Source organism: Mus caroli, unplaced genomic scaffold, assembly GCF_978045245.1.
Source record: "Mus caroli unplaced genomic scaffold, Mus_caroli_1 scaffold_12, whole genome shotgun sequence".
Lineage (NCBI taxonomy): Eukaryota > Metazoa > Chordata > Mammalia > Rodentia > Muridae > Mus > Mus caroli.
In genome coordinates this window covers 26424073-26545275 of record NW_028227267.1, presented here as the reverse complement: position 1 = coordinate 26545275, position 121203 = coordinate 26424073, and the positions used below count along the sequence as shown (strand labels likewise).

The 121203-nt window shown below is 44.3% G+C and overlaps 1 protein-coding gene across 2 annotated transcripts; it reads right to left on the bottom strand.

The window, feature by feature from the left end:
• Positions 1 to 6489: 6489 nt before the first annotated feature.
• On the bottom strand, positions 6490 to 107868 carry Frmpd2 (FERM and PDZ domain containing 2). 2 transcript variants are annotated; one of them, XM_085828920.1, is made up of 30 exons: positions 107730 to 107868; positions 84219 to 84344; positions 82590 to 82747; positions 78719 to 78784; positions 77016 to 77207; positions 76639 to 76771; positions 75615 to 75699; positions 74584 to 74719; positions 74069 to 74140; positions 72302 to 72476; positions 68792 to 68939; positions 68060 to 68198; positions 63210 to 63365; positions 59799 to 59984; positions 56238 to 56394; positions 52183 to 52387; positions 47265 to 47359; positions 44490 to 44636; positions 43239 to 43346; positions 43023 to 43139; positions 39825 to 39976; positions 38359 to 38460; positions 35246 to 35339; positions 34203 to 34288; positions 32710 to 32857; positions 30599 to 30873; positions 27614 to 27712; positions 15842 to 16185; positions 9994 to 10272; positions 6490 to 7562 (listed from the first exon to the last, which is right to left on the bottom strand). In XM_085828920.1, the coding sequence occupies exons 1-30, from the start codon at positions 107752 to 107754 to the stop codon at positions 7520 to 7522; spliced, it is 4248 nt and encodes a 1415-aa protein (XP_085685046.1). In that variant the 5' UTR covers positions 107755 to 107868; the 3' UTR covers positions 6490 to 7519. The 2 variants fall into 2 exon arrangements, with proteins under 2 accessions (XP_085685046.1, XP_085685047.1); XM_085828921.1 differs by having other exon boundaries at positions 30599 to 30813.
• Between the last annotated feature and the right edge of the window lie 13335 nt (positions 107869 to 121203).

Genomic DNA, 121203 nt, shown 5'->3' with positions numbered 1-121203 from the left:
ACCACTGATGTATCAATTTCTTATAGGCCCCGTGAGATCACCCCACACCCCTCATCATCTCACTCCACCCCATACGTCATCTCACCCCATACTTCTATCCCCATCTCCTTGCACTGTCTATATAAGAAAATTGCTGCCACATTAAAGCGAGTTCCTGCTTTTATAAGACTCCCGACCTGGTGTGTTTCTTTTGGGCCATCAATACTTGCCATCCCGCTCAGCCCAGAACAGACCGGGTTAGACCAGGTTCTTTCCTCCCACCTGGACCTGCCTGCAAAGAGCCGACAACTATGTCCATTCAGCAGAACAATAGAACTAAATTAGATATAAGGAAGGAAACCTAATTGGATTTAAAGTCTGTATCACACGATGAAACCTATGCCTGGGCCAAATTTCCATAGCTGGCATAGTTCTTCATAGTCTCCAAGGCCCATGCTTAAACTCAAGGTCAGAGTTTTCCAGAGCTTGGATCCTTGAAAAGCAGGTAATAAAAAAACAAGAAATACTGACACAAACCTGAGGATGGTGATAAACACTGCTAACACCAGCATTCAGGAATCCTATGCAGGAAGATCAAGAGTTTGTAGCCGCAGAGGCAGGCAGAGGCAGGCGGATTTCTGAGTTCGAGGCCAGCCTGGTCTACAAAGTGAGTTCCAGGACAGCCAGAGCTACACAGAGAAACCCTGTCTCAAAAAACCACAAAAAAAAAAAAGAGTTTGTAGCCAAGCTGGGGAAGAGATTCGCTGATAAAGTACATTCCGTAAAAGTATGAGGACCTAGGTTCAGATCCCCAGAAGGGAAGTGAGAAGCTGGACACAGTGGCACATGTTTAAAATACTAACACTAGGGGTGGCTGTGGAACTGGCAGATCCTTAAAGCTCATAGTGAAACTCCTGATCTCAAATAAATAAACAAACAAACAAATGAATCAACAAAAATAAATGAATGAATAAATACATGAATAAATATGGAACGTGATCTAACACCTTCTTCTACCTTTTATACATGTCCACATACATGTTCTGAACAGCCACACACATGTGGGAACATCTACATTAATAATTACATACAACATATATCATACACACACCTCACCTCACAAAACACACAGGCACACGTGCGCACACACACACACACACACAGTGTGGGAAAGAATGTGTCTTAGTTAGGGTTTTACTGCCGTGAACAGACAACATGACCAAGGCAACTCTTATAAAGGACAGCATTTTAATTGGGACTGGCTTAAGGTTCAGTCCATTATCATCAAGGTGAGAATGTGGCAACATCCAGACAGACTTGGTACAGGAGGGAGCTGAGAGTTCTATATCTTCATCTCAAAGCCACTAGGAGAAGACTGGCTTCCAGGCAGCTAGGATGAGGGTCTTAGAGCCCACACCCATCGTGACACACTTCCACCAACAAAGCCACATCTACTAATAGTGTCATTCCCTAGGCCAAACATATTCAAACCACCACAGTGTATGTGTGTGTGTGTTTGTGTTTGTGAGAGAGAGAGAGAGAGAGAGAGAGAGAGAGAGAGAGAGAGAGAGAGAGAGAGAGAGGATGAGACTGTGACTCAGGCAGGCTAGGCTACATAGTGAATCCCAGATCCCAGTGTGGGAGCCTGTCATAGGAGAAGAAATGGGAAAAGAGAAACAGTGTGACAGAAACAGAATAATCCCCTGAGTGACATTTACCATCCACAGCACCCCTGGTGCAAGCCTCTGCTTGGCTGCTCAGTTTATTTTGGGATGGAATTCTTCACAGCCAGAACTAAATATGAGATGATGAGAACCATGAGCTTAAAAGAAGCTGTGTGGCTTCTCTGTGTGCTGCTTTCTTCCTGCCCGGCTTTGAGACACTTGCCATAAAAGACTCTATAAAAATAAATTGAGCGAAGTCTAATCTCAATAAAAGTCCCAGCGGAGACTGAAAACCATTTTATTTAAAGAACAGAAGGACATGCACTTCCCTCGCCATGGATTCCTGGATGCCTAGTCCCTGAGCCTGGCAGATGGCAGATACCCCATGAATATAAAAGGATGGTTCCACTAGGTGGCGACTAACCCATCTACAGCTTCAATGTACCCAGTGCTCTGCAAGTGGAAGCTCAAGGAGGGAAACCGTGGGCTTTGCCTGGAGATTGCCACATGAGGGCCTGCCACAAACTCTTGCATATCCACACCCAGTTCTACATATTAACTATAAAATAATGGTACCCCACAAAGCTAAATGCACAATGCCAGGTTCTGATAGACACTCTGGACTCAGGGCTTTCGGTCCTATGAGTTACTACTTGGTCAGAGCCGAGCCTTATGCTTTATAGAGGGAATACAGATGTGGCCAATTTATTGTCTATTATTATTTAAACTTAACAGGGTGCAACTTCTTTTTGTTATTTTTCAGTGTCTCCTTTCTCCTTACACACATGCCCGACCCACAAAACTCAGGTTCTGGCACCTCTGCACTTGTTCAGCAGGTCACTGAGTTGAGTAAAAGATACTCATGGGTTTCTCAGGTATCACCCTGCAGGAAATCACATCTAACTTTATCACACATGGCCTCCACCCGCTGTGGTAATCACTCACCACGAGGTCTCCAGCAGCCACTGCAGGGCAGAGCTCCTAGATATTTGGCTCAGAAGCTCAGTCATATAGTCCCAAAGACCTGCGTTCTCTCCATCTCCCTGCTCTGGCCTTCATAACTCTGATTTCATTTGTCTGACTCTTAACATTAGTTCTACTCTTCAGGTCCTGGGAAGGCCATCAGAATTTACCCAGTGGGGTGCATAAGTAACTACTTGTAAATTGCTTCTATAGATTTCATAGAGGAATGTTTCTAAAACACCCACTCCTCCAAATACCTACATGTTCCCTGAATTAAATACAGTGGTTCATTCTATCACTACCAAGAGGCATTTCTCTGAGGGCTGCCAGCCAGGCATACCCAACAGAAAGAAGAATGTCATGATGCTGAAAAGACCATTTATAGTCTATTCTATCCCTAGTCAGAGCACACTGGCATAGAGAGTAGAAGCAGAAAGAATTTGGAGCCTGTTAATCTTGAACAACTTCTTATCAAAAAGGAGGGTCATGGGTCAGTCAGCCACAGGTGAGTCTAAAATAAGCAGAGGATTACAGCATCCATCATTCCTGCTCCTGCTCCTGCTCCTCCGATGGCCCTCAGTTGTGCCTACTTATCCTCACCTCCAGGCTTCTACTGTTGCTCTACAGTTGATCAGTGTGTGCAGCACACCTATCTCTAGATTCCTTCCTACACAGTCTCTGGTAGATAAAACCATGGCTCTTGTTTCTTTGAGGCCTTAGTAACCAGATTCTCTGCAAGAGCACAACACAGCCTCACCTCTATGATACTCTGCATCTTGGGAAACCTCAAATCCTGAGTGTGTAGAACCAAACTTATCACCAAATAGATTATTCTTCAATAGTCCCTGCGTTAGTCAGCTTTCTGTTACTGTAGCAAAATGTCTAAGACTATCTGCTTCAAAAAGAGGAAAGGTTTATTTAGACTCTCACTTTGGGAGGTTTCAGTCCCTTGTCATTTGGTCTGACTGTATTTGGGCCTGTCTTCCTTATGCCAATTGTTTCTCTACTGCATAAAGCAGATTACTCTCTCCAATATGAATTCTCTAACAAACAGCAACTGAGAATCCAAGCTTCTTCACTCATCATCCACCCCACCCACTGGCTCCTCCTCTACCTCAACTTTCCACTGCCCCATGCCCTATAACACATGACTCATTCAAGGGTCACCCCTCCGGTGGGGGTAGAGAACTTCTTTTAAGTTTAAAATGTACCTGTTGTTTATATGATGGTTTGTGTACCATCATTCTGGCACCAAAGCTGTGGTTATAATACTATTTCATGTGTTCATATTTCATCTCCTCCATAGCAAGCAGGACCCCCATAGATATCCATACCCACATTCATCATCATCTCCTTAGCCTATGTACTGAGTGCTCAAAATATATATATATATGTCAAGATATATATATATATATGTCATATATATATGTCAAGATGAAACAGATACTGGTTTTCCAATATTCTTTTGGTTCCTTTTATCTCCATGATTGCATTCTGCAACAGAGCTCATTTAATACAGAGAAAGAATTTCTTTAGATAATTTTAATTTGTGAAAAACTGCTACAAGTACCACAGTATTATGTAGACAGGCTGGTGAGCAGTCATAGGCAACGCAGATGCAATCGGCCGATGCAGCTGACCTGCTTTGCCCTTGGGCTATAGATCTGTAGCTTTCTTTCTTCAGGACCCATTCGGACAGAATATGGGGACAGCCATGGAGTAGTTCAAGTAGAGTTTGGAATTTCCTCACTTCGTTTAATTAAACCTTTTTGTTTTAAAATAAACAACACAGAGGATCCTCTCTGCCCAGTTTGCCCAAATGGTAGCATCTTGCAAAACTGTGATACAATACCACAATGATGGTTGGGTTGTAACCCATCCATCTTGATCAGATCCTCTCTGATTTTTTTTTACTCATGTATGCTAAATGCCATATAATTTTCTCATCACAGAGATGCACACACTCACTATAATACCACAGTCAATATTACAGGGTAGTTCCATCATTGTGGGGATGATCCCCCGTTGCCCTCTCTCAACACACGCCTTCCCACTCCCCTCTCTATCCTCCTTAACTTCCATCTCCCTTTTCTAGAGTGTTGTCATTTAAAGAATCTTGTCCAAATGGCATCAGACTTTTTACTGTCTTTTGTCTTACTCAGCATTAAGTTTTTGGAGTTCCATCCACCTGGTTGCGTGTACTAATGGTCCATTCATTTTTATATGGGTTATCAATCTTTGGCCATTTGTTTGTTGAAAGGCACAGGGTTTTTTTCTGGTTTTGTGCTATTACTAATAAAGCTACCATGAATAATTATATAAATGTAAACTTTAATTTCTCTGGGATAAACTCTAATGTGCAGTTTCTGAATCCTGTGGTCAATACATGTTTAGTTTTCTAGGGTGTTTTCCAGGTGTTCCTGGATTAGGTTTCTAACTTAGTCTTAGCAGCAGTGTAGAGGCAGTGCAGTTTTTCTACATCCTCGCTAGCTTTGGGTGTTGTGTGTCTGACTTTATTTTGCCATGCAGATACATGTGTAAATATATAACTTTAGTTTACAACTCATGGAATTCAGCATATTTTCATTGTTAATATGAATCTGTCCAGTGCCTGCAGAGAAATGTCTACTAATAACATGTCAATTTTCTATTTGGATTTCATTTTTACTGTGGAGTTTTGAGAGCTCCTTTTATATGCGAGGTACTGGCTCCTCTGCTGAGTTTACAGCTCCCTCCTTTCGTGTTGAGACGCATCTTCAATCCTTTCACCACAGTCTTTACAGGGGAAATGTTTCAAGTTTTTATTTTATAGATCATTGAACATAAGATCTCTCTGTCAAGTCCTAGGTCTCAAGGAGTTTTTTCCTTTTCTAAAACTTTTATCCTTTTGGAGTTACATTTAAGTCCATGACTTGTTTTATACAAATATGAAGTTTAGAGTAACTTTCATTGCTATCTCCATACTTGTACTAAAAATTATTCTTTCTCTATTGAATTTCTTCTGTACTTCTGTCAAAAAAAAATCCATGGAGAATATGCTTGTGAGTCTATTTCTGGGCTCTGCATTCTGTCTCATGGATCTGTGTATATCTACATAGCTATATAGCAAACCTTAACTTTGGGTACAGTGCCTTCTCCCACTTCATTCTCCTTTTAAAAGAGACTTTTATCTATTCTAGAGCCTGTACTTTAATATAAATATCAGAATACAGTTTCTTCAGAGAATTATATTATGGACATGTAACAAAATTGATTGTAGAATAAAATTATCATGCCAAGATTATGACAGGAACTGCAGTAAACATACAAAATAATTTTGGGAGACTTTGTTATCTTTATGCCATTGAATGAGTTAACCCACTTTACACTCTATTGAGGGCTGAATATGCATATACTTCAGCAATTTCCAGCATGTATGAGAGCCTGAAAACTAGTTTTGGCAAGGATGAGAGGGGCAAGATAAATCTGGGTCAGTTGTCCCCAAATCTGGCCACATAACCAATCTCCTGTCTGGTAAAAGTAGGTGCCTCTGGGTATCATCCAGCTCTAGTGACCCAGGACCTCTAAGGATGAGGAGAGCGAGTGAGTTCTGGACCTCGAGCATAGTCAGGTCTATAAGGTTCTGTGTAGAGAAGTATGCAGATGGGTGAAGAGTGCCAGGACTTACTGTTCTCATACTGCCTCTGACAGTCAGCAATCAAAAGCTACAACTAAACCTTAAAGGCAAGTGAATAGTTTTTCATGAAGAGTGGCTCAACACGGACATACGTACCTGCATAGCGGGGCCCTGCCCCACAGGGAAGAAGACTATTTATTTGGTTGTGCATCTTCCCATTCTTTTCCGAGTATGCAAGAAACAACCAGAGCTCAGCAGACTGATAAATGTTATTATTTAGTCGTTTTATTGCATAGTTCATTAATTCTCCAAACCCAGGGCCTATAAAACTATGCAGCAGCACGTGGAGTTCTAACAGTCTGAAGCAAGGGCTTCTCAGATTGCTGGAAATTTCTTTCCCGTAAGCGGCAGAACGAGCCTTTATAGCAGAACACCACCTATAACAAGCACATGCTCATTACGTTATTAGGTTGTCCCCATTTCCCTGATGTGACCTTGTCGCTGCTATGTGGTCTCCATTATACAGGGTCACGCTAATGACTTACACTATGGCCCAACAGGCCTATTTCTTCCAAGTATGTATTAATTCTACTAGTTTTCATGTTTTTTAATGGTGGCAATTACATATCAACATCAAGTAATGTTAACTCTACTGCACTTTACTTTCTATGTGATGAGAACCAGGCTTGAGGATCAAAAGAGGAGAAATAATTTAAAAAGAACACATGACTATTTGGAGCTAAAGGAAGAACATAGAAAAATCAATACAGAAAGATATTTCCCCTGTGACCTTTGAGCCAAGCCCCTGCCAGATGTTTTCCAGGACACTGAGACACTTGGATAAGCACAGAGTCCTTTGACCAATGAGGAATCAACAGTTAAACCAGACTGTGGCATCCATCTTGTAAATGGTGCCCCAGTGTAGCACCCAGATACTTTCCCTGCTCCAGCTCATCTCACCTAAAGAAATTAGTTCCCAGTTTATGTCATGAGGGGAACCCCACTCCATACACACACGCACACACACACACACACACACACACACACACACACACACAAATTTGCTTGACTTAAACTTCAGAACTGAAGAGGAAGTTGTAGCTCCTAATGATGATGAGCCTCAGAAGTAACAGGCACAAACTCTTAGAAGTTAGCACTTCACAGCTAGCCCAGGAGCTCCACCCCAGCCCATTGTCTTGACGATGCTTCTTTCAGGGTAGCAGAGCAAGCAAGTACATTTTCTAGACGAAAATCAGCTGAGGGCTCTTCCACCAAAAGGATGTCCATGCTGACACCCTCAGGGTTCTGCCTCAAGAGGCTGTCTCGCTGAGCGTGTCCACCTGAAAGAGTAAGCAGCTTTTAGCAGGTAGCTCACTGTATGAACAGAAACTGCTCTAAATCTCATAATTTAGTCCTTTCTTACAGTCGCCCTCGACTGTGGTTTGGTGATGTTATTGTTACTGTTGGTGGTGATTTGGGGTGGGGCAGCTGGTGTAGGGTCTTGTCTTTTTTTTTTTTCTTCACAAAAGAAAAATACTTGCTGTAAATGTTGAGGAGGGGTAAAGGGTGGGGGAGTGAGGGGTGAGGGAGTGTGGAGTGATCGTCTCAGAGAATTTTAGTAAAGGGTGGGGGAGTGAGGGGTGAGGGAGTGTGGAGTGATCGTCTCAGAGAATTTTAGTAAAGGGTGGGGGAGTGAGGGGTGAGGGAGTGTGGAGTGATCATCTCAGAGAATTTTAGTAAAGGGTGGGGGAGTGAGGGGTGAGGGAGTGTGGAGTGATCATCTCAGAGAATTTTAGTGTACTGCTCTCTTAGATGATATTCAGTAAAACAGCTTGTGTGCATACACTTTATTTGGGGTGAACTAAGGCTATATATGAACCTTGGAGAGTGGGAAGGAATTTTCAGAGTGAATGTAAATCATTGGCTGAAGCTTAGGTACTGGGAATGCCTCATTTGCATGGAATTTGCATTCCGGGAATCCAAGGTATTTGCTGGGCAGGTTCTTTTTAGGAAAGAGGAAGCTGAACTTGTAGCTTTGTCAAGGAATACTTGACTTTCCTCAGGTAGAGGGTGTAGTGGTAGAGTTCCCCAGATAAGGAGAGGAAGAGAAGAGGAAGCTGTCAGAAAAGAGAGTCCATTTTGGGTTGAGCTCAGAGGAGCTATCCTGACATGGTAGTCTGGAACCTTAAATAGCATGGTTTCCTCACACCTCCCACTGAAATGCCCTGCTCTCTCTCTTTCTCTTTCTCTCTCTCTCTCTCTCTCTCTCTCTCTCTCTCTCTCTCTCTCTCTCTCTCTCTCTGTGTGTGTGTGTGTGTGTGTGTGTGTGCGTGTGTGTGTGTGTGTGTGTGTGTGTGTGTGTGTGTGGAGCCAGTTCTGGGAATCCTGGTAGGAATCTCAGAGCATTTCATATGCACTGAAACTTGGGGTCCTTACCTGAGCCTCTGTGGGTACCCACAGATTGTTCAGCCTTCTTCCAACTCTCTGGCCCCACTGAACTCAATTAGATGAACATTCTCCATCCATAAGCCTCTCGACAGTGGTTTCACAGTTCTGCAAACTCATGTGTGTCCTCAATTCATGTCAGGATGTCTGATTCCCTAGAAATGTATGTGAACTGCCTTCAAAGCCTCAGAATCCCCCTAGTAGCAGGCTGTCTATTTCAGATAAGAATGGGACTTTTAGCATCGTATTCAATTTTCAAAGTCCCATCTCCATCTCTGCTTGCCTGCCATTGTCCTTTGAGGCTCCAGTTCAAGCATTTGTGATGGTTAAACATACTTTTACACAGCCAGAGAAAGGCATTCCAGGCTGGGACACATTGGGACCAAACTGAACAGTGTCTTAACTAGGCCAGGATCTTGCAAAATGAACACCTAATAGCTTTTGGTACATCTTGGAAATAGGGAGAAACTATCAAGGAAAGTTTCTTGAATATTCTGTACTGTTTTGGGTTGTTGTTGTTGTTGTTGCTGTTGTTGCCGTTGTTTGTACATTGGCTCTGTGCACGTGGTAGAACTTTATGCAGGTATTGATTGATTACACATTATTCTCCTCTTACTCCCAATAAATCTGACAGTTCATGATGTATTTAATCCTCTGTTAGCTTTGTCAGCCCTCAGCCTTAATGGAAGGGGGCCTTTGCATTAGTAGTTTTTATTTTATTTTATCTTTTTTTTTTGTTGTTGTTTTTTTTTTTTTTTAGATAGGCTCTCATGTAGCTCAGACTGGCCTCTGACCTTCTATGTAGCTGAGGGTGCCCTTGCTTTTCTGATTCCCTGTCTTTGTACTGAGATTACAAATGTGAGCTGCCATGCCTAATGCTCTGATGCATATGCAGCCACAATGGCTCTACAAGCAGCATCCAGGAGCATGATGCCTGGAGTGGTCTCTGAAGGACATGCAGTCCAAGAGCAGGTGGTTGCAGAAGTTAGCCCTTGATGTGCTGATTCCCCTAAGAGCTGAGCCTGAGGAGAGAAGGTGTGCCTGCCTATGTGCTGGAGGCAGCAGAGGGTGCATTGAACATGTGGGCCTAGGAGCAGGGAGAGAATGAAGGCTTGAGTTCTACCTCTGTGCTTTAGTCACTGTAGAGCCCTAGAGAAGCCTTGGATTTAGCATCTGAAACAGCCTCCAATTGGTAAGGTAGTCTTTATGGAAAGGGAACCACAGTAAGCACTCAGAAGAAATGGTTTCCGGATGATACCCAAGGGCCATCCCTCCAGCACACATGAGCCTTAAGAAGCCTCATCTCACACGGAGTGTGACACCCACCTGAGCACCTCATCCCTATCCATGGGCTCGTCCAGGTCCTCCCAGTCACTCTCGCTCCCTTGGGATTCTTCTGGAAGTGAAGACTTTAGGAGAGCACCCAGAGAACAGAACTGAGGCAGAGGAATAGTCTCTGAATCTGCCTCCAGACACTCTTCACAGGGCAGCTGGCCTGCGGATGTGGAGGTGAGGGTCAGGTATTCTTCATAGTCCTCGGTGAGAGAAGAGCTTTCAGGTAGAAAGCATGTGGCACCATCAGCACCATCCCTGTCCAATTCAAGACTGGAAAACAAAAACCTATGTGTCTTCCAGTCTGCATCGGAAATTTCTGGCCCATCTTCTCCATGTCTCTTCGGACCTTCATCCTGGTTTATCACCTAAGACCCAGCCAGGTTCAAACAGCTCCTACCAAAGGACGCCCTTGGTACCAGGATGCAAACAGCAAATATAATATGGTCCCTGAAATGGTGAGACTCCAAAACTAATGAAAACAAGAACATCTCAGAACTATTATAGTGTGGGTAGCAAGCAGAGGTGACTGTATTACTCTTTGGAGCCCATGGAGGAGCTGCTCAAGGGTACAGACCTGCAGGCAAAGCTATGAGCTGGGACCAGTTCTAGGACCTGCTATTTACACTGAGATTCTGGATAGGTTTATTCTTCTCTGTGATCCTAACCTTCTTATCTGAAACAGTGGGAAGTAGAGCAATTGGTAGGGTTGTTAGAATGTTTAAATTAAATGATTGCTTTACATCACATGCTTTCTAGAACTCCTGACACAGGCTAAGGTTTCCATTGGTGAGATGCTGTTTTTATGACTCTGATGTTCTGAACTATTTTGGCAGACAGATTAGAGGGAAAGAGCCCAAGGAGAGAAGGAACAGCCTTCAAAGCACTTTGTGCAAATACCAGGTCCTTTTCTAAGCACTGATAAAACGTGTGTGTTTAGAGAGGCAGCTAGCTGGAGTGACATTTATTCCCCATGTCAAAAGAAGGACCCAGGAGGCAGAGGACTGGTGAGACTCATTATCTGGCGATGCACACACAGATGCAAGAGAAAGATTCAGACTTCCTGGGAGGATCCAAGTTAGCCATGCATGCCTTGGATGCGAAAGAGTAGTCCTGCAGACAGTGGGGTGCTCTGTGCGGCACCGCAGACGTGCAGAGAGGCAGTCAGAAAATGTCTGTTGCTAATCTGGTTAGAGAGGATGAGAAGGAAAATCTAAGAGAAAAGGACAGAGATTTAGTTGTTGTTGTTTTAACCAAATAAATGGGTCCTCATTTCTCTGCCTCTTCCCCCACACCAGATCAATGAGTTAGTTCTGTTACCCACTTCCATCCCTCTCCCCTTTCCTGTAATGGGCCCTTTCACTTAAAAATCAACTCTAGAATACCCTAATAGTTACAAACCCACAAACAGCTGACAGTATGTACCCCAGCTGAGTTTTGCTGTGAAGAGGCATTATTTTCATCCCTAAAAGATAGCTATAGGATCTGTATAAAAATGCATTTCATGTGAATATATGCGTGCTTCTATATAAAAATAAATGATTCTACTAAGGCTATAAAACAGTTTAGAAATTGTCAAGTGTTTGGGAGGGATATTGATTTAAAATTGTAATAAATATGATCAAATTGTATATAAATTATGTTTTCTTATAAGCATAGTGAGGGAACACCAAGGAGTTATAACACAAAGCAAGAAAAGCCAGGCACAGTACAGGCAGACACAGGAGGCCCTGAGAGTGCAGAACACAGATGCCTGTGGGCCAGTGGAGCTGGCCTGGCTGGCTAAGCTGTGTCTTCACCATCAGCCCCTTCCCCACTTTCAAGGAATACCTCTAGCTTTGATGTGAGACTTAGCCAAAAAGAAAGTGATCTACTCCTACAGCAAAAGAACAGACAGTGTTGAACACCCAGTAGTGGTACCCAAACACAATGAGACTTGATGTGATTGTCACCCTATGTCCAAACTCTAGCAAGTGGTCTTGTGTAGCAATGTATCCTCAGCCATAGGTAGGCAATCCAACCCTTCCCTGACAATGTTCTATGAGAGCTACAAGGTATAGATGAGAACAAGGAAAGGCAATCTAATCTGTGTTTGCTTGGGTGCTGGCAGTCTTCTGGCATTAAGAAGGAGCCACCTGGCAGATAGTTAAGTTCTGGCAGATTTCTGGGGATTTCAATCGATGGGGCTTGTCCTTTCACAAGAAACTGTCCAAGAAGGAGTAAGACCTCATTGTAGTGCTAAGTTCCTACTGTGTACCAGGTACTGAACTGCCCTGTTTCTTCTGACTTGCACAGTAGCCTGGGAATCGGGGTGATCATTTACAGCTGGGAAGCCCTCAACTGAGGAAAGACGACTCTCCAGGCACAAGCACCAGCAAGTGGTAACACTGACTCTGCAAACTACCCGCTCCACAGTTTGTGCCTTTTCCCCTAACTGCAGAGCATGTGACCCATCGAGGCCAGAATCAAAGGGCCGGTTTAGCTGGAACAGCCACCTCGGACCTGCGGGTGCTCCTAAGGAGTCCACAGAGAACTTCACTACCACTTTTGAACACTAACTGGGACCCTACTCACAAGTTGGTGACCCTTCCTTTAGTGATTCCTGGTACACGCTACCCTTTTAATTTTTTGGATATAGTGGCCCTGAGTGCATGAACTGAGCTAATGACTGTCCTGTTGAAGAGGGGTGGCCATGCTCTGTGTCCTTTCGGGGAGGAGAAGCATTCTTAAATGAAAATAAGAAAACGAGGCAAAAGAAAAACCAGGAAACATGGGCTGGGGCGGGGGGAGAACATTGCCATCCCCGGGAATTTCATGTAATCAAGAGCAAAGGAGCATGTGGGCCCAGAGGGGACAGCACAAAGGGTGTGGCTGCCCATGGTCACAAGGGCCATGGGGACAAAAGTGCAGGGGAAAAAAATAAAATAAAAAGTGGTAACCACGGCAACTGAGGATCAAAAGCCTCACTAGAATGCTTTGGACAAACCTAAAGGACTCTAAGTGACCCTCAAAAGGGCAACAACCTCCAAGAATGACAGGTTTGGAGCATATGGTATACCCTTGTAAGTAAGCCAAACTTAATCTGATTCAGAAAAACAAACAAACAAACAAACACTAAAATAAAATGATTCTCTTGTACAAATGTCCTATCCCTTGCCAAGAAGCTATTGGCTTTTCATTGCTGCTAGGCGAGGAAAAGTCAGTTTTCTTTAATGGAATGACACTTTCGTGTATTGATCACAATCTAGGGCCGGCCACACATCCAGGAGTAGTCAGCCAATACAAATTAGACTCTGAGGTTTGGGCATTGTTTGTTGTTTGAGAGGCAAGGGATGAAGTTGTGTGGGTAAGGAGAGCGCTTCGGGAGGATCTGAGGAGTTGGGGTAGGATGAATACAATCAAAATATATTACATGAAATTTTCAAAGTGTAAATAAAAATATTATTTTCTAAAAATGAATAATAATAAGATAAAAGGAAATGGGGTTAGTATTTGCAAGTAACAAATATGAAAAGGTAAACTTCACCACAACATAAGGGAGTGTTGTCTGACCAACAGGGGTGTGGTGAGAAATGGTCACAAGGAGCGAGTTATGTAGATGAACCCTGGAAACAGTCAGGGAGCCCTTCCTGCAGGATGCGTGCTACTGTGTGGAGGATGAGCTTAAAAGTTGACCATTTTTATATGAAGCCTGCTATGATGTGATATCATGAATGAAGCACAGATGGCCTGTGCTAATTAAAAGTTAAAAATGTTTTTCTTAACTATTGATGAGTTAAAGCCATCATGTAAACCTAGATCTAACTAGACTTGCACTGAAACCCAAAAAATCCCAGAAGTCAAAAATCCCTTTTCAAACTCCCTGATAACAAAACTTTTAGACATCTAGGGATGCCAAGATGGTTCGGCAGGTGGGAGGGCTTGCTGCCAAACGTGATGGCCTGAGTTTGAGCGCACGGAAGGAAGTTATTCTCCTGAGGGTTCCTGTGGCTTCTCCACATTCTCTAGAGTTTTTACATTCAACACACACATATACATATACATACATTCATGTTTTTAAAACCTTTAGAAATCTAAACAAATGGCATTATGCCTATAAGAAAAGGGAATTCTAATGTGTCCCACAAAAGCATACTAAAGGCTGGCCTTGGGTGAATCTCTACCTTCTTCCCTTAATCACTTCATCAAGTCCATCATATGATGCCCAGGATTCCATTGTAAGGAGCTATAACTGTAACATTGTAAGGAACTGTAAGTGTAACATTGTAAGAAACTAACTTAACTGTAACATTGTAACATTGTAAGGAACTTAACTGCAACATTGTAAGGACCATTGACTAGAAAATGAGAATTAGGAATGGATGTGCTTGCCCATGTTGTTTCTATTTTGCAAAAGTTGGGTTTTGTTTGGTTTGTATAGCATTCTTTAAAAAAAATTGTATCTGGATGCCTTTAGGTACAATAATCATGGCCGCTATTTGCAACAGTTCTCCCAGAGCCCAGCTGTAACATTCTGTCTCCATACAGTAGTCTCTTACTATCTGTCTAAGATGGGTTCTGGGATTCCCTCCAGATACCAGAATCCTCAGATGCTGGAACTCCCTATATAAGAGGTAGTACATGCTTGGGTATCAGCCACAGACCTCCTATTGTAAATATCAACTCATTTCTAGATAATTTATAATAACAATACAATGAGAATGGTTTATAGATAGTTGTTAGACTATATTGCTTAGAAAACAATAGCCCAAACACCTGTATATGTACAGTAGAAATGCATTTTCTAATATTTTTAATTGAACATCACATTTGGCAGCAAGCCCTCCCACCTGCCGAACCATCTCGGCATCCCTAGATGTCTAAAGTTTTGTTATCAGGGAGTTTGAAAAGGGATTTTGACTTCTGGGTTTTTCTGGGTTTAAGTGCAAGTCTAGTTAGATCTAGGTGTGTTGGTAAGACACACAAGTAGAGAACGCATTAGCACAGAGGATTAAGCACATTGTGCCACCTGTTGGTCCCCATAAGTCTGCTCTTGTCACTCTGTTATAATAACCAGGAAAGAGAGTCATTGAATCCCAACAGCTCAAACACAAATTACTATTCCTGGTTGTTACCCTGTTCATGTCCATACATTAAGTTAACAAATGCCAAACATCAGAAACATACCCCTCCTCTGAATTGCTCCTTCTCCCCCCTCTCCCTGATCCTGACAAGAATAGATATATAGATACATAGATATACACATATATACATATATATATTCAGTATATATACATATATACATATATATTCAGTATATATATATATATATACATATATATACTGAAAAGTATTTTAACAACGAGAATAAGAATTAAAACTAGAAATTTGGTGTAGGCACCAAACTGCAGACTAAATAAAAAATAGTCATTACAATGAAAGCTTCATCCTAGTTTTGAAGCTGGAAATACACTTTCATGTAGTGTTGATAATAAAGTTTTATGTCATCAGTAGAAATGAGGATATGCACAAGGTCTCTCTTTGTACCACAGCAACTGAAGAGGGGGGGCATAGGGGTGCAGAACACACACTGTGTGCTGGGAGGAAACACGAGGCCATCAGTAGACTTTAGGACATACAGAGGATGACTGTCACCTGAGTGGAGTTTGCTTTTCCCCAAAGGTCACAGGGAAGGTTGTAGAAACTCCAACAACAGGCTTCTATTGTTTCTTACTCCCCTCAAAACCCTGAAACAGGGCTGGGCAGAATAAGCCTCTCTATGGTAAGTGATTACTTGATTGTAATCAGCTGGCAATGTAGTGCACACAGTTTACAACGTGGCTGCAAGCATGGCACTTCTTACCTTCCCAGTCTCCTGATATCACACACAGAATAGCAGTTTTGTCTCATATCCTTTTCCAAAGAGGTGGCCAGTGCTGGTGTCTCTGGTTCTGGGTGGAGTTTACATACATGAGGGTGGGACTCCATAGGATGCATCCAGGACTTGGCCCAGGGCCTCTCTTTTTCTCTGTCCCCCTTCACCTGTCTAACATCCTTGAAGGAAGACTCTGGCCTGGGACTCAGACCTTCACCTGCGTCCAGAGAGGTACTGTCCCTCCAGTTGTCTTCTTGATCCAGGCTGGGGCTCTGCTCTGATCCAGCACAGGTTGCCATGGTGAGTCTTTGATCTCCTGATAGTTCAGGGGTCTATTGAGGAAATGTGAATGGTTACAAGCACTGTCTCACTCCCTGAAGAAACTCTAAAAATGGTTTAAGAAATAGAAAGGTTTGGGCTGAAGAGATGGCACTGTGGATAACAGCCAATACTATTCTTGCTGAGGACAGAGTTTGGTTCTCAGCATCCACACCAGGCAGCTGTCAGTCACCTGTAACTCCAGATCCAGAGTGTCTGGTGCCCTTGCTGACCTGTGTAGGCACCTGCACTCATGCACATACCCACATATATGTTTTAAATTAAAATGTTTTTTAAAGAAATCAGAAGATTTTTCCAGCTGCTTGTAAGTCTGAGCTATAAAGAGATAGATGCTGCAATCAGTGTCTCTCCTGACAGGGTCCAAGATCCTGTCCCTGTTCCCCAGGCAACATACTCCTCCTTACCTTTTAAGTACCTGAGTTTGAGAGCAGTGATAGCAAGAATGTGAGCTCTGTTTTTTAATGAAAAAAAAATGTAGTAGTTTCTCTAGTCCATCATTTCATTCTTTATGATTTCTCTTACTGGATTCTGAAATTATTAAATGGAAAATTTAAAACATAATGAATCCTTCCTTTAAAGCTGAAATGTTGTTCTGAGTAGCATGACAAATTCTCAAGCTATCCTCTTGTGGCATCCTGCCCAGCACATGGGTCAGCCCCTGTGCCTGGTGTTTCCGTGCTGTATATACTACTTGCATGCTATCACACTTGCTCTCTTGGCCTGAACCAGCAGTGCTTGTGTTCATTTTAGTTACTAATGGCCCCAAATGCAAGAACGTGATGTAAAGAAGAAATATGGAAGCCAGAGGAATTCTGTGGAGTTAATTCTGCAATGCCACCAGGCATATAGAAAAAAAGTACACAGAGGATTCAGAATTGCCCAACCTTTCAGGTATCCACTTCGGGTCATCTTCCATGAATGGGGGGGGGTGGCTATGTTAGCAAATTAAACAAAATGAGAGCAGGAGTAAAAAGGAAAAGAAGAGAGGAGGAGAGGAGAGGAGAGGAGAGAAGGGGAGAGGAGAGAAGGGGAGAGGAGAGAAGGGGAGAGGAGAGAGGGGAGGGAAGGGAAGCTTTTGCTATTCTTCATGGGAGAAAGATCATGTAACATATAAATGCAGACCTATTAGAATTACACCTGACTTCTAAATGGAGACTCTAAAAGCCAGATGGGCCTAGACAGATGTGCTGCAGATTATAACAGACTACACCCAGAAAAATTTTCAAATACCATCAATGGACAAAATAAGATATTCCATAATAAAGTCAAATTTAAACAATATCTATTTACAAATCCAAGCATATAAAAGGCACTAGAAGGAAAACTTCTAACATAAGGATGTTAACTACACCCATGAAAACACAGAGAATACATAATTTCACACCAACAAAATGAAAAGAAGGAAAACACATTCACATACAAACCACCACCACCACCAAGAACAAAATAACAAGAATCAAAGTCATTGGTCATTGATATCTCTCAATATCAATGGTGTTAATTCCTTAACAAAAGACACAGACTAACAGAATAGATGCAAAAACAGGACCCATTCTTTTGCTGTATCCGACAAACATACCACAGGTTAAAAGGTTAAAAAAAAAAAATTCCAAGCAAATGGACCTAAGAAGCAAGCTGGTGTGGCCATTTTAATATCTAACAACACATATTTCAAATCAAAACTAATCAAAAGAGATAGAGAAGGATGCTACATACTCATCAAAGGGAAAAAAATCTACCTAGATGACATTTCAATTTAACATCTATGCTCCACAAGTTTGTAAAAGAAACACTACTACAGCTTAAATCACATATTGTCCCTCCCACAATGATAGTGGGAGATTTCAATATCTTATCTCACCAATGGACAGGTCATCTAGACAAAAACTAAACAGAGAAATCCTGGAGCTAACAGACATTACAAACTAAATGGACCTGACAGAAACTTACAGAACATTTCACCCAAACACAAAAGAATATTCATTCTTCTCTGCATCTCATGGTGTCTTTTTCTCCCAAGCTGACCATGTAGTTAGACCAAAGTACAAGTCCCAATGTACACAAGAAAATTAAAATAATTACCTAGATCCTATCAGATGACCACAGATTAAAGCTGGATATGAGCAACAACAGAAAGCTTACAAACTCACGGAATCCAAGCAACTCTCTGCTGAATGAAAAGAAAATGGATCAAGACAAAAAGAAATTAATGACTTTCTAAAATTCAATGAAAATGTGTATACAGCATACTCAAACTTATGGGACACGATGAAGATAATGCTAAGAACATTCATGGTGCTAAGTGTCTACATAAAAAAAAAAAAAAAAAAAAACGGAGAGATTTCATATTTGCAAGCTAACAACACACCTGGAATCTCTAGGACAGAAAGAAGTACCATACACAAGAGGGGTACATGGCAGGAAATAATCAAAACTGGGGCTGAAATCAATAAAATAGAAAAAAGAAAACACTACAAAGAATAACTGAAACAAAGAGTTGGTTCTTTTCAAAATTCAACAAGATAGGCAAACCCTTACTCAAACTAATGAAAAGGCAAAGAGAATATTCAAATTAACAAAATCAGAAATGAAAAGGGGACATAACAACAGACACCAAGAAATTCAAGGAAGCATTAGGTCTTACTTCAAAATGTGTACTTCACAAAACTGGAAAAAAATCTAAAAGAAATGGGCAATATTCCTGATAGATACCACTTACCAAAGTTAAATTAAGAGAAGATAAACTATTTAAATAGACCTATAACCACTAAGGACATAGAAACAGTCATTAAAAACATTAAAAGTCTCCCAACCAACCACCAACACACACACACAAAAAGGCCAAGGTCAGATGATTTTAGTGCAGACTTCTACCAGACTTTCAAAGAAGAGCTAATAACAACATTCCTCAAATTATTCCACAAAATTGAAACAGAAGAAACACTGCCAAATTAATTTTATGAAGCTATAGTCACCCTGATACCTAAACCACGTAAAAAAAAAAAAAACACACACACACACACAAAGAGAATTGCAGATAAATTTCCCTTGTGAACATAGATGCAAAAATACTCAACAAAATCCTTGAAAACCAAATACAAGAACACATCAAATCTATCATCCATTTTGATCAAGTAGTCTTCATCCCAGAGATGCAGGGATAGTTGAAATCAGTAAATGCAATCCACTATATAAACAAAACGAAAGAAAGATAATCATTGACCTCTTGTCAAAGGTCTCTGGCAAAATCCAATACCCCTAAATGATAAAACATCCTGGAGAGATTAGGGATACAAAGAACATACCTACACATAATAAAAACACCTTACAGCAAGCCGATAGCCAACATCAAATTGAATGGAGAGAACCTCAAAGCAAGTTCATTAAAATCAGGAACACAACAAGCTTGTCCATTCTCTATATATCTATGCAATATAGTTTTATAAGTCCTAGCTAAAGCAATACTCCAACTGAAGGAGATAAAGGGAGTATAAATTGGAAAGGAAGAAGTCAAAGTATCTTCATTTGCAGAAGATCTGATAGCATATATTAAATGTCCCAAAAAGTTCTCCCAGGGAACTCCTACAGCCGATAAACACTTTCATCAAAGTAGCTGGATACAAAATTATCTTATGAAAACCTTCCCTATATACAAATAACAAACAGACTGGGAAAGAAATCAGAGAATCACCTTTCATAAATGTCTCAGATAATATATTTTGGGTATTTCTAACCAAGCAAATAAAGACTTCAACTCTCTGAAGAAATAAATTGGAGAAGATATCAGAAGATGGAATGATCTCCCATACTCATTAGTAGGTAGGATTAACATTGTAAAAAAAAAGGGGGGGGGAAGGGGGCATTCTACCCAAAGCAATCTACAGATTCAATGCAATTATTATCAAAATTCCAACATAATTCCTTATAGACCTTGAAAGGACAATTCTCAACTTCATATGAAAAACAAAACAAAACAAAACAAAAACAGGATAGTTAAAACAACCCTGAACAATAAAAGTAATGTTGGAGGTATCACCTGCCCTGACTTCAAACTGTTGCTACAGAGTTATAATAATAAAACCCACATAATATCAGTATAAAAACAGACAGTTTGATCTGTGGAATCAAACTGAAGGCCCAGACATGCACATATATGGATACCTGATTTTTTGTAAAGAGGCTAGAAATAAATATACACTGGAAAAAAAGACAGTATCTTCAACTGTGCTGGTCAAACTGGATGTCAGCATGTAAAAGAATGCAAATAGGTATGTATCTATCACCCTGCACAAAACTCAAGTCCAAATGGATCAAAGACCTCAAAATAAAAGCAGATACACTGAACCTTATAGAAGAGAAACTGGGGAATGTCCTTGAATGCATGGACACAGGACATGACTTCCTGAACAGAATAGCAATAGTGTATGCACTAATATCAACAATTGATAAATGGGACCTCATGAATCTGAAAAGACAAAAGACACTGTCAGACAAAGAGGTAGTCTACAGAATGAGGAAAGATTCACTCCATATCTGACAGAGGGCTAATATCCAAAATATATAAAGAGATCAAGAAACTAGATATCACAAAACCAAAATATCCAATTAAAAAATGGGGAACAGATCTAAACAGAGAGTTCCCAATAGAGGAACCTCAAATGGCTGAAAACACTCAAAGAAATGTAGCCATCAAGGAAATGCAAATCAAAATGACTCCGAAATTCCATCTAATGCCTGTCCAAATAGCTGATATGAGTAATGCAGGTAACAGTTCATGCTGGTGAGGAGATGGAACAAGGGGACACTTCTCCATTGCTGGTTAGTGCAAACTTGTATAGCACTATGGAAATCAATGGTGATTCCTCAGAAAGTTTGGAATCAATCTACCTCAAGACCCAGATATACCACTCTTTGGTGTATACCCAAAGGATGTTTCATCCTACCACAAGGACGCTTTCTCATCTATGTTCATTGTGACATCATTCATAATAGCCAGAAACCAGAAACAACCTAGATGCCCCTCAAAAGAATAATTGATGAAGAAAATGTGATAATTGATGAAAAACATTTACACAATGGAGTATTACTCAGATGTTTAAAACTATAACATTATTAAATCCACAGGTAAATTGTTGAAACTAGAAAAAAAAATCATCCTAAGTAAGGTGACCCAGAGAGATAAATAAGGTATGTAGGGAGTGGCTCTGATGCGCTGAATGCTAAAGGTCCCATTCCCCAATTGGTTCTTGATGGTTCAATAAAGGCCAACGGCTGGATAGAAGAGGTGGAACTTCCACGTTCCTGCAGGCAGGATAGCAGATGCAAGAGCAAAGAGATTTTCCATGCTTCAGAGGGAGAAAGAGGCATCAGTCATGTGAGATCTCAGGTGAGGTGGCCATTGGCCACTTCCCCAACTGAGCCTGAGGTAGCAGGCAAGAGACGTAATTAAGCTAAGGGCAGATTTAGGGTGTTGAGCTGGGAGTGAAGATACACTCTTCACTCATCTGAGTTATACTCCATTGTGTAAATGTTCTTCATCAATTACCACATTTTCTTCATCAATTATTCTTTTGAGGGGCATCTTTTGAAGGGTACATTAGCCAAGGGAGGCTCAGAAGTATCTGGCCATCGAACTAAAAAGCATATTAAAAATAAGCTTGTGTGTGTGTGTGTGTGTGTGTCTGTGTGTCTGTGTGTCTGTGTCTTTCATCCAAGGATATAAAGGAACCAGGGCAGGGCTGGTAGCACAGTCTGCCTAGGGCTTAAAGTGAGGTAGTAGAAACTACACACTAAAATGGTATGCAGTCACTTATAAGGGGATAAGTAAATGAGAACCAAGATAAAACCCATAGTCCCAGAGAGATTAGGTAAAGAGGAAAGTTCCAGAAGGAATGCAGGGATCTCCCTGGGAGAGAGAAATATAATAGAGTTTATGGGAAGACGGGAAGAGGGTAGGGATCAGGTGGGGGGAGATGGGGTGGAAGGAGAGACTGCAATGAGAGACAGCTAGAATTGGAGGGGAGAACTTGGTAGGATGAGGAAGCTAGTATGTGGCAACTTCCTGAAATCTACAATCCTAATGAATCTTGGATCCTAATAAAGAATCCTAGAGATGGTGGGTACAGAGTCTCAGCTGGTCACCTCCTGTAGCCAGGCAAGGCTTCCAATGAATGGTAGGTGCATTCAGTTGGGATATTGGCCCAGTGGGTCTCATGGAAATCTCTAAATGACCTCTGTTGCTAAGACAAAAAAAGGCTACTCTCAAAAAAGTGACAGTTGGCCCCATTACCAAGGACAGGAAACACACAACGTATTGGAGAAGTTGAACTAGTGCCTACACAGAATTCTCACCCTACATTCTAGACTCTTCAGTGTGGGAAAGTACTCATCGGGCTATCAAATGGAAAATATGGACTCCAAGCCAGCCATAAACCCACTGACCTACAATCTTCCCTGCCTGCAAAATATGTTAGGACAATGGTGACACAGAGCCTGTGGGAATGTTTAGCTAATGTCTGATTGGACCTAAGGCCTGCTCCATGACACTGCTTAGATAACCTAGAACAAGAGACTACACAGCCCAAAGAACTAGAGTAAAACACCACGTGACTGATGCAAAAGTAGATGAATAAATAAATCAAATTATCCCTGATGATACTCTGCTATACTTATAGCTCTATGCCTCATGCAGTCATCATCAGAGGCTTCCTCTGGCAGGAGATTGGAACAGTTTCAGAAACACACAGTCAGATATTATGTGGAGAGAGAGTCTAGCCTGGAGGTCTCCACCAAACTGCTCCTCCTCAGAGCTCAGGGAATCCCACAGAAGAGTAGGCAGCAAGACTGTAAGAGCCAGAGGGTATGGACACCAGAAGAACAAGGCCCTCAGAATCGACTAAGCAGGGCACATGTGAGCAACCAAAGCAGCAAGCACAGGGCTAACACGGGTCTATATCAGGACCCCTGAATATGTATTCTAACTATTAGCTTAGGTTGATTTTAACAGGACTTTAGATTGTGATGATAAGTGGGTCCCTGACTCTCGTACCTGTTCTTAGAACTCTTTTCCTCATGATGGGCTACTGTGTACAACTTTGCTCCATTTATTATATTTTATTTTGTCATGTTTGATTTGTTATCTCTTAGAAGCCTGTTCTTTTCTAATGAGAGACAGAAAGGGAGTGGTTCCAGGGGAAAGGAAGGTGAGAGGAACTGGGAGGAGTAGAGGGAGGGGAAACTATAATCAGGGTATATTATATGAGAACAGAATCTATTTTCAATAAAAGGAAAAAGAGAGAGAAAAAAACAAGTTAAAAAAAATCCCTCTTTGCCATAAGAATTCTTAAGTTTCTTTGTCTTTGCCTGTCTCAGAGATTTCTCTGGACTCCTAGCACAGGGCTCTTTCCTGGACCCCTCAACCCTTCTCTAGACATGACTTGATTCACATCTGCTGATCGCAGCCATATGGCCATTTAACTTCTGGTTTTAATAAACTATTGTGACTTTTTAAAGTGTGAGGCTACTGGTTTTTTGTTTGTTTGTTTGTTTGTTTGTTTTGTAGCAAGATAATCATGTCTCCCTGGAAGACGCTACACTGTCCATACAGCAGGGCATTCTTGGCTGATCCCAGCCTCGCTGATAACAGTAGAGACATTTTACAACTCCAAAAGCAAAGATGCTGGTCTTTGACATCACTTTTGAACCATTTTCATCAGTTTCTAACATCTACCTGGTTCCCTGTTTGAACAGGCTGCCCGTGTGTTAATCTTTATAAATGTATGGAAGTTAGGATTTTACACTTTCCTGAAAATCATGTGAGCATCTCTACACAACAACAAACTCCCTCCCTTCACAAAGCAAAAAAGCAAAAGGCTGAAGTCCCAACCCTGGTCTCACCTTAGCCGAGAAACCGCACATCCACCACCAAGGATCGACCCTTGGGTGAGCCTTTGTGACAGCAAACCCTCCCTGCCACCAAGAGAAAGGGACACCCACAAAGATGCACACTGAAATTATAAATCAAAACCAGTCACCCATTGATAGATTGTGTCTATTATAAAGGGCATAATCAACATCTAAAATGGATGAGATTCTTAAAAATAGAGACAGAACAGTGACACCCTTTTTACTCCTGGGAGATCTCCCGAGTCTTCCTCCAGCCCCTGTTCTCAGTCTGCCTCAGACATTCTCTGCAATGCCATCCCGCAAAGCTTCAAGCCTGTGATCAACCATGCCTTTTGTTATCCCCAACAGCAACATCCTCACTTACCCTCTCCGCCCCTTAAAAAAGATCCCCAGCTTCCTCCTGTCATGCCTCTCAGCTAGCTTCCACCTCTGTGACTTGCACCTGCTACAAGTTCCTTCGGGTTCCCAGTGAGACTGTGTGGCCTTCCCACCTGCTGCAAAGCCTCTGGCCTGCTGAATGTCAGAGGTGTGCCTGTAGATGTCACCTAGCTGTCACCACTCACTCATTCAAGGCTTCTTGATAACCTTTCTCTGCATTGGGTCTTTTTCCTGTAGATGATCTTCCATCATTCTCAGGCACCCAACAACTTCCTCTCATTTCTGCAGCCTGTGATCACCGCTTGACAGCAAGAACAACACATTAGTTAAGAGCCCTCCACTGGAGCTAGAGAGATAGCTCAGCAGTTGAGCACTGACTGCTCTTCCAGAGGTGTAGTGTTGAATTCCCAGCAACCACACGGTGGCTCACAACTGTATGTAATAGGATCCGATGCCCTCTTCTGGTACATCTGAAGAGAGTGACAGTGTACTCACATAAAGTAGATAAATGTGATGCTCTGTATGTGCACAGCCCAGGTAGTAGGTGTAGCCCTGTTGGAGTAGGTGTGGACCAGTTGGAATAGGTGTGCCACTGTGGTTGTGGGCTTGAAGACCCTCATGCTAGCTCCCTGTAAGCTAGCATTCTGCTAGCAGCCTTCAGATGAAGATGTAGAATTCTCAGCTCCTCCTGCACCATGTCTGCCTGGATGCTGCCATGTTTCCACCTTGATGATAATGGACTGAACCTCTGAACCTGTAAGTCAGCCCCAATTAAATGTTGTCCTTTAAAAGGCTTGCCTTGCCCGGGGCCTAGCAAACACAGAAGTGGATGCTCACAGTCAGCTATTGGATAGATCACAGGACCCCCAATGGAGGAGCTAGAGAAAGTACCCAAGGAGCTAAAGGGAACTGCAACCCTATAGGTGGAACAACAATATGAACTAACCAGTACCCCGGAGCTCTTGTCTCTAGCTGCATATGTATCAAAAGATGGCCTAGTAGGCCATCACTGGAAAGAGAGGCCCATTGATCATGCAAACTTTATATGCCCCAGTACAGGGGAACGCCAGGGCCAAAAAGTGGGAGTGGGTGGGTAGGGGAGTGGGGGGGGGGTATGGGGGACTTTTGGGATAGCATTGGAAATGTAAATGAGGAAAATACCTAATTTAAAAAAAACAAAAGGCTTGCCTTTGTCATGGTGTTTCTTCACAGCAGTAAAAGCCTAACTATGACAATAGATAAATCTTAAAAAAAATAAAATATAATAAAGAGTCCTCCTTCACTCACAGAATTCTTCCTGGTCAGCTTATACCCTTACTCCATTCACTGTTAGCTCCCAGCCATCTGCTCCTTTACTCTTGGAGAATGCTGAAGGAAGTGTCTCTAGTAAATTATCTCTTCCTAAAGCCATAAGGTGCTTCTCTGACCTTTTCTCTCTCTAGCTTTCAGTAGCCATATGCAAACTGGTACACCCTGCTTAGTGCTCCCCTCCCTCACACTGTGTGCAAGATGCCCACTGCTTCCTGGTTCCACCTCTACCCCTGCATCATCTCCTCAGTCTCAGCTCTCTATACCAGATCTCCCAGTGCTGGGCTCTTCATGTTCCCAAGTGAGGTGGTGGCCCAACCATTCCATACCTTTATGTAAGTCTAGATACTAGCAACTGCCAAACTCATTTTGGTTTGGTTTTGGTTTGGTTTTGGTTTTTCCTAGACTGGATCTCATACTTGTTATCCACAAACAACTACCCAGTAGAACACTTTACTGAATTCCTAAAACCACCTCCATTTTCTATGGTACTGGAAACTATTGCTACTTTTCCATGTGCCCTGGAAAAGCAGCTGTGTCTCATAGCTATGCTTCCCCACCACCCAGGCACTACAATCAGCTCAAGGGATGTTCCGTCAAAGTTCAGATTTGTCTCTTGGGCCAGTGCACACTCTAATGTGGGTGTGTTATTCTGGGCAGGTTCCAGAGGCCATCTCAGCTCCAGAACTCCCTGTGGGATTAGCTGAGATCTCTGTTATGACTGTACACTGATCTCTTCCTCTGCTGAGGACAGTTCTCTAACCCACACAGGTGATGTACCAGTGGGCCAGGGACAGAGGCTCTCTGTCCTCATATCTCTGTTAAAGAGTCAATTTCCCAGAGACCCAGTAGGAAACCCCCAACAGGTGACAGACCATTCCATGTGTCAACTTCATTAGGCAGGAGTACCCAGATGTTTGCTTAAACAGCACCTTTGATATCACTAGATGTGTATTTTTTAGGTATGGTTTGCCTTTAAGCAAGGTGAATACACTCCAGGCTATGGGGAGCCTTATCCAATCAGCAGAAGTCTTAGAGAGTAGACTAGCTTTCATTCAGAAAGAAGGAAGTTTACATCCAGGCTACCACCCCACCAACACCACACAGCTCACCACACAGAACCTGTGTTCGTGGGCTGCCACCTCTCCAGGTATTCTGTCCTACCTGCTCCCCTCTGTACCACAATCTGAATTTATTCCCATATCTCCTGGGCAAGTCAAACCTGCTGATTGGCCTTGTAGAGTTTATACTGGCAAGCCCCAGAATTATGTAAGTTAATTCCTTACAATAAGTGCCCCATCTGTTTGTCCATCTGTCCATCCATCCATCCATCCATCCATCCATCCATCCATCCATCCATCCATATCTCTCTCCTTTGCTCTGTTTCTTTGGAGAACCAGACTAATATATGCATCCAGGTAAAGCCCTCACATTTCTGGGGTCCCAATGTCTCTGATCTCTGTGCCAGTCACACTCATCTGATTTGGGGGGTTGGGTGGGTATACATTTTATTTTTCACTGTGAAAACTCCTGCAGGAAGTTCTTTGACTTGGTTATGTGCTCAGGAGGCCAAAGGACACAGCCTAGAGTTTGTATGACCAGACTCTAACCATTTTCTATAGATCTACAAGGAGGCCCCAATGGTGGTCACAATGAGAATAGGGAGGGAAATGGGTGCACTAAGATTTGGGGGCCAGATGTTTTCCTGCCCCTATGACAAGGACTATTATTGAGCCCCCTAAAAGTAGTGAAGGACATTTCAGGGCCATCAGACTAAAAAGTGAATGACTGGCGGGCCAGTGAGGAGAAATAAGGATAGATTCATCTCACCTGCCATCCAGGCTCCATCTCAGGCAGTATCCCTGGAGGGGGTCGGCAGAGGAGGAGCGTCACTTCCTCTGGAGCCCCTCGCAATAAATGGAGCACTTCCTGCAAGAAAACCAGTCACAGTCATATCTGGGGTTGCCTCACAGGGGGCTGCTGCCTTGTGCTATTCGCTGCTTCCTTCCGGGAAGCCACCTTAGCCTATTGTTTGGCTCCAGAGAACTTGGGAACGCAATGCTGTAAGCTTAACTCCCCAAACTCCCAGAAGCCAAGAGCCAGGAACAGTATCTTGTGATCTCACCGCAGTGATGCAACAGAGGCCTTCAGGGATCTCTTCCTAAAGAGGCTGGGGCCCTAGGGATGCTTCCTGTGGAACTGCAGTGACCTCATCTTTGCTTCTTGCCTTCCCTGATGACCCTGCCTGCTTCCTTCTACATTGCCCAGAGGTAATCCTTCCAAAAGGGAAAAAAAAAAAAAACCTCACTCTCCTGCTGAGCAACCTCCCTGCTAACCCCAACCACACAGCTCACAGAACCTGCATTTGCCTGCCACTGCCTTTCACAACTGCTTCTCCACTTGCTCATCTTTGCAACACAACCTGAGCTTCCACAATACAAACCACCCTCTCACTGCAGGGGGCACAAGGTAACTTTGTTTTCCCAATTCCTGTGTACACTGGGATCTTTCAACCTCCTGCCTCAGCCACCTTCTGGGCTAGATAACTTTTTTTGAGACATGTATGTTGAAGGGTGTTCAGCATATCTCTACTCTAAAGTGGCAGCTAAAACATATCAGTTGTGACAACCACAGTTGTCTCAGGATCTACCAAATGTCCCACAAGAGGCAATTCTGACCCAGCTGCTCTTCAATGTCCACTCAACTGCTCGGGTCTGCTATTGATTGTATTCTCCAAACTTACGTGTGGAATGCCCTCCAAAGGCAACTGTGGCAAACGGTCCCTGACTCATGGAGTGGTTGGAGGGAATGGGATCTACAGGAAGTGGAGCCTATGTAGTTGGGTTACTCGGCTGTTCCCATGAAGGGAATGTTGGGTCTCTCTGTCTCCTTGTTTCTCTGTCTCTGTCTGGGTGTGGGTGGGTGTGGGTGTGTGTGTCCATCCCAGCTGCCATGGGCAGAGAGACTTCCCTTTGCCACACACTCTCCACAGTAAAGTTTGCTTCACCACAGCCCCACAGACAGTGGGACCAAATGGTCACTGACTGACACCCCTGACACTATGACCCAAAACAAAATTTCCCTATTTAATGTCAGTTTTCTTTTTTTTTTTTTAATATTTTTATTACATATTTTCCTCAATTACATTTCCAATACTATCCCAAAAGTCCCCCATAGCGCCCCCCACTTCCCTACCCACCCATTCCCATTCTTTTGGCCCTGGCATTCCCCTATATTGGGGCATATAAAGTTTGCAAGTCCAATGGGCCTCTCTTTCCATTGATGGCCGACTAGGCCATCTTTCCATATAATGTCAGTTTTCTAGGGCATGTTATCACAGCGGCAGGAAGGACACAGTCCCTCTTCTGGCATTTGGATATGTACCCAAAAGCCTGGGCCTTCCTTTCCATGATTCATCCTCAGCAGCCTCCGTGGTTTTCCTGTCTTTCCCATCATGGCCTCGAAGGATGCACAAGTGCCTCCTCATTCGCCTCCCTCATTTGTCTATAGCCCCTCATGGAGTTCCCCATTAGAGGCTCTGAGAGACCTGCAGTTGGATCACATAAACGTCTATAAACCCGCGCAGTTCCAGGCCCTTCACACCCTCCCTTTCCCACACAGAGCTACTTCCCACCTTTGACTAGCCTGCTTTGACACACCCTATTCGGGCTGCGTGAGATCTCCTCATGGACTTGGCTGGAGGAAGGGACAAGGAAAAGAGGGAGGTTGGTGATGGCCCTGGCTTCCTCTGCTGGGTCATCACAGGATGATTCTCTCCCTTGGTGAACACCTCAGATCATGCCAGTGAATCCTTGTGCCTGTTCTGTCTCTAGAGTTGAATAGCTTTTCCTTCCTACCCTACTTTGACTTTAGAAAGATGGGTAGCTATCCTCCACATCAGGATGCTTACCTCTAACTTCCTAATAACATGTCCACACCATTATTAAAAAGTCTCTTCAAATGACTCTATTTTCTGCCAATACCCCAACTAACAAAGACATTTCCTTGGGATTTGTTCCTTGGGATCAATCTCGCTCTGTCACAGTCTCTACAGTCTCTATCTATCTATCTATCTATCTATCTATCTATCTATCTATCTATCTATCTATCTATCTATCATCTATCTATCTATCTATCATCTATCTATCTCTGGTGTGTGAGTGTGTGTGTGTGTGTGTGTGTCTTTGTCTCTCTCTCTCACATCCTCTCTCTCATATTTCATTTAATTTTTATTCCGTGTATGCCTGTGTCTCTGGTGAATATGTACATGTGAATACAGGTATACAGGTGCCTGTAGAGATCCCCTGGAGCTGGAGCTACAGGAAGGTATGAGCTACTGGACGCAGGTGCTAAGAACCAAACTCAGGCCTTCTGCAAAACAGAACATGATCTTCCTGATTGAGTCCTCTCTCTGGCCTTGCATGTTTTTGACCACAGGTGAGACAGTCTATGTATGCTATCTATGCATACAAAGCTATAACTTCAGCACACAAATCTCAAGGAGAGTGAAAGGGGCCCTTTTCAGTCCCTCCAGCTTCAGATCACCACCCACAATATACTCAAGAGAAACCATTAGCCAGTACATAAGTAAGATTTCATGTTCAGTTCACCAAGGGCATGCTGAAAAGCAATACCTACTCAAGGTCAAGTAGAAAATAGATATGGGCACATCCTGTCGATTGCTTTCTATGGGCTCCGAGCCCAGATCCAGGTGTAAATTCCAAAGTATTCTCTGTGGAGCTAGCCTTCAAAGCAACAGGGCTTCTATCTGCAAGCATCAGAGTTGTGCTTCCCCACCCCCACGGCTCTGAGCACCTGGAAAGCAAGGCCTTCTATGGGCTTGCCATTCACGGCCAGGATAATGTCACCAGCTGCAATGGCTCCATGCTCTTCAGCTGGCTGCCCAGGAAAGAGCCTCTTAATCCTCACAAGGTCACTTTTCGTATGGATGCAATTTCCTCTCTCCATGTGCACGAAGCTGAATCCCAAGCCTCTGCTGTTCTTCTTCAGTTTGACTTCAAACTTAGGACCTGTACCATGAGAGTTCGTGAAGACAGACCCTTCAGTGTGCTGCGACTGGCCACCTTGCCCTGTGAGTCACATGGAGATGAGTATTTCATGTGCTAACTTTGATGATGGAGTCTATTACACACACATTACAGGTCAGCGCTGCCCACAGATATGATCTAAGTTGTAAATACAAACCATAAAGGTTCTTTCAAAGCTTTCAAGTAGCTATGTGCTTTAAAAAGGAAAGGAAATGGGTATGGTTAAATTGTGTATCATATTTTAGTCAATACAGATGCTCCTCAGTTTATAAGGGGATAACATCCTGGTGAATCCCATGCAAGAAGGAAAGACTGTGTTGAGAATACACTGAGTGAACCTAACCTTCCCTGCATCCTAGCTTAGCAACACAGCCCACTGTAGTTTCCCCTGGCAAATGTGGTACTAAGCCACAGAATCTCTTCCCACTTCCCAGAATCGCAACGAGAGACTTTTGAATAGTGTGGCTTTCACACCCTCATTATGCTATGTTAGATTGTTGGGATGTCTAAATTACTACCACATCGATGTGGAGTCAACACAAAAGATGACTGAGGCCATCTTTGTTCTTCTTACAGAATACATCTTTGCACTCTTGTGCATTCTATCCATTTGGATTGCCACATTTTAAATGTTCAACAGCCAGGCACATGTGACAACTGACTGCCAAACTAAATGTTTAAATATAAACAACTAAATTTATAAGTAAGGATGGGGCTTTAGACATACACCATCTGCTTGTAGCACCCAGTAAAACTTATTACATCTAGATTCCAAAGTAGGATCTTAATGGCGTTTTAGTACATGCAGCATGAAATTTTACTAAATGGATCATGGGACGGTGATAGTCTACTCTGTAGAATGTTCTAGCTGCCATTTGCTTAGCCATGTACACTGACCATAGACCAGTCACTTCGAATGCCAGAGATGTACAGAGCCTTGGGCATCTAGGGAGTCAGGTAACCAAAGAGTCACCAAAAGGAGCCTCTGATCTTCTTCTGTTTATCTTCACTAACTTAGAAGGTAGCCAGTGAGCAGAGTGGCAGAGCCTTGGCTTGTAACTTTTCACTGGAGCAAGAGTTAAAACAGCTGAAGCCAAGGGTAAGGTCTATGGCATAGGCATGTCCCATCTGCCATTGCCACACTGGCCTCGGCTACTCGGTGTTTAGCTCATTGGTCAAATGCCCCATTTGGAGTGCATGGAAAGAAGTATGGGGAAACAGGCAGAATTGATTTAAGGACGATGGCACCACCATGCCTCCAACCTTCCTCACACTCCTGTAGCAGGGCCATAAAACTCCCTAAGGAAAGAGTGGAATATGGCTAAGCTCCAAGCCATGATGGTCTATGGAAACAGGCCTTTCCTAGTAGGAAACAAAATGACATAGAAGTACAGAGAGGCAACTGGTTAGGAGATGCCATATGTCCCTCTGGGCTAGTCGTGGCTTTACCCTTTTAACTGATGCATTAACAAGGCTGGGTTTCTGATGGCCTTGTCTCCCTGTCTGCCTAATGAGGCCTAGAACGGCTTTGTTACATGTGCCTGAACGAAGCGTGGAACCAATTGTGTCTGAAAATACCTGACCCTTCATATAAGCTTCATCCATAAATGTTTATGTGCGATCACTAATATTCAGGCAGGTGATCAGGAGGCTGCACAGGCCTGGGAGCAGAATTCTCGGTGGTAGTCATTTGGATGCTATGTATTTTTGTTTTTCAAAGAACATTTCCACCAGCTTGGATGCTGATCATGAGTCACACTGCTGGCATTATTTTTTTTTTAACCCAGAGGAAGTCTCCCTGCCTTTCCCCTTTGACTTGACATTCTAAAGCAGTATCGAATGATACGACAATAGTAGCACTCCATTCTCTCCTCTCACCATCTGTCACTGAGACACTGCTCGCAGGTCTGCCAGGCCTGGCTGTTACCAGGGAAACAGCCATGTGCACATCTCCCATCCTGTCATCAGCAGAAGGACACTGTGGTGCAGCCCTGGGGCCTCTTCTCTCTAAGACCAGCCGTGCCACCTACAAGGAGGAGTGGACAAACTCAGTTTTATTTCATTCTCAAATTCAAATCTCCAGTCTAGCTCTTCCTGGGGTACAGATCGGCAGGTGGAATTGTAAACAAGTGTCACTAAAGTAACCTGTGTGCCTCTGTCAGCACATTCGGTAGCCAGCTTGCTCTCCCCCTCCCTCCCTCCCTCCCTCCCTCCCTCCCTCCCTCCCTCCCTCCCTCCCTCCCTCCCTCCCTTGCCACTCCCCTTCCTCACTTTGCTTAAAATATCCTTCATCTTGTATATGCTCCTCCAGCACATGAGGTCATCCCCCTATTAACCTCTCAGGAGCAATACATGGGGTCATTCATCTCTCCTCCTTCTGCGCCCGTGATGGTTTGGTTTAAAGCTTATGAGTTCTCCAGCAAAGGTAACTCTTTCAGAGCTTCTCCACCCCTCTCCACTGCAAGGGGCAGGGCAGTAAGCTCTATTTCCATTTCATTGGTCCACCCCCAGCTTAGCTATTAGTGGACTGATCTGACACAAAACTGAACTTGCAACGACCAGTTAAAAGCTCCCAGTATCTCCAGAACGGCATCCCAGGCCCAGGTTGATGGACCCTCCTCCATTTCTTTCTTGTTTGATTTCGTATCCTTCCCCACAGCACCTTATGCTCTCATTGCCCACAATGGTCCTGAAGGCAGTGATTGGACTTCAGAACAAAGCCTGTTAGAAATGCCAAGCCTCTGGTTGGGGAATTTGACCCTGAATCCATCTTTCTGCTGCAATTGTCATTTAGCGCCAGGCCCATGACCCCACACTGGTGATTCCTACTTGCCATCATGACAGTATCCAGATGTGTTTCCTCTAACCATGTGCACTAGTGATGGCGTGATAAACATACAGTGCTAATTAATTATGCATCCTCAGGATATGACGAGAGACAGTAACATGGAGACCACTGTGGGGAAAGCATGAAAGAGAAGGGGCCTGAGTGCAGGTGGATGCCCTGTTCAATGGGGTTGGCACAGGTAGGAGTACAGCCAGTGCCAGCCTGCAGGAGCCTCTGTTCTCCCTCAGTTCTGTTCTTCTGTCTGAGGCCTAAACCAAAGCAGACGACTATATGATTTCCAGAGCTATTTAAAGGGTGTGAGGTTTTCGACTTTAGAAACATCTGTCTGCTACCTCCTGGGTTTTACATTCTCACAGAAAAGCAGCGTTAAGATGAAGAGTGAAAGGGGAGGGGGAAGGTAGACTACAAAACTCCCACTCTTTTTCTTGGCTACCTCATTCCTGCCTAGAGGCAACTGTAACTTCTGAGGTTGGTTTAGAAAGCTCTGGAAGTAAGAAAAGGTCCCTGGTAGTAGGGTACTCACCTGCCCAGGACCCTTGAGACACTGCACAGCCTGCTTGTGAGTAAGGCCACACAGACTCACTCCATCCACCTGCAGTAGTCGGTCACCTGGGAAAGGAATGCAGCCATGTTCCCTGTCTCCCAGAGATGCAAGAGCTCTTCTGTGAGACTCCTGTCTCCAGGTCAGGAAGCAGGGCTGCCAGGTGCCCCTGGGCTCAGCAAGAGCCTGCGTGAGCCTGAGTACCAGCTGCCTCTCTGATCGCCTGTGCCTGTTCCTGGGGCGCACAACAGAGCAAGGACATAAAAGCCTGTCTATTACTGTCTCACGGTGTGGCCAGGCCAAGCCTCATCACCCTTCTCTTTCCTCCTGTTTTCCTGTGAAACTATTTTTGAAAAAAAATTTTTTCAACTTGCTCAGGGGTAGTATTTATATCTCCAAGATATTTTCTATTTCAAGAGAGAAAGGGGGAGGGGGAAGATCAGGAAGACAATAGTTGATGTTGGAAATACTGGAATTCAAGAGGAAATAAATAATTTTTTGATTCAATTAGGGCAGTTTCAATGGAAAATAAAGGTCACTTCTTTCCTTTAGAGCAGTGAGAAACAATTCAGGGTAGAGAGAAAGCTCAACCCTGTGCTAAACTGGGGTCACCAAAGCCAAGTTTGTCTTCTGGGGGAGAATAGAAAGCTCACAATGTCCCCAAGCCAAAATGGAGTCACCAATGCCAGAGCTGTTTTCTAGGGAAGGGTAAAGAGAAAGTCCACAGTTGATAATGTCCCCCATGCTGAAGTGGGTCACCAGTAACAGCCCTATCTTCCTAAGGAATACTGTCTCCCAGCAGCAAGCATCTCATACAATTTCTACCCCACTTTTAGTATGAACTTTAGATCAGTGCCAGCTTATTGAGAGGGTGAAGCAGGTAAAATTTTTCCTTTTCCCAGACAAAGAAACCAACCCTAGAGACAGAAGTTTCTAGGGCTAAAATGAGCAAGGCCTGAGCTGATCCTCTCAGTCAGTGTTCCAAAGCACAGAGACCACAACTTCCAGCATGATTCATCTCTCACCCTGTAGGATCTGTCCTTCCTTGGCAGCGGGGCCTCCAGGAATGATAGATTTCACATAGATTCCTCCATGAGGCACACTTGTATTAATGCCACCCTACAAAATACAAAGCAATACTCAATCCACTGGTCCCCTCTTGGGTGCCTCCTACCTCCCGAACAGGGGAGCCCATCTCTTCCAGCTGTGATCTATCCCACTCCAACAGCCTTCTGCATTCGCCCAGACAAACTCTTCCCCAGTGAGTGGGAAGGTCAAGCTTACACAGACCATACAACACAGACTGAGAGACAAAATCAAGCCAAGCCCCAGGTGGCACATGGCAGGTGTCCTGTAGCCAGCCCTAAGGACTGAGGACTTGTGTTCTTGTGTTTGGCACACCTGGTATGTTTGTTTGTGGGTACAAAACCAGGAATGAAAATAAGTTTAAACAACTAATTATCTTGAAACTTTTCTTTGGAGACAGGGTCTTTCTATGTAGCCCTAGGTCCCCTCCTGTAGGGTTACAGGCATGTGCACCAGGGCTGGCTCTGCACTTGTTCTTATTAACTTGACAACAAAGCATGTACCTGGAAGTTAAAAGTTCAAGATCCAAGGCTGCCTCTTTCTTCCAGCTTACTTTACACAGCTAGACATACACATGGGCAGATATTTTATCAATGGTACTCGTTCAGTCTTTTACTCCTTCCCTGCCTCTACTTCCCACCCACTGCTAATGGCACAGTAACAATGAATGTGTGCTCATACACTTCCCTCTACTTTTCTCCATATGTATATGATCATATAGAATTCAACATGAACAGCCAAGTCAGTCAACCAAATGGCTCTGTTTCAGTTTGGATCTTGAATGTCCCTCAAAGGCCTAGCAATAAATCTTAGCTCCTGCCTGGTGCTGTTGGAAGGTAGTAGAATCTGTATGAGGTGGATCGTCATGGGAAGTCCTTAGGTCACAGGAGTGAGCACTTGAAGAGCAGAGCATTGTGGGACCCCATTCTTCCTCTTTCTTTCACTTCCTGGTCATGAGGGATAGGCTTTATCGACCCCATTTCTACCATGATAAGCTACCACAGCCCCAAAGCAGTAGAGCCTGCCAATCATGAATTGATACCTCTAAAACTGCAGGTCACAATGAACCTACTCGCTTTGTAATTTGATTATATTTCTGGTGTTAGTTATAGAGGTGGAAAGCTAATTAATGAATGATGGTACGGGCTAATGCAAGTCTATGCAACAGACTCAAGACTCCTCCGAAACTACGTCTCTAGCAATGCTAACACAAATCTTTAAGTGGCTATCCACCAGAAAGGGCCTTTGATCCACCCATGGTCTGGTTGCTGCTGTGAACTCATACAGCCTACCTAGCCTTCCTTGCTCAACCTCAGGCTTTTCGCCCTCTATCTACCTAGGTCTTCAGCTGGCTTACAAAAGTGTACTGAACTCGCACATGGTTGTTCTTGCACATGGAAGTTCTCCCTTCCCATAGAAACAGATTTAAGTTCATTTCACACTCTTAAGTACTCTATGTGTCTTATTAACAAACACAAACCAATCAAATTCAACTGGGTTATATGTTGCACAAAAGAGAGTCTCGTGGCCAGTTTTCTGGTTTTCCACATGGGCAGAGCTAGTGCTGACTCCTTTGTGTCAGGGCCATCAGCTTGGTTTCCATGCACATGTGCCAGAACACACGCGACCTTTTCTCAGTTGATCAGTCTTCTATCTCTTCAGTGCGCTTGCCACTGTTAGCAACACAGCATCCAACCCCTTCATGTGCACCGTTTTCCTTAATGGGATCCACATTCCTGTGTCTGTGGCCCACGGATATGTGCACTTTTTTCATTACAGGAGATACTGCCAGCTTGCATCCCAGTGTGAATGTGCATGTAATTATCCACATTTCCACCCGCTCAATGTGACAGTATGCTTTTCTGTATCACGGCTATATTTGGCCAAGCTGACAGTTATAAATTCTAAAGTTTGCCTTCAACTTGCTTGAACTCCTTGAGCTGTCCATGGATGTGAAGGTATTGTATTTGTTCAGCGGCCATTTGGACTTTAAGTGAGACATTTCAACAATTAGTTTTGAAATGAAGATTCTCCAAAGAAAATTAGTGTTTCTACTAGTCAAAAGAAATCACCAATCTCCTCTTGGCATATGTATCCGCATAAATCTGAATAATCTAAAATTTAGCAAGTTTTTTTAGATGAGAAAGTGCTGTGTTTGGTGTCTTGTGATAAGATTATTTTATCAAGCCAAGAATAAACTGACCATACTAAGTCCCTGCCTGTTCAGTCCCTGTGTACTCAGGATTCTTATTCCCTGGTATTAGAAATCGTCTGTTGGTGGTTCAGCAATTCAGGGCTCCTTGCAGTAGACACACAGAGAAACAAAGTACTCTCTCCCTTCGCTCATCACTTGGGTTACCTGTGAGATTTTTCCAGTCCTTTGACACTTCCTTAAGTGCTGACGATTTCCATGCTGTTTCTTTGAATCCAATGTGCTATCACTGAGCTCCAGGGCTTACCCCACAGTCTTAACTAATGGGTCACAGTCACTGTTCTAATACAAACAGTGCCTTCCAAACCAGGACCTCTGAATTTGTGTGCACCCCTTTTGTGGACACCATTTCCCATACCCCTGGGTGGCTAGTGACAGAGGGAATATCCATTCTTAGACATCTGTTAGGTAGAGCTCAAAAGCCAAGAGCAAAGAGTCAGACGTGGTGAAGACCTCAAAGGTGGAACTTTGTCCTGAGCCCTTGCGGATGGAGCACAAGTTTATTCCAGCCCTGCATGGGATGGAACTTACCCTGGGTTTCCATCCATGAAGTTACCTTACTGTCCAGCTTGAGCTTGGAGCCAGACTAATTTACCCAGTTTCTCTCACATTTGCCCCTTTCTACTGCTACCTTTCCTTAGAATCTGTACAGAGCACAACCTCAAGTTCCTCTGAGTCTCACAGCACTCTCCAAATTCTAATTACCCACGGAAATCTCAACTTAACCCTTGCATTCAACGTGCACTTAAGGACAGTGGGCACATTGTCAGAGGGTAATGCCATCCAAGGCTCTGGATGGTAACCATTCTATTGCTTTCTCAGTTGCCTACAAAGTCTTACAGTCACGCTGAATCCAAGCGTTCCATCTTCTTTAACCAGCTCCACGAAGTAGATTTCACCAGTGTTGGTTTGTAGAGGGGATGGAGGACAAGAGCCAGCACCCTGCCACAAGCAAACAAATGGAAAAACGGAGCCATGAGGCACCTGCCCAACCTCTGTAGATGCTTAGCTCTCATGCACTGGAAGAAGCTAGCAGCATTGTACCCAGGAACAGCATATGTCTAGAGAGACATCTCCAGCTTTATCAATTCCTTTACATGTATGTGACCTTGCATAACTCTCTCAGAATCTCTTCTCTCCATTTCCTAATCCACAGAACTGAACCCCAGCAGTGTCTCCTAACTGTGACTATGAATGGGCCAGCACATGGCAGGGGGTGGATAAATGTGGATTCCTCCTTTCTGCATTTCCTTTGCAAACATTCATGTTGGAACTAAAGCTGTTCCAGTGCTTTCCAGATCATTCAACACACGATGCCAGCCAAGTGCTGCTGGCTACCAGTCCCACAGAAACTTCCTGAAGCAAAAGCAAACCTCACGAGGATCTCTGACCATTCCTAGAAATAATGCTCATGTTATTGTTGGTTTTTCAATAATTGAAGGCTTTATGAAAAAGATCATACCATGCATCAGGCAATTTCTTTGATACTTGTGACAACAACTGTGTAAGATTTGTTCATCCATTCAACTATGTATAAGACAGTTATTGAGCACCCATTATGTCCAGGATGCTGTTGTTTGAGCATCTCCTCCAAAAATCCTTAAATTTAATTACCATTAATACAATACTAGAGATAAAACTTTCACAGTGATTAGGTCATGAAGGCACAAGTCTCGTGAATCAGAATAACCTTCCCCAGATGTGGCTCCTAGATCTGGGGCTTCCCAGTCACCAAATCATGATCCAAATAAACCATTGCTTGTAACTCACCCCTTCTGTTATGGCAATGGAAAGGGGAGTGAGGACATGGCAGTCCTACGCAAATTGCTGGCATCCAGGAGAAGAGCCATCTGCCCATGTTGAATATTGTCTGAGGTGCTTGAGATGTTTAGCAAGGAGATTCCCCATCAAATAACTGATAAACTGTATGATAATAAGTTCATGTGGGTGTGGTAAAGGGGGTGTCATCACGTGAACGCTCAGAGATGCAGGTAGTATGGAGAAGAACTGAAATGTGAAGCCAGGCCTGGCTGAAACATAGGCCCATGAGCATATCTGGATTCCAACAAGGTGTGCGGAGCTGGCTGACAGAAAATGCCCCCTTGCTGTCCACCCCCTCACCATGCTACCAGCTTGTAGCTGTTTGACATGTCACATCAAGAGCAAGGGGAAGCCCAGGACATGGGAGCACCACTGAACTCCACAGCCTATTCCTTTTCGTCCAGAAATGGAATATAGACCAAGAGGACACGTATCTATTACTAGAGGGGAAGGTGAGGTCCCTGCCTGGGCGGTGAGCTCGGCACCTGAGCCGTTTCTGGTCCTCTGACATTTCTGTCCTGGTCATGTATTTGTGGTGACTGTCTTCCCTGGCACCTGTTGCTCAGGATGTCTGTACAGAACATGCCAGAACTTGCAGTACTGTTCTTTTCTTCACTGTGGCTGGTCCCACAAACACCTACAAAAAGCAAGTCAAGAAGTTAAGGTTTGGAGAGGCTGGAAGATCAGTAGCATCCCACATGAGACACAGACTTTTCCTTGAGTGATGCAGAGAACTTTTATAGTTGCAGAGTATGCTATCAAGTCAGCCTTTCCGAGAGAATGTTGCATCTAGAGTAGAGAAAGGAAATGTTCTAGATGTGATCAGAAACATAAATAGAAGTCACTTGTGTGACCCAGTTATGAAATCATGGGAGCAGGGATATTGAAGAATGTCAGCTCTTTTGTGTTAAGCTCCTGTTGTTTGTGTAATTAGGATGGGGGAAGAGAAGAAAAATGATATAGGAAAAGAAAGGAGAGGGAAGAGGAAGAGAAAGGGAGGGAAGGGAGGGGAGGGTGATGAGTTCTTTCCTTCTTTGCAACTGGCTACCAGGAAATTGTCATCTCAGTTTAATTAGAATCAGATAATTAATTAATTAATTAATTAATTAATTAAATTGAAAGGGTGAACTAGTTTGTCCCATATCCCATGCTCAACATGTGTGGCTTCTCTTAACCCTGACTTTCAGCAAAGCTATATGATACCAAGACCAACATATCATGTCCTTGGGGTATACTTGGTGACACCAGGCTCTGGACTCCTCTAAGTGAAAGCTGGCCATGAACTCCTGCTTCTTCCAACTGGCATAGAGTAAATCACAAAGCATGAGATGTGGATAAGTGATCAGACCCTGGAGTAAGGTGATTAACATATCTGACCTTTGATTTCTTTATATCTAAAATATGTCAGTAGAATTAGTGAAACAGACTGTTCATAGACTGTGGATTTTATGTGTATATATAAAAATGTGTGTATATTCTCTCACACACACATAGATTGACTTATATACATCAGCATTTTATTTTCTGTTAATGCACTAATATTAATAGCTCAGCAGATGTGTGTTGGAGAAAGATGAGTATTATAGTTTCTTGAGACCAGGAGGAGGTGGGAACACGGGTAGACTTACAGCTGTGATGCAGCTTACTAGCACCCAGGGAAGTAAGTGCACTTGCTCATGTTTGATTTAAAAAAATGTGGTCTTGAGTAATCCAAATATAAGACTCTTTGCTATCAAGTGAGTGGGGAGAGTACTGTCCAGTCTCTAAGGCCATGGTCCTGATCATTTTCCTCAGTTCACTGTCATTATCCTTTGGGCAGTATTGCAAACATCAATCTACTTTCTTCCATGTCCTCATGAGAACAGAAGATGGGACTTTAGATCCAAAAAGCCAGAGTATCCAACTCTGCCCTTTGTATCAGAAGCATAAGCTAAGAGTCATGGTGGTTAATTGTGATTGGCAGCTTGATAGGATCTATCATCAGCTAAGAGATGTATCAGGTCAGTGAGGGCATTTCCAGGAATGATGAACTGAGAGGCAAGCCTTTCCTCGGAGTGGGCAGCACCTTCTGATCTTGCAAGTAGCACAGCTCACTTGCTGGATCTTCTGCTGTTTCTGAATATCTACCCTTAGCCCTGCAGTGTGAACTGAAGACCAGCAGTTTCCCAGGAATCTTTGAGGCTCTCAACACCACATGGGATAGCTGAGTCATCCAGTCTTGTGAATGAAGCAGCTACTGGACTCAGCCTCTCCAGAGCAGACACCCATATAGAGCTACCCATTCAGCATCATTTAAGCCAGTCTATTTTTTTAATCCCTTTCTGCAATACATATTCATTCTATTGGCTCCATTCCTCTAGAGAACCCTGCCTGACCTTCTGCAGCTGATTATAACTCAGATAGCAATAGCTGCTCATGATGGCTGTTAGCTGCTGGCTCCTAATGTCCAGTCTAGAAGACCTGCCTTAACAGGAGATCATCACTGGATGTCTTTTCCCCCAACAATGGATCAGCCCAGAAGAATGGCAACTGTGGCAAAGTTGTGTTCTCAAAGGAACTGGGCCACCACTTAGAGATGGTATATAACTCCCAGACAGAGAATGCATCCATTGTCTGGAACTCTAATGCAAAACTGGTCAATGTGCCTTAGATTTTGAATACCAATTTCTTGACCATTATCATAGGCTGTCCTTGGACTACACTGAATTGTGATTTCCCCATCTGGTTCATTTCCTGACAACATAAGAAGTGAACTGAATGCCCTCAAGGTGGAGAATGTGAAGGGATATGAACATTACTGACTTGCCTCAGAAAGAGGTGTTGGGGCTGTAACATTCCAGAGAGACAGTGATCTTGAGACCAATGATGGGAGTACTGGGGCTGGTCCCTGAGACATTGTGAAAGACCCTAGTGCCACTACCTGCAGTAAGGGTAATAGAAAGCTACTTGGTGACAGTTTGTGCAAGTGTGAGACTGGATTTCAAAGAGCAGGTGTAATTTCTACACTTAGAAATGAGCCTGAGTTTATATCCATCCCACATATTGTTCTTTATGCATTTGTTTCTTAACTGTTGTTCTTTAAGTCAAAAGATGAAGAAAACAACCTTTTCCAACTAAGACTTTGGGCCTTTAGGAGTTGATCTGTTGCTATGCAGTAAGAATACTGTGTTTGTGGTGTAGAAGCAGCCTGAGGACAAGTATACTCTCTTTTCCAGATGCCTACATAACTGCTTCACCTGAACACAGCTGTAGAAATCTTGAACTTGAGTGTCAATAAGAATTCCCTCCCTGAGGATGCCGGTGAGGTGAGGTGAGAGGGAGGAACTGGGAAGAGAGGAGGGAGGGAAGGCTATGAATGTGATGTAAAGTAAATAAATTAATTAAAAAAAATAGAATTCCCTCCCTGTCATGTGACAACGGTGGGCAGAAACATAAACGCAATGAGTGCATCCAGCCATACCTAGCAAGGAGGCTGCTGCCTTTCAGAGACACATGCAATCGTGGGACCGTGCTCTGCCCCTGCCATGGAAGAGCATACTGATTTATGCCACTGTGCTGCCTGCTTACAAGCCATGGCCATGCTTACAGAGAGCTACACAGGAAAGCTACATAGAGCTTTGTGTGCAAAGCTCATGGTGATACAAAGGAAACGGTTTCATCACCAGAAGTAAGATGAAACGAACCTTTTGGCTGAGAAATTATTAATTCCATGTCGTCAGGAGAATTCTGGATCATTCTGACAGCCATGCTGAATGTGAAGCCCTCCAGGCTAATGTGATTCAAGGCTAGTATCTTTCCTCCTGGAGAGAGAGAGAGAGAATGAATTAGTTCAATAGCCCCAGCAAGGATAAGAAAGATAGTAACTTAAAACATCTCAGGCAATTTAATTTAGGGTGTACCTGGTTTGATCTTTTTAGCTCTTTCTGCTGGTCCCCCAGGTATAAGGGAAGATATGAAAATGCCGGGCCTTGTTTGCTCTGCATCTTCTCCTTCGTTAATGACAAAACCTGTAATCAAGATGGCATTTAAGGATAAAGCGATAATGACTTTGTGGCTCTCACAGCTACCAAGTGCTGATAACTTCACCTTAGTGAGATGCCAGGGAAAAGCAGACTGTTCCCCACTAACACCCTAGCTAAAGCTAGAAATGCAGCCCACCAACACAAGCTGGTTTTGTGACATAGGTTGGGGTTGCCCACATCCATCTGTGTGTTGTGTTTCACATGTGTGCAGGTTCACATGCATGCATGTGCATGTGCATGTAGAGCCCAGAGTTGTATGTAGGAGGTATTCCTTGATTCCTCTCCACTTTGATTATTACTTCATACATTCCTTCTTATATGTTTATGGGTGCTTTATTTGCATGTATGTCTCTGTGCCGTGTGTGTAATGCCTTGTGGAGGCCAGAAGAAGGTACCAGATCCCCTGAGACTGCAGTTATGGTTATGAGGTATCATGTGGGCTTCAGGACTTCCACATTATTTATTGAAGCAGTCTCTCACTGAATGCAAAGCTCCCTGATTCAGTCTAACTAGCCAGCTTGCTGGTAGAAGGCCTGTCTCAGCTTCCCAAGTGCCAGGATTACAGGCACAACACTACATACACCCAACTCTTTTATATGGGTACTGGGGATCTGAGCTCTGGCTTCACGTTTGTATGACAAGTGTTTTATCAATTGAGCCATCCCCTAGTCCTAGGGAAGATGAGTTCTAACCAAATACTGTTTCCATATCTTTTTTTTTTTACACAGTTTAAGAATTTTAAATTGTGATTAATAATTGAAGATGAGAAAGATTGCCTACTCCTCTACATTATTAAGAACCTACTTATACTGGAGAAAGGTTGGTATAAGATTTGTGTGTGTGTGTTTGTGTGTGTGTGTGTGTGTGTGTGTGTATTGGGGGATGGTGATGTTGTGCTTAGATGCATCCTGAAAATACATCAGTGTTTACAAAGAATCCTTTGTCCCAAAAATCTTAGTAGGTTTTTTGAGGCATTAAAAGAAAGGAAAAATGGAAAGAATTATTGAAAAATGCAAGATAGGAGAGAAGTGTGCTGGTTGGGAGAGTGGAGAAAAACAAAGAGAAGAATGGTGCCTATTCTCCCTGTGCTAAGCAGAACAGGGGGCTCACCCATAGAAGCCCTCTTACCAAAGCCATGAACTGGATCCCGCTTCAACATCACACACACGATGTCTTGGTTGGGTTCTCCAAAAAAGCCCTTCCTTTTGCTGTTCTGTGACCCTGAGACAGAATCAAAGCAGCAGATCTGGGTTCGCCTGCCCAAGCAGTTGGAACCTAACAAAAATACACATGCAGAGAAATGAGAGTAGCTCACTGCAAATCTCTTGTCAACCTGGGAACAGATCACTGAGCACAAATACCACTGGACCACAACTGAGCCACTGTTTGTCAAGATTTGACAGCAAGAGCAAAGACCATGGCAGAGTGGTCAATGATATCCATTTTCTGTGTGATTGTCACCCTACCCAACCCCTGTATCCTGGTGCTAGAGATGGTGCCAAGTCATGCTTGGGCATGGCAGGGATGGCCTGACATGGTTCCCACCACTGACACAGAGTCAGAAGGGCATGGGTATGGGCCTTCATGAGTGTCCACAGTTACTGTGGGCATAAGTTCCATATGTTCCTCCAGAGGAATGTCCTCTCTGGTGAAGGTTAATGGCTCCATGATAATCAGAGACAGCACAAGTCCTGGAGGTGAGGGTGTGGCTAATGTTTCAGCAAAATGGTAAATGCTGAGACTTTCAGGCAGCCTTTAAGGCTGTGGGAAATAACTCTAAAACCATGAGTTCAAAACTATATCATTTCTCAACTATGCAAAATTTAAGGATGAGTTGTATAAGGAGCTTCGCAGATCTAAAGGAACAGAGGCAGCTGCACTTGGAACCAGCCTGTCAGAAAGATACAAAGGAAGGAGATAAATAAGTGTAGAGAGTGGTGATTGCAGGGCAAGATCCCACCCACCTAAGATTTTTGTTTATGCTTACAAAGGCAGGCAGATTCCTGAGTTCTAGGTCAGCCTGGGACAAGGGGAGTTTAGGTCTGGGCCCAGGAGTGGTAGGAATGGTAATTCCAGGGCAGCTTATCATCTGTGCTTAACCAAGATAGGCAGATCTCTAAATTCTTTGGCAATATTTTTTTTAATATGTTTGCTGTCTCTTTCTAAGAACCAAGGGGCTTGGGTCATGGGATGAAAAGGGAACCTGGGGTAATAACTGAATTAATATGTAAATAAAAGACCAGGCTTTTGATCTGCAAGAGATGAGTTATCCAGAGAGTTTTTAGAACAGCAAGAGAGAGCTGTTTTGAGAAGAGCAATCTGAAAAGCTGTCTCTAGCAAAACATAGGCAATCAGCTTGTAACCCACAATTCGACTTCACGTCATTTGTTTTACCACTTCCAGACACTCATTCTCTCAGGAACCCCTCTCCAAGCCAAGACTGGTCCTTGGAAAGATGGAATCTAGGCAAGAGTTCCACCCCTGAGTTAAACCTCCAGCACCTGTAATCTCAATGCAGCTCAGACTGACCTCCAACTCACTATGAATCCAACACTGGCTTCAGACTCACACCACCTCTGCATTCAAGGCCCATGTGTGACCATGTTCACCTAACTTCTTTTTTCCTGTTCTGGCCTTGAGAGAGTAAGTGGGGGCTATATTTCCTGCTGGTGACAACTGGAACTAAAATGCAGAGATGAGACAACAGTCCCCCCTCCCCCGCACCGCCCCAAGTCTTGCAATGGCTTTGATTTTGAATGTCTCCAAAAAGACCATGGGTTGAGAGCTTCATAAACACTGTGTGGTGCTATTGGACATAGTACAACATTTGGGATGAGAGCCTTAAAGCTATATTGAGACTGAGTCATTACATGTATGGTCTTGAACAGGATATTCACCAGCAGTCTCCGTCTCTCTGTTTTTCTGCCTCCTAACTCTCATGGAGTGAACAGACCTTGTTATCATCCACTCCTACTTTGATAAACCCTGCCATCACAAGCCCAAAGCAACAGGGCCCAACAACCAGGATGGAGACCTCTGAAATTACTGGTAAAAATAAACCTTTCCTCTCTTTTGTTTTTGATGTAAGACAGGGTCTTACAATGTAGCCCTGGCCAGGCCAGAACTTGATATATAAACCAGGCTTGCCTTGAACTCACAGAGATCCTCCTGCCTCTACCTTCCCACCTTTCCTCTTTATAAATTGACTCATCTCAGAATTTTTTTTCTAATAAAGGAAAGCTAACAGGAGTCTCTACTAGTCACCAATGTACAGGGGTTGACAGCCTAGCCTGTGGGTCCTGGAGTACCTCCCAATCTTGTGTCTGGAAGAGGCCCAAAGCAGAACCCTAAAGTTGTTTCTAGAAAGCTGGAGTCCTGCTAGTGACTGACCATCACAATCAATCCACATCTTTCCTCCCCAAGGGTCCATTTCTGAGCCTAGCAGGCACAGTTTAAATAACAGTAGAGATATGTGGCAGTATCTAGATCTGGCTTCCAGGCTCAGCATTCTTTAAGTACTAGTACTTTCCTTAGTTATAGAATCTCTGACTTCATTTTTGACTGGGACCTTGTGGAACAAACCACACTGCCCTCCATGTGCATGCTCTCAGGGGAGCATGGGGAGCTACTATGGACCCATGAGAAGCAACAGAGCTGCTGCTCCCCAGACTGGACCAGAACTTTGGGAACCACCTCCCCCAAAACCATCACCTTCTAGGTTCATGGGCCACCCAAGACCAGATGTTGCCTACAAGAGGGCTTCTCAAATCCAAGAAGTTTTAAGAATAATTTTTAAAGCGACATGATTGTGAACTTTCTTTGGAAAACAAACCAAAGCAGTTTGCAAAGAAGTGGCACATGTGAGACTCCCTTCCCTGCACCTGGCCAGGGTTCGGTCCGCACCTGCACACATGCTGTGACCAGCTGTTCCGAAGGCAGTCTGAGCTGGCTTCTGGTTCAAACCGATGCTGTGCAGCTGCTCTCCGCCAGGGTACGGGCTGAGGGGAAAGATGAAAGGGTAAAATGGGTGCTCCCTGGAGGAACTTATTGGCCCTTTCTTAGTGTGGCCTGGAGAAGGCAGCTTTGTGGCCAGAAATTCAGCAGATTCCCTAGACCGACTCCCCCACAGGCTGGTCTAGTGAGGAGGACAACAGAAGCATCCTTAGGGTCTCTGTCCCAGAGGCTCGTTATAGTCACCCACACATCACACAAACCTCTACTGTCCACCTTAGTTTGCATATGCAGCTGTTCCAGCATCTTCCATTTCCTCTGCCATAAAGGAAGAATGATCTTCTAATTTCCCAGGCTTGTGAAGGTCTCCCAACCCAAGCTGGACAGCTATGCTTGGCTTGCCTGATGTTTTATTGTTTGTGCTTGCTTTCAGCTAAAAAGTCTCTAGAAGGGCCAGGCAACCGCACATAAGTTGTGTCCCTTGAGGACTGCATACTCAGCCATCTGTCAGTACAGATGAGTTGGATGCCCCCACCCCCACCCTGACACTTAGGGAGTTTTTGGGCAGGCATTCAACTGGCTACATGTGCTGTGGCATGTTTCAGATGTACTTTATCCCCCAAGGGTTGACGTTCAACTGTTGAAAGATTGGCTCTCCAGAAGGTGATATTGGGAGATGGTTGGATTTTTAAGAAGAGTGGCTCAGTGGGGTATGATTAGATCACTATGGATTCCCTCTTTGGAAGGTATTTATTAGTTCCTGTGGGACCCCAGTTAGTTCTCTGAAATAGTTGTTCTGAAAGAGCAAGACTGGCCTGACTTCCTGGCCTGGCTTTCCACTGAGTCTCTCTAACATCCATCTCTACGAAGACATCTGCCATGAGATAAAGCAGCTAGGACTGAGAGTGGGAGTGGAAGGTGCAGCAGAACCAGCACCGTGCTGTTCGGATTCCAACAATGTGAGCTACCTAAACCCTTCTCTCCCTTAAGGTACCCAGCCTTATTATTGTTTAAATAGCAACAGAAAACAGACTGGTGTGTATAATATTCCAGTAAGCAAAGTCTGTTCTAGATAGTACACTGGTAATGAATCAAGTGATCCAGGGCCACCTCAAAAACACACCCAGAAAGAAGCAGAGTGCAGAAGGTAAGAATAGTTTACTGCTCAGTCCAGGGAGTGGCACTATTAGAAGGTGTGGCCCTGTTGGAGTAGGTGTGTCACTGTGGGTGTGGGCTTGAAGACCCTCATCCAAGCAGACTGGAAGCCAGTATTCCATTAGCAGCTTTCAGATGAAGATGTAGAACTCTCAGCTCCTTCTGCATCATGCCTGTCTGGATGCTGCCATGCTCCCACCTTGATGATAATGGACTGAACCGCTGAGCCTGTAAGCCAGCCCCAATTAAATGTTGTCCTTTATAAGACTTGCCTTGATCGTAGTGTCTGTTCACAGCAGTAAAACCCTAAGAAAAACTGACACCAATATGTGGGTGCTCGGATCTTGGGAACAGCCAGCAGCAGGCCTCCAGCGCAGCCAACCACCAAAGTGTTGCTACTTAGCCTGTCCCTGATATCCTTACCACACTGGTTACATACCTGGACATCAGGAAGGGATTCTGGTGCAGGCAGCTAGCTGCCCATGGACCCTCTCGGGGTCCCCAATTTTGGGAGGCAGACCAAAGCAACTCTTTCCAAGTTGGGAGGAGCCTCATTCCCCTTGACTCTGGCCTTGAAGAAAATGCAACCCAATTTGACTAAAACCCACTAGGGGTCAGCCCTAAACCAGCAAAGAACCAAGGGGGTATGAGTCAGAGATGGGCCAGTCCTTTGGGAGTTTGGAGGGCATCAGTCTTTCAAAACCAAGCACACAGGGAGAGACATTGGCAGTCAAACAGGCTCAAGAAAAGGAAAAATCCCAGCGCCCAAGGAGGACCAGAACGAGGCCTGGGAATTCAGTGGTGCTGAAGAACAGCAAGGGCTTGCTTATCTGGCCTGGGTTTCTGTGGCTCCTGTGATCTGGCCCACCCAGGAAACCATCTCTCAATTGTTAAAAATTCCCCAAAACCTACTGTTGGTCTCAGAAGGGCAATGGTATAAGTCAGTTATTATATGAGGAGTCATATTCACAGAAATAAAATAGATAGTGGGAGCTAAGAACTGGGTAGCAGGTTAGGTTTAGGTGGGAGGGAGTGCTGACGAAAGGTGGTTTCTACATGGGCAGATGAGGAGTCCCCAGAAGGGTGGTGAGGCCCAACAACAATTTAAATGTATCCAATTCCACTGCCTTAGAAACAACCAAATAGAAAGCATAAAATGGTTATGATTTTATGCCTTGTGTATTTTACCTCAAGAGTGTTTTTTTTTCCTTCTTCTTATTATTAAAATGCCAACCTCTCAAAATCCATTTACTGAAAACTTCCACATTCTGGCTTCAGAGCTGAGGATACAACTGGTGCATTGCTATTCTTGGGAGTCTCTGAGCTTAGAGCAGACGGATGAGAGCATGTGCTTGTCAGGACGGGCACACACAGGGAGAAGCTGTCTTAGATGGAGCCAGTGCAGCAGCAGAGAAGCCAGCCCCTTGCCAGGCAGTCAGGAAAAGGCTTCAGAGGAGTGACCAGAGGCAAGTGGACAGCATCTCTGTACTCAGAAGCTCTGTGTAAATAACTTCTATGAATGGCATGGGTGATGAGGGTCCCCTTAGGGTCAATGCCACAGGCTGCCTGTCATTCCCACTCTGACTCTAGCCTGCATGCCATCAGCAAGACCCGCTCTTTCCCACAAGATCTGGGCTGCCATTTCTGCCTATCTGTGAGCACCAGGAGGCATGGACCATGTCTTTTCTGCAAATACTGAATCCACAGCACCTACCCAGGACAGGACAGGCATGTAGTAGATGCTAAAGAAACTACTCCAGTTGGACTGACAGAACAAGGGACAATATACTCCTAAGGACATGCTTCTACCTAAATCACACACCTTATAGTTTCCAGCATTTCCCATATTCACATTGCCAGGCAGTAACCAAGCTTCCAGTATAGGAACCTTTTTGGAAGACACTTTATATCCAAACATGAGCAGAGACCTTTAGAGGAATGAGGTAGTAGAACCCTGCTTCCTTTCTCTCGCTATCCTTTCTCCCATACCCACCAAAAGCTTCTTTTATCACATACATACTCCTGCCATGGCATGCAACTGGTCCCAAATCAGTAAGGCCAGTTGACTATGGACTGAAAACTGTGAGCCAGTATTGTCCTTACCTCCTTTTAAGTTTATTGCCTGAAGGATTTTGTTATAGCAACAGAGAGCCAGCACTCTGGCCTTCTTCTGCATTTTCTGTTTTTCTTTACATTTATATATATATATATATATATATATATATATATATATATATATATATGGTAAAAGATGGCCCCAAACCCACTGACACTCACACATTGAAAGGAGGCCCCTTTCTATTCCCTTTGATCTGTATGAGCCCAGGAATGATGGCAGAAGTGAGGACGTGCTGGCTCTGGAATACGTGGTATGGCCACTGGCAAGCTCTTCCAGGTCCTCAGAGCTCAGAGCAGCAGTGCAGACCCTCAATGGAGCCACTGTGTGGAAAGGGCCTGAGGCTGCAAAGGAGGCTGAGGGTTCCAGCATGGAGTATCCTAGCCACCGTAATTAAGGGGGCACTCTCTGAAGACCATCATGCCCTCAATAGCACACAAAGCGGAGATCTGCCTCCTTTCCTAAGCCATGAAGCTGGGAAGCAGAATAATAGGATGGCTGCCAGCCTGCTTCGCTGTTCCTGGGGCACTTTGTCATGGAGACTCACAGTGAGGTTTGCTTCCTCCATATGGATTGACGTTTGCACTGCATAGAGAGGTGTGTCTGCATCGGCAGAATTGGTCAATAATTCCTAAGCATTACTTTAAGGTGTCTGTGTATATGTGCATATTTTAGTTCAAATGAATCATCTGTTTGCTCCTGCTAAAGCAGATGTATAACTCAGCTCCCTCCATAGCAGATCCTGCCACCCCCTCCACAGTAAGCAGCCTGGAAATCTGTGCTATTTATGTAATTGACTTGTAAGCGTGATCCAAGTTCTAGGCTATTTTTAAATGTATGGATCATTGTTTTACATTGGAACCCCGCATTAGGAGCTCTCTGCATTCACATTTGAATTTGGATGATGAGCTGTGGGGCTGGAGAGGTGCGGCAGGTCAGGGGTTAAGTATGATCTCCGGCACAAGCTGCTGTGTTTGCGTCTTAGCCCTTGAGTTTCCCCTTCTGGAAAATGGGGAAAGATAATACAAACAACTTCACAGCATTGTATGGGTTAAGTCAGCTGGGGAACAGATGCCCAGAGCAGTACCTGGCTTATGTTTTTTGTTTTGTTTTGTTTTTTCAAGACAGGGTTTCTCTGTATAGCCCTGGCTGTCCTGGAACTCACTTTGTAGACCAGGCTGACCTCAAACTCAGAAATCTGCCTGCCTCTGCCTCCTGAATGCTGGGATTAAAGGTGTGCACCACCACACTCCTCTGTACCTGGCTTATGATAGCCCATGGCTTATAATAACTCATTGCTTATGATAGCCCAGCAGTGATTACTGGCATTTGCTAATTTTACCTTCTTCAGCTTCCTGTCACCAGGAGTTCTCTCTCTACAAGAAGATCTGAACAGAAGAACATGAGAGTAGCATCCAGACCTAGGGCAGTCAGCTTAAACAGTGGCCTATGGTCCATCTTTGGATCTCGTTAATAGCAACCCAGTGAACATCCATGTTCTTAGGCATTAAAGTCCACAGACTTTAAAGCTCCAGGTACAGCTGGGCCCACTGCACCACATGCCTGGTGGCCTGGGCTCTGAAGAAAGATGAAGCCTACCTGCTTCCGATTCTCTCCATCCCAGGCTCCTTGAAACCTTGCTTGTTCTCCATGGATGTGCCCAGTTGGCCTCCTGTGGCATCCTGCAACCTGGGTACACACAACTCATTTTCTGAGCAGGACAGTTTCTGAATCCAAGTGATAGGTTTGGCCTGTGTCTGGTGTGCAGAACTCAAGCTGGCTATTTGTGCAAACTTATCCTGACCTGAATTGGGGGGAAAAGACATGAGATGACATTGGCTTCACTGTTGCTCTTGATACAGTAACACACTCCTGACCATGATTAGTCTTTTCTCTCTCTCTCCCAGCTCTTTTTCTGCACTGAGAGACTTAAAAACTGTCCCCTGCTAACTTGGGGAGTTATTGTGCCTAGCCCCCAAATGCAAGTTCTTCTCATAAGTACTTATTAATAAAAGATGCTCTGGAAACCTAGGAAGAGAGATGAGATGGTCTCTGAGCGGGTAGACTGGGAGCCAGGAACCAGTTCTAACTTGTGCAACTCGACGCTCCAGCAGGGCCTAGACAAAATTAGCTGTCACAGCTCGTTCTGCATTTATCCTCACAGGTCTGCCCTTGCAAACAGCCCTGTAACAAAGCACCTGGCAACCCAAATCAGGCTCTCCCTGTGTAATACAATCTTTGGTATCAACATAGCTTACTTTGCCCCAGAAGTCAGAGTCTCCTGCCAGATCCTATAAGAACACAATAGAAGTGCTGGCCCTTGGCCTTGCAGTGGTGGTGCACGCCTTTAATCCCAGCACTTGGGAGGCAGAGGCAGGTAGATTTCTGAGTTCGAGTCCAGCCTGGTCTACAGAATAAGTTCCAGCCAGAGCTACACAGAAAAACCCTGTCTCGAAAAACCAATAAATAAATAAATAAATAAATAAATAAATAAATAAATAAATAAATAAATAAAGTGCTGGCCCTCGGCTTCAATCCTTTCTCCCTTCTCAGAAGGCTTAAGAAAAGACTCTGGCAAGACACTGAAAATGAGGCTGTGGTCATGAGGAATGCCACACTCCACTCTTTGTATTACTCAGACAAAAATGAGACTTCACTAAAAGATCTCTTACTTTAACAAGGCCTTGGTCAAAACTGCATCTTTCTGTTGCCAAGAATGTCCCAAAGACACTGGCATTCTGAGAGGGCAGTGTCTGTCCACTGCCACTGTCCACTGGGCAATTCAGAAGATAACTGTGATGTGTCAGGAATGCAGCTGATGAACATCTAACTGTGTCTGGATGTTGAAGGGCTCAAGCCCAGGTTAGTTACAGCATCCCAAACACCCAAGAAGCATCCTGAACTAAGGGGAACGTCACTGGCGTGAGACCCTGGACAGCAGAAGAGTAGTCCTGTAAGCAAAGGCTCAGAGAAAGACCACGCACACCCCAAAGCCCAAGACCCGCCCGCAAAGAGGGCTGATTAAAGACTTCGAGCCCACTCCAGGCAGCATTGAAACTGATGTCTGGCATGGGGGGGTGGGGGGGGTCTCAGTCTTGCAAGCACCAGGACCTGAGTTTGAGCCTCAGAATTGACAGAGAAAAGTCAGGCACAGAGGCGCCTGCTTTTGATCCCAGTGCTGGGGCAGGGATGAAGGAGATAGACGGATCCCTGAGACTCACTGGCTCAATAACATTCTCCAATCAGCAGCCTCAGCTTGTCTGTTGGAGATCTTATCTCAAAAGGAATGGTAGACAGCTCCTGAGGGCAGACACTTGAGCTGGTCCTCTGGCTTCCATATGTATGTACACACATGTGCATACATACTCACATGTGCATACACACACATGTGCACACACACACGCACACAGGCACAGGGGTGGAGGTAGAAATGGTATCTGCAGAAAGTTTCTCACAGAGATTCTTAAAAGGCAAAGGGGACTGTTTAAGTGGATCCTTTTAATGTAAATGAAATGTTAGAGCCCTGAAAACTCCTGAGATGAGAGAGTTTGAAGCTTGAAAAAACAGTGTACTAAGAGTAAAAGTAGGCTTGAAGGACCAGTTTCACAGGTGAGCTCCAAGTGTCTGTATAAACATTCAGCGACATAAATGGTTGCTGAAACCAGGCAATAAGAACAGTATCGGTAGTGTTTACACACAGTATCTCAGCAGCAGCAGCAGATACGTCAGGTACAATTAATTTGCATTAATGATCTCTAGATCCCTGGAACTCTTCTGAAGCCAGCACCCCATGTTTCAGGGGGCACAGTTACAGGTTTCTGCTGGTTTAGATCATGAGTTCCTTTTCTTCCCTGGGTTTGGCTCTGTTTCTGAAAGCTCTGATCCTGTTCTCCAGTTCATTCAGGCCAGGGACTGGCACCTAAACCTTTGTGTATATTGTCTGGCGCAGAAACAAAGCCCATAGGTGGAAGCCACTGTCACCATTGCCACAGCCCACGGAGCACTGGGCAGTGAGTTAGAAACATGACATGCTGCCTACTGGTGCATAGCACAGACCTGAGAGGCTCAGTGTGGCCTAATGATGACACCAAGATTCAGAGAGGGGATGTGATCTCCCAAAGCCACACAGCCAGTAAGTGGCACTCAGCTGAATCTAAGGGACACCTGAGGTTTCTTCATTAGCCAGGGCCTCTCTGTTTTGTACTCGGGTTGAAGTCATTTAGGTTCTGTTGCACACAGGTTCTAGTTCAATAGCTGTGGGGCAGGCCCTGAGATTCTGCATCCTTAGTAGCTCAGGGGTTCTCAGTGCATCATTGTAGCTAACTGTTCCCTTTTATAAACAGAAGAAATACATTTAGACATCAAGAACAAGCATGATGAGGATGAGGTCAGCACTCAGAAGTCTCAGGCATTCAAGGCTCCACTAGGAAAATGGTGAAGGGAAGAAGAGGGGAAAGCAGATGGGCTCTGGGGTCTGGAAGCCCCAGCATCAAGCAGCTGATACAGGGTTTCATTTCTCTACACCCTGTTGCTCCTCACAGTAGTGCTGCTTCTAGCCTCATAGGCTGACTTAACTAGTGGAGTTTGAGAGAACAGTGCCTATGCTGTGGTCATAAATGAAATTTTCATGTGTGTATATATGGGGCTTAAGGTGGGTGCTTTTCCTTCATGACTATCTGTCTACAACTTGCATGTCTGGTGCCCATGGAGTCCAGAAAAGGGCTTGGGATCCCCTGGAACTAGAGTTACAGACTGTCATAAGGTGCCATGTTGACACTGGACATCAAATCCATGTCCTTGATAGAGCAGCCAATGCTCTTAACCACTGAGTTATCTCTCCAGACCCGAATCTCTCCAGGTCCAAAATGAGGTCATTTTTGAAGAGATTATCATGAGGAAAAGGAGGAAGAGAAGTAGCCAATGGCTCCATAGCACAGAGTCAATAAACACTAAGTAGTGTCGTGTGATTGTATGGCCTCACCTTAGCCATTAATCTCTTTCTTAACTACATCAGTAATACAAGCTCATTGGTAAAGTTTAATATTGATAAATATTAAGAAAATAGCCATGCTCACATGTGTAATTCCTTAAGGTATTAAGATTTAGGTTTTATTTATTTCTGTATTTTTTCTAGTTTTATAACATGGAAATATTAACTACATGAATACACATAAGCTATCCATTCAAATTTAAAAATAAATCACCAAAACCTAAATAAAATAAGATTTTGTTTCTAGGTTGCTCCTGCTACCATTTGGCTGCTCAAGACTATGAGTGGTATGCCCCACCCCCTACTGAAGGGTGGAGCTGTTCCCTTGCAGTGCAGCAAGGTCTCTGTTGCCCTTCCTCTCTCAGCACCATGTTATGGACAGCTCCACTCGCCATCAACTCCTGTATTTGCTACCTTCTTAGGACAAATATCTGCAGTCAAATTGTGAGTTCAAAGGATATAAACCTCCTTTCAGCTTCTACAAAGTTATATTGATGGACAGAGGGAGGGAGGAAACAGAGAGGGGGGGAAAAGAGGCAGAGAGAGAGAGAGAGATTACAGTTGCATTCTGAGAAGACTGTATCAGTTTGTCGTAGTGTCATTTGCAGTTCTGTGAAAGAGAAAACCTGTCCACTTGCGTGTTGCTAATATAGTACATACTCACCAGTAAAACGATGGGAAGGATGCTTAGAGCCTGTCTGTGCATTAAACCAATGCTGGGAAGAGCAGAGGCCCAGCAAGTATTTACAGGTCTTGGATGAATCGGTGACAAAGGTATACTTTTTCCCAGTGGTGCTGCTGGTGATGGTGAGCTTTTTTCTCTGGAGGAAGCAAGCGTAGACTTAGAACCCTGATCATATTTACCTATCCCTTGAAGTACCCGTGTGTGAGCAGCAGTAAACGATCAGCTCCCCAACTCGATAGCAGCACACTTCTGGAAATGCAGGGCAGGTAATGACTGGCAACAAAGGCTCAATTTCTTTTCTTAGGCAATGGCTAAAGAAAGTCCTTCTTCTTATTCTCCTCCTTCATTTGTGGGACAAATGTTCATATCATTGCTATTGTCAAGGAGTGTGCTGGACAGAAAGAATGTGAAATGGGTCAGGGAACACTGGGTCCTCACAAGTTTATTGTAAAATGGTGGGCAAGCATTCCCACTGTTTTTATTGTACATGCTCCAAGCTCCAAAATTCTTGCTCTGATGGGGCAGGGAGTCAGCAGAAAACAGGCAGGCAGCTGCACTGTAATAAGCAAGCAAAGAAACTCTGAGCTGTATTCAGGACCAGCCACCCACCAAGGCAGCAAGGAAACTGATGGTACTGACCCAGAGCCTCCTTATGCCTTATTATAATACATTAGCATAGTGAGCGCTCCCCCAATGGAGAGATAGAACAAAAATATAGGAGTGTTTTGAGCCGCATGCCAAGTAGCGCATACGCACTGGAAGCCTCCTCCCTTGCCTGGGAAAGAACAGAAAGGCTTCTCCACGAAATGCAGCTTGCATCTTTGTTCCCGATCCTCTGCCTATGGCAGGTCCGCCCTTCTTTTCTGTAATAAACTTTCACTTGTTCTTATTCCTTCTGTGACATCTTCTCTTCGTGGCTGCAGAATGGGGAATCATTATCTTTAAACATGATCTAGAAATCCTAAAGTCTAGGAACAGATCAAGAGTCCTCAGGATGCAACGCATGCTGGGAATAGCAACACGCTCCTTTAATCCCAACACTCAGGAGGTATTGGCAGATGGATCTCTACTCCAACCAGGGCTGCATAATGAGACCCTGCCTCAATCGATTAACCAGTCAATCAAATAAAAATAAAATCTAATAGCTATTCTCAAACAAATGTGAAAAGGGGGAAACACACACTCACACTCGGTCTGCATTTGTAGCACAGAAACTTACACTACAGTGAGCAAGACTTTTCTTGTACAAACTGCACACTTGACCTATCCTGCCTCAGCCATACTAAAAGATCTGTTAAACTGTACTTCTATTCTCTCTTGATAAAGTATTGTAAAATGTTGTCATGAGGGGGGAAAAACTAAAGGAAAGAATATGCCATGCAAAATCTGAAATAAGAAACCATTCAGGCTTTGTCAAGAAGTTATTTAATGAAGTGGTTTTTCTGGCATTTACATTATTTAAAAAGTATATCCTCTGGCTTTTAAAATTTGTATCTTTGGGAGCTTCTTTTCTTATTCTAAATAACATCCCCTTTCATGAGATAGCTTCTATTTGCAACTTTGTATTATTTTGCTTAAAGAGAACCACGTTAGAGTCTTGTATAGTCTGTTCTGCTCTGTGCCTTTATCTCTAAAGATTAGAGGTAATGTTGGAAAACACTACAGCTATCAACACCATCAGTCTCCTTGGTCTAAAAGGGATGATTTTTGATTGAATAAATCAAGAATGCATAGATGTTATGGTACCCAGGGACTGTACTTTTTGAAAAGGCATCCACATTCCTTTGGCTACCTCCCTGCAGGGTGAAAAGATGAAAGGGGTGAGCCTGAAGCATCCTGGCTCCAGCTATTACTGCAAAAACTGAGGCTTCCTGGGCTGATCTCTCTGTTCTTAGATTTCTCAGAGCTCACTACTTGGGGCTTGCAGAAGCATGAAGAGTCAGTTTCTCTGTAAGATGTTTAACTGCCCATGAGCATCTGGTGAAATTATATCACGTGATGGCTTTACAGCATAATCGTCCATGCATGCCAAGGAAGAAATTGATCATTAGGGGATGGAAATCCTAGTTAATCTTAATTAAATAGTTTCTTTGAGCTCATGAGCTTGATGACTTCCTGGATTTAATTTTTTAAAAAATTGTTTGTCCTGGTAATGAAAAACAAATACTTGTAAAATGAAACGTATGTATGTATGTACATATGCATGCATGCATATATATATACATATATATGTATATATATACATATATACATATATATGTGTGTATATATATGTATATATATATGCTTAAGGGGACTGTTGAACTTCATGGCCTCAAAATTTTCCATGTTTCAAAATTACTAGAGAATCTGCATTTAGACAAATCTCAGTTAAATCTTTGCTTAGTTAAACATGCAATAAAGTGAATAATATAATAGTGTTGGATTCGGTTCAATAATTTGAATTTTTTAAATATCTTTCAGTTAAATTAAAAATAATTAATGCTCCAAAAATCATGAATATAAACATTGTTTATATTAAAGTTTGGTGAAAAAATATCAATATCCTGACAATACATGCATGGGTCAGTTTAATGACCTCAAAATATGCTAATTATTACATATTTTATGTAAGCTTTATTTTCCTAAATATACATGATAATTTATTAGGAAATTGTATTGCATATCAGACACTGACAATGTTAACTTCAAAAAACAAGATTAAAAAAAAACATAAAAGAAACATTCTGAAGCAGTTTACCTAGGAAATGTTTACATCAGATAATAAAAATAATGATCTAACAAGGAGAAAAATGAAAACAATAAGAGAAAGGGAAATAGAAGAAAGACAAAATGTGTCTGAGCAAAGAACTTTGTCTTCAAATGAGTCATTAGTGGATCATTGTGACATACTGACCTGGATGACCCCTGTGACAAGCAGGGACAGTCAGCTACCAGGGCCTAGTACCAAGTTAATACAAACTAAATTCAGGAACTAAACAGTGAAAGGGAGCTTCTCATATGACTTTAAATACACAGCGAGTTGGATGTTCAGGGAGGTTTGCACATTTTAACATTTCAGTGGCCATCCAACACCGTCTGCCAGGGTACCTACAGTCCATCTGAGACACACCAGGCACATGAGTACTGTGTGCAAAGGAGGCACAAATCCCCAGGGCAGGTGCTTCAAAACCTTGCAGACTCCTGTTTACCTCACTTCATTTTTTCCTTCAGATTCCTCTTGTCCCTGCTTTGGGCACAGATGGACTCCCCTGGGTTAGGGAGAGCGCATGGAGAAAAATGTAGCACTTGAGGCTATAGGTCATTTATAGAGACTAAAAGCAAGCCAGCAAGGGGTAGCATGAGGGAAAAATAAAGGCTTCCTGGGGATCGCCCAACCCCCATCTGCTTAAGTATTTGATCCTCCCAAATATATCCATGAACCAGAACACAGGCTGTATGTGAATACATCAAGAGAAATTTATGTAGCACTACTACTTAAAATGGTCACAGATCAAGAGAAAGGGAGGCATGGGTGGCTATCATCTAAGCTTCACTCACATGAGTTGAAATCATCCCAGTTTCTCTCCATGGAAACTGGGTTGTTGCGATTCTGCGGCTGCCTCTCACTTCATAGACAATGATGCCTTTGGTGCAGACCCCCAAGGCCATTTTCCCTTCTGGCCTCTTCTTCTCTGGGGAAACACGATGAACCAGGACTCCATATTCTGGAAGTTGCTGAACAATCTGGAGGGAAGAAAAGGCCAATTTAGGACCTGTGAGGTCACCAGTTCAAAATCATGACCCTTGACCCCTTGTGTGAAAAAGGTCCATCATTGCTAATCAAGGTGAAGAGGGATTCAGCTAGACAATTCTTTCTTATTCTGGAATATAACTACACCATGGATATGATGACATTTTTCCTTCTTTTTTTCTCTTTGAACCTAAAGAATTCTTCATTTGCGGAATCCCTGGAAGAGCATCTGAGACACATTTCTTTAATCTAGGACACTAGGATATAAAGATGGTGAACAGGTGTTTCTTAGGATTCAGACTCTTTTGGAACATCTCCAAGTCAAAATATGGATGCGGCCATATTTATGTGGTTCGATTTAAGAGCAATAGCTTCAATTTCTTTGTACTACACATAACAGAACAATTTACTGCTAGTGGGTAGGATGTTCCAGCTTTTAGTTTAGTAAGCTTAGAGAAAAATATCAGAAATAAATTCTCCTATATCTGAGAGACAAATCATTCAATTGATCCAAGTAATAAGTCTAAATTCCTTGGAGGCAGGAATGGGGATCTGAATAGAAGAGTCTGCTTGATTCCAAGAATTCACTCTCAACAACTAAAATTCAGAGCATCCCTAAAGACTAGGAACATAGATAAATATACATAATGTTTTCTAGGACATCTTCAATCTGTTAAAAGTAAAACACTGTATCTGTCTCCTGTCTCCCACGGTGCCCTTCCTCAACCCTTCTACCATAGTCCCCTGCTCCCCCCAGCAGAAGAGAACAAAGTGAGATTGGAACCAAGCCACCCTAACTGTCCCTTGCTGTCCTGCAACCTCCCAGGCACTGAAGAACAAAACACATGCAGCACCTGGGGATGCATCCATTACTCATTAGATGCTGAGTAGAAAAACCACAGGATGTAACCAATGTGATTCCAACATTGTTTCTACATAAAACATCTCAGTCCCAATCCCTAGCTGAGTGGGGACAGTTCAAGCACTCAGGACGCCTGGAAAACAGTGGGCTAACCTTGAACAGGTTGTTCAGGGATTCACACACTCCCACAGCTGTGGATCTGCCAGACTGAGGGTGGTGTGTAACAGTGCCCACACTGGGCTGCTGCCAAGTCTGCTGCCAGTGGGAGGAAATGAATTGGCGGAGTACAGCATCCGTGAACCAAGCCTCAGGCAGCCACCTGGGAATAATTTCCTCTTTTTTATGAAGAGAAGAGCATAGAGGAGCTATAATTAACTATCTAGTGACTCTCTGTGGCTCAGCAGCCATGTGTTAGACTCTGTGGCTCTGGGGTACTGCTGGTATTGACATCCTGGTTAGAGGGACAAGAAATACCTAGGAGGGTTACAAGATGCCTCCACAGTATGTAGCCTCAGTGGTTAAACTGAGCACTGCCAACACTGGCGTGACCCCACATAGGAGATTCTGCCCCTAATAAATGAAACAGAAATACAGCCAATGATAGGTACAGAAAAATACTAATTTCAGTATTGCATAATGAAACTATTTAAAAGGCACAGAATATAGTGCTGAGGGAGAGTATGTGTTGACTCAAAGTACATTTTCAATTCTTTTGCAATGCAGGGTTATATGAATACATAGAAGTACTTAAGTAATATATGCCAATTTTAAATGCATACATACATATAAAAATGCATATAGAAGTGTGACTATATCGAAATGCAAGTGTGTTCATTCTCTGAGGTGTCGTGGCAGGGAAATGCTTTCTTCATATTTGGGAGAAGACTGACAAACTCAAACTGTGATACGGATGCTTCACATGGGTGCAAAGCTCATTGTTTTCCACACTCTGTATGGAGAACAGGCAGCCTATGAGTTAATCACTATGTCAGGCCACCAAAGGAAAGAGTAGGAGCCTGTGTGTGTCTCAACATGAATGAACATTGCATGCAAATGATTGAAATCTACCCAATGTTTTTTGTGAAGCTAGGGAGAAAAAAAAAAACCCTTCAGCCTTAGGCTTGTAAGATGGTAGCTATTTTTATAGTCACTTTTCATGGATCTATCTACAAGTGGAGGGAGAATGAGACCGAGCCCTCACATGAAGCTCAGCCCTGCACAGGCTGCAAGCACATTCACCCCACAGTCGTGACCTGCAGGGTGAAGTCCTTGATCTCAGCTCAGTTCTCCAGCTCATGGCTGCTCATTGTCTGATGGCTTTGAGGTCTCCATGTGATCCTCACCAAAGGAATGTTCTTGACAGGGAACATGTATGAGGCTGGACTAGGGAATTTAGGGAGTGTTTCTGGTGGGACTTAGACGCTGCCCCCGTATTAGGTGTTGGGCTCATCTTCCTAGGTGACTGGTCAAAAAGAAAAGGCAAAACCCTGCTTTTCCAGTGTTTCTCTCAATCACTTCTCTTCTTAAAGGCAAAACAAACAAACACATGGAGAGAATATTTTGCCCTAAGTTAGAAGGCTTAGATACAGACACATGTACACACCCTGGCATGTCCTTTTGAAAGACTATTCCCCAAGTCTGAAGGTCTAGCTACATGAACCTTTTTTTAGAGGATCCTCCCTATTCATATGTCCAATGCTCATGGTCCTGCAAAGAGGCTACTCCTGTCTCATTTCACCGCTCACCGGCATTGGTCCTAGTCTCTCTGATCATCCATCACAGTGTGCCTACCCCAGATACACAGTTGTCATCCTGAGACCTGGGACCCACCAGTGATAGGAACACAGGGGCCTTGTCTCCATGCCCCACAGCACCTGGCCAGCAGTGATGGGAGACAGTGGAGGGAGCAAAGTGGTCATGGTCCTGGTACTCTCCAGTGTGTGAGATGGAAGTGTTATGGCTTTAAGGTGAGGAGAGAGGAGATGAACAGAAGGGAGCTACACCCAATACAGCTGTGCTGACAGGGGCCCAGAAGGCTGCACACAGGGAATCTCCCGATAGCTCTGCCCAGCTCCTAGCCTCGTTCTCTACCTCAGCCATCCTCTGTCTCATCTGTGAGGTCTCCCTGCCCACAGGGAAGTGCCATGAATGCCCCTCTAAGGTCAAAGCTAGGCCTCATGACACCCAGCTACACCAATAGATCCTATCCCTTTGAGGGGTCATTTCTAATGCCACCTATTACCAAAAGCTCTCCATGTTGCTCAGGTCCCCTCTGGTCCCCAGAGATGGCTGCAGAGAGAGCCACTGCTTACATTTCCTGACATCAATACCTCTCTCAAGACCCCAGAGGCCTCACCTCCAAGAACTCCAGCTCAGCATCCTCTCCCCATGGCGCAGAACTGAGCCGGTGCATTTCTGAGACTTCTACTTGGACCCGGATTGCTGTCATCCTCTCAATAAGCCTTGCCGGGATGTAATCTTGAATTCGGAAGTATGCTTTGCCCTCCACCTGCTGGGAAGAACATGCAGAGGAAAGATTAGCCAGGGGGCCTTTTAGGCAGTTCAGAATGGAAGAGAAATGTGTGTGAAACCACAGCCCCAGTAGTCAGGGACAAGGCACCCTTTGAGGTGCCTCTGGGACATAGTGTTGGGTTCTATATCAGAAGTGGGGTTAAACGACAAGGAAGTCTCTGCTATGACATAATCTCTATATAGAACCATGCCTGGGGAGACCAGGTCCCTCTTCCCCATCTCCACCCCTCACCTCAACCTCCCCCAGATCTGAATCTTAGGAAACTGAGGCTCCAGCCCCTCAGAAGAGACTAGATGGCCCATGTTATTTAGTGCCTAGTACTGGGTTCCCTCAACCCAGACTTGGGGACAAACAGAGTATAGTGCAGTTCATGAAGGCACCATCTCCAGGTCCACTGCAAAATGAGTAAGACAGGAGTGGGTAGTGTGGAGTTTACCCTACTTCCATATTTCTGATTCCATCTCCCCTGACCTGGAGGTACCACTTGCCAGCCATTGTCCCCAAGCTTTGACGCTATTTATCCTGAAGAAGGAAGCTGGGAGCTGGGTGACTCTGACCTCTATTCAGAGGGTGGTTTAGTCAGCCTGACGGGGTTCAGAAGGGCATACCACCATGTCCACTGCACCCCACAGTCATGCTGTGGCACAAACCTATCTACATGTGGTCATAGACTGAGAATCCCAGAATTCTCCATGTGACCCAGACTGAGTCAGGGCTCAGATCAAAGACAGTCAGACAGACAGACAGACAGACACACACACACACACACACACACATACCATAGAAAAAAAGAAAAGAAACTTTTCACTGACCTAGTACATTTTTTAAAAAATCTCATTAGATTGGTCAAAATTCAGAACCCTGACACCACCAAATGCTGTTGGGAACAGAAGCAACCAGAATCACATTCATTATGTTTGGGAGTGGGAAGTGGTGCAGCCACTTTGAATGACAGTCAGTCAGGTTCTCACAGTACTAGGCAGACTCTAACTGAGGGCCTGGTAATCAGCTCCAAAAGCCTGAAGACCTACATCCACAGAAAAACCTTCCATGGAGCCAAGAATGTAGCTGAGGAGAATAGTGCTCGCCTAACACGTCATAGGAGGCCCTGGGTTAGATGCCCAGCACAGGACATAACTAAATAACTGTATGTAGTTGCTAATAGCAGCTTTCTTCATTGTTGCCAAAACTTGGAAGCAAAAGCTGTCTGGGGAGCAAAGGAAAACACCACAGCCCATCTGGGCAATGGCATACTATTCAACCTTGAAAAAGAAATGCGGTAACAAGAAAAAGACATGAAGGTGTTTAAACACATGTTATTAAGTGACATAAACCCATCTGAAAAGTTGTATACTGTCTCCAAATACGAGATCTCCTGCTACAGACGCAATAAAGAGATGAGTGGTCGCCAGGAGGACAGGCAGGCAGAGCGCCAATAAGGGAATGCTAATGGATTTCAGAGCAATGAGATTACTCTCTATGACACGAGAATAGTGACACACGCCATTATGTATTTGTCAAAACCTATATAGTCCATGGCACCAGGACTGAACCCCATGTGAACAGATGACCATCTCTTGGCATTGTTTCGTCAACTGGAACAAATGGACCTTCTGGTACAAGAGTGTATCATTCACAAGGGGAGACTGTGAGATACGGGGAGTTGTTGGCACAGCAAACCTCTACTCTCCTTCCTGCCATTCAGCTTTCCTGTCGACCTAACGACTTCATTTCAGCTTGGATCTTAAGTCTCCCAAAGGTCCATATGCTAAAGGCTGTCATCTGCAAGTGACACTGTTGGGAGACACTTAGGAGGCTGGATCCAGGGGAAGTGAGGGAGATCCTTACATTTTTACCTTGAGGTTGCTGTTGGGACCTGACCCTGTATCTTCTTTCTCTCTCTTTGCTTCTGGCTACCATGGGTTTTACTCTGCTCCACGCCTGGCATTTGCAGCCTACCTAAAGCAAGGGAGGCTGCAAACGTGAACCCAAACCAATGAAGCCAAAATAAAGCTTCCTTCCCTTAGTGGGTTACCTCAGGTATTCTGCCACAGCGACAGAAAGCTAACATATATCCTGACAAAGTATGTTTATATAAACATTTAGGGAGGGGAGGATGTCATATAGCATCTTGGTCACTTGCTAAGAACATACCTAAGAGAAGACATCAACATGGACCCAGAAAGTTCTAGGCACAAGCACTTTGATCTCCATGGCCTCTATAAAAGAGAGCATTCAGGTGCAACTGGTGTGATTATAATTGCAATTGTCACTTATATGGAACTTTAAGCCCAACAAGGGACTGGATATGTGAAGGAAGTCCCAGCCCCGTGGAGTCATAAACAGGCAAGCTCTCCAGCTCGGTGGCACACTCAGGAAGGCTACAAATCATGAGAGGAAGGGTGCAGCTGGGGTGTAGCAATGTCTATGACTATATAAAATCTCCACGTGTGATCAGGCTGGAGGACTCTGTGCCCATGGAACGCTGTTCTGCTGTGATGGCATGATTAAGGAGATTTATTTTTATACCAAATTGCCTTTGTCTCCTTCTTTAAAATGCAAATGTAATCACGTTACTTCCCTGCTTAAAATTCTGCAGGGCGCCCATCTTCCATAACAGCAGCTTTCAGTTCTCCCCATCACCAGAAGCACTTACTAAACAAAATATTAGCTCCTTTAGTACCACAAAGTCGCTCCAAGTGTGACAGGTGCCACCTAGCCAGCCCCCATCAACCTCATGAAATGCCCAAAGCCTCTTCCTTCTTCCCAGTAACAACACAGAGAAAGGCTGTCCCTTTTGAAGCCTCCTTGCTGTAGTTAGAATGTTAAATGTTCCCAGAAGGCCATGTGGTTTCAAAGCCCTTGGTTCTATTAAAAGGATGTGTAAGCTTTAAAACAGCGGTTCTCAACTGTGGGTCGCAGCTCCTTTGGTGTTGAATGACTCGTTCACAGGGGTCGCATATCAGATATCTTGCATGTCAGATATTTACATTATGACTCATAACTAGCAAAACTACATTTATAGAGTGGCAACAAAAATAGTTTATGGTTGGGCTCACTAAAAACATGAGTAACTGTATTAAAGGGTCGAAGCATTAGGAAGTTGAGAACCACTGCTATAAGAGGTTGCTATGTGAGAGGAGTTGGGTCCCTAAAGACTAATGTCTCCCTTGAGATATTGAGACCCCAGACTCCTCCCCTATCCTTCCTGCTGGCCTTGAGGTGGACAGCCTTCATCATTCACGTCTATCATGATTTGCTATGTCACCCATCCCAAAGTGACAGAGACAACAACCATGGATTAAAACTTCTGAAACTATGAGCCAAATACATCTTTCCTCCTTGTAAGTCGGTGGCCACAGGTATTTTGTTACAGTGATGGAAATCTAGCATAGTCCCCTAACGCTGTTTGAAGTTCCCACACCCAGGAAATCAAGCATGACTGTGTACTCTAAGTGGTAACAATGTGTCAGGACAGGTTGGTTGATTGTAACAATTACAGCAGAATAGTTACGTTGTTTGATTGGGAAGACTATACAAGAAATCTCTGCATCTCCAACTTGATCTTACTATAAAGCTAAAACTGTTCTAGAAGATAAAGCTTATTGACATATAATTATTGAAGATAGTTTTTCATACAGTATATTCTGATTTCAGTCCCCCCCCCAACTTCCCTAGATCCTACCCACTTCCCAACCTGCCAAAATCCATATCCTGATTTATATTTGATTCTGCTGCTATGGCAAGAAGCTGTTATGGCCAACAAGAGCCACTATTTGAGAGGACATGCCTCTCAGTAAAACTGCCAGTGACTGACACACAGTCAGACTCAAATTTAGACTTTAGCCATTAGTAGCCACATATGCTACAGAATGTCCATCCAGAATATGCAATGCCAACTTTGCAATATTCGTGTGGGTTAGATACTTAGGTCAATGGCAGATAGAGTGACCTCTTAATAATGATTGGCTATTAATATTGGTGATGGTGGTGATAGAAACTCAAAAAGAGTGTACATTGCTGTGGTGTGGCTTTGGTCTGGGTGATTGCCAAGGGTCTACTGTGGATAGTCTTGCTCTCCAGTGAGATGCTATCAGGAAATGGAAGAGCTTTTATGGAAAAAGAGCAAGTGGGGATCCTTAGATCCTTAGAGGTTTCTCTTCAGAAGGGAACATGGGACTTCAGCCTCTCTCCCTCTGACTTTCTATTTTGCATTGTGAGTTCCTCCTGACATGCACTCCTAATCTGAGATACCAAGCAACCTCATCAGAGGCCAAACCAATGGGGTAGCCCAAACTTGGACTTCAAGCTTCTAAACTTTTGTGCTAAATCACCCTTTCCTCTTTATAACTTTTTGGGGTATTTTGTCATAGTAATTATAGTACCATGGTTGCTTGATAGAAGGAGGAATGCACTAGACTAAAACTCACTACAATGTGTGAAGTTGGTATGTTTATCTTTATAGAAGCAGACCACTTGCTCAGTGTTCAATGAAAGCTTGTTTGGTAAATGAATGGGTGCGTAGGTGGTGAATGGACATAGTTTATCCCAGTCTCAGTGTAGATGCTAACAACTCTTCTCAAAAAACAAAGCCTCTAAATTCTTTACAGCCTCTGCTTCCCATAGTCACCTTTCTAGTGATTCCACCCAAAGGCCCCAGGTACCATCCCTACCTCCTTGGGATAGCTCCCGAACTCAGCCTGCAGGGCAAGGACCCCCAGTTGCAGCAGTGTCTCATCGTTGCAATACAGTCTCTCTTCTAAAATGTCTCTCCGAAGCTGCAGGTAGAACTGATGCCGTGTCAGGCTGTGCCTAGCAAAGGAACACAGGGATAAAGACAGCCTGGATGCTGAGAGCCAGGAAAGTAACACACAGTCTGAGAAAATGGATACCACCCAGCGGAACCCAGAGAACATAGCCAGAGAGGTTAGTGTGAGTTCGTCCACCCACACCCTGCCTCCTCCTCCTGAAGAGGGCTTCTCAATACCAGACATCCATGAGGATGCAGTTCAAGCTGGTATATAACTGATAAATGCAGTTAGGCAGTGTCTGTAGTAAGCAACAGCAAATAGATGGTGAGCTCACACCAATGCCCTACCCTGGAACTCCCACCCTGAGCTGTGGAGCATGCACAGCAGGGACTTACTGAAAGAGAACTTTGATGTTGGGTGGGCTATGCTTAAAATACAGGGAGCAATTTCTCATTTTGATTAGGGTCTGCCTCTAAAAGACTAGTTTTCCTCTTAATTCTATTACAACAGAATCCCACAAACAGAAATGGACCTTTATATGTAATATGTGATCTATCATCCTCTCTGCCCTGCCTCTGCTACCCACTACCTGCAGTGCCAGCCTGGGTGGGCATAGACCCTTAAATGATCCCAGGAATGGGCTAAGGCACTCACCGGAGCAGCCCGTAGTGACTGGCAAAGAACCTTATCCGCAGAAAGAGTGTGAACGTGTCCACCGAACCTTTCGGGTGCTGCTCTCTCCAGCCTTCTGGGGCAACTTTGCACAATCTAGTGTCCTTGTCCAGAAAAAAGAACTCTTCACCTGAGATGGAAATAGTTTGGAGGAAGAATTAATAGGGAGTGGCCCACCCTCAGACTCATCTCTTCAGCTCTGCCCAGAGAGATAGGGTACAAGCTGCACTGGTGCAGGAGAGCACCCTTCACTATCTGGTAACAGGAACTCTTACGTGGGCTACAGTAGCTGAGAGAAGGAGGCAAGGGAAAATGATCAAACAGACGCAATCACAGCCAGCCACCATAAGCACAGCCTGCAGATCCAACTAACTGCATGTTGAAATGTTTATTTTATATATACCAAATATGTACAGATATTTTCTGTCATTGTCCCCTATACTATATAGTATGGCATACCTTGAATTGGGCATTCTGAGTCTTCTAGAGACACAGGGGCATATACTCAATGCATGCACAAACCACCTTATTTTATTGATGAACTTCTGTGGATTTGGGGATCTGGTGGAGTCCTAGAATCCATTTCCTATGGATGCTGAGTGGTGACTGTATTTACGATGAAGAGCTGCCACATAGAATTTGGTTCCCAGATTCCCAGATGTCATCTTATGACAAATAAATGGAGTATGAAGTCCCTACCACATGCCAGGTCTTTCTCCATCAACTGGACCACTTTGCACCTCCCAGAAACAGACACATTACCTACTAGATGTTTGCATGCTCCTCCCTCTCCTTCCTTGGCCCCTTACCTTGTGTGAGTGAGTGAGTGAGTGAGTGAGTGAGTGAGTGAGTGAGTCTCTCTCCCTCTCTCTCTCTCTCTCTCTGCCATGTAAGGATCCAGCAAGAAGGATTTCCTCTGGGAAACAGAAAGCAGAAAAATGAAATCAGCTGGCACTTTGAATCTTAGACCTCAAGATCCCAACTTCAAGGGGGAAGAGGCTCCTGTTTAAGTTGCCCAGGCATGGCACTTTGCTGTACCAGCCCAAGGTGACCAAGGAAGAGATAAGAGCAATCTCATGAGCAAGCTCAGGACTTCAAGTCCTGCAGAGTTAATCCTCCAGCCCATCTAGATTGAAGCCTACATCAGCCCGAACCACTGAATACTATCTCCATCCTCTGTTCCTTTAAAAGCTGCTCTCAACCAAACTGGGCAACATAGCCCACTTCCAGGATTCCTATAGGTCTACCCTTGCCTGACCCTCCATAGATCACAAGCTATCTGTTCCTGTGCCCCAACCCTCCACCCCCAGTGTATAGCACAGTGGCTTGTCTAGGGTAGGACTCCCACCACAGTTAGAAGGTAGGGCTTTTAAATTAGCAGCCAGCCTTTTTTTGGCCTGGGCAACATGTGTACCTCCAGGTATCTCTAATGGCCATCACCCAGCCCTCCCGCCTCACTGCTGATGGCCATTGCCCCACAACCCCAACATTGCTCCACCCTTGCCACAGAATTTGATTCCCCATACCAAGCTCTCTTTCCTTTAAGCTGGATTTTCTCCAAGGGTAAATGAGTTCCCAGTACAGTCTTTTGGCAAACCCTTCCAAGATGGTCTCTATGCAGATCTGTGATCTCCCCAGGAGGCCCCTCCCTAAGCAGCTCCAGAAGCCCAGGAATCACCCCCATAAGAAGGGGTTATAATCACCACCCTGACTGGAGAGTAAAATGTGGATTCGCCTAGATTTGACTTCTCTGCTCACTTAGTATCTTGAGCATGTATGTGCATATTTATGCATATATGGGAGCAGATGTGTGCATGTGCATGTGGAGGCCAGAGGTCAATCTTTAATGTCGTTACTTGAATACCATCCAGCATTTGTATTGAGGTATAGGGACTCTATATGGCCTGGAACTCCCCAGTTAGGTTTGATTGGCAGACGAGAAAGCCCCCAGGGATCTGCCTATCTCTTCCTCCCTAGCACTGGGATTACAGGGACAAACCATCACACTTAGATTTTTGGTACATGAATCCTGACAATCAAACTCAAGCCAGACACATTGCCTACCAGCTGAGCCATCGCTCACACCCTGGTTTGCACTTACATTTCAAATCAGTCAAGCACAGTACTTTCTGTAGGCTGTCCAGTCAGTGTAGCTCTCACCCCTTATTACCGAAGCTTCTTTGACAGAAGACAGAGCCCATTACAGAAAGCCACTCCTGGCCAAATGCAGGGAACACCTGGCTGTGGGCACTCAACTCCTGTTGCTATGACTACAACCTAAGCCCCATACTCAAAGTTTCAGGAACAAAGTGGGAGGGGGAGTGGAAAGATTGTAAAAGCCAGAAGACCAGGAAGTCTGCTGCAAGATTATGTTTTTCAGATATGACAGGAAAGCTATACCTGTGAAATCTCAACAACATAGCTGCCTGAACAAGCTCTGAATATATGAAGTAAGCTCTGAACAAAGCCAACTGGTATCAGTGTGGATTGGGGCGGGGGGTGGCATCTCAGGAAGCTCTAACCCCAGATGAAAAGCTACAGGCAACTCATGCCTTTTGAGAGAAAGGGAAAATTAGTTTCCCCCAGAGATGAGATCTCTGATTAGTTATCCAGTACCAAGCATCACCTCTGGAAACGTATACATCCAAGCACCATTAAACACTAAACAGGCTCAACAGGTTGCATTTGTGTATGAGCACACGTTGCAAGCCCACCTAACAATAATAATCCATAAGAGGCTGTGAATTTGAAAGCATGGCTGGGGTTGGAGGGGGAAGTGGGAAGGGAGAAGTGATGTTGTAAGTATATTTTAATTAAAATGTTTTTAAAAAATAAAGTTACTATTTCGATCTTTGAATAGCAGACACTAAGGAAGAATACACTGCTTTCTAAAACCACTTTCCTTTGCTTGTCACAAAGTGCAACCTTCATTGGTCATGACCTACATAACACCACAAGTTGGCTGTCCTTCCTGTTTGAAAGTGGGGTTCTTGTGGAAAGGATTTGATGAGACCCCTTCGGAGACAAGGATGCTGCCACCAGCCACACTGTGCCACACTAAGAGACCACAAGCAAATAGACCACTCATGAGAATAAAGACCTGGAAAGAAATATGCAAACCATTCTCTCAGGAAAGATTAACTTGCAATGTTTGGGACCAACGTGCAAAATGCCAGCAGCACCCCAGGTGGTTTAGAAATGTTTTTAATGTTTGCCTGTCTGCATTCAGAGCACGGCGACTTACCAGCCCTGGCCAGCTACCACTCCTCCACCTACCACCATGTTCCAGCCACCACTCCTCAACCTACCACCATGTTTTCATGACAGTGCTCACTGATGCTTCTTATACAGGTACCCAAAGTGGCCCCTATGCTAACCTATGCCAAGGTAAGAAAAGTAAGGTGTCCCAGGATCCAATAGCTTTTCAGGAGGAACTCATTTACCTGAGTTCCCTGGAAGCTCAGGTCACTAGTGTGACCAGGAACCACCTACCTTTCACATAAGCCAAGCCAAAGTAGGTGGTCTCCCCAAGATTGGCAAAGGACATGACAGCCTTGAAGACAGCCCCTGCTGTGGACTCCATGTCACACTTCACCTCCAGACACCGCCCGTTCAGCAAGACTACACAGAGGTCTCTGAGAGCCAAGTACGATTTCCCCTTTTTGGTCTGAAAACAATAACAGTATTGATGCTCACAGTTAAGACGAGGCTTTGAGTCTTTTTTTTTTTTTTTTTTTTTTTTTTTTGAGACAGGGTTTCTCTGTATAGCCCTGGCTGTCCTGGAACTCACTTTGTAGACCAGGCTGGCCTCGAACTCTGAAATCCGCCTGCCTCTGCCTCCCAAGTGCTGGGATTAAAGGCGTGCGCCACCACGCCCGGCTTGAGGCTTTGAGTCTTTAGCTTGGGTGGTCACCAGGCTGTGCGTGTTCCACACAATGCCTCATTTAACTGTCTAACTGCCTATAGGACGAGTGTAGTTTCTCTCCCTATTAGCAGATGAAAACCTGAGACAATGAGGCTTAGAGACAATGAGGGACTTTTCCAGGGTTGCACAGTTGGTTATAGCAGACCTGACCCAAGTCTGGGCTCTCTGAGGGATCTCTGAGGTCGGCAATGTGAGATAAGACTGACCCACATCTCTCCCCTGGCTTTTCTTCAGACTCATCTGTGAGTCATGTACCCCTGACTGAGCCAGGGGAGGCTTTCCTGGAGTTCATCTGCATTGCTCTGAGCTACCAAGATATATCAGCATGGGGGTTGACATAGAAACCTGGGAAAAGAAAGACACTATCCCAGCCTTCCCACAACCCTGCTTCCAGAAGGCCTAGGAGCCAAAAGGCAGCACTGCCAGACAGGCCTGGCCAGACAGGCATCTTGGCTCTAGGAGTATGGAAAATGGGAAGCTTGTCAACCCGAATGCTCAACAATAGCTGAAAACATGGCCCCAGGCTGGACATGAGCCATGAGGGCATGTACTGGGCCGAGCTGGGTAGCACACCCTAATGATAATCTCCATATGTCAGACCCTTTCCCTACAATCTCCCATGCCTCTCTCCTTCCATTCCTATCATCCCAGAGCCACTTTCCTGGGTAAAGGAACATTTTTTTCCTCATCCTTACCTATCATCTTCTACCTTCTCCCACATGTATGTGTCTTCTTGTTTTTTGTTTTTTGTTTTTTTAAAGCACAAATCGCTACCTGCATGCTTTTCTGTTATGCATTTGCCTCTCTCTTTTTTCTCCCAGACTGTAGGCTTCACGTGGAAAGGACTTTGTTTGCCACAGCATGCAGGGCAGGGCCTTGGAGGAGCACCAGCCTATGGGGATGCTCCAAAGCATCTGTGCTGAATGAGATGAAGGCTGAACTGGGCGTGAGGGTGAGAAGGACAGGAAGGCACAAGGAGCTTCTCTCCTGGAGGAGAATGAAAGGCAGGAGTAGGGTAGCCATGCCTGGCAGGTGTCTGCAGGGACAGGACAGCTGCAGGAACGTGGTGTGGATGGAAAGACACCTGTAGGGACAGGACAGATGCAGGAACGTGGTCTGGATGGAAAGGAGAATACTACTCCTACACCGCTTTGAAAAGGCAGCACGAGCAGAGATGGAAGGAAAAGAAGCAGAGAGAGCAGGAGGTTCATGGAGGTGGCACAGAGAGACTGCCAAGATGTCCTCAGAATAGACCCCATTTAAAGCACAGTGAGCCTTGAGTTTGTTCAGCTTGTGGTTTCTTTCCCATCCCACACAGTCTAACCAGTAGTTACCACAATGGATCCAGGCAAATGTAGGGTCACTGGGGCCTCTCCAGCCAACAGGATGAACTCTGGTCTGGAGAACTGAAAAAAAAAAATCCAGACTAATCAAAGGTAGAAGAAGATGGTTCTAGGCTTGGAGCTCATCTCTCTCTGCCTTCTATAGCCCTCTGCCTCCCAGTGACAGCCACCTCCAAGGAAACAGGTCCCAGCAAGACAGAGGAGGCATGGTCAGTGACTTCCACTGTCCATCTCAACAGAGGCCTAAGAGTGAGGTGGAGGAGACTGACAGCATGCTGACCTTCCTGGATGCTTCATTAGGGGCTACTATACAGCCAGTGAGGCAGAGAGGGGAGACTGGATGGTACCTAGCATCGAATGGCCAGGTTCAGGTTTCTGTCAGCTCAGGTCTCTGAACCCCATCCCAGGGTCCCTGTGTCCTGAAACCCCTGTATCTGCCTTCTGTTACAGGTCCCAACTAGGACCATTCCTGACAGTGTCTTCCAGCTCCAGCCCCCTTTGCTCACCTTTCCCTTTCTTTGCAGGAAATTCCTTGGAGAAGATGTTGCTGGCTGCGAGCTTTCTGCTTCTGCCAAGAGCATAGGCTCTGAGCCACACCACGGACTCTCCTCACAGTCACAGGGACCGGCACCTGCAAATGTGCTGGCCAGGGGTGAAGACAGGTGAAATACTTGGTGATGTATCCATTCAGTGACAGACTCAGCTGCCACCTGTGTTATCTCCCATATCATGAGAGGTGACACAGTCTCTTGTGTTGGTGAAGCTGAGACCCTCAGAAGGTAAGGCCACACAGCCACAAGGCAGGGAAATGCAAACACATCTACTTGTCCCCTACCCCAGTATTCTGCCTCTATACCCACCATGACCACAAGGACCCAATTTCCCTAAATAGATCATGACTATAACCTTGATTTGAAAGCTTTAGACATTTAAACTGTTTTGCTGATAAACAGTCATGTACTACCTTCTAGTGCTTCAGTCAATAGCAGACCAACCACATATACAAAAGGGGTCCAATGATACGATGGAGTTGGAAAATTCTTATCAGCCAGAAGGGCTGAACCCATCACATCACAGAGTGCACAGTATGTCACGTACTTGTGGGGACACTGGAGTAACAAACCTGCTCTCCAGGACTGAAGCCTCCTCGGTTGGTTTTCAGTTGGTCCCAGAAGCAGCCAGAGAGGCTGGGAGAACTGGCTGGACCCCACTGAAATCACCAAGCCCCAGATACGAGCTCTGAGTAGCTGTTGCCTGCAGCCACTGTCCCTTGTGGTTGTTGCTATGTAGCAGGCAGGGCGTGCCTAGGGACTAGGGATCACCACTAAACCACCAAGGTTCATATTGTTCCAGCTCTGAGCCTGAATGGGATTCCCAGAAGATGTGGGGTCCCTGACAATACAGTTGCCAGTAGGCCCCATATTCCTTGGCTTCTTCCTAATGTCATTTTCTGAAGAACATCACTAATCATTGGCAAAAAAGCAGGGTATGCAGGCTCGCCAACTGAGCTTGCAGAGCTCGGTGGTGGTAGACTCACCTGTTAACAGAACTGTTGCGACTGTGTGCTGTGGTACTCCAGCATCGCTCCAAGGAACTCTGTGTCTCTGTGCTTCTCTCTGAAACTAACCAGACAGCAGGGTGGCCAGGGGTGGTGCAAGCAAACCACCTAGCTGTATAGGATAAGCAGCCCAGAGTGTGGATACCAGCTATGAGCCCTTGGTGAAACTACTAAATGCCTCTGAGTCTGTGCTCTCAGACTGAAAATGGAAATGAGAGTCAAAGAGTGGGATGGGGGCATTTCTCTCTGCTGGCCAACATCAGATGCAGTGTGACCAGCAGTCCCTGTCACTCCTGCCACACGACATTGTGGATCGTACCCTCAAACTGTGAGCACAAACCAAAGCCCGCCCCCTTCAGACGCACCTCACAGCAACAAGAACGGTAGCTCACGTGTAACTCAGGTTCAGAGAGCCGGAAAGCAGGGAAAGGCGTGCTGAAAGAGTATTGTAAAAGCCAGCTCTTTCAGCCCACCCAAAGTAATAACAACAAAAACTTGTATGAGCTATTTGCTTGTCATTCCGCTTAGAAGGTCATTTTTAGATGACCTTAGAGATGGCTCAGTGGTTAAGAGTTCTTCTGGAGGCCCTGGGTTCAATTTCCAGCACCCACATGGTGATTCACAACCATCTGTAGCTCCAGTCACAGGGGATCTGAAGCCCTCTTCTGGCCTCCACAGGCATCAGGCATGCACATGGTACACGGACAGACATGCAGACAAAAATAAAGTAAAAGCTTTTCCTTGCTTTTCTAACTTGTTCTCATCAATTTGAACAATTGGACTTCAGTTTAAAGACATCATGTAACTAACTCTATTCAACTATTAAAACTTTATTAGGCACAGTGATTCTAGGCCCAGGCCTGAGGCATTTCCTGGGAAAGTGGCTTTGTGTGAGAACTCTCTGTGTATACAGCAGGGATGTCCACACACTCAGGGTAGCAGACAACAGAATGGTCACCTTGAGTACTTTCTGTCCAAACAGGAACACTGGGCCCTTACTCACCTCTCCGAGGCTGCAGAGCATCAGAGGCCGGAGCCCCGGGGCTCTTGCTGTCAGCCTGATGCAGCCTGCTCCTGAGAAAACAGCTTCTGTTCTGCTGCTCACAGGTGTTTTCCTCTACAACTCTCCTCTCCACCTGAGTGAGGATAGAGGGAACCTCAAATCAGCAAGAAGTCAGAAGGCTGCATTTATACCAACATATGCATGTTCCCTGTCAGGTTAACTAGCTCTTTACAGAGTCTGCTAGACAAGTGCTCTAAGGCTGAGACCCTGAATTTTTATATTTAGTTTTCTTTTAGCTAAGTTTTGGCTAATTTAAATTCCAATTGTCACATACAGTTAGCGGCTGCCAAGTGGGAAAGATGGGTTCTATAACTGACCTCGGAGATGGTGCCCAGCACCAAGCCCACCAGTCGACTGATATGGAGACTGGCAGGGGCTGGGTACACAGCCACCTCTTCCTGATGAATCCGGCAGGCTTCTAGAACCGCCTGCAGTGGCCGCCGTCTCCGTGGCTGGTCTTCACACATGGCCAGCAGGAGGGAGTGTACAGGCTCTTGAAGCTGCAGGGGCTGCAGAGCATACACTGGTGAGAAGTGTGGCCGTGGCCATGGCCATGGCTGTGGCCACAAGGAGTGGCCGCTGTGGGGTACTAAAGTCTACATGTCCTGGAGACTCCAGAAAACACATTCCTCACAATTCTAACAAGTTTGCTTCTCCTGGAACAGACATCTGATTTGTCATTGAGTCCGAGCTTGGCCATACCAATATGTATGGTACTTTTACAAGACTATTTTTTCTTTGGCCTCATGTGTGTTTGGCAGAGTTCTAGCAATGGTGACTGTGACTGAGCCCTTTGCTGCTGCTGACTTCATGCAAGCTGCTTTAACTTAAAGGTCTGTTTCCTGTGTACTCTTGTTCCAGGGAGAAGTTGCCATAAGAGAACCAAATAACCAAGGTGAAGCGCGCGCGCGTGTGCGTGCGTGTGTGTGTGTGTGTGTGTGTGTGTGTGTGTGTGTGTGTGTGTGTAAGGAAAAGCTACAGTAGGGCCTGTGACAGAATGACATTGTGGGGCCCCAAAGAACTGGGTCCAAGATGGTGCTGGCAAATCAGTAAGCCAATTACAGGTTTGAAAATCATACATCCATAAGACAAGCCCTGGGGATGTCAGAGAAGCAGCAGGCAGGCGCAGAAGCCAAATTCTGGACTCCATGTTGACTGGTAGATGCTGAAATATATAATCATGGGGTAGAGGGTAGCCAGTGTGTGTGTGTGGGGGGGGAGGGTCTCACCTCAAGCAGGCTGAGTTGTAAATAGTTTTCTGCCTAAGAGATGGGGGGGGGTGAGGAAGAGAGGGAGGGAGAGAGGAAGAGCAGGAGGAGGAAGAGAGGGAGGGAGGAAAAGGGGTGGATTGGTGAGAGGGGAGGGAGGGTCCTGTGGTCAGGTTCAATGATGTCTTAGTTTTTAAAAAGACTCTTATGATGTCAAATGAAAATACACATTCACACATGCATGGGCTATGGACACACGTGCACACGCTCATATGAATGTTTGCATGCACTCGGTGCACGTAATCATCTGTTGAATTGTGCAACATGCTTTACCCCATAAAGCTTCTATTTGGGGGCTTGCCATAGTCAGTAACAAGCTAGTCTGAAGCCTCTCTCAGAGGAAATATTATGGGGTGTGTTCTACCACAATTACTGAGCACAGAACTCTTTTCCCCGGACAGCAGCTCACTTTAGGAAAAGCTGATTCTAAAAGCGTTTGAGAGAATCCATAAGTAATCTTTGTTGTATATGAAATCCTCTAGCTTGCTACTTCCTTTGGGCAGATCAGACAAGTGAATCTTAGGTTTGACTCCCGGTCCCAGCTTGGGTCTGCTTGGAGTGTGGGAGAAGATGCTGAGGTTGTTTACGGACTCAGGGCAATGAGTTGTGCCATTGGCTGGTAATGCCTACATATGGCTTTGGATAGAAGGTGGAGATCTACACTCAATGCCTGTGGTCCAGCACAGGGGAGAGCTACTAAGCTAATCCAGAGAGATGACCTGGTAAGATGTGTTGCATCCTTGTTTACAGACCTGGTTTGGTGGAACACGAAATCCCGCTGACCAGTAGAGAGTCATCCCTAAGGAATAGACGTGCATCTGCCCAAGAGAAAAGCACATGTTAAACATCAGGCACGTGACTCCACAGTCCAGCAGGCCAAGTGCAGCAGTTTCCACAAGCAAGGGGTGGGAATCTGGCGAGCCCGGCACCATCTGCACCTCCTTAGCCTTTGCTTCCGCCCACGCTGCAGGCTAGAAATTTGTTTTCTAGCAGTAACTATGACTCCCAGATTGGTGAAAAATAAGGGAGAACATCTGTTAGGGTACTTCTGGAAAAAAATAAGAACGTTTGCTTTATTGGGGGAATAAAAAGCATATGACTGGACCCACACGTGCCCTGCTGTGATATATGGGGCCACAGCAGCTATTTTGCCACCATGTGGAAATAAGAACCAGGACCAGAATAGAAATTCACATCCTGAATCCTCGTCGATATCCCTGAGCTGCTACCCACACCTAAATCCCTCCTGAAGTAACTAAAGACTAAGTAACTGTGGATCTGGATGTTGTATCTGGGACTTTCTCACTCTCGTAACCAGAGCCAGCTCTGCACTGTGTCATAAGGCCAGTCTTACTACACAGCCTTGCATCTTGTCAGATAATGAATGACCCAGTGTATCAGCCAGAGCTTGGTCAGATTTCTCTGAAGTTCCTTGTTTTTAAAGTGAGCGTTCTGCCCAAACCCTCTAAGGGCAGAGTATAAAAGCATATGGAAATGATTATTATCAGGTAGAGACCTGTTAGAAGCCCTTTGCTTATTAAAATGTATTTTGTCTTCACAACAACCCTCTGAGGCAGGTTTTGAACTGTCCTCATTTTAGATAAATTAAAGCAAAGGGAAGCAAGAGAGTTTGCCTGAATAAGACCCAAACAGGACTGAATCCAAGCCCCAGAGCTGTGGGTTACATAAATGGATGTCCTTTGGTTGATGTCCATTGTCTTGAAGATCGTTTTTTCTCAGGAAAAGATTTGAAGGGTCAGACATGTGTTCCTAACATGGGTGGAACTCTGGAAGAGAAGCCCCCCAAGTAGCGAACCATGTGTAAAAGCCATGGTTCCTAGAGCAGACAGGGGGTCTAATGCTTTGGGGTCCCACGTCATAGGAATGAGGAGTGAACCAAGTGTCACCTGTGTCAGTTAACTAGTTTCTTTATCTGAAGTTGCACCCCTAAAACTCAGCCCAACACCCAGACCCAATGGGGGGGTGGGAATTCCCAAGGTTCATCTTCACAGCAGTGACCCGGATCAGAAGTGGGGAAGCATCAGAGCACAGCACACACACCATTCACTCCAGGACTGTGTGGATCCCAAAGCTCTGTCTGAAAATGTCCTGGGGGCAAAGCTAAGCCCAGTAGGCTCCATCCCATATCCCAAGGGCAAAGCTGAACCCACTAGGCTCCATCCCATATCCTAAATGCAGCCTCTGGAGTGACATGGGAGAAGGTTCTTGAAGGCAGATCCTGGCTCTGTGGATGAGAACACATCTGCCTGCTCAGAGGATGAGAAGAGGTAAGGAAACTTAAGGGGCTCCCAGCTAGAGACTTGCCCGCATCTTCCACCTGTGTCTGGTCTAGACTTGGGAATGGTGCTGGACACACTGGTTAGAGTTGAGATGTTAGTCTCATGTAGCCAAAGCTTGGGGAGGGTCCTAAGCGCAGCCCCGGCTGAGACCTCTACACTCCTGACTTCCCAGATACCCCTCACACCTTATGCCTAGTTGGATGAAGGGAGAATTGGTGTGATGAATGGAAGGGAGCCCTGATCATCAGAACTGCTTGGGTATAGTAGACCAAGAGACCAGATGTCCCTGCCTGCTTCCTCTTCCTAAGGAGGCAGAGGATGCTGCCTTTGGCCTCTCCTGGAGGCACTCCAGAGGCCAGTCAGAACAGAGGGGTAAGCAGCCAATACAAACACTTTCAAGCTTCCTTAGAACCCAGCCCCACCCCATACTGGCTCTCTCTGACTCAGACTCACTGTTCCGTTCTTTCCCTAGCTAGCATCTTTGCAGCATTCCTGCCCAGTTCTGGGCTCAACCTCTTCTGAGCCCTAGAATTTCCCAAGGCCTGACACTTCTGCATGGAGGAGCTGAATTTCCTCTAGCTCTGGTCTGCTAGGGCACAGGAGTGGGCGGAGCTTCCTCAAGCCAACCTGCCACAGGGAGTGTAAAGCCTTCCCAGCAAGTGCTGGAGGGCACAGGGAAGTCCCCGGCAGCACTTCACAGGTAATTCCGCTCAGCCTCTCTAAAACACAGAGGACAGGGTGCCAGCATTTCATTTAGAAGCCAAAAGCCCAGAGCAAACAGAGTGTGGAGGAGGGAAAGAAAACAAGGGCAGATGTGGTACACCAAGCCACCATGCCGCCACAGAGCCCAAGAATGGACAGCAGACCTGACTCCCTCGCTCTCCTGGTGTAGTTGCCATCCCAGTCAGTTCTTACCCACCACTGGCTAGGGCTTGTTCGCTACTAGCCCTTTGCCACTAAGCCTGCATTTGCATATCCCACTGGTGTGTCCTTGTAGAAAGCCAGAGCTCAGAATCAGTGTGATGTGCTTGCTGAGTCCAGAACATGACAGGCAACTTAGCCCAGGTGGGGCACCAAGGAGGAGATGTAGCTGTCTCCAGCTCCCCAGAGGCCTGGTGACTCACCCAGGGATCTCATGGCAGGGGAGGCTCGAAGAAGGAAGGAAGCCTGTGCAATGGAGCTACATGGAAACTGATGAACCAAACCTGGAAGGGCCCATTCTCTTCTCAGAGCCCGAAGGGAAAGCAGCGGCATTCCAGAGTGGTCCTGGGAGGAGCAGTACCCCAGATCCACAGGTTCCCCATGAAAGGCCAAGGAAGAAGGGCTGTGCTCACCCAGCACTGTGCAGCTGCCCTGAGCATTCTGACACTCAAGTTCTTTATTATTATTATTATTATTATTATTATTATTATTATTATTTTATTAGCTGCAAATACTGGAATGCATTGCAAATACATTGCTATTCAGAAGGAAGCCAATTTTTCACTAAGGAAATTCAGAAGTCTTCACTGATGCCAACACCATCAGCACAAGGCACTTGGCATGGCTTTTATTTTATTATTATTATTAATAATAATTACTATTATGACTAGGGTTTTTGTTTGGTCGGTTAGTTTTGTTTTATTTGTTTTTTAAGACAGAGTTTCTCTCTGTAGCCTTGGCTGTCCTGGAACTCCATCTGTAGACCAGGCTGGCCTTGAATTCCACCTACCTCTCTCTTCCTCCCTAGTGATGGGATTAAAGGTGCGTGCCACCACTGCCCAGCCATGGCCTCTCTCTCTCTCTCTCTCTCTCTCTCTCTCTCTCTCTCTCTCTCTCCTCTGTATGTGAGTGTGATATATATACATATGGGTATGGGGGTGTGCATATGCCCACGTGCACACACGTGGAAGCTGGCGGCTGACAAGTGGGTACTTTCCTTTAGCACTCCCTCTTTGTTTTTTGAGATCTCTTCCTGAAGCTGGAGCTTAACAGTTGATTAAACTACCTAGCCAGCTAGGCCCTGGAATCCTGCCACCTCCATCTTTTAGCACTGAGATTAGAGACGTGCGCCACCACATCTGGCTTTCTGCATGCTTATATGCGAGCCCATCAACCAGCAAGCCACCTCCCCAGGCCCAGCACTTTTTTTTTAATGCTGACAAAACTGGATCGGCAGAATTATGTTTGCATCACTTAACTGACTGAGAAACTTGGGTTCAGTGAGGTTGAACTGCCTTGTCCAAAGGCTAGTGAGTTGCTGGCAAGAAAGCCTGGAAACAGAACTGGGGCTGGGCAGAGAGTTTTGGGTGTCTCCCTGGGAGAGGCAGCATACTACACCTACCTGTGATGCATCAGGCTGCCCCTCTTCATTTGATCCCTGTAGCAGTTCAGGAGCCTTGAACGGTGCAGCCTCTATGTGAGAAACGTGGTCTTGGAAAGAAAGACCTCCGGCTGCAGAAAGCAGGAGTGACCAGGGGCAGACCACGTAGTCTGAGGAATCTGAAAAGGATGCACAACAGGGTGTGGGAACAGAGCCACTGTGCCCGACAGCACTTGTTCCTGAGACTGATTCTGACCTATATTGACACAGAATGGAATAAACTCCACCCAGCACATAGAAAAGTATATTACAAAAGGTAGCTATAACCGGTCAAAAATTTAGCACCTACATCTGAATCTGTCAAGGACCTGAAAGTTTTAAAGTAAATAGTCAAAAAAAAAAAAAAAGTCAAGACCAGCTGGAAATTGCTGCAGACCTGAGTTCCTTGTGGCTGTTCAGGGGCAGCAGCTGGTCACAGAACAGATCTACAGCAGTTTGTCAGATCCCTCAGGACAGGAGACAGGAGTGAGTGTTCAGGAGGTAGAGAAGCTAAGGCATAGGTGTGTGGCCTCCTTCCAGTGACTGGTGCTGGGACTCTGTGTCCAGAGGAGGCTGTGTGGCCTCACACGCCCTGATGTTGATGCTGGGCTGCTAAATCAGAGGGCTTCCAAGTCGATACCTAAGTGTAGGTTCTCTGTATTTCCTTCATCTGCCAACTGAACACCTCATTCCTCCAAATCGCCTTTCCATCCTGTCTCCTTTAACTATTTCTGTGAATAATTCTTCCCATAGAAGGCTCTGCAGAGACCTCACAGGAAGTAGGGCCTCTTCTACTGTGTCTAGGAGACCTTGGTATGAATAAGAAATGACCAGGTAGGGGCACTTCTGTCCTGGACTCAGCCTTGGGACATGAAAGCCCTTCTGTACCTCAAGGCCTGGCTTCACCCTGTGACCATTTTCTCATGGACCTGTCCATATAGGTGCTGCAGGCTCAGGTCTTCCTGGCCAACACTGTCAGCCTGTTCACCTGAGTGTACTCACATTCCAACGGGTCCCTCCTAATTTCCATGCCCTCTGTGAACCATCACCTGCCAATTGCCTCTGCCCCACCTGGACCATGACTGAAGACCATGACTGAAGATGGCCAGATAATCCAGAGATCATCATCATCATGAGCTAGAAGCACAGCTCCTCCATCAGGACAACACCCCACCTGAGGAGGGGGATGAGCCCTCGGCTCCAAGGATCCAAGGTGTAGAATATCCTGACACCTTCATTTTCTCCACATCTCAGCTTGGTGACTGTTCGTATTAACCTCCCTTGTTTAGAACATGGGTTCCGCCTTCTGATGGGACAGGGTCTGACAGAGTGTGGGCATGTCCCAGGTGTCAGAAGAGGCCTGTGTTGCTGCCTCTGGTCTCTATAAGCATTACGCAAGCCCACAGCAGAGGCTTTGGTTCTTGGTTCTTCTGTTGTGTGGCACAAGCCTTGGACATAGGCCACCTCTCACTGCAGCTGCCTGGTGGGTATCATTTGTGGTCTTTTTCTGAAAGTGTAGGGTTGATCACAGATGGGGAAGATAAGGGAGTTCGTTTAGGAGGCTTTACTTTCAGTGTCCTGTGACTCAGCTGCCCCCAAACACTCTCTTACCATTACGTAGGTCTTCCAGGAGCCGCTCAGCAGCCAGTGACAAGAGGGACCAGATTTCCTCCTCAGAGAGGGCTTCTCCTCTGACCTGCAGGGCACTAGCAAGTGTCACGGAGGCCACACTCATGCCTATGAAGACACACACATAACAGCGCACTGTAATTCGGGAAATGCTCTATCACTCCAGCTACTTGGTAGTGTCTGGATCTCCTGCTCCCATCCTCCACACCTCTTAGGCACAGGGCAAGCAGACTGGAGAAGTAAAGGCATTCAGACAGGTCTGTGGCTTCCTGGTGAATGAGCAATAAATTGATCAAATTAACTCTCAGATGAAAGGTTGAAGAAGTGACAAGAAACATGGAGCAAGTACCCCTCCTCTAGGAGAGTACCCTATACCAGGCACATCTCTGTCTGGGAAACCAGACTAACAACATTTTAGCCTGAGACACATGCGTATACCTTGCCAGTGTTTGCTTGCAGAGAGCCTAAATTCCAGAGCAGAAAGAAGCTGCAGGAAGCACCCCTGCCAGGAGAGCAGCCTTGTTTCCTTCTAGAAGGATCCTTTAAACCAAAGCTGACATTTCAACTTGCCCCCCACCCCCAAGACGCCCTCACTAATCTCCAAAGCCCTGCTGGAGGCAGCTAGAAGGGCTAAGGCTTTTCCTAATCTGTTTGTGGCAGCAGAGCTTTTTCTGCAGCCAGAGCCTGGAAGGCAGGTGTACCTTGTCAGGCTGGCTAGAGAACCCACAGGCAGCCTGGGCCTCCGTGCTGAGCAAAGATGGCTGCCCACCGCCGCTCAGCACCTAGGGTGGAGGCCCCTGGCTCTTCCAGCTGCACCTGGACACCTGGAGGGGGCTCTGGGAGCAGTGACTTGTCACAAGGACTCTATGAGGGCACCTATGGTCTCCAGTCAGTGAGGAGACTCTAGGCAGCCCGAGCATGGCAGCCATGGTTGTGGCAGGCCTTGTCCTTCTCCCTCATTCCCTCTGCCTTGCTAAAAACTGATAGACTGCATTCCTAAAGCTAGCCACCAAGGTCCATTCCCTTACTTGGCCACTTCCTCCTCCTGAGACTCACCACCAGGGTGCAGCCAATCAAAAGCTTCCCTTTAGCTCACCTAATTAACATGCCTAATTAAATTTAAACACCTCATCCAAACATGGGGTTTCCTCATTTACCTTTATAAACCGCCATTTGCCTATGGGCAGTGTCTGTCTCCTCTCTATCCAGAGGCAGTCCTCGGTCCTCCCAGGACAAATGCCCATCCTCCCTCTCCCTTGTTCCCTTCCCTTCCCCTCTTCCTCTTTCTCCTGTCTTTGTCCCTTATTCCCTGCCCTGTGTCCATCTGGGGCAAATCAATCTGCTCTGAGCCCACTGACTCTGAGGGTGGGTCCGACACCTACAGATGCAGACACAGGAATCAGTGCCAGCAGCCAGGTGAATGTCTGAGGTGTTACATGTTCTGACTACACCTCGTGGACCATTACACAGTGCCTGTGTTCCTCAGAACCAAACCACATCCATATTTCTACAATCATATCTACCCATCAAATCTTCTAGAGATGAATTAGGACTCAACCCAGGTCTCTCCATCCTTTTTCTCTTTTTCTCTCTGTTCTGTTCTTTTCACTTTCTCTGTCTTTTCATTTTCTCCCTTTAAAAACTGATAAAGAACTATGAGCTAAACATTCCCACTTATCTGCAAGTTTCTAACTGTAATCACAGAGAATGGCTTTTATCAAAGATAAGGGAGAAAGGCTTTGATTTGCAGACAAAACTCTCAAAATTCCAAGGAGAGGCCAAGAGTAGAAGAAAAAAAAAAAAACAACTTCAATGTAAATGTTAGGCAGACTGGCTCCTAGAGAAGTCATTTCAATTCAGCAATGCCAAGGAGGAAGGAAGGCCTTGTCAGCAAACAGCCATGGGTTCTTCACAGAGCCCTTGAGCGCAGGCTTAAACCCCACAACTTTCAAAAATTAGCTCAAAGCAGGTTGTAGATTTAACATAGTTCACATACCCTTTCAGGGAAGCAAAGGAGAAAACGTAGGGACTAAGACTGGTAAAAGGTTTTGGGAACATAATACCAAGAAAATAACCTATAAAAGGGTGTTTAAGTAATAAATAGGACATCGGTGAAATATTTTGCTCTGAGAAAAATCCCATGAAGAGTATGAAAAACAAATTTTACTAAGATAAAAAAATTTTAAAACCACATCTGGGAAAAGGGCACACATATTTAAAGTGTATACTTTTAAATTCTCACAACCCATCAATAAGAAAAGGGATTCAGAGACAGCTCAGTGGTCCAATCTCTTGCTTCCTAAGCATGAGGACATGAGTTCAAATCTCACAGCACCAGTAAAAGCTGGCTGCAACATAAGAGCCTATAGTTACTTCTACCATGTAGGAGGAACAGACAGTTAAATATCCATAAGTTCACATGCCAACTAGCCTGACATGCAGACAGGCAGCGCTGTCAGGGTTGCGGAGGGGGGGGGGGGCACTTTCTCAAACAAGGTTGAAGGTAAGGACCATCCCCATGGTCATTCTCCAAACCTGTGTGCGCGTGCCATGGTAAGTGTATATCCACACTCGCCTACATGAACACTTGCTCAGTTGTACAAACACACACAAGAAAATAAACAGTGTAATTAGAAAATGACAGACATGTCCCCAAAGATATTTGCACAGATACCAAATTAAGCCCATAAAAATATATTAAACATCATTAGATATGAGAGACATTCAAATTAAGGCCACAATGATGTGATACTGCAAATCCCTCTGGAATTACTAAGATAAACATTTGTCATAACCCAGATGCCAGCGGGTCCACGTAGACACCCAATCTCTCACACAGCCAGTGAGACTGTGAAGCCGAAGGGTGTGCTGGAAAACAGCTTGTTAGTATCTTATAAAATTAAGCATGCAATTGCTATATGACCCTGAATAAACAAGTAAATCTGAACACACATGTAAACACACATGCTCACATGCAACATGCATGTAAACACACATGCTCACATGCACTCAGGTCTCATCTAAGTGTGGAAGCTCTGCTCGAGCTCACTGGAGTTGCTGACCCCAGACATGTGATAAGCGTGTGCATGTAGACACACATATGGACTGAGACACTCTCGAAACCCAAACACCGAACTCCTGCACAAAGGCCACACTGTGTGCAAGAGGCACATTGGGCTTTGTCAGAAATGCAACTGCAAAGTCCAAATGGTAAATGTGTAGGTCAAACAACTGGAGTCCTCAAGGAAAACATTATTTAAAGAAAGGAAAGGAAGAGAGGGAGGGAGGGAAGGAGGGAGGGAGGGAGGAAGGGAGGGAGGGAGGGAGGGAGGGAGGGAGGGAGGGAGGGAGGGAGGGAAGGCGTCATGGAATGTAAAAGTAAGAGCCTTTCCAAATCTTCCTGTTCACAGAAGCAGTGAAGATATGAACAGCTCCGTCAACACCACAGGATTAGGCCGCAGCTGCGCCTCTTTTTAACCCCATCCTCTGACCTTGTTATTACCTGAACTGCCAGCATGACCACTGGAAATCTCTCAAAAGAATTATCTGTACTGGGGCTGGAAAGATGGCTCAGCAGTTAAGAATATGCACTGCTCTTGCAGAGAACACATGCTTTTTAAAAAGTAGAATCTTGAAGCTAGCCTCCAACAATGCTCTAAGAAGAAAAAATCAGTCTTCATTGACCCAATTCAGAGTTCCTCCGGTACCAACAGACGTTTCTATAGAGGCATTTTTAAAAAAAAAAATCAGTGCCAACTATTTAACATTGCAGCTGCCCATAATCACAATAGGATTGGTTGAGACAGTAAGTGAGCCAAGAATTCATAAAGTAGCTGGTGAGTGAGAAGACATCAGCCAATTAGGAAAGTCTTCAAACAGCTCCAAGAACCTAGAAAGTCACTTTTACTTGAAGAACTGTTCCAGTTCAGGGTTGTACATGTGCTCTGGACTACTTACAAGGGCTCTAAACATTCACCTCCAGTCCACCATTAGAAACCGAACAAGTCGGAAGCAGATGCTAAGCCAGACTTGTGGGCTGCTCAGCAGATGGATGGAGGCATGTCCTTGCATCATCCCTCGAAGACCTGTTGGGAGCACAGAGGTCCTTGTGCTTAAAGATAAGCACAAAGGCAAGCGGGAATGTTAACCATGAAGCACTGTCTCTTTTATGAGAGAGATGTATATCCTGTTTTCCACCCAGAAGGCAGTAATGGAGGTAGCTAATAGACTGGTGATATGCACTATCTGTAGGTCCAGGCTATACCAACCTCCAACAACCAGGACGGGAGGTGAATAATAACCCAAACGACCTATATCTGTGTGACCTATGAAATAGACCACACCAGATCCCCCTAGGTCCTTAAGATAATACATGTAGCCTATCTCCAGAACCCAGCTTCATGGAAGAAGTGAAGTACACTAGGGGTTTTGATGGAATATGGGTACTTGTGCCCTGGGGGATTGTGTTACACCAGGAAACTTTTTTTTTCAACTTGTATTGTACTTAAATATGCATACAGTAAACTGCCCAGTGTCTGAATTTAGAAGTTTGAGCCAAAAACCAGTTACTGAGTCGTGTTAAATTGGATGTCCTTCTTGCCTCACACAGATGAACACTCTGCTGGCCTTGGTGTTTGCAGACATCCCAGCAAAGACCCTCAGCAAAGACTAGGAAGACTTGTTGGATCCAGTCATTTAAGGATATTCCTCACCAACCTTACATAACTACTAAATTAACTGAATGAAGACCCCAGTGGCCACTCATAACGAAGAATGCAGGGCTTGGAGAGTAGTTAAAGGCGTAAACCACAATCAAGAACAACCATGGCACTCCTGGAGAGGACCAGGAGGGAGATTTTTCTAGAAGTGCCTTCCATATCATTTAAAATCATATTTTAATCCACTCTAGAAAAATATGATACATGCAAAGAAATAAGAAAAATTTCCCACGGGGGCTGGAAAGATGCCTAAGTGGCATGCTCTTGTCGGGGACCAGAGTTCAGCTCCCAGCATCCACATGGTGGCTTGCAACTGTATTTCCAGTCCCAAGGAATATTCTGCTGTTCTGTATTTCCTTGTCTGTATTTCCAGTCCCAAGGAATATTCTGGACTCCACTGGCACCACACTCATGTGGAGCATGAACATATATGCAGATAAAACGTGTATAAACATAAAATACAAAGAAATAAACCTTTTATTAAGTGGCCCATAAATAGAACAAAAGCCAGACAAGTCATCAATCCTAAGGAGACCCAGGTTTTGGACCTACTAGTCAACGACTTCATATTAGCTGCTTAAAAAGTTCACATTACCAACCAAATTGGTGTCTAAAGAACTGAAGGAAAGTTGGGCTTTATCCTAGCACTTGGGGGCAGAGGCAGGTGGATCTGTTGAGTTCAAGGCCAGCCTGGTATAAATGGTGAGTTCCAGGATAGCCAAGGCTTTGTAGAGAGTCCTTGTCAAAGAGGAGGAAGGAAAAGGAGAAAGAAGAGGAGGAAGAGGAGGAGGAAGAGAAGGAGGAGGAAGAAGAGGAGGAAGAGGAGGAGGAGGAGAAAGGAGAAAGAGGAGGAAAGCTACTGAGGGAAAGCAGGAGAAGGATTCCTCACTAAGTAGAGAACAGCAGTAACAAGATCGAAAGTCTAAGCAAAGACAAAAGTGCCATGGCTAAAGTGACTCATCAGAGGACTTCAAAAGCTGACATCATCAAAAAGTGGTGAGCTCCAAAGTAAAGCAATGAAGACTATCAGCCTAGGAAAAAGGAAGAAAAGAAAAAATAATGAAGAAAAATGAGCAACTGCTCAGCTCTTTGTAGGACACCATGAGCTTCACTAACTTCCTGGGAGCTGGAATCTCTGAGGGAGGGGAGCACCCTGACTGTAATGAAAACATTAAGCTGTACACAGGAGGATACACTCAGAGACCCACGGAGTACCACATCTTAATTAAACAGCCAGCAATGAACTAAAGAACATTGAAAGGAGCAAAAAGGGAAGAAGGAGCAGACAGCAAATCCTTCAATAAGACACACACAGCTGATTTATCCTGTAAACCTATGCTGGTTCAGGGACGTAACGGAGTGACGTATTCAACAGGCAGGGAAGAAAAAGGCTGTCAAGAATTCTATCCCTAATAAAGCAGTCCTTTAACTAAAGGAGAAGGGCTGGAGAGATGGCATAGCAGTTAAGAATTTCTCTTGCTCTTGCAGAAGACCCATGTTCGGTTCCCATGACCCATGTGGCACCAGTAACTACCAGTTCCAGGAGATCGGGCACTCTTTGCTGCCCTCTGTGGGCTCCTGGACACACATTGTGCATGTAAACTCAGTCAAGAACACACACACAAACACACAAATAAGTCTAAAAGGGAACTGAAAGCCAGATGGAGGCATTCCCACATAACCACAAAAACTAATTTGTTGCTGGTAGATTTGCCCCTCCCCCAAGAGCTGAAAGGGATCCTTCAGACTGAGATTAGCACATACTAGACAGTGATTCGGATCCACATGAGAAGTAAGAGCTCCAGGAAAGGTGACAGAAGAGGTCAGTTGCAACCCTTGATTTAAAAGGAAGAATATCACCTAACATGAACCGCACACATGCTCACGAGGGCCACCCTCTCTCGTTGCCAAGACTGAGAGGTCCTGGAGACCTGAAGCTGTGGTTCTTACTGTGGAAAGTGACACTATTTCAGCATCCACAGTGAGCGCAGTCCCAGTCCCGTCCTCATACCTGTTCTAACGCATAACCATGATGGCTCTGCAGGAAGGAATGTGCACACCCCCATTTTCTGTGCAAACTCCCTGTCGGACAGGCTCCAGACCTGTATCAGTGTACTATGACCTGCCCCAGGGATAGCTGGGGGCCAGAGGAGAGCGCAAGTGCCTAGAACCATCCAGATTCCTGTTTTCCCTTAGCCACAACCCTCCACACCAGCAGCCTGTGGGAGACATCCCAATGGACAGTAGTAGTCCTTGTGGGTCTACTTTACAGTCTCCACTCTGGGCCAGTTGTCAAGAACCAACCTGAAGTCTCAGTAAATATGTTCTTCAAATATGGTTCTGGAGCCAGTTGACATTTCTTCCAACGAAAACACGAGCCCACTTCCCTAGGGCTTACCGGGTGTCAAGTCAAATTCAGTGTGTTGATTGGGTCAGTCACATCAGCCTGGTTACAGAATATAAATGGGCTGTTGTCATACCCACTTTACAGATGTGGAAACTGAGGGGCAAAGATAGGATGACTCGGCCAGCATCAGATGACTTTGGGCTTAGGCTCGTGTCCCTGATTTCCAGGGCAACACACTTTTCCTCCACATTCTGCTGGCTGTGGAGATGGCATGATGCGCCTCACAGAGCAGCAGTCTGGAGAGTCTGCAGCTGAGAAGCCTTTCATCACACCACGATGCCTCTGGGCTTCTCTCCAAGTTTCTCTAAATGGTCTGGTGGGCAAGGTACTGCTGTGCAATGAACTAAAAAGGGTACTATTAACTATTAAAAGAATACGGGATCACATTTCACAGATCAGTCTGGTCGGCCGCCTAGTGAGGAATCTCTGAACACAGCACCAAGCCAATGGCACTGCTCTGGCCGACACACACAACCCCCATCTCATCTCTCGTGAACCTTCCTCCTTTATCTCGCCTCCATGGATCTCATTATCTGAGGTCGTCTGGAGTCATCTCAAGACCTAAGAACCCTCTCACCATCCCAGGCTAGGGTATGCGTTCACGGACTCAACCCTGTGCGCGTCTAGGCTTTCATGCATCCTGCCTGACAAGACTCATTGTGGTTAATGTTCAGCCTGCAGCAGCCCTCAGCCTGGTTTGGGTGCAAGCTAACACACTCTACTACCCATGACCTTCAGTGCTTCTCACGTGGTCCATGGAGGCAGCAGCTAGACTTCCGTCTGCGAGGCTGTCTTGGCAATTCTCTCTGAGACATGCTTTATTTAACATGTGTTTATTAAGGGCATAGCGTACTTGAATCTCTCAGAGTAGATAAGCAGCAAGTAAAACCCCTTACTGTTGTGAGGGCTGGGGACAGGCATGGGAAAACAAGCAATGCACGGGTAAGCAAATAAAATACCTCCATCTCAGACTGACAGGCTGCAGAGAGACTGAGGTGAGCTGATGTATGACAGCATACAGTTACAGGGAGAGAGAGGGACCTTTAACAGAATATCAGGAAAGGAATCTTAGGAGGTGGCATCTGAGCTGACACTCAGAGGTTGTGAAAGCACTCTGTGCAGGTAGGGTGGGTTCATCCAAAGCAGGAACACAAATATCATTAGGCTTAACAGAATTCAGGAACACAAGAGCCCTGCACAGTAGAGAAGGTGGTGAGAACGCAGAGGACAGAGACGGGAGGCAGAGTCACAGGGGTTAGCAGGAGCAGTGTGAGTTCTTGCCTAACAGCAGCGGGAAGCTTGGCCCGCTGGCTGCTGCTGTGCAAAACAAGCACAGTGCACTTGGAGCAAAGGCAGGCTGGAGCCTCGTGCCCAGGCCTGCCTCTGAGCAACTCTGTGTGTTTGTGTGTGTGTGTGTGTGTGTACATGACCTTCATCACTGACAAGGATTACACTACCCCGCTTGCAGGAAGAACCCTGAATCCACATGCCCTAGACAGCTGCTGATCCATGATACCTGGGTGGCCGCTTGTGACAGGCCACCTACCCCAGTGGATTCCATGTGTGTTTGTTGTCACACTATTAGGCAGTATTGACCAGGTGCTGGCTTCTGCAGGTCCTAAGTGTCTTTGACTGATTACTGGCCTTGAGCAGTGTCACTCCCTGAATTTGCTAGGCCCCTCTCCAGCTTCCATCAAGGATCCATTGAGGAGCTCTGCCCTTGGCCCATGGCTTCTAGAGAGACATGCAGCCCTCTGGAATGCCCTGGGAGGGAAGTTGGGCCCAGGTCTCTAGGCCCTATTCTTATCTCTGGGGTTGGGTACCGATGCCCACAAAGTAAAGGCATAAATGCACAGCCACAGGAGGCAGACTGTGGACAGTGCACACACCTCCTGATCCCATGGCAGCTGGTGGCCAGGCACTGCTCCTTCCTCGGGTGGCTTTCTATCATTTATTACTCTCTCTCCTTTTAACAGTCTTAGCATCTGCACTGCCTTCCATATCCTCTGAAGTATTGGCTTCCAGGTTTTGATCTCAGGTCCTGTATTATGTTCTAGTGGCTGTTGTAGCAAATTATTGCAGGCTCGATGACTTAAAAGAACATAAATTCATTTTCATACAGTTTCAGAGGCTACAAGGCTGAAATCAGAGTGAGTGCAGGGCTGCATTCCCTCCTGGTGCTTGGCAGGGGTGAGGGCTGCGCTCCCTCCTGATGCTTGGCAGGGGTGAGGGCTGCGCTCCCTCCTGGTGCTTGGCAAGGGCAGCAGTCAGGGGGCATATTCTTTGCCTCTTTCAGTGTCAAATGGTTGTCAGAATTCCTGGTTTTATGGCCACATCATTTGAGCATTGGCTCTGGAGTCGTTCTGTCTTCTCTGCCCCCATCTTGTGAGCACAGAGATGTGTGAGATCTATCTAGATAATCTAGAATCCTCTCCCATGTCGATGCTTTAACTTGGTTGCATCTACAGTCTCTTCTGCATAGAAGGTAGGCATTATAGATTCCCTAAATGAGGGTGTGGACTTCCCTCTGTTTAGTTTGTGGAAGGGTATTATTCAGGCCAAGACACGATGTGAGCTTTAGACATTGAGTCCCCAGCTTTCTGACCCCGTGGCTATGGGACCTTGTGCACTGGGATATGCTTAACCTCTCTGAGCCTCGATTTTGTTCTCTGAGGAACAGGGTCAGCAGCTGCTGCATCACAGAACTGTTGAGATTATATTGAAGCACTCAGAATAGAAAAGGAGTTGAGCTCATCCTGACTCCTGTCTTTTTCCATCTCTGCTTCGACCCTCCAGATCAGGCTTGTGAGCATCAGGGCTCTGAGCAGCTTCCAAGGCATGACTTTGAAGATATGGTGTTAATTGTTTCCATCTGTTTGCTGGGACTGAGGTACAGTAAACATCCCATTTTCACCCTCACTGAAATGCTTCAACTGTCTCAAGGCCCCCAAAATAGACTCCCCAGAAGGAACCAGGGAGGATGTGGGAATTCTAAGGAGTCACAGCTTGCAGAGAGATCTTGACCACACTGTTCTGTAACCCCACCACCCTGCTTCTTGCACCTTTGGAAAGGCATTGAAAACTATCCACCCACACTGAAATCAAGATCCAAGAGGAGTTTGCCACTAGACAGGCTGCATCTTCACTCCCCATAAATGAAATGAGTCTTCTGTTCCGTTCAAGCCTTTGTTCAAACTAAAGACTCCAGAGTTCTCTGCAGTGACCTCTGCATCACTGTGACCAAACACCTGATAGAAACGACTCTGAGGGCTAGATTGCCTTCACCTTGGTCTCAAAGGCACTCTCCACCATATTGAAGATTTCAATGAAGTTCGTGATGGCAGCTCTTTTCATGATGGCTGTTGTGGTTTGAGCAGACACGGTCCTCACAAGCTCGTATATCTGAGCATTTGGTCATCAGGGAGTGGCACTCTTTGAGACGAATTAGGAAGTGTGGTCTTGTTGAAGGAAGTGTGACCCCACCGGTGTTCTTTGGGTTTTCAGAAGTCCAAGTCAGGCTCTCTTAGTTAGGGTTTCTATTGCTGCATAAAGACACCACAGCAACTCTTATAAAGGGAATCATTTAACTGGGGCTAGCTTATAACGCATAGGTCTAGTCTATTATCATCATGGAGGGAAGCGTGGCAGCACCCAGGCAGACATGGTGCCAGGGAGGTAGCTGAGAGTTCTACATAGGATAAGCAGGCAGCAGGACGAGAGAAACACTTGGCCTGGCTTGAGCATTTGAAACCTCAAACAGTGCTGCTCCCTGGTAACCAAGCATCCAAATCACTTATGGGGGTCATTCCTTTTCAAACCACCACACCAACCCAGTGGCTTCTTCTTTCTGCTGTCTACAGATCTGGATGTAGAACTCTCAACTTCTCCAGCACCACTTCTGCCTGCATGCCACCATGCTCCCTGCCATGATGATAATGTATTAAACCTCTGAAACTGTAAGCAAGCCTCAATCAAATGCTTTCTTTTTTTAAAAGTTGCTGTGGTCATGGTGTCTCCTCATAGCAATAAAACATTGACTAAGACAATGGCCAAAAGAAAGCAGAGTGAGAGGTGGAGCTAGGGCTAGGTATAACCTTCACAGACCTGCTACTGGGGATATAGTTGGGCTAGGCAGATTCTACCCCTAAAAGGTTCCTTGGCTCCTCAGACAACCCTGTCACAATGAGTCTTCAGGACATGAACATCTGGGGAACATTCCAGATTCATACCATAGCAAGCATACAATGCCTGGAATTGCACCAGTGCTGCTTCTCCACGTGTGTCTTTTGTTCTTGGTCCCCTAAGCTCCATTGCCACCCCACATGGTGGAGACAACGCTGTTCACGCATGACTCTGAGCAAGGACACTCTTGAACTCACACGTCCTCACCTGTAAGGCTGAGGTGCCAGTTCCTATGTAACAGGTTAGTTCTGCCCAACTGCCCACCTCTCCTTGGTGCTCCAAGATGGATGGCGCTCTCATCTGTATCTTGGCAATGGCACCCATTCAGAGGTGCAATTTAGAGCCATTTGTGGTAGTGTGTCTCCAATCTCCAAGTCTTTTACATACTGTCTCTTGAATTTGCTGTAGTCTCATTCACTTAAGAAATATTTGCTCCCGTGTAAATCCATTTATTTACAAATTAAACCATTTGTTATTGTAGTAATGAGAAATTCGCATCATTAGATGTAACTAGAAGGTAATTATAACCAGTTTCTTTTCAATGTATTGAATTCATGACAGGTAATATTGCTCCCGGGGCCTGGTCTTTTCTTTTGAAAGAAGCAATTAGTTTGAGAAATGGGGAAAGTCCGTGGGTCTAAACATACTGTCTTCCTGACATTATCTGAAATTTTTAAAGTAAAATGTCAAAAACATAACTCAAGGTTATGGATGCAGCTTCTGTTCAGCCCATGCACAAGGGGTCCTACCTGCTCTCCTGCGGGTGCCACTGCAGCCTTCCTGAAGCTGTGTGGGACTCAGCATGAGCTGGCTGGACCCTCAGCTCTCACACTTTATGGCGATGAGTTGAAGGAAATACAGTGCTTGACCTCATTCAGGGTTTTCTTAAACCTTTGAAGTTTCCATGAAAATGCTTTAAACCCAACAAGGCCAAAAAAAAAAAAAAAAAAGAAAGAAAGAAAAAAAGAAAAGTTCCTTCGCCAGATAGAAAAAAGTGAAATTTAATTTCTGTATGATTACAAAAGTCACATGGCTGTCTCAGGAAGCATGGATCCTGTGAGCTAACGAGGCTAGCTAGAGCCACCTGCGTTTAAGTTGACTTTTTTTTTTTTTTTAGGTTGTGAGTTTAAAAAGCAACTGTGTCTTGAGCCTTTGAGTTAAGCATCAAAGTTCTGTGCTCTACCAATCTAGTGATTTATATATGAAAAGAACCATTTCATCTGGTATTGGGTTAAAGTTCAGCTAACTCATGTCTGTTGAGACCCTGTTCTCTGAAAAGCACGGCTCAGATGCCACTGAAGTCAGGATTTCTAGCCAGGCAGTGGCACACGCCTTTAGTCAAAGCACTAGGGAGGCAGAGGCAGGCAGAGCTCTGACTCCAAGGCCAGTCTGGTCTACAGGGTGAGTTCTAAGAAAGCCAGGGCTACACAGAGAAACTCTGTCTTAAAAAACTGAAGAGAGAGAGACAGAGACAGAGACAGAGACAGAGACAGAGACAGAGACAGAGACAGAGACAGACAGACAGAGGCAGAAAGAGAACATTTCTAGAGAAACTTCAACACAGTGGGAGAGAGAAAACCAAGAACAATGGAGGAAGCTGATACCTCAGATGTTAGCTGGGGTCAGAGAAACAGAGTCAGCATGCAAAATGTGTGGGGACTGTGAGGTGTGAGTGTGAGTGTGTGAGGTGAAGTGTGAGGGTGGTGAAGTGTGTGTGAATGGGTTGAGTGGGGAGTGGAGATGTGAGGGTGTGGGGTGTGAAGGGTGTGAGGTATGAGTGTGTGTGAGTATGTGGGGGCTATGATATGTGAGTGTATGCTAGTGTGGAGGGTAAGGTGTGAGTGTGAGTGTGTGTGAGTGAATGAGGGGTGGAGGTGTGAAGGTGTGGAGGTATAAGGGTGTGGGGGTGTGAGGGGATGTAAAGATGAGGGCAAGGATCTGAGGGTGCGCATGGGTGTCTGTGTATCTATATGTGAAACTGGTGTGTTACAAGGAATTGGTCCTTGCCATTATGAAGGTTGAGAAGTCACATGATCTGCCAAAATCACCCACATAGTGAGAGAAATGTAGCTTCAGTGGGCTGACCATGTTTTGAAGAAAGAGTCAATGCAGACTTTTCTAAACTGAAACTCAAGGACAAGGGGGTGGGTTAGGCAAATGTGGAGCAGATTATCCAAGACCTGTGTGCAATGTGAAACCTCTGACTGTTCTCTTAGGAAGAGGACAGTGGCAGAGCAGAGGCACTGACATGTGACAGCTGAGCAGTTTCCAAATTGGTAGCAGATACAGACCCAGGAAGCTCAAAGAGCATTCACCAGGACAAAAAAAAAATTAACACATGGACATATCATACAGAAAACATTGGAAACCAAACACAAGAAAATCCTGGAAGGCCCCAGATAAAAATCACAGCTTACCTAGAATGAAAAGGATAAGAAGTATACTAGAGTTCCCTTCTTAAAAAAAAAAAAAATACTCAAGCAAAAAGATAGTGAATCAAAATATCTAAAGTTCCGAAATAAGACCACTGACCTACAACTCTGTATCCAGCAAAAAAATGTTTTTCAAAAGTTAGTATATAGATTTCTCAGATAAGCAAACACAGAAAATTGGTCCCCAGCAGATATGGCTTGAAAGAAATAATTTTTAAGTTCTTCAAATAACAAGAAAGCTATAAATGCCACAAATTCAGATCTTAGACCTCTTTATTTCCCTTATTTTTAGTTGATCCCTGAAACTAATTGTTCAAATAATGGTAGTGACAAAATATTGTTCCAATAATACATTCCAAATCAATGAACATGAGTGACAGCCAACCAGTCCTACAGGATAGGGGAGAGACCAAGATCACCTGCTCTCGGCTCCCAACCACACTTTTAATTGTTTAAAAGTAGATTCAGGTGCACTGTAAATTTTTACTGCAAACTCTAGCATAACCACGAGAAACATTTGTAAAACGACATGTAACTGATCCAGGACTAGAACCTTATCAATGGTGCCCTATAAACGATCGAGCACTATTAGCAATGCTACAACCCTGAGATGTTCACAAAGATAAACATAGGAGAGAGCAAAGTCATAAACACAGCCACTGTCCATCCAAGTGTATTCATCATCACTTCAATTATAAACGGGCAGATCAGGACCGAAAGGAACTGACAAATAATTTCAAAAGAAAACCCTACTCCACTGGCTACAAGAAACACACTTCAAAAATAAAGGAACAGATAGCTGAAACAAATAAAGAGAAATGACAAAAAAAAAATAAATTAAAAATAAGCAGAGGAATGAAAATACATTCTACTAAACACAAATACAAGAAAGCTGCAGAAATGACTGTCATTTCAGAACAAGGAGAACTGTTATGAACACTGCACAGTGACAAGGTCAGTACTCCAGCAAGGCTTAAAAGTCCTTACTATGTATGCTCTGTATGCAGAGGAGCTTAGAGACTCCCCAGTCAATCCCTTATAAATTGCTTGCAAAAACATAAATGACTGCAGCCATCATGGAAATGAATATGGAGGCTCCTTTTTAAAGAGCTAAAATTAAAATTTCTAAATGATCATATACCACACCCGGCAGTATACCCAAAGGTGTATACTCGGTCCGATTACCACAGTAATATCTATGTGGATGGCAACACTTCCCAATAGTCAAGATTTGGAATTAACTTAGATGCCTACCAACAGATAAATGAGTAAAGGAAATGTGCTATAGAAACACAATGGAGTTTTATTTGGCCATAAACAAAAATGAAATTGTATCTCTTGGAAGAAAGTGGATGAAGCTAGATATATAATGTTACAGCAAAATTACCCAGGCTGGAGTGGCAACAAGGGAATCCAGAGGATAAGACAAGGAGAAAAAGAAAGACAGATATGCATGTTTCCTGTGATATGGGCAATCTAGTTTGAGGTATGTCAGAAGGGAGGCTGTCTGGGAGGCAGCAGGAGGGCAAAGGAAAAAGAAGAGGAGGAGAAAGAGGAGGAGGAGGGGGAGGGGAGGAAGAGGAGGAAGAGAGGGAGAACATGAGAAAAATGTGATGGTATACATGTTTAAAATGTCATGATGAAGCCCATTACACGCTATGCTAAACACACAAACACAGTCACACATGCACACACACGTGCATACATGCACACAGGCACACATGAACACACAGGCACACACACACACACATGCACCTACATGAGGCAAAATCTGGTAGAACTGAAGTGGAAATAAACAATGCATTATTGCAGCTGGGGATGTCAATGTCTTCTCTCAGTAATTAACAGATTCAGCAGGCAGAAAATCAATAAAGATGCAGTTAAACTGAGTACCTCATCAGTCAACTGGATCCAATTGACATCTTAGAGACTAATTTACCCACAGACTATATATTCTTTTCAGGCTCAAATGGGGCTTTCACCAAGATCTGCCACAACTGTGTACCATAAAACACACTTGAACAAACTTACAGGTACAGAAATCATATAGATATGTTCACATGGAATTTAACTATAAATGAGAAACAGAGGAGCTGCAGAGATGGCTCAACAAGTAAAATCACTTTCTGCCCAAGAAGGCCGGCTAAGATTCAGATTCCCAGTACCGTGTAAACATCAAATGGCATGGCAGCCTGCCTGTAATCCCAGCTAGACTAGCCAAATCAGTGAGCTCTGGGTTCAAGTGAGAGACCCTGCCTCAGTATATAAGGTAGAAAGTGACTGAGAAAGACACTCAAAGTCAGCCTCTATCCTCCATGGGCACATACACCTGTGCCTTAACACATGCAGCAGACATACACACAAATACATACATACATACATACATACACAAATACATTTATACACACATATACATACATAATACACTGAGAAGAGAGGGGTGCATTCATGCATATGTACACACTTATTGTGATAACAGAAAACATCTTTAAAATCCTCACATATTTGAGTATTAAACCTCTCATGGAGCAAGAAAGAAATCCCAAGAGAAAAATTTAAAACAATTTACATTATCTTTAATATATTTATTATGGGTATGAATGTTTTTTGCCTGTGTGTCCTTCCATGTACTATGTGTGTGTGTAGTACCCACAGATGCCAGAAGAGAGCACCTGAACCCCTGGGACTGGGGTTACAAATGGCTGTGAGCCACCATGTGGTTGCCAGGAATTGAACCCAGGTCCTCTGGAAGAGCTGCCAGTACTTTTAACCACTAAGCCATCTATCCATTCCTAAAATATGTTTTAATTAACTGAAAATGTGTGAGATACAATAAAAGCATTGCTTATGCAGAATGGTATAACACTGAATATGCAACCTGGGAATGAAAAAAGATCTGAATCTACACTGTAGCTTCTGTGTAGCCTGCTACAGAAAGAAGAGCAATATGAACTTGAAGAAAAAAAGAACAAATAATAAAATAGGTAAAAGGGATAATCAAAACAGGGAACAATAGAGAAACCAAAAGCTTGTATCTTTAAATATAAATAAAATTGATAAACATATAGGCAAAAGAAGCCAAGAAAAGGGAGAAGATATATACATCCAAATCATAAATGAAAGAAGAGTTATCACTTCTTACCCCAGGATAAAGGAAAAACATGAACAAATCTGCAGCCACAATTAATAACTCAGATAAAAGTGACTGACGCCTCAATAGACATATTCTATGAAACTTACACATAGAAGACCCAGGACATAGCAAAATCAACAAAGTATTTGCCAAAGAAGACTCAAGTTCAATCCCAGAATCCACATTTAAAGGGGGTGGGGGTGGGGCAGGAAGCCAGGCATAGTGACACACACTTGATGTCCCAGCTCTGGAAAGCTGAGACAGGCAGATCTCTGGAAAGTGACTCAGTAAGTAATATCAGACCCTGACAGTTTCTGTCATGAAGTATATTAAACATTGAAGGGACGATCACATGCGTCCTAAGGACTCAGGAAATGAAAGAGAAGTTAGCATTTTCTAACCTATTCTCTGAAGCTAGAATTACCCCAAGATGGAAACCAGAAAAAGGGTTGACAGGAAGGAAAAACCACAGCCAATCTCTTTCAGGAGTGAAGATAAAAAAATCTTCAGAAAATATTAGCAAATTGAATCCAATAAGCACAATCATATACCAGTAGCAAGCAGAATTCAATCCAGGTGCGGTGATTTGAATAGGTATGGCTCCCATAGATTCATAAGTTTGAATGTTTGGCCCATACGGAGTGGCACTATTAGGAGGTGTGGCCTTGTTGGAGTAGGTGTTTCATTGTGGAGGTGGACTTTGAGGCCTCATATGCTCAAGCTCTGCCCAGTGTGGAAGATAATCTCCTGGCTATCTCTCCTGGCTTCCTTTGGATCAAGAGGTAGAAAACTCTCAGATCCTCCAGCACAATGTCTGCCTGCATGCTGCCATGCTTCCTGTCACGATGGCAATGGGCTGAATCTCTGAAACTTTAAGCCAGCCCCAATTAAATACCTGCTTTTATAAGAGTTAACTTGGTCATGGCGTCTCTTTACAGCAATAAAATCCTAACTAAGACACCAGGTATGTAACATTTAAAAAAAAAAGCCATTAATATAACTCATCACTTCCACAGGCTAAAGAGAAATTATCCATAGCCAATAACACAGAAAAGGTATTTGTAAGCTCCAGGTCCTGTGCATGACTTCTCAGCTAATCAGAAATAAAAGGGACTTTTTTCTCAGCATAATTTACAACAACAGAGAGAGAGAGAGAGAGAGAGAAGCCAACAACTCATAAGTTTATCAGCCAATACATAATGTTCATACAATCAAATATCATTCAGCCATCAAAAGGAATAAAGTAATGATAAAACCTACAACATGTCTGAATTTTGAAAATCTATATATGATTGCTGATATTATTCATAACAGACACTTTGTTTAAAATCACAAAAACTGTTAAAAACTGAAAGATCCTTTGGCTGGTGAATGGATATACATATCGTGCTATAGTCAAACCATAAAATACTACTGAGAAATAAATCAATGAGTGCTATGTGTAGCAATGTGGATCGATCACAAGGTCACTGAGCCAAATGAAAACTGATAGTTTCAAATGATCACGTATTGTATAATAAGTTGAAGACTGTGTTAGCAAGAAGGGGGCTGTAGTCTAGACCCTCTCACAACCCCCATTTAATCTGGGAATTAAACTTCTTTAGATTTTTTTTATAATGAGCCATTAAAATTGAAAATATAATTCTTCAAACCCATCATCAAATTATTATCAGCTACAGAATGTTCTGAAATGTTACCCAGGGCAATGTGGTCAGAAGGCTGTCACCAACAGGGAAGCAGATGTGCCTGGAGAGAGAGAGAGAACCCAGCGGCAGATAAACACATACTGAATTCCTGCAGGATTCCTTCAGGAGCCAGGGTCAGGCAGCTCTGGCAGGCACCTCCAACACAGGGAACATAATCCTCCTTCTCTCTGAAGCAACAGCTGAGGAATAAAGCTCTGGTTGAGGGAACACAGACAGGGCAGAAGCTCAAGTGGGTTCTCACCCTGTTATAAGCCCCATGGAATCAAATCTTGTTTTGAACTATTCTTCTAGAACTAAAGTTATCCCATTCATCCAAAGTTACCCACCCAGAGTAGATTATTTACCAGCAGTGGCTAGAGAGGAATCTCTTAACTGAGCCATCTCACTTCTGCCCAGACAGGCAATGTGAGAGCTGAGAGTGGGAGCTACAGAGGCATTTCCCAGCATCCCATTCTGTAAGGCTTTGGAAGAGAAGGTGCTAAGCTGTCTCCTGGCTCCATCCCCTCCCACTCTCCCACCCAGACACCCAATTCGTTCCTGGAATTAGGAAGCAGTTTCCCCTGTGGCATCTACAAGCTGCAGTGCAGCAGACACAGCCAGATGAGGTAAGGGATAAAGGCCAAGCTGAAAGTGACTTCTATATGAGCAGCTAAAGATGAAAGAGCCATGGGGCTCCCATTATGAGTATATAAGCAAGAAAATGAGATTAAAGAATAGGCACCCTGGGGCTAGAGAGATAGCCCAGCAGATAGGAGCAAATAGATTATACTGCTCTTGAAATGTCAGTTTCCAGCACCCACATGGGACACTAACAACTGCCTGTACCTCCAGCTCTGGGGGGCTCTGACACCTTCACACACACACACACACACACACACACAGAGAGAGAGACAAAATCTTTTTTTTTTGAAGAAAAGACATAAATTATAATTCATGACTTTAAAATATGGAGGATTGTCTACCCTAAATGAAACAAAAGAGACAAAACTAGAAACAACAATGAGATTGTTTCTCTACTTATCAAGCAAGCTTCTTTGATGGTTAGGCACTCGGTATTCTAGAGTTTTCCAGAGGCTGCTGCCCTCAGAGAGCTGAGATGCTGGCCTTATTTGGGTCTATAGAACAGTTCTATATTGTATAGCATGAGCCAAGGAAATGTCATACCTGTCACCACATTCTTTTTTTTTTTTCTGGGAATTTATGCTAAGGATGTAATTGACAAAGAAATGTGTAGAAAGATGTTTTCCTTGGCACTGACACAAGGACAAACAGCCAAATGTTGGTGGTCCTCAGGAATTAGGGATTAGCCTTTTGAATTTGATGCCTTTCCCTCAAAGGACACTGCATTCAAGGTGCCATCATTTGAGCAGAGACTGGACTATCACCAGCAGCTTTTGGATCCATACAGGATCTGCCCAGATCAAAGTTACAAAAAAAAAAAAAAAAGGCTTAGGAACCTCCCGCCCACCCTTCCATCAGCGCCCCCTCATCATCACAGGCTTTTTTGTCTTTATGTGTGCCACATACTTTAGATGTGTTGCACACTTCTCCATTCCTATCCTGACCAGTTTGAACACTGGGTACATTGCTGAGGGCGTTAAGAGCTGCGTCTATTCTGTGGATATATTTCACCCAGAAATGGAGAAAGAAATGAAACCTGGCACTGTGGTTCATACCAGCAAAGCAAGTGTTTGACAGGAGGCTGAGGCAGGAAACTCTCCCGTTCCAGTCAAGCCTAGACTACATAAGACTTCCTCACAACACCAGAGGAAGAGAAAGAATAAGAAAAGGAAGGAAGAAGTGAGAGATTGAAGAAGAGAGGGAGGGCCGGTCGGAGGAAGGAAGGAAGGAAGGAAGGAAGGAAGGAAGGAAGGGAGGGAGGGAGGGAGGGAGGGAGGGAGGGAGGAAGGAAGGAAGGAAGGAAGGAAGGAAGGAAGGAAGGAAGGAAGGAAGGAAGGAAGGAGGAAATGCTTAGACAGATGGCAGTTTTTGAAATTCCCAGACACTGTTTTTACACCACATTATCTGTGGGAAAGTAAGTTCTGACAGATGAGTCTTGAAACCTTGCCATTTGGTTGGTGCCAACTAACAGGGATCAGTCCTTTCTACCACTCCCTGAGGACTTCCTCTCTTCTTCTGTCACCTCCTACACACTTTCTGTCACCACCTGCACTATTTCCAACAACCTCAGGCAAACACAGCCACTTTACCTCCTGGAGATACCAGAAAAAAGAGATCTATAGCCAAAGCAAGAAAAGCTGGGCAGACACTTCATAACAAAGCTGGAAAGAACCAGGAGCAAAATGAAGGCCAAGTCTCCAGACAGTCTTCAGAGAAGACATCAGCAAAGGAAAGTCGTTAAATGCCTCCAGAGCAACCAGAGGCTGTGGCCACTCATGAGAAACTGGAAATTGCTAAGTAGAGTGGCCAGAAGAGCTTTGAGATCAGCACAGAACCGAACCGTCCCTGCTCCACTTCAGGAGTGCTGTGTATTCTCTTGGCACAATAAATCATCTGTCATTGTGATGGTCATATGCTAATTTCTCAAAAAATGCCATCTACTCATGTTACTAACACTGGGCATGGGTGGGCACAGAAGGCCGCACAGCTATAAATGTACTTGGCTTGAGAACAGAAAGGGTTCTATAAGGGAAGGCTGAAAGAGGCCTTGGGATGTACAGACTAAATGTCCTTATCCCTTCAACTCAGAGCAGCCACAGTGACCACAGTGATAGAAATACAGACTCAGGGTGTCCCAGACCTCCTAGTCAGAACCTGCATCACCACCATCAAATTCATCTCATAGGAAAGCAAAATTTCAGAGTGCCGCTTCTTGGAGTCCCTGTGGTGTGCTTGGAAGAACCAGTTACTACCAGCTGCAGCCAGTTGAAATGTAGTGGTAGGACTGCTGTACTGTATTCAAGGAGACCCACAACCAGGACTAGTCAGTGGTCTATAGAACTCAGATAACTGTTCTCTTAAGAAGAAGGCAGGAATGGGAAGGATTCATCAGACAAAGGACTTAGAACAGATGAGTCGAACTTTCTATAACAAGAAGGCTTATAGGACATTAGGCATGAGAGCTTAGGATGGACCTGCAGAAAAAGGGACCAAGTGGCCAAAAGGATCAGAGTCCAGAAAGACCGGGGGGGGGGTAGGATAAGGGGTGTGTGTCCTGAGCTGTTTCACACATGCTCCCAGGCAGACAGTGAGCCTGGCCACACTGCATTAGCCTACTGAACCATTCTGTGGCTTCTGCAAGTACAGCTGATGGAGGGGACCAACAGAGCAAGGGATGCCCTGGGCACTCCAGGAAGGTCTGCATCACTTTGTTCATATGCCATCAGGGTATATAACACACCTGTTAGGGAAATGCTTTATCTTCACTTTTATGGGAGAACAAAGCCAGCAGTAAAAATCAAAGAAAGCAGAATAATTAGTGAAGAGAAATCCTGAGAGATTAAGTATTTCAGTTAAAGAAAGTAATGGGTACTGAGTATGGCATGGCAGACTCAGAGGTCTAGCTGAGGGGAATTCAGAGAGAGGCTCTCAGCTCCCCCCACCCCACCCCTGCCAGGGACTTGCTGGTAGAAGGAAGTGAGTTTGTTCTCTTCCAGCCTGACTTGTTTTTTTTCTTCTCTGTTTTTGTTGCTGCCATGTTACAAGGCTTTTCTTTGCTTTGTTTTGTTTCTTTGACACAGGTTCTCACTCTGCCATCCGTACTGCCATGAAACTCATAATTCTCCTGCACAGGTTTCCTAACCAGGGGGACCTCAGGCCACAGTCCCTGGGTTGCATTGAATTTCAGAGTCTTCTTTTTATCATGTGCTTTTCAAAGAATCTAGCTGCTTGGTGAGCTACATCTCTGAAGCCAAAGCGAAAGGTTATTTTGCATCTCTACTTGCATGACCCTCCCTATCCGTCCCAATTCATCACTTTCCCATTACTGGGCTTGACCTTTGGAAAATTCCCTAGGATCCTGAAGGAGGCTTCAACTAATAGACTTAATCATTACATCCCCAGAAGGATCATGTGTGTGTGTGTGTGTGTGTGTGTGTAGTCATGCATGTGTGTCTGTGTTCATTTAGATGCCAGAGGCCAGTGTCAGATGTCTATTACTTTCCATCTTTTTGCCTTACACAGAGTCTCTCACTGAACCTAGATATTGCTGATTCAGTCACACTGGCTAGCTAGCAAGCCTTAGGAATCCAACTGTTCATGCTGTAGCTGGGATTATAGGTATGAGCTATCACGCTTGGCTTCTTACATTGGTGGAGTGAATGCAAACTCAGGACTCATGCTTACATAGCAAGCACAGAGCTAAATGAGCCATCTATCTCCCCAGCCCAAAACACCAGGAGTTTTGGTAGTTGATTTTTAAAAGCATCCATTACCAAAAAAGGTATCGAAACCTCTGATTAAGGTGTATTAGTGCTGCACACTGTCATTCAGATCTCCTGCTGTGTCCCCTACCCACCCAAATTGACATCAATGGACATGATGTTGTAAGAGATATGTTGTTAAGCAGTAACCAAACCACACATTTCTTGGAATTGCCACTACTTAATGGGAGAGCACACACAATGATGTGGCTGCTGTTGTCTCCACTTTACAGATGTGGAAACAGTCTTGGGAAATTTGAAACATTGTTTGAATTTGCACAGAAGCCAAGCAACAAAGCAGTGTTTCAAACAAGCAAGAGCCTGACTTCAGTTAGTCCTTCCTTTCTGCATAGAAAACAAATACCATGCCATCAGGCCCTAGAAGAGAGGCCTGGAGTGAATAATGCCCCAGAGTCACTCATGCAGGCTGGTCCTAGATGTATCCTATTAATTCCCCATCCTCCTCTGCCATAGATTCACTCTTTCCCTGATCCAGACTTTCAGGAGAAAAAGAGAGCCATGCCCAGCAGTACCTGTGTTCTTTGCCAATGGCTGCATCCAGATGTCTCTGCAAGCTGGTCTAGGCCTTCACTTTAGACGGACTTCTCAGCAATACACAGGGATCAATGGCCCACAAGTCTCTCTCCTGAAGGAGCCGCCCCAGCCCTGCTGAGTCTGCCTCTGTTTACTGTTTGTCACTAAGCACTCAGTGACAGTCACTAAGCCCAGTGAGTGTGTCAACAAGGCCCCTCTGCTTCCTTGTCACTGTTTGCCCTGGGGCCCTACTGTCTCCTAGAGCTTGTTTTCAAGGCCAGTGGGCTAAGCTCACCCGGATTAGGTGCCACTGAAGGACTGAGGACTGTGGGAGCGGCTCAGGAAGGCTTTTCCAGTGATGTCACTTTAGCACTTGGTCCTCAACAAAAGAAAGATCCCTGCAAGGAGGGGGAGGGGGGTCACAGGGGGAAATCTCTAGAGCCATAGCTTGAGTTCATCAATTCCCCAGTGCCCCCTGTGCACAAACAGTCAGACTTCAGACCTGCACCCAACATAAGCCAGGAACATACAAGATCCTACCCAGGCCCCAAGGACTCAGAGCTGCTGCTGGAAAGACAAGAGGAATTCCCCCAGCCTATGGTGCCTGAATTTAGGATAGACTGAGTTAGGACAAAGAGGAGCAAGAGACAGATCATAGCTCTCTAGAGGTGGCCATGAAAGAACAGATCTTTCAAGCCCTTTCAGAATTAACAGTGTCAAACTGAGAAGTATTTTTTGAAAGGAAAAAAAATGTATGTTTTTTTTCCCCTCTAGCAAAAGAATTTAATACGTTTTTGATGCAACTGATGGGACCAGTGAATGAGTATATTCTCATCTGCAGTAGTAAGATCAAAGTCTCTTCCTTTAAGGAATGCCAAGTGCATACCTCATTTGAAAACCCAACTACTCAGAAGTAACTTCATAGCTAAACTTGCAGAGGCCCATGCAAGCATCTGGGAAAGGATGCACACAGTCGGGCTGTTTTATTTAGATTCGTAATAACAGGGAAGATTATTGCGGTCTATTTTTAAATGTACTAAAACCCTAAAAGCCATTAAGTACCTGTCAAAAGTGGGTCTGCAAGCAGAGTGTGGTTTACACACAGAAGAAAACGAAATGCACAGCTGTGCTGAGAACAGAACCAGATCTGGGTCTCTGGAACCTAGCAGCTGCCAGGAAAATGTTTTCCAAAGGTGTTAGATAGCCCGATAAGATTCATTGTATTGCATATAGAGAAACATAAAAAACCAAGTATACGGAGCTGGAGATGGCTCAGTGGTTAAGAGCAGTGGCTGCTCTTCCAGAGGACCTAAAAAGGTCAGCTCAGGAACTTTAGAAAATTCCACTGGACCCCTCCCCTCCTGGAAGAGAAAGGTCATAAAGAACATAGGCACCCCTCCTCCTGAAGGGAGGACATAATTACATTCCTCAGACCACAGGGAGGAGGGACTGACCACCGGCCACCTGTGGGGAGGGAAGGCCCAGAACTTGTAGACATGTTCCGAGACTGTTGGCCACCTACCTCAATTCCTAAATACCAATCAGTTTAAAAGTCACACTATTCCGCCAACTATTGTGCCTAATGGCTGCTGCCTTGAAAACTGTATAATGGCTTACCAGACAGGGTGCACATGGTCGTTCTCTCTCTCTCTCTCTCTCTCTGTCTGTCTCTCTCTCTCTGTCTCTCTCTCTCTCTGTCTCTCTCTCTGTCTGTCTCTCTCCCTGTCTCTCTGTCTCTGTCTCTGTCTCTGTCTCTGTCTCTGTCTCTCTCTCTCTCTCTCTCTCTCCATGTGCAGGGAGACCCCAACATATCAGAACAATAAATTCCCCTTGCTTTTTGCATCGATTCCCGGCTCTGGGTTGTACACTCAGGGAGTCCCCAGTAAGCTAAGGCTCACCTGAGTCTTACAGACCCAGGTTCCATTTCTAGCATCCACATGGCAGCTCACAACCATATGCAACTCTAATTCCAGGAGATACAATGCCTTCTTCTGGCCTTTGAGGGTACTCTGTACACATGGTACACAGACATACACGCAGACAAAATATCCATACATGTAAACTTTTTAAAATGGAAAAAAGGTAAAAATAAGCACATGTATGCATATTCTTTATTTAAATAAGTCACAAACATGTAAAAGCGGTTACTTTGGGAAGACAAAAATATTACCTGTTTTTCCTCCTTGTGATTTCATATTATATTGTTTTAAAATAAGACCAAAAAAACCCCACAATGTTGTACACAATTTTATCCTTTTACACCTAAAGTTACTTTTACTAGCACTCCCAATTAAGTAGAAAAGGCATTTTATGATATCTGTGAGCATCTGTGCTGTTTCTCCTGAATTACTCTATACAGTCAGATTCAACCTGGGACTTGATAACACTCAGATTCGAAGGCTCTGCCTTAGATCATTTTAGCCTTTGTCTCTCTCTGCGGCTGAGTTGGGAGCAGGTGTGTTTCCAGCAGGTCCCCATATAATTCACACTTAGTGATGTACTCATGCTAGATCTGCACAATTGCACACAGTCCCAGAGGGAGAAAGTAAATTTCTCTGGTCATGTGGCTGTTTGTGGTAGAACACAGAACAACACCTCAGACAGAGACGGGCAGGTGGCACTGGTCCACCCGAAGCCATTGTCACCCCATCTTTTCTCTTAGAAATGCTTGTACTTAAAGTGAGTCTCCTCAGATAGTTCTATGGGTTGAATTAAAACAAGTGGAAAAGATCTTACTTCAATATTGAAATGTTCAAATGTATATTTTTTTTAATTTTTCAACTGGCTTCACTCTCAAGAACTGTTTATTCATAATTATGTAGGGCTCTTGAAGGTATGGCTTCAAATAACTGAGAGACCCAACACTGAAACCACCTGCCAGTTAACAAGGGTCTCTGGACAAAGCATATATAGATAGACCATAACTGTACTCCTTAGATATATGGAATTATTCCATATGGCTATAAAGGCTTATATACCATAATCTATCTGCAAGCTGAAACCCCACTCTAGGAGATGAAACAGTTCCAGTCTGAATTCACAGCTTGAAAGAATCAGGAAAGCCAATGGGTTAATCCCCAGCCCAGGGGCAAAAAGACTTAATGCCTCAGCTCAACAGCTGGCCTGAGAAAAAAAAGCAGTTTCTCTTTATCTGTTGGGATGACCCAAAGTTCCATTGCTAAGAGATCTGGGCCACTAGCAGTTTTGCCTGAATTGGGTTGTTGTAGTTTCCCACAGACCCAAACCACAAGACACGGTAGATGATTTCCAGTGAGTAGAGGGCATGTGTGTCAAGCTAGACACAAATGCCTCACTGGCTCACAGTTGAAGCTTACAACCTCAATCCAGGTCCAAGGGAGACTGACCTTTGGTCAGATCATCTTCTCTAGCCACAGTGTCAGGATCCGGGGGCATAAGGGACATAATTCCGTACTGTCTGGGATACCAACACTGGTGCCACCATCCCTTCAGGACAAAATCCCTGCTCTTGGTGTGCAGTGTGCACCGCTATAGATCGCAGGTTTGATGCTAATTTCTCTTTCTGATCTGTGCTTTATGGATCTTGACAATCTTAAAGAGGATGACTGGAAAGCTGGAAAGCTGGGAGAACTGACTAACTGGTAAAGAATAGTTCAGTCCATTAGAGAGACACTGAAAGTCACTGTCTGGAATGCTCATCACACGTGTCAAATGCTACTTTGTCAGGATGCCTTTCTCACTTTCAGTCTCAGTACAAAATTTGGAAGACGACAATGTTACCCCAGAGGCTGAGTACTTAGCATGTGGATAAGTTATTTTTCTCAATGCAAAACATGACAGACGCATCTTTTGGGATTTTTCCCCTCTTATCTCACAGTTTAGGGGCATTTCAGAGACTCTGTGGTGACATGAACATGTGGCGAAGCTGCCCAGGTGGCATCCAGCTCAGGAAGTAAACAATGGCAAAGGAAGCCGGGCCAGGCTTAAAGGCCTGTCCCCAGTGACCCACCTCCACCAGTCAGGCTCCACCTCCTAAAGGTTCCATAGCATCCCAAAATAGTACCGCCAGATGGTCACCAGATGTTCAAACATAGCCTGCTGGGAATATTTTACATCCATGCTGTAACAGCATGTGTGTCTTCTACCTGTGGCAGAATAATAAAAGCTTTTGGAGATTCCGGAGTTGTCTTAGGATAAGAAGAAGGAGAAAACATCCAATCTACTGAAGACCTCTGGAAACATTTGAAATTACAGAGTATCATTCATATGAGCAACTAGACTATTCAACATCTGGGCTTCGGGGAGATGGCTCAGTCAGTAAGTTGCTTGCCATGTAAGCACGAGAATGGGGATTTGGAATCTTGGCAGCCATGTGGGGGTAAAAATCTGGCCATGTCAGCACATGCCTCAAATCTCAGCCCTGGAGAGGTTGAGATGGAGGGTCCCTGGAGCTCTTTGGTTAGCCAGCCTGATTATTCTGTGAGCTTCCGCTTCATTGCAAGACTGTCTCAAAAAGTAAGGTGGAGATTAGTTGAAGAAAACATCCAATGTTGACCTCTGGTCTCCTCACACAAACACACAAGCACACACATAGATAGACACAACATACCTGCATGCAAATGTGTACGCAGAACCAACAACTTCTCTCTCCTGTAGGCACTTGGTCCTCTAATAGTTCCCACCAGCCCTCGGGGAAGAACCCAGCAATGGCAGAAAACACTCCTCTCCTACATGGTGTTATATGCAGGGGGCTTTGAAAGAACAGTGATGTGAGGACAGTCAGTGATGGCTAATCTCCATCATCAACTTGATGGGTCTGAGAATCAACTAGATTACTACCGCTTAGCCCTAAATATGTCAAAAGATGCTTCCATAAAGCGGTCACTAAGAGAGGAAGTCCCATCCCGAATGGGCGGCATCATCCTACAGACCAAGGCTCTGAGTGAAATGAGAGAAGGGAAAGAAGAGAAAGGCCACAGGCACAGTCGTCTTTTCTTTCTTTCTGTTTCCTAGTCGCCATGAGGTGGCCACCATATATCCCTGCCTCCCTCCTCACAGGGCCCTAGCCAGTAACTAAACCCCTCAGAAACAGTGACATAGCAGCCTCATTCCTAACTTAGAAGGGATGTCTTCCTTGATTATAAATTTATTTCAAATCTATTTTCTTTTCCTAGTGCAATTAGCCATGACACATGTAGATCTACAAAGCTCTATTTGCAGCTTTTATTCTATAGGGTGTTTGAAATTACTTGTATCAATTTAGGAGCTCTATTAAATCATTATCAGGAATTATGAAATCACCAATTCATCTAAACAGCATTACTATATCATAGTATATCTACATGTTGATCTGCAGGAAATTTGCCCAACAGAGTAGGTGAATACCCAGGAAGTCATTAAGCCATGTAATGGTGGCAGGAAAGGCACAGCAGTAGCAGCAGCAAGAAGCAACCCTGGAACACAGACTCTGAGGGCCTTGTCTCTCAGGGCGCATTCATCACAGCCATGCGAAATGGTGGGCCATTCCTAAATGGCTTCTGCTAGTTAGAGTTTTATTACTGTGAAGAGACTCCATAAGCAAGACAACTCTTAGAAAGGACAACATTTAATTGGTGCTGGATTACAGTTTCAGAGGTTCAGTCCATTATCATCATAGTGGGAAGCATGGCAGTGTGCAGGCAGACATGATGCTGGAGGAGCCAACAGTTCTACATCTTGATCTGAAGGTAGTCAGGGGACTATCTTCTGCAGGCATTCAGAAAGGTCTGGATCACATTGGCTAGGTATGAGTATATATATATATATATATATATATATATATATGAGACCTCAAATGGCCACTTCCACAGTAACATACTTTCTCTAACAAGGCTACACATCCCCCAACAAGGCCACACCTCCTAATAGTGTTACTTCCCATTGGCCAAGCAGTTTCAAACCACCACATTATACATACATATATGTTGAATACTGTATACACACACACACACACACACACACACATATATATATATATATATATATATATATATATATATATATATATATATATATATATGTCCTGGGCAGTAAGAGGCTCCTGAGCCAAAGAGTAAAGAGCCCAAATAACTTAAAAGTCTTTTTCTTAATCTCCTGCTGCTACCAGCATGAGATAATTGCCAGAAGCCATCAGCTTTTGGCCCTAGAATAGCACAGTCATGAGCTTATGACTCCCAACCAAAGCCACCTTAGCTGCCTTTCTCAGTACTTGGATGCCAACAGGGCCTCAGCATCTAACTATGACATATAATATGCACATACATGACAATGTGCGCACACACACACATAAAAACTTTGGGAAATAGAGATAACTAGCAACTGGGTTAATAATTTCTTTAAAAATCAGCTTTCAAGTGTGTCATAGTTATTTGCATTTTTATTTCTGTGACTTTAAAATAGTGTATTTGGAACTTACAGCTTCGTAGGGTGAGTCCATGACCATCTAACAGTGAGTGCGGCAGCAGACAGGTAGGAAGGTAGGAGGTAGCTGAGAGCTCGTATCTTGAGTCACAACCATGGGGTGAAGAGAGAGCCAACTGATAGTGACATGGGCTTTTGAAACCTCAGAGCCTGCCTATTGTGATTCAGCTCCTCCAACAAGGCTACACCTCTCCATCCTTCCCAAACAATTCCACAAACTGGGGACTAAATGCTCCAATATAAGCCCTTATGAGGACCATTCTCATTCAAACCACTACAAAGTAATGCAATTGAATTAACATCGGCCACTCTTGGCAAGTATAAGTTAGCAACATTTTGAAGTGTGTTTTTTTTCTGCTACTAATTAACAAATTATTAGAACTGTTAAGCATATCTTGTAAGCTTTGACACATTTTCTGATAAATTATTCAAAACCATCAATTTTTCATATCTTGTATTGATAATATGTTTTTAAATGTTTATATTTATTTATTTTTGTTGTTGTATATGAGTATTTTGCCTGGATGTGTCTGTGCATCATAGATGTGCAGTGACTGAAGAGTCCAGAAGAAGTGGTTAGATTCTCTGGCACTGGAGCTACAGATAAGATGGTCATGAGCTGCCCGCCATGTGTGTGCTGAGAATTGAACCAGGTCCTCTGAAATAGCAGCCATGTCTCCAGCTCCCAGGCTAATGAGTTATAAGGAACAACATTGCTAAAGACTATTTCTGTGGCATGGTTTGGTGTGAGTTCTGTGATTTGAATGCAAATTAATGTAACAGCATCTGAGTGTTTCCTCCAGCATTTCCTATGACTCGAAGTTGCATAAAATACAAAGTAACTTCATGATTTACACATAATTGGAACCGGGAAAAGTCAGTTTAAAATGTTTTCCTCGTTGATAATTAGCTCCTCTGAAGCTTCCTATGAAGATAGTGTCCTTTTTCATTAAATGTGACAACAGCTCATTTTTATTTCTGTTTTCAAGCCTGCAGATGTTTGCATTGTGACATGTTTTCAAGACTAGACATTTTATTCTCTTTGAAGAACCCTGAGACTCCCCAGTATGCTTCACTTCAGTGTCTACACTGCTTCATGATTTAGTTCTGAAAGTACAATTTTGAACCTAACAAAGACTTCTTTCCCCTACATAATTTGAACGTTGAATGGTCTCCAAAGATCCATACATTAAAGTCTTAGTTCTCAGGGTGATGCTTTGGGAATTTCTTGTAAGCCCTAGGAGGTGGAGACTAATCAAAGGTGCTCTGTGTGATAGGTTGTACCCTGGAACAGAATCCTAATCCTCCTTTGCTTCCTGTCCATGAGACGAGTGGCTTTGCTCCGTCATGTGCTCTCACCATGGTACACATGTTGCCTCACTACTGGATGAAGGGAAATGGGCCATCAGCAAGGTCTGACATGGACTAGAACTTCCAAAACTACAAGCTAGCCAAAATACATATTTTTTCCTCTATAAGTTAATTGTCATGGATACTGACAGTTTCTATTCTGGATTTTAGACCAAGGAGTTAATATTTGTCCACTGGAATGGATTCTGGAGATCCACTGGGCAACACCTTCCACCAGGTCTCACGACCTCTCCTCTTGTTTCCACTACTACTGCATTCTCCATCACTGTTCCCATGACTACTGCAGCTGCCACGGCAACATCACATGGGTTCACACTCTGGATCTGATGCCTTTTCAGTGTCTCACAGTGTCCCAGATTCCCGAGGCAAACAAATTGTAGCCCAGGGAAGTTGGGAATGCTTGTAGGTGTAACTCCAGGGATGTATAAGCTGCTGACTGGCTTGCCTACTTTAATTACAAATCTCTAATCCAAAGATGAATCTATAAGATTTTTAAGCTGATAACATCAGAGCAGTAAACTAAGCAAGCATCATTTGTTAGGTACTTTTCAATAGTCATGACCTAGACAAGGAAGGATTTATTTGGTTTAGGGATTTTCATCACTAATCTGTGACTCCATTGATTCTGAGCCCATTATGAAGCAGAATATTATGAAAACAGGAGAACATAGCAGTGGCAGTAAACAGAAAGCTAACAGCCAGGAGCAAGTAACCACATTCAACATACCCCATAAGGACCCATTCACAGTGACATATTTGTTCCCCCTAGAGCCCATTTTGTATAGTTTCCAGAGCCTTCCAGACCAGCAGCACCAGTTGGGACCCAGCTTTCTACACAGGAACCTGCAGGATGTGTAGGCCCTGATAAGAGAGCCTGATGCTAATGCACAAGTCAAATGTCCATGAAACCAAGCCTGGTTTAGGGGGGAACCTCATTTTAAAAAAAAGCCAAGCGATTAGTCATTCAAGTGCTGGTGTTTTTGAAAGTGTGGGCCAGACTAATAATCACTTGGGACGCTTGACCCAGCTGGCTGCTTGCACACAAGGCTCGTGTGATTCCTTCTCTCTCAGTGTGAAGCTTTACTTCTCTGTTCACAAGCCACACACGTTCCAGAAAATACCTCAGGGTGTCAGAAACTTACACTATGATAGCTCATCCAGCTTGTCTCTGTCCACTTCCCTCTTACATGCTCTTCTCCGCATTTCCAGACATTCTTGGTTTTTTAAAAACAGATTTATTTGCTTTAGAAGCATTAGGGTTTTGTCTGCATGTATGTGTACCCTGTGTGTGTGTGCCTGGTGCCTGTGGACGCTGGAAGAGGTCATATGGTTTACTGGAGTTGGAGATATAGGCTGTTCTGAGTTGACATATGGATGTTAGGAATCAAACTTGGATCCTTTGCAAGAATAATAGTGCTCTTAACTGCTGAGTCATCTCTCTAGCCCCCGTGCTCAGTCTTATTTTTTATTTGTATTCCCATACAATATATCCTGCTTATACTTCCATCCCCACCCCATTCTTCCCAGCTCTTCTTCTCCCCTCCCCTCCAGATCCACTTCCTTTTCTGTCTCTAATTAGAAAAGAAATGGCTTCTGAGAGATAACAAACATTACAAAATAAAATATAATAATATAAAACAAAATCCATCACATCAAGGCTAGACAGGGCAAACCAACAGAAGGAAAAGACCCCCAAGAGCAGGCACAAGATTTAGAGATGGACTCCTTCACATATTTAAGAATCTCATAAAAAATATTAGCTGAAAGCTATAATATATACACAGAGGACCTAGTGCAGGCCTCTGTAGGCCTTGTGCTTGCTGCTTCTATCTGTGTGAGTTCATATGAGCCTTGCTTAGTTGACTCAAAAGAGCCTTGTTCTGGTATCCTCCATCCTCTCTGGCTCTTAAACTTTTTCCACCTCCTCTTCTGCAGGATTCCCTGAGCTCTGAGGCGAGAGATTTGATAGAGGCATCTCATTTAGAGCTGGGTCTTCTAAGAACTCAGTCTCCATGTAATATCTGGGTTATGGATCGATGTATTTGTTCCCATTTGCTGCAGAAGGGAGCTTCTCTGGTGATGACTGAATAAGTCACTCATCTGTGAGTATAGCAGACTATCATTAGGAATCATTTTATTGATATTTATTTTTGACCATTAGTGTTGAGTTTTACACTAGGGCTCTGGGATTATTACTTTCTGGTTCTTTTGTCACCTAAGCAGTGTTAGCTATGGGCTTCATCTCATAGAGTGGGCCTTAGGTAAAATCAGATACTGGTTCTATGCCCTAGAATATCTTGCAGGAGAAGTAGACTATACGTCAAGTTTTGTGGCTATTTGGTATTTATGTTTCTCTTTTGGTAGCCTGCAGAGACCTTTCTACACCAGAGACACTACAGCATAAGGAAGGAAGCTTCATGCTGTCACAGCTCTACATCTCCATGGTCAATGAGTTGTGTGGGTGCTGTCCTCATGAATGAAGCCACTGCTGTCAGTTTGCAGAGAGCAGCCCATTATTGTCTTTGCAATAGTCTGGGTTGTTTGGGGAAGTCCATGGGCTCCTTTTGGCCAACAAATCAACTGAATGTAATCTAGTCTTGGTCTTGGAAGCTAGTTTCCTATGGTGGCAAGAGATAGCCAGTTGGGATTATGTAGTCCCCATTAGGATCTCCTTCATATATTTTAGTAAATTTCTAATGCACGAGGCTTCCATGTCATTCCTCAAATGCCCTTCAACTCTAGCTAGCTCTCCCCACATTCCCTTCCCCAACAGTGTCTTCACTCCCACTCCCCACCTGACTCTCCAGTTCCCATCCCCACCTGCCACCGGTCTACCCCTAAAATCTCTTCTATTTCCCCTTCCCAGAGAGAGCCATGCAGGCCCCCTAATCCCTTCTTCTATGCCTAACCTCTCTGGATCTACGGATTGTAGTTTAACTATCATTTATTTAATGGATAATATCCACATATAAGTGAACATATAAATACATGCTATATTTATCTGAGTCTGGGTTACCTTACTCTATGATTTTTTTTTTTTTTTAGTTTCATCCATTTGCTTGCAAACTTCATAATGTCATCTTTTTAACAGTTTAGTAATACTCCATTATGTAAACTATACTACATTTTCTTTATCCATTCTTCTGTTTAGGGACATCTAGACTGTATCCGGTTTCTGGATATTATGAATACAGCAGCAATGAACATGGTTGAGCAAATGTCCTGTGTGTAGTATCCTTTGAATATATGCCCAAGAGTGGTATAGTTGGATCTTGAAGTAGATAGATTTCCAACTTTCTGAGGAACTGCCATATTGATTTCCACAGTCCCCATACAGGTTTGCACTAGCACCAGCAATGGAGAAGTGTTCTCCTTACTGCACACCCTTGCCATCATGAGCTGTCACTTGTGTTATGGATTTTAGCCATTCTGAAAGTGTAAGATGGAATCTCAGGATAGTTTGATTTCCATCTCCCTGATGGCTAAAGATGCTAAACATTTAACTAGTTCTCAGCCATTTGAGATTCCTCTATTGAAAATTCTCTGTTTACATCTGCACCATTTTTTTAATTGGATTATTTTTTTATATCTAGCTTCTTGAGTTATGTATGTTGGATATTAGTCCTCTATCAGATGTGGAATTGGGGAAAATCCTTTCCCATTCTGTAGGCTGCTGCTTTGTCTGAATGATGGTAACGTTCGCCTTTGTCAAATCTTTTCAGTTTCATGAAGTCCTCATTTATTAATTGTTGGTCTTAGTTCCTACACTATTGGTGTTCTGTTCAGGAAGTCTTCTCCTGTGCCAATAAGTTCAAGGCTATTCCCCAATTTCTCTTCTATCAGGGTCAGTGTATTGGGGTTTCTGTTGACGTCTTTAGTCCATTTGGACTTGAGTTTGTGCTGGGTGATAAGTATGGATCTATTTGCATTCTTCAAGCCTGTGGCATCCAGTTAGATGAGCACCATTGCCTGCTTTTTGTTTCCAGGTGTATATTTCTGGCTTTTTATCCAAAATCAGGATTTTTTTTATGTGTGTGGATTTATGTATGGGTCTTCAGTTTGATTCCACTGATCAATATGCCTGTTTTGTTTTTATGCCAGTACCATGTAGTTTTTATTACTATAGCTATATAATACAACTTGAAATCAGAAATGTGGGACATCCAGCATTTCTTTTATTTTTCAGGATTGTTTTAGCTCTCCTGGTTTGTTTGTTTGTTTTTCCATATGAAGTTGAGAATTGTCCCTTCAGGCTCTGTAAAGAATTGTGTTGGGATTTTGATGGAGATTGCATTGAATCTGTAGATTGCTTTTGGTAGAATGGATATTTGAGATCGATCCATCTTCTGATATCTTCTTTAATGTCTTTCTTCAAAGACTTGAAGTTTTGATTATACAACTCTTTTACTTGCTTGGGTAGGATTACCAAAACTATTTGGTATTATTAGAGGCTATTGTAAAAGATGTTTTTTCCCTGATTTCTTTCTCAATTCGTTTGTCGTTTGTATATAGGAAGCCTAATGGAATTTGTAAGATAATTTTGTAACCAAGTACTTTGGTGAAAGTGTTTATCTGCTGTAGGAGTTCCCTGGTGGAATTTTTAGGGTCATTTATACATACTATCATACTATCTGCAAATAAAGATACTTTGACTTCTTTTCAATTTGTACCCTCTTGGTCTCCTTCAGTTGGATTATTGCTCTGGTTAAGAGTCAAGTACTATATTGAATGGATATGGAGAGAGTGAACAGCCTGTCTTGTTCCTGATTTGAGTGGAATTGCCTCCAGTTTCTCTCCATTTAATTTGATGTTGACTATTGGCTTGCTGTAAACTGCCTTTATTATGTTTAGGTATGTGTCTTGTATCCATATCTCTCCAAGAACTTTTATATGAAGGGGTGTTGGATTTTATCAAAGTCCTTTTCTGCATCTAATAAGATAATCATGAGTTTGTTTACATGGTGAATTACATTTATTGATTTTTGTATATTGAATTATTCCTGCATCTCCTCAATTAAGACTATATGATCATGATAGATGTTCTTTTTAATGTGTTCTTGGATTTGGTTTGCAAGTATCTTGTTGAGTATTTTTGCATCTATGTTCACAAAGGGAATTTGTCTGTAACTGTTTTTATTGTGTCTTCATGTGGTTTGGGTGTCGGGGTGACTGTAGCCTCATAAATAAATTGGGCAATGTTTGTTCTGTTTCCATTTTGTGGAATAATTTAGGAGTATTGACATTAGCTCTTCTTTGAAAGTCTGGTAGAATTCTGTGCTACAACATCTGGCCTGAACTTGTTTGTTTGGAAAACTTTTAATGACTTTCAATTTCACTAGGGATTATAGGTTTATTTAAATTGTTTATCTGAATATGATTTACGTTTGGTAAGTGGTACTATTGAGAAAGTTGTTCATTTCTTTTAGATTTTCCAATTTTGTGGAGTACTGGTTTCAGAAGTATGACCTAATGACTCTTTGGATTTTCTCCATGCCTGTTGTTATGCCCCTTTTTATTTTCTGATTTTGTTAATTTGGGTATTATATCTCTGCCTTTTAGTTAGTTTGGTAAAGGTTTGTCTATCTTGTTTTTTTTTTCCAAAGAACTAACCATTTCTTTCATTGATTTTTTTCAGTGTTTTCTTCGTTTCTAATTAATTGATTT

Coding starts and splice junctions, on each gene's coding strand:
- Frmpd2 (XM_085828920.1), bottom strand. CDS start 107,754: ATGCAGCCATTGGCAAAGAACACAG. Junction 84,345..107,729: donor GCCATTGGCAAAGAACACAG/GTACTGCTGGGC, acceptor GTGTCTTCATAG/GCATGAGTGTGGCCTCCGTG. Junction 35,340..38,358: donor CGCTTGGATTCAGCGTGACT/GTAAGACTTTGT, acceptor TGTATTTTGTAG/GGTGGCATTAATACAAGTGT.